Source organism: Myotis yumanensis, unplaced genomic scaffold (genome assembly GCF_028538775.1).
Source record: "Myotis yumanensis isolate MYYU_CA2020_CCGP unplaced genomic scaffold, mMyoYum1.0.hap1 SCAF_5, whole genome shotgun sequence".
Lineage (NCBI taxonomy): Eukaryota > Metazoa > Chordata > Mammalia > Chiroptera > Vespertilionidae > Myotis > Myotis yumanensis.
The window spans coordinates 3,197,622-3,319,517 of record NW_027223756.1 but is presented as its reverse complement, the minus strand read 5'-3'; the positions used below and the strand labels follow the sequence as shown (position 1 = coordinate 3,319,517).

Below are 121,896 nucleotides of genomic sequence, written 5' to 3'. Positions count from 1 at the left end.
AGATTCACTTGTTGATAGATGTGTATTTGTTGTTCATAATTTGTATCTTTACCTTTTTCTTCTTCTTCCTCTTCTTAAAGGATACCTTTTCAACATTTCATAAAATACTGGTTTGGTGGTGATGAACTCCTTTAGCTTTTTCTTATCTGTGAAGCTCTTTATCTGACCTTCAATTCTGAATGATAGCTTTGCTGGATAAAGTAATCTTGGTTGTAGGTTCCTGGTATTCATCACTTTGAATATTTCTTGCCACTCCCTTCTGGCCTGCATAGTTTCTGTTGAGAAATCAGCTGACAGTCATATGGGTACTCCCTTGTAAGTAACTGTTTTTCTCTTGCTGCTTTTAAGATTCTCTCTTTGTCTTTTGCTCTTGGCATTTTAATTATGATGTGTCTTGGTGTGGTCCTCTTTGGATTCCTTTTGTTTGGGGTTCTCTGTGCTTCCTGGACTTGTAAGTCTATTTCTTTCACCAGGTAGGTGAAGTTTTCTGTCATTATTTCTTCCAATAGGTTTTCAGTATCTTGCTCTCTCTCTTCTTCTGGCACCCCCATAATTCGGATGTTGGTACGCTTGAAGTTGTCCCAGAGGCTCCTTACACTATCTTCATATTTTTGGATTCTTTTTTCTTTTTGTTTTTCTGGTTGGGTGTTTTTTGCTTCTTCGTATTTCAAATCTTTGACTTGATTCTTGCAATCCTCTAGTCTGCTGTTGGAACTCTGTATAATATTCTTTATTTCAGTCAGTGTATGCTTAATTTCTAGTTGGTCCTTTTCCATAACCTCGAGGGTCTCACTAGATTTCTTGAGGGTCTCACTAAATTTATCGGCAGTTTCTAGAAAATTCTTGAAAAACCTTATGAGTGTGGTTTTGAACTCTATATCCAGTAGTTTGCTTTCCTCCATTTCTGTCATTTGTGACCTGTTTCTTTGTCTCCGCATTTTGGCTGCTTCCCTGTGTTGATAGAGTGGCTTTCTGTGCTAGGTGTCCTATAGGGCCCAGTGGCTCAGCCTCCCCAATTACCTGAGGTGGTCACTCTTGGTGCACCTCTTTGTGGGCTTTGTGCACGGTCTTGTTGTAGTTAAGCCTTGGTTGTTGTAGGTATCACTGGGAGGAATTGACCTCCAGGCCAACTGGCTGTGAGAATCAGCTGTGTCTGCACTGGGGGACTTCTGTGCTGGAGACACCCTTCTGGGGCAAGACTTGCTTCAGTGGGGCTTTGGTGCTCACTGAGTCTGCCCCCTGAGTGTGTCCCTTAAGGATCTGAGGAGTTGTAATCTAGATGATCCCACTCTGACCACTGGTACATTGGCTCTTGGATCTCTAAGGAGGTGCTAATTTAGCCTCTGCCTGAGGCTACCCAGCAGGAGCTATGGAGAGATCTGCAGATTCCTCTTCTTTGTTTGGGGTTTGGAGGTGCCCAAATGAGGCCCAGCTGTGAAGCAATGCAAGCTGCTGTGGGGCCTTGGGCCTTCTTTTGGAAGTTCTGGGTCTCTCTGACCCAGCTGCAGTTTGTTAGGTAATTTTCAGATTGCAAAGGGCCAGGCCTTTCATATGCAAAAGCCTCTGCGCACAGCTTGGGTCGGGCAGGGTCTCAGGGGATCAACAGCGTGGAGCAAGCAGCTATGGTTGCTCCTTAGTCCTACCCTAAGAGGCCCTGCGTCTCAGTGTCCGGGCAATCGCTGCAAGCACCTCTGAGAGAAAGCTGCCCTTGAGTTCCGACCAATGCCAGACAGTCCAGTTTCTCCCAGTATGAGTCTGGGTCCCCAGAGACTCGCCCAGAACTGGAGTTCAGAGCAGTCAGGAGCTTGAGAATCCCTCCCGATTGAAAAAGACAACTGTGTCCTCAGTTGCCAGCCCTTTCCTCACTCGCGCCTCCGCCTCCGTACCTCTGCACTTTACTTCCGCACCTTCTCTGAGTCTCAGTGTGCTTTTCTCTTTCCTTCTAGTTGTAGAATTTCCACTAAGCCAGCCTTCCTGTGGTTCTGGATGATGTCCGTTTTGTCTTTTAGTTGTATTTTTGAAGTGGTTGTGCGAGGCAGCAATTTCTGGTGTTTACCTATGCTGCCATCTTGGTTTCTCCTGAAGAATAATTCTTTTTTTTTTCCTGAAGAATAATTCTTTTTTTTTTTTAAATATATTTTATTGATTTTTTACAGAGAAGAAGGGAGAGGGATAGAGAGCTAGAAACATCAATGAGAGAGAAACATCGATCAGCTGCCTCCTGCACGCCCCCCAGTGGGGATGCGCCCACAACCAAGGTACATGCCCTTGACCGGAATCGAACCCGGGACCCTTGAGTCCGCAGGCCGACGCTCTATCCACTGAGCCAAACCGGTTCGGCATGAAGAATAATTCTTAACTGCATACAACATGCCACATTGTCTGAGGAATCCATTTCCAAATGTGAGCTGTCACCTCAAGTTCACGATTACAAGCCAAATCCATACCTTTCATCTCGATAGTTTCAGTGAAAACATATCCCCTTCCTCTATTTCTACATGTGGGAACTGGGACCTGTAGTCTTGTTTTTCTTTTTCAAAAACAGCCTTATGGAGGTATAGATGTGTGTTCTTTCTTTCAAAGGCTACACAGCCTTCTTTTCCATCTCGTGACAGCAGATCTTGGTCTCCGTCACGTCCAGTCTCTCTGCAACCCCTTCACACCAACTATCAGAAGAATCATCTTTAGAGCCATGTGCTCTCTGCAACCCCTTCACACCAACTATCAGAAGAATCATCTTTAAGAGCCATGTGCTCAGTCATGGTTACCAGCATTCCCTGATGTAAGCCTTCAATGGCTCTCCACTACGCTTTTGTCTTCCAGCCGAGATCTCGTGCCCCTGCACGAGAAGCACCCACCACACAGGCCAGTCTTTCCTTCCTCCTCTGACTTCCCATGTTGCTCATTTGGCATGTTCTCTTATTTATTTTTATTTTTTAATCCTCACCTGAGGATATTTTTCCATTGATTTTTAGAGAGAGTAGAAGAGAGAGGGAAAGACATAGAAAAATATCAATGTGAGAGAGACATCGATTGGTTGCCTCCTGCGTGCACCCTGACCAGGACCCAGGCTGGGGAGGAGCATGCAACTGAGGTATGTGCCCTTGACCAGAATTGAACCTGGGACCCTTCAGTCCATGAGCCAATGCTCTATCCACTGAGCCAAACTGGCTAGGGCATGTCTGGTTCTTTTGAATACTGCAAACATTTTAGTTAACAAAACAAGCATATACTAATATAACAGTAACAAAATCAACTTCTTACTCTAAATATCAACATCATGGATTTAACCAACATGTCCATTATTTCCTTTACTTTTTTAAAAATACCTTTTTTGGGTTACTGCTATGTGTACTTGGATATTTTTTCAGGGTTGAAGGCCCCAGTGAAAAAGAATGCCATCCCTAACAAGTGAGTTAAGGCATCCTATATAATAAAAGCTTAATATGCTAAGTGTCCGGTCGTCTGGTTGGCCATTCAACCAATCAAAGCATAATATGCTAATGATATGTTAAGACCGCTCAACTGCTCACTATGTCATGCACTGACCACCAGAGGGCAGATGCTCTGACTGGTAGGTTAGCTTGCTGCTGGGGTCCAGTGGATTGGGACTGAGCAAGACGGGCGGGCCACACTCTGGAGCCCTCCCGTGTCCCTCCATGGCCCCAATTGTGCACTGGTGGATTCCCTCGGCCTGACCTGCGCCCTCTCACAATCTGGGCTGAGGGACCACCCCCCGAAAGTGCATGAATTTCGTGCACCGGACCTCTAGTTTTGGCTATAGACGGCCTGATTCTTGGGTAGGGCTGGCTCTAGATTGCTCTTCCCAAGCCCATCAGATTAAAGTTGCATTAAGCTCAAACCCTTCACATAGGTTTCAATTCTCTGCATCCTTGTGTCGCCCCTACAACAATGCATTTTAAAAGTTTTGCTTGGTAGTAGTACATAACCCATCTTTGGGTTTTTATGATTGGCTAGCCTAGTCTTGTCATTGCAAAATAGTGACCTGATTAGCATTGTTAAAAATGTATGTTTGCCTTCTTAGTACTGTATTAAAATGAGCAAGATCATTTATAAATATGTCACCAAGAAATGAAGGATTGCATCTTCGTGGTGTGTCTTCTCTTGAGGACATCTGGGTAGTGTATTATCTGGGAACTCACTGCTGACCTGCTCATTACCTAGCTTTTGTGTGTGAGCAGCGGGCTAGGCACCTCTGGTTCTCAGGAGTAACCACCAGTGCTGACAGTTCCTGCTCGTTCTGGGGCCACTGACTTTGTTTATTGGTCTCTTGCATTCACTTGTTTCTACTTACACAGACAAAAACACATACACAGCATCACTTTATAATCCGGGAAAACAACATACCCAAATATTAGCACTCTCCTAATATATTAGTTTTCTAGCTACACCACCAATTACCAACAGATTTAGCAACTTTAAACAATGCACATTTATTACCTCACAGTTTCCATGGGTCAGCAGTCGGCACAGCTTACTTAGCTAGTCTTCCCCTCAGGGTCTCACAAAGAAGGAGTCAGCCAGGCTGCGTTCTCACCTGCAAGTAGGAGTGGGGAGGAATCTGCTGTCAGCCCCATTCAAGTTGTTGGCAGGATTCATTTTCAGCTAAGGATTGAGGGCCCCAGCTTCTTGTGAGCTGTTGGCTGCCCTCGAAACCTAAAGGTCTGTGGTCCCCTGCCCCGTGGCCCTCCCCAGAGGCTGCTCACAACACAGTTGTTTGCTTCTGCAAAGCCAGCAGGAGAGTTTCTAGCCTCAAAGAGCTGCAGCCCTCTTTAAAAGGACTTTTACCTAATTAAACCAAGTTCATCCAGGATAACCTCCCTTTCAATTAACTCAATATGCAATTTTGTGAATACAGTGTGGTGTGGTTGCAATAACAGATCACTTTTTTGTTCAGATTCTTTTGTGTGAAAGAACCTTAGTTCAAAGTTGCTGATATGAATACCAGTAATATGCAAGTGCTTGCTGGGTGCCAGGCACTGATGTAAGGGCTGTGCACACACCTTCTCACTTCATCCCTCAGACATCCCAGAGAGGTAGGTAGGTGATGTTATTCCCAAAGTTAGGATGGAGAAGGAAAGAAAACAAAAAAGGAGACATGACTGATGAAAGGCCAGGCACAGTGCTCGTAGAGGCTGAAACTGTCACTGGACCTAGGTTCCCTCCTTCCCCCCTGGATCTTGCTCCTTTCCAAGGATGCAGACGGACTTTTTCCCCCGATTGTGATGACTAGGAGGCCTCATGTGGGCCAGCTCTAGTGGGAGAAAAGGCAGAAGCCTCTGATTCACCCTGATGGCTTCGTGCAGTCCTATGTCTAACCTGGAATCTAACTTGTGAGGGAATGGTTGTTATGGGTTATAGAGTTGCATTCCCTACTCTCAAATTCATAATCCCCAGTGGGATGCTATTTGGAGATGGGGCCTTTGGGAGGTAATTAAGTCATGAGGGTGGAACCCTCATGATGAGAGTACTGCCCTTATAAGAGGTATGAGACAGCTGCAGCCCCCTCCCCTGTGAAGATATAGCAAGTCAGGAAGTAGGCTGTCACCAGAGAGCAGATCTGCTGCAGCCTTCATCCTGGGCTTCCCAGCCTTCGGAACTGTGAGAAATATTTGTTGGGTAAGCCACCCAGCCTATGGTGTTCTTGTTTCAGCAGCCAGAGCAGACCAAGACCCATGGCACGAGGGCTCATCGAGGCAAAAGGGTGGTTCCTTAGAGGAAAATTAGGGTATTAGCAGGGGGATGAGTGGCTGCCAAACTGCAGAAACATTAGTCTGCAAGTAGTAAGACCTGGATTCTGTTCTGGCTGTGACACTTTGTAGACATTTTTCCTCTCTGGCCTCAATTTCCACATTAGAGGCATTGAATCGGGAGCTCTCCAAGGTCCCTGCAGTGCTCATGTGCTGTGACAGAGTTCAATACCAATTTTCCTGAATTCAGGGTCTGGCACAGCAGACCTGGGGATCTCTGCTCTCCCCCTCTCCCCCCACTACTTCACTCCCCACCCCTAGTCCTTTCAGACTTTGCAGAGCTGACTTTCTGCAATTGTTGTCAGAAGGTCTGTGTTTTTCTGCCTTTACAACTGATAATCCTCATTCCCATTTCGGCCTTTTTGTTGTTGTTAATCCTCACCCAAGGATATTTTTCCATTGATTTTTTTTTTTTAGAGAGAGTGGAAGGGAGAGAGACAGAGAGAAAAAAAATCGACACATGAGACACATCAATTGGGTGCCTCCCACACATGCCTGATCAGGGCCAGGGATCAAGCCTGCAACCGAAGTACGTACCCTTGACCAGAATTGAACCTGGGACCCTTCAATCTGTGACCCTTCAGTCTGTGGGCCAAGCAAAACCAGCTAGGCCAATTTCTGCTTTTTTTTTTAACTTTCATTTCTTGTTTCTTCTCCATCCTAACCCTGCCACTTTTCTCCCAGGCCAGGTACAGGGGGTTCAAATCCCAGCTCCATCACTTACTATGTCACTCAACCTCTGAGCCTGTGTCCTCAATCTGTAAAATGGGACTAACACCACCACCTGCCTCTTTGGGTCGAAGGGAGGGTGAAGTGAGTAGGAGCATGTTCAGCGCTGCCAATGGTGCCTGGCACCCAGTGAGCACTCACATATTGCTAATATTATTATGATCTCTGCTTCTCTGGGATTGGGACACTTGGCCATGTCTATCACTGCTTAGTCAGAGTTCCAGAAACACTGGCTTCAGTGCCACTCCAAATGATGAATAGAGGGCTGCTTTCAGGATGACGGACATTACTGTATACATCGCCAGTGTTTGGGACAGAGAGGGCTGGCTGAACTGATGCCAGGCTGCGCGGGCTGGAGTCCAGGGCCAGCCACAGGAAAGAGCTCTGGCTTTTCCTCACCGGGCTCTGCCTCCCTTGTAGCCTCATTTCTGCCGCAGCTCCCATTAACCTTCAGGCCTCAGCCTCGGCAGAACTCACTGCTGCAGGCCCTCCTCTACTCCATCAGACTCCTAGGCTTCCCCCACACAGCCCCACTGTCCCACATGTCCTAGTGACTTTCCTTCTTCCACTGTCCTTCTCATTCAGCCTTGCATCAAAGGTAACTTCCTGAACAAAGGGGAATAGCCCAGGCCCCTACCCTCTCATACTCTAGGTTCTGCACTCTAACCCCGCACATGCTGCACTGTCATTATTTTCTCAGCTGTCTTCCTGACCACACTGTGAGCTCTCTGAAGGAGTCACTTTCTTACACATATTGGAATTTCCAGGGCTTAATAACTGCTTAACACATAATAGGTACTCAGTCTTTATTAGCAGAATGAACATGTCTCCCTCAATTCCCCAAATAACAGCTAAGTCATGCATTGCAAAACGTTTGGAAGAGCCTGAGCCAAAAGGGCAGAGTCGCAGAGCTGGCCTGCACACGTGTCTGTCTCCACCTCCTCCCCCAACTCCACGAGTTAAACAGAGGCAGTTAGGTCGTTCCTCAGCTCTTTCTGATGGTGTAATCTTTGTTAACCACTGTCCATTTTTAACTTCTTCTGTAGAAACTATTATTCGTTAGGAGTAAACTCCTTATCACAAGTGATTCATGGTATCTTTACTTTGATTTTGTTTACAGTCATCCTTCCCTTTGCAAAGCCAATGAGCCAACGTCCAGTGTTGAGTCTAGTGCTCCTTGCTCCTTGCCCTTGGCTACCCCCTCTCACCACTCAGTCAGGCGTGCCCAGCTCCCAGGGTGGCCCACACTGTGTCCATAGCTCCTTCCTTACACTCTGCTAATTAATTTCAACATTTGTTTTTCCTTGTGATACATAAGGTGGTAGGTAAATGAAGCAGCTAAAAATGTGATCTTTCCCTCCCTCCCCTCTATCTTTGGCAAAGGAAAACTTGCAGAAACTGTAGAAAAGTGCAACTAGAAGTTCATGTGCACGTCCTAATTCACATATCTAAATACAGGCAACAATGCCTTGAAGAGAAGTGGTGTTTTTGTTTCTAAAAGAAAAAAATCCCTAACACCTAAATCACAGACAAACAAGGGGCTAAGCCTGGAAGTCAATGATAGTCACTAAGAAACTCAGCTGTCTGCCCTCCCCCTGGTTATACAAAGTCATGCAAACATGGCCAAGGCAAGTGTTCATTCCACAAATGTTTACGGAGTGCTTGCCATGTGCTGGGCTCTACGCTAGCACTGTTGGGAGTTCACACTGGCCAAAAGACCTTTTCACCTGGAGCAGAAAAGGTTCAATGGGGGAGAGAGATAGAGAGAAGGGGAGACTGAAACCCATTGGGGTTTATGTGCGTTGTGTGTATAAAGGTGGTTATGGGGGGGGGGGAGGGGCTGGAAGGAGGATAAACTGATGTCAACAACAAAGTACAAGGGTCAGGAGTAGATAAAAGAGAGCCCAGGTTAACCTGCTGAACATAAACTATGCCCCAGGGAGCAAAGTGACATTTGCACTCAGACCTTTAGTTACGCCCTGACGTTTCTGTACCAGGAGGCACGTGGGTCTCTGGATGGATCTGGTGGACCAGAACCCTCTCACACAGGACCTGCCTTCCACTGCTCTGTGCATGGCTCTGCACTGCACCACGTACCGGCCACCGGCTGACAAAAGCTCGAGGCATTTCTACTGGCAGTAAACTCAAACAGTAGAAGAAACATACTATATATTTGGACTCCAGAAATATAACTTGTCAAACAAACCGACTGTACCTAAAATGTCTTTCGCTGTGTTTTACAATCATTTACACACACGAAGCTCATTATTAACCTGCTTCAGAGGGATGTTTTCTATCCGAAAGCCCACAGCTGTCTTCCCAGCACAGAAACAGAGCTCCGCTGACTGCCGCCACCTGCCCTGGCAATTTGGACCCTCATTGTGCCCCAGCCTCAGCTCCGATGAGCTCCCCACAGCTCCCCGGGGCGCAGGGCACTGAGGATGGATGCCACCCGGCCTGGCCCGTGGGTGTGAACGCTGGGCCCAGACCCAGCTCTTCCGTTTGTTTCTCCATCCCACACCAGAACCCATCCGTCTACAAGGGCCAGAATCAGAACTAGCAAAGAAGTGCTACTAACTTCTCCCCCGGAAGAAAAGCTTAAGGAAACTTCACAGACACTTCAGATGCTAGGAGAAGAGACGTAAACCTAGTAGGTACTATGGCCACTCTAATGACAGGTCTAAGTGTGAAGCAAACAAACCTTCTAGAATAGATAACGTTCTTAACACCTTGAGAAGGATTTCTACCAAAAAAAAAAAAAAAAAGGTAAAAAGCACCAACCTTAAAGGAAAGATACAATTCAACGACTTTAAAATCACGATCTTCTCTTTATCAGGACACCTTTTCTTTAAGAGGGTAAAAAGGCGAGCCACAGAGTGGGAGGAGATCAGGTGCAACACCCATGCCACAAGGAAGGAGCGGGAACCAGGAGGCAGAAAGGACTGCCAACCAGTAAGAAACACACCAACATCTAAACTGGGGGGGGGGGGGGGGGGGGGGGGGGTCGCCAAAAAACGAGAAGAGACACTTTAAAAAAAGAGGAAATACAAATGGCCAACAGCCTTATGGAAAAGTGACCTCAGCAGGAAGCAGGGAAACGCCAATTAAACCCAGAAGGGGATGGCCTCCAGGTGGGTGAAGTGCCAGGGGTGCGAGGACAGGGAAGATTGGCGTTTTCCGGAGAAGGTGGGAGGGACAACCCCGCGCGGCCACGCGACACCCGGAGCCCCTCTCCCAGGTCGGAGCGTCAGGGCGCCCTCCAGGGGCCGTCAGCAGCCGGACGCCGCCACGCACCTGACTCACCGGGCTCTCCTCCCTCCTCGGCCACCGCACCCAGGCTCCCTCCCTGGCCTGCTCGCGGGCCGGGTCCAGCGGTCTAGTCCAGGGTGGGGGGTAGGGGGGCGGCCTGCGGGCCAGGACCTGAGGGGAGGCGGGCAGGGTCCTGAGGGGAGCGGGCCGGGAAGGAGGACGGGACCTGAAGGGAGCGGGCCGGGAAGGAGGACGGGACCTGAGGGGAGCGGGCCGGGAAGGAGGACGGGACCTGAGGGGAGCGGGCCGGGAAGGAGGACGGGACCTGAGGGGAGCGGGCTGGGACCTGAGGGGAGGCGGGCAGGGTCCTGAGGGGAGGCGGGCCGGGAAGGAGGACGGGTCCAGAGGGGAGCGGGCCGGGACCTGAGGGGAGGCGGGCCGGGACCTGAGGGAGGCGGGCCGGGACCTGAGGGAGGCGGGCCGGGAAGGAGGACGGGTCCTGAGGGGAGGCGGGCCGGGACCTGAGGGGAGGCGGGCCGGGACCTGAGGGGAGGCGGGCCGGGACCTGAGGGGAGCGGGCCGGGAAGGAGGACGGGTCCTGCGGCGGCGGCGGGCGGTCTGCAAGCCGCTTCGCTCCTGGGAGCGGGAACTCGCTCCACGGGACCCTGCGGCACGGACCTCGACGCGACCCCACCGCGACCCCGAGGCCGGCCCGTGACGCAATGCGCCTCAGCCAATGGCGCGCGCCCTGCTTCTACGTCACGGAGAAGCCGGCCAATGGGCGCGGGCCTGGCTGCCGCTTCCTACGCGCCCGCTGTCCGAGCGGCTGAGAAGCGATCGCGGCGACCCTGCCGGCCCGGCGCCGGCCCAGGTGAGTGCAGCGGCCGCCCGGGCTCTGCGACGGCGCCCCAGCCTCTCCGGACGGGTCGGGGCGACGGAGCAGCGGCGCCTCCTCCCCCGGCGGCTGCGATGCCCGACGGGAGGAGGGAGGGAGGGGCTGCGCCCGTGCTCTTTCCTGCCCTGGGGTTCGGGCGCCGCCCCCGCCCCCGGAACGCGGCGTCCGGGTGACGCCGGCACCCCAGCCCTGACCCTGGAGTGACGCGGGAGGAGGGTGGCCGGAGCCTGGCGGGTTTAGGGGATCGCGCCGGGAGGAGCCCGGAGGCAGTGGCGGGAGCTAATCTGCTCGGCGTGGGATGAGCGCGGGCAGATGGTCAGGGCCCGGCGCTCCGACTGTGCCACGGGCGGCCGGGCCGGGAGCCCACCTGTCGCCCAAGCGCACGGAACGGGAACGCAACGGGGCTGACCCGCCCGCGGTGATGGGGACTCAGGGCTCCACAGGGAGGGCTCTACGACCGTGCACGCCCCGCTGTTTTCTCCTGCCTCTTTGGACCCTCGCGTCGCCTTCCAGCAGCCCCCGCAATTGGCAGGCAGGCACCGACCTCATTTGCCCGGACTCTGTTTGCAAAGGGGGTGGGATTGACGGGGTGTGATAGGAATACAGACCAATGGGCAGCCTTTCACGGGGCATCCTGAAGCCGACTCGGGGAAGTGAAAGCGTCAGGCGCTTCCTTGGGATGATCCTGTTCCCCGCCCCACCTCCCTGGGGCACCTTTGGCCTGAAGGGATCTGCTCATAAACCCGCGCAGATAGGCAGACGGCTCTGAGAATGACCGAAGGTCCCGCTGGAATTCATTGTGCCACGTTCTTGGTGAGTCGGAAGTGGCTTTCTTGAAAGATGTTCCTTCCATCCCTTCACCCCTACAAAACAAAGAAATGCCAGGACCCCAGAACCACGGGATTAAAGCTCCAAGAGTCCTCTGACCCAGTGACCCAGTGTCCCCGACAGGTTACCTGATCACCTCACACCGGGGCAGTGGCCTGTAGGGAGCCGGGGCCGCACCCTGGCAGAGGTGGAAGGAGGTGAGCGGACCTGGGTAGGATAGTCGCCCCCTGTCATCTTTAGCTGGGAAGGGACTGGAGCCCAGGCCCCACTCCGAAGGCAGTTTGCAAACACAACCCCACCCCCATCCGTTCTCTGCATTAGGTGCCCCGAAGGTTCAATTATGTCCGTATGGAAATTACTGCTTAGTCATTTCTCTGAGGGAAAGTGTATCAAATACAAGTCAAAGTCCCCATTCATTGAGTTCAACCGGCAGGCTGAGCCTGACTTAACTGGTCACATATATTAGGACAGTGAACTGTCAGCTAACACTGGAGTTATATTAAAAATAACACCATAGGAACGAACATTTCCCCTCCAAAAAAACCTTACTTTTCTCCCCCAACAATTTATGAGGATTTTCAAGCATACAGCCACGTTGAAAGAATTACACAGTAAGCACTTGCATGCCTACCACCTAGATTCTACTGTGGATGTTTTACTATATTTGCTTTATCACACAGCTGTCCACCTATTTTGACCTGGCTGCTGACCTGAAGTAATTAGTGATCTTTGGCTTTCCTGGAGCAATATTTCCGTCTTAGCTCAGGGAGTTGGCAGTGTGGTGGTTGGAGGTGGTGGTAATTATCTTTAACTTCCGGTTGAAGACCCACTGTGTGCAGAGCACTGCTAGGTGCTGAGGAAATGAAGAGGCTGAAGGCTCAGGCTGACCAGAAAGGGGCTTGATTTTTTGTTTTGTTTTTAAGAGATAGAAGATAAGTGGCAATTTGCGGTAGCAAATGCCAAGTAATAAGATGACAGCAGTAACATTCATTGCATTCTTTATGGGTACTGGGCGCTATTTATTAAAAGCTCTGCAAAAATAAATAAGTAAGTAAATAAATAAATAAATAAATCTATATTAATAAAAGGGTAATATGCTAATTAGACTGGGAGACTTTCCAGATGTCCTTCCGGGCAAAGCCATGGTGGCGGGGCCGAGGCAGAGGCAGTTAGGGGCGATCAGGCCAGGAGGGGAGAGCAGTTGGGGGCCAGCAGGCCAGAGAGGGGGTTAGCTGGGGGTGATCAGGTCAGCAGGGGGGAGGCAGTTGGGGGCAAGCAGGCCAGCAGGGGGGGCCAGTTGGGGGCGAGAAGGCTGGGGTGGGGGGGACAGTTGGGGGTGAGCAGGCCAGCATGTAGAGTGGTTAGGGATGATCAGGCAGGCAGGCAGGCAGGTGAGCGGTTAGGAGCCAGCAGTCCTGGATTGTGAGAGGGATGTACGACTGCCAGTTTAGGCCTGATCCCTATTTATTTATTTATTTATTTATTTATTTATTTCTGCAGAGCTGCTCTGTTTGGCTGCCATGGGTCTAGCCCAGCCGTGGGCAAACTATGGCCCGCGGGCCGGATCCGGCCCGTTTGAAATGAATAAAACTAAAAAAAAAAAAAGCCCGTACCCTTTTATGTAATGATATTTACTTTGAATTTATATTAGTTCACACAAACACTCCATCCATGCTTTTGTTCCGGCCCTCCGGTCCAGTTTAAGAACCCATTGTGGCCCTCGAGTCAAAAAGTTTGCCCACCCCTGGTCTAGCCACATGGCCCTGTGGGATCAGGCCTAAACCGGCAGTCGGACATCCCCTAGGGGGTCCCAGATTGGAGAGGGTGCAAGCCAGGCTAAGGAACACCCCCCTCTTGTGCACAAATTTTGTGCACCGGGCCACAAGTAAATAAAATAAAAGCTCTGCATCTGTATTATATCATTTAATTCTCAGAACCACATAAGTAGGTCACGATTCCTTTTTGCCTTTTACAGATCATGAAACTGAGGCACAGAGGTTAGTTGACTGTTGGTGGTGCTGGAAAGAGGTGTAGCCGGGACCGGAATTCCAAAGTCTGGGTCTGAGGTGGCTCTGGGCACTCTTAGTCACAGTGGAGATGCCACAGGGATAGTGGACCCTCAGCCTGACCAGGGAGGAGCAAGGGATCACTGGGGGTTGCCGCAGTTCTTCCAGGGGTCCCAGCTCAGGCACCTGGACTCAGGTGCCAGTTTTCAAATGGCTCCAGAATGCTGGTATTCTGACTTCCCATATGTTTGACCTGGCGCCGGTGCCATAGGAGACAGATGGAGGTTCTGAGAGAGCTCCCGGGGTGCGTGTGCTCCACTGTGCTGGTCAGGCTCCCTCCTGTCACCTTATCCACTTCCTGTCCCTTGGCTCCTATCCCTTCTGCTTCCTTTCTTCCTGTTCCTTATTCTCCTCTCACTTCCTTTCTAACTTGTCATTTCTCTTGGTGTTTGTAAGACACTTGTTCCCAAAGAGCCTATTTGCCAATGGCAGATGCTCCTGTGTTCAGACGCGGTCCATCTCGTGTTGACATTGCAGTCACCAGCCTTCCGAAGGGCCCTCGCTCCCCTGGCATTCACAGGAGCAGCCTCGCCCTGCTCAGGGTGCCCAGACTCTGTCTCCTGGTGGCTCCAGTTTCCAAGCCAGACTGGCTGTGTCCTCACCGCCCGGCTCTTCCCTCCGTCCTAGCCCTTGGGCAGGCTGTAATCTTGGATGTGGGAGAGCTCCTCACAGCCATTCCCTCTGCCACCCTCATCCAGCTGCTCTGTTTGGCTGCCATGGGGCTGGCCACATGGCCCTGCTATGGAGGGAGGCTCATTCCTATCCGAATCCAGGCTCCAGGAGTTATGCCCCAGGGTCAGCAGCACAGACATTCCCCAGGGTGGGGGGCGTGGCCCACCCTCTGCCAAGAAGAAAGGAGAGAAAAAGGAATAGGAAAGGAGAAAGGCAGGAGAGGGATGGGGAAGAGAGAGAAGTGGTCACCCAAGGAGGGTGAAAATAGGACTCACACACCCTGCCACACAGCCGCAGGGCTCCTGCAGGACCACGCCAGGCTCTGGCTAGGGTGCCAGGCCCAGGTGGTGACCCCACCAAACCCCTAAAGGAAGGTCCCAATGGGACCAGCACAAGGGAGGGGACCCTCCCACCGTGGGGCAGAGGCCTCCTGGGGTGGCAGCAGGACATTGTCTGGAATTCAACTAAATCTATGACTTTTCATTGATTCTTTTTTTTAAAAAAAATGTTTTTATTGACTTCAGAGAGAGGGAGGGAGATGAAGAGATAGAAACATCAATGATGAGAGAGAATCATTGATCAGTTGCCTCCTGCACACCCCCTAATGGGGATCAAGCCAGCAACCCAGGCATGTGCCCTGTCTGGGAATCACCATGGCCTCCTGGTTCATAGGTCGGTGCTCAAGCACCGAGCCACACTGGCTGGACTCATTGATTCTTTTGGCATGAAAGATCTGAAGGCAACATGACAGAATAATATTCATTTAATTTGGGGAGGGAGAGATGTGGCGGTGACATTTTTTTTCTCTGTATTCTTTTGTATGTGTGAAGGAAGTCCCCACAATTAGATTGACAGAAAGACAAAGAACGAAAAAGGGCCCTAGACTGGAAGCCAGGCTCTGCTTCTCATTTGTGGGGTGACCACTCACCCGCTGTCTGGACCGCATTTTGCCATCTGTGGTATGAGCCTAGAGCTGGCTGTGGACACGACACTGACACTCACCCTCGCCCATCACCTCCGGTTTTCCCGCAGCCCTTGCCGCCATGCCCAGCTCGGCGCTGTGGGCAGTGGACCTCTTCGGGAGGGTGTACACACTCTCCACAGCCGGGCAGTACTGGGAGCTGTGCAAGGACACCCAGCTGGAGTTCAAGCGGGTCAGCGCGGCCACACAGGGCTGCTGGGGCATCGCCTGCGACAACCAGGTCTATGTGTACGTGTGCGCCAGCGACGTCCCCATCCGCTGCCAGGAGGAGGCCTATGAGAATCAGGTGGGGCACGCGTGTTTGGGTTGCTGAGTTGGTTGGTTGGTTGGTTGGCTGGGAAATAAAGTCCCCACTCACCAGACTTCAGACGGTTCTCATGTTCGGCTAAAGATCCAAGTTGCATAGTGTCATGGGCCTTTGGGACCAGAACCCCTATTGTGTCCTCACCAAGGCAGGCTGGTCAGGTTCACACAAGGGTGGGCTCCTAGCGGTTTCCAGGAGCCCAGAACGGGCCGTGCCCTCCACTGCTTGCCCCTGGGGGGCACCGTGTCCTGTGGCAGGTTCTCTGCCCTTTGGGGCTGTGATGATGTGCTGGCTGATCCCTGAGTTCCAGGCAGGCCCTCTGCTCACATCCCACCATGGAGACGAGCCCGAGTACTCTGCTGGCAAGGGCCTGGCCTCCCCAGGCAGCTGCAGGCCTAAAGCCCGTGCCTGCCTCCACCCTCAGCGCTGGAACCCCGTGGGTGGCTTCTGCGAGAAGCTCCTGCCGAGTGACCGCTGGCCGTGGAGCGACGTGAGTGGGCTCCAGCATCGGCCGCTGGATGGGGTGGCACTGCCCTCGCCACACTGGGAATGGGAGTCCGACTGGTACGTGGATGAGAACTTTGGAGGGGAACCCACCGAGAAAGGGGTAGGTGAACTTGGTTCCTGGCGTGGCTCCACATGGGAAGGGAATGCTTTAGGCTTAGCCCGTCCCCTCAGTGCTGGTCCCAGTGTCCTGTGGCAGCCGACCCCAGCCTTTGCCCTGCATGCATCCCACTTTCTGCACAGAATCGGTGGGGATCAGTGCTGTTCTTTTGCCCTGCATGCACCCCACTTTCTGCACAGGATCAGTGGGGATCAGTGCTGTTCCTCCTCCTGCCTGCTCCCCCCTTCCTCAGTCCTATCACTTCCTTCCCCCAGAGCCTTACAGAGCGCACCCACCTTGTATTTCAGGGGTGGACATATGCCATGGACTTTCCTGCCACTTACACAAGGGACAAGAAGTGGAATTCTTACGTGAGGCGGCGGAGGTGGATCCGGTACAGGAGATACAAGTCCCGCGACACCTGGGCCAAGGTCGGAGCCTGCCTGTGGCCTGGGGGTGGGGCAGGGCCACAGCAGTCCCGCTGCTGGGAGGATCACATGGACCTTCATTTCTGCCTTCCCGCCTGTGCACAGAGGGTGCCACCCCCACACTGGTCCTGGCCTTTGTCTCCTGGTAACATTGTGGCACTGTGTGTCCCTTCCTCTGGGAGATGGCCACATGAGGAGGCAGGCCAAATTGGCCTAGGACAGCACAGAACCTGTCCTGACCCTGGTCTCCGGTTGCCCTGTCCCAGAATGAGGCTCAGTCTGTGCACGTCTTCCTCCCTTATTCCTGAACTAGAAGCCTGGTGCATGAAATGCATGCACGGGTAGGGTCCTTAGGCCTGGCTGGCGATCAGGGCTGATCGGGGTCTTCTGGCTGCCAGCCGGGGCCTCCCTTCGTTCTGCTCCGCCCACTGGTGGTCAGCATATGTCATAGCGAGCAATAGAACTCCCGGTTGAACTCCTGTGGGGACACTTTGCATATTAGCCTTTTATATATATAGACTAGAGGCCCAGTGCATGAAATTCATGCACGGGGAGGGAGAGGGGCAGTCCCTCAGCCTGGCCTGCACCCTCTCCGATCTGGGACCCCTCGGGGGATGTCCGACTGTCAGTCAGACATCCCCCTTGCAATACGGGACCACTGGCTCCTAACCGCTTGCCTGCCTGCCTGCCTGCCTTCCTGCCCGATCATCTCTAACCCCTCTGCCTGCCTGATCGCCCCCAACCCCTTTGCCTGCCTGCCTGATCGCCCCTAACCCCTCTGCCTGCATGCCTGATCACCCCTAACTGCCTCTGCCTGCTGACCTGATTGCCTCTACCTTGCCCCGCTGCTGGCCGATCGCCCCTAACTTGCCCCCCTGCCGGCCTGATTGCCCCTACTTTATGCCCTTGCCGGCCTGATCGCCCCTACATTGCCGGCCTGATCACCCCTAACTTTCTCCCCTGCTGGCCTGATCGCCCTTAACCACCTCTGCCTCACCCCAGCCTAAGCCGCAGTCTGGCCTCCCTCTGCGGCAGGCAACCTGGCCAATTGGAAAGGCGCTGCCCCCATCACCCTGCTGCTGCTGCCACTGCCGGCTGCCATGGCTGCCTGAGTCAGGGCCCTTGCAGCTATGCGGCTGCCTGAGCTGCGGCTCGCCTCTCCTGCACGGCGCTGGCCCTAGGCCCTCACAGCTGCTGTGGCTTTGTCCGGATGGACGTCAGGAAGATGTTCTGCTCTAATTAGCATATTACCCTTTTATTAGTATGGATGAGCTACTTTGGCTCTTGTATTGTTTTTGTGACCCAGACACACCTCCCAGCTTAGGGACATGAGGCCTGGACTGGGTCCTACATGGCCTTCGAATGAGGGGAAGGCCTCGAGCCCTCACCAGTCCTCTCTAGAGGGTCCATGCTTTGAGGTGGGTCTGCCAGCCCAGCCAACCTGCCTGTTGGGCTGGGAGCAGCCCAGAGAACAAGGGCTTACACCGCGGGGCCACCTTCTGTGATCAGCCCCCTCTTGGTGGGGGATGGAGTCACAGCGTGCAGGTCACTGCAGAGCACAGAGCCAAGACCCTATGTGTGCAGCTGCCTTCCTTGCTGGAGCAGCAGTGACCACTCAGGGATGGCAGCTGGAGCCTGGTGGCTGGCAGAGGGAGGACAAGGGTAGAGAGGACCCAGGGGCAGGAAACCGGTGTTCTGATGTGCCTGCTCTGTGAAGTCAGGCAGCTGTGCACTGAGGTGGAGAATGAAGGCAGCGTGCTGAGGGCCTGTGGCACAGACTGGTTCAGGGCAGCTGTCTACCAGGAGGGGAACAGTGCCATCTGTCGGCCCAAGTGCCCACAAGGTCTGACTGCCACTGCCTCCACCTGTTTCAGATCCCTTCGAAGGATGACCCCAAACAACTGCCCGACCCCTTCAACGACCTCTCTGTTGGGGGGTGGGAGATCACAGAGGAGCCCGTGGGCCACCTGTCCGTGTGGGCTGTGTCTCTGCAGGGAAAGGTAAGGCCTGTGGCCCCTGTGCCTTGAGCAGGGGGTGGCTGAGGGGGTGGCCACAGTCAGGAGTGGACAGGAGATAAGTCGGCCTTCGTTGTCCTCCCAGAGGTAGAGGAAGGAGGAAGGCTGCCCCTGAGACCTCCTCGCCTCCTGTCCCCACAGCAGGTGGCTTTTATCAGGGTCCCCATAATTGCCCTTTCTGTGAATCCTGCTGTCCTGTTGACCCCTGGATTCTACTCCTCCCAGAAGCCTCTGACCTCCCACCCTACTCCTGGCCCTGGCCTGTCCTCCTCTGAGCCCCCAAAGCACTGACCAGTGCCCACCCTGGGCTCAGATGCCATCAGTATAGTCTCCTCAGACAGACTCAGAGTTCCTGCCAAGTCCCTGTGGCACCTCCACACCAGTCTCTGGAAGTACTGCTGGTGGGTGGGTGAAGGGGGATGGGCAGGTGGGGAGGCCTGGATGGATGGATGGATGGATGGATGGGTGGATGGGTGGGTGGGTGGAAGGATAGGTGGATGGATGGATAGGTGGGGAGGCCTGGATGGATGGATGGATGGGTGGGTGGATGGGTGGATGGGTGGGTGGGAGGATAGGTGGATGGATGGATGGATGGATGGATGGATGGATGGATGGATAGGTAGATGGATGGATGGATGGATGGATGGATGGATGGATGGATGGATGGATAGGTAGATGGATGGATGGATGGATGGATGGATGGATGGATGGATGGATAGGTAGATGGATGGATGGATGGATGGATGGATGGATGGATGGATGGATAGGTAGATGGATGGATGGATGGATGGATGGATGGATGGATGGATGGATAGGTAGATGGATGGATGGATGGATGGATGGATGGATGGATGGATGGATGGATAGGTGGATGGATGGATGGATGGATGGATGGATGGAAGGATAGGTGGATGGATGGATGGATGGATGGATGGAAGGAAGGAAGGAAGGAAGGAAGGAAGGAAGGAAGGAAGGATAGGTGGATGGATGGATGGGTGGAAGGATAGGTGGGTGGGTGGGTGGATGGATGGATGGATCAATGGAAGGATGGAAGGATGGAAGGAAGGATAGGTAGATGGATGGATGGATGGGTGGGTGGGTGGATGTTTGGATAGGAGAGGAGAGGAGACCCTTTTCTCAAGGAGTTTGTAAATTAAACAAAGGAATAAAACCAACCTGACTATAGCAGCAACATAGGTGGCCCTGAGTGGGATGACCCAACACTTACTCGTGACTATTCAATCCTCCGTTCCACAAACTGACCACAATCCTCTGGTTGGCTTTGGGACAGTCACGGCAGGCTTTTATCAGCCTTACCTCTGGGGTCCTGTTTGGCCCTGGCTTCAGTCAACCACAGTGTTTCTGAGCTATGCTGCAGGACCTGGCCTGGGACAGGCCCCACCGAGGGGCCACGCCCACCTGGAAGCAAAGAGAAGGGAGAATGGGGGCTCAAGAGCACTGTTTGTGCTGCCAGCTGTAAGCCAGTGCTGCCCTGCACTAGTCCTATGTTCCGTAAAAGCTGTGACCAGGACCCTGGACTAGCTGGGCTCCAGGAGAAGCTGGGAGACAGGGGTGGCCCCAGACCAGCAGGTAGCAGAGGGAGGCTGTCCAGGCCTAGTTCTGCAGTGCGGGCTGTAGGGGTGAGGTGACAGGTTGGGAGGCCACAGTGCCCAGTATGGAGACAGGTCCCAGGAGGGGGCCCCCAGCCCTCCTAGACCACACAGCAATGTACAGCCCCCTCCAGAGGAAACGTGCCAGGCAGTGCGGACAGTATGATCAGGTGGCTCAGTCTTAAATATTTGATTATGCTCACTGTCCTCAGGTTAAAGAGAAAAATAAGTGATTTTTTTTTTTTTTATTGATTTCACAGAGAAGGAGGGAGAGGGATAGAGAGATAGAAACATCAATGATGAGAGAGAAACATTGATCGGCTGCCTCCTGCACACCCCCGACCAGGGACCAAGTCCGAAACCCGGGCACGTGCCCTGATCAGAATAGAACCATGACCTCCCGCTTCATGGGTCGACACTCAACCACTGACCCACACTGGCCAGGCACCTTAGACATTCCTTCGAAGGGGAGTGGTCAGCTTCCCCTAGAGACAGGTGTTTTGAGAGCTTGTCACCACTAGAGTGTGCAGGACGCCCAAGCTGGGGCTGAGTTCTCACTGGGCACATGGGTGAGTGAGGAGGGTGTTGTCCCCTAGGACAGCGGAAATCCAGGTGTGGCATTTCTAGCAGCCGGGAGAGATCACCGCCCCTGGCACTCTGGGCCCTGGTCTCCCAGGACTGCACCGATGCTTGGCCTGTGCGTGTGCTGACACACATGCAGCCTAGCTTGGGCAGCTGGTTTTTTCAGAGTCCTGGCCTGACCCCGCTGGACCCTTCCTGTGGGTTTCTCTCACTCTCAGGTGTGGTACAGAGAGGACGTCAGCCACCCCAACCCAGAAGGCTCATCGTGGTCTCACGTGGACACTCCGGGGGAGGTGGTCCAGATTAGCTGTGGGCCTCACGACCTCCTGTGGGTCACGCTCTGGGAGGGGCAGGCCTTGGTTCGGGAAGGAATCAACAGGAACAACCCCAAAGGTGGGAGCCCTACACCCGTACAGGGAGGGGGGGTGCCCAGCTTTTCCCTGTGCGCTTGCTGATGGGGACCCTGCGCTTTCTTCTGGGGTCGAGTAGGAAGTTCCTGGTGCCTAGTGGAGCCTCCCACCTCTGAAAACGGCATCATGCACATCTCCGTGGGAGTGGGCGTGGTCTGGGCCGTCACCAAGGACCGGAAAGTAAGGCCGGGTCGAAGGGGGGCTGGGTCCCAGGACTCTGTTTCACATTGAGGGTGGTGTGTGTTTTGTTCTTTTGTCCTGAACCCTTGAGCAAATTAGCCAAGCACCCTGCACTGTCTGTCACGTCTGAGATGTCCGGCACCTGCAGAATCCTGCCTGCTCGGGCCCTGTACCAAGTGCGGGACAGCTGCATAGGCCGTAACATCTCCAGGAATTAGAAGCTCATTTTCTAAAACCCTCACCTCATTGGTTGCCTCCCCCTGCTCCTGTTCATGCTTATCATTTTTATTTATTATTTTTCCCCATTGATTTTTAGAGAGTGGAAGAGAGGGAGGAAAGAGAGAAACGTCAATAAGAGAGTGAAACATTGATGTGAGAGAGACACATTGAGGTACATGCCCTTGACCAGGAATCGAACCCGAGACCCTTCGGTCCCTGGGCCGAAGCTCTAACCACTTAACAAAACCAGCCAGGGCTTGTCATTTTTATTCTATCAGAGGAAAGGCCAATAAAATACAGGCAGTCCTCAGGTTATGTTGGACTCCACGTGTGTCATTTCGTGGTTACGTATGTCGTTTCGTGGTTACGTCGCCATCTCCCATTTACAGCATTTATTAAAAAGTTCCGTCATTTTGACATATGTACATATGTGCTTTATGTTTTTTATTATTTAGTTACCACAAGTAAAGGTCAGGAATTGTTCTCTTTTAAATTTTTTTACTGTTTCACTTCATTGCTGCTGTGTGTGTGCTCCATGTGAGTGACGTAGGTGCTTATGTAGGTGGGTTCCAACTTACAGCGAAAATCGCGTTACGTCACCGTAGGAACTGATCTCTGACGTAACCCGAGGACCTACTGTAAGCTGATTTCAGGTTGCTTACAAGTTCTCTAACCCCACCCACATCCATCCAGGGCATCCCCTACCATCCAGGGGGACGGGTCGCCCACACATCCGATCCATCTCCAGTGAAGCTCCAGAGCCTCAGCCACACGCCCCCTGGGAAAGTAGAGATGGGCTATCCCCCCAGGCCCCTGAGCACCCCACTCTCAGAGCAGCAGATTAAATGAGCAGCAAATTAGATTAAATGAGCAGTGTGCTCAGTCTAAGACAAATATTTGATTATGTGTGAGCTAAGGTGGGGGTTGCAGAGGTCCATGGGATGGGCTGTCACTGGTCAGGCTCATAGGTCAGAGTCTGGATTTGAGATGGAGTATGTGCCCTTCCCTCCCTCAACCCCCTCCCGGCTCTCACTGCACCAAAAAGCCGACACCTGCTGCTACCTGCTGCCAACAGGTGCCACTAGTGTCCGAACTGGCGGGGAGAAGGTTCTAGAACAGTGATGGCAAACCTTTTGAGCTCAGCGTGTCAGCATTTTGAAAAACCCTAACTTAACTCTGGTGCCGTGTCACATAGAAATTTTTTGATATTTGCAACCATAGTAAAACAAAGACTTATACTTTTGATATTTATTTTATATATTTAAGTGCCATTTAACAAAGAAAAATCAACCAAAAAAATGAGTTCGTGTGTCACTTCTGACACGTGTGTCATAGGTTCGCCATCACTGTTCTAGAATGACCCAGGCAGCATTGTCTCCTGGAGAAACAATGCCCTGAGCTGGAGAATGGACAGGAAGCCACCAGGACAAGTGTGACGGGGGCAGGTGACCCTCAGCCCGGAGGGATGTGGGCAAGAGGCACGGGGTGAACGTTTCCTTCCTGAAGGATGTGTTGTGCTCATTTTCGGCATGAACCACAGGGTCAGATTATTCGTGTTCTTCTTTCGCTTCAATGAAGAACAAAACACCCCACGTGTGTCAGTGGCATTCCAGGGAGGCGTTTATTTCTGACTTTCCCAGGTGTGGTTCCGCAGAGGTGTCAACTCTCACAACCCCCGTGGCACCAGCTGGATCGAGATGGTTGGAGAGATGACTATGGTGGACGTGGGGCTCAACGACCAGGTGTGCGCGTGGTTCCGAGCCTGGCTTCCTGGGGGCGGGTCTCAGAATGGGGGCTCCTGATGCTTCCTTCCCACATCTCTTCCTGGTGCCCCCATGGGTGGGGGGGGGCCCAGCACCTCCACACTCTCCCAGCCTTTGTCCCAGAGCCCCCGCCTGCCTTGGGTCACCCCCCGCCCCTCCGCAGGACCCCCAGAGCAGGGGCAGTGAGCACAGATCTGGGGGAGAGACATGCATCCCGGAGACGGGAGGACTTCGGTTGAAAAATATGTGCGGGAAGTCAGACCACCAGGGAAGGACGGAGCCGATCTTCCCGACTTTCTAGATGCAGGGTCTCTTCAACGTCACCCGTGTAGTTCGCACAGAGGAGCCTCCTCCTCATAAATGATGAGGTCTGGCGATTTTTAAGACTCGACGTGTGAGGGTGACATGTCCTCCCTGTTGCACTGTGATGGAAGCTCCTCCCAGGGGTGCTGGCCCTCCTCCCACCCGCCCCAGTGAGCTGTGTGTACAGCGGTCAGGGGCGACGCAGGCGCCAGCAGGTGCACACAGGGATGGAGCACGAGGCCAGCCCGCCTGGCGGAGGCCCCGGGAGCCCTCCCAGCAAGGCCTCTTGGGCCCAGGCTTTGCCAAGCCTGGCTGGGGCCCGTCAGGCACCCCAAGTCTAGGCTCGAAATGGTTGTTCCCTGGACCCCTCCCCTGGGCCCTTTGGCTGCCCAGCACCCCTTCCTCGGCGCCCAGAGGCAGAGGGGAGGAGCGTCCTGGCCACCTTTCCCATGGAAAACGAGGCCAGGATCAAGGAGGGTATTTTACTTAAAGACCAGGACCACCCTCTGTGTTCACTGGGAACAGCTTCCCTCCCACCAGAGACACAATGAGGGCATGGGTGGACTTCATGTCCCAGCCCAGCGCCCACCAGCACCACCACCTACTCTGGCCCCGGGTCTGCCTCAAGGTCGAGGAGCCACACAGGCCCCTGCTTCTCCTGAGCTTGGTGCCGAGCCCTCACCCAGCTTCCTGAATTTTACCTCTGCACCCCGCCCATGGCCATGCCATCCACCTTCCACCCCCAACACACGTGTACACACACACACCCCACTGCATGTACAGACTCTCCCCCACCCCATCCTCCTCCCACACCCCCAACGGAAGGAGAGCCCCCAGGTCTGCCCCGGCTCCCCACCCAGCAGCACCTCTGTTCCAGGTCTGGGGCATCGGCTACGAGGACCGGGCCGTGTACTTCCGGCAGGGCATCACCCCGAGCGAGCTCAGTGGGAAGATGTGGAAGGCCATTGTCGCCAGTCGTGTGTGTGACCGGTCACACTCCGGCAGCTCCTCAAGTCTCCTCAGGTGATCCCAGGGGCGTGGGGCATGGAGGAATCGGGTGGGGAAGGGCTGCCCGTGGCCTTGGTGGGCAGTGCCTGGAGGACGCCGCTGCCCAGCCTCTCAACAGGGCGCTGAGCCTCATCTCGGGCAGGAAAAACGGCAGCCTGTGGGTCTCCCCTTCCTGTGCCTGGTGTTGAGGCTGGTCCCGAGGGTGGGAGGTGACAGGGGAGCGAGGCTGGGATGCCTGTCCCTATTGGAGCCTCAGATTGTCCCTGAGCAGAACTGGCCAGTTGGTTCTGGCATCTCAAGGTCAGGGGGGAAAGGCCTCTTTGCAGGTGCATGCTCAGGGATGAGGATGGACAGTCTCTCTCCTCTGGAGCTGGGGCTTCAGCCTGGGGTGTGCCCCAGACTCTTTGGGGGCTTGTCCCATGGGTGTTTTCCAGGCCCCGCCCCCAGAGCATCTGTTTCTGTAGATACGGGCACCCAAGATTTTGTTTCTTGCTCCGGCCCCAGGTGTGCTACTGCCTCAGTTCTGGGGCCGCACACTGAGGTCCTTGGTTCTAGAGGGTGTGGGTGAGTCCCAGCCCTGCCCACCGGCGCTTAGAGTGCAGGCAGGTGATTTAGCATCGGCTCCGCTCCGCAGGGCCGTGCCCACAGTGCTTACCTGCCTGTCGTGCGGCACATGGGACCTCACACGGTGCTCCCCAGCCCGCCAGGGTCCTGTCTGCAGCCTGGACCCTCCCACAGCCTGGTGGTCATTGCACCACCAGCTGAGAGGGCCGGGAGGCCAGCCAGGCAGGGTTTCCCCCCACTTACCGGAAGTTTCCATCTCAGCTGGTGGTTCTCACGCTGAGCAGCACATTGGAATCAGCTGAGAAGCTTCTGAAACTACTGATGCCAAAAATCTGCCTGGCCTTGCAGTCGGCAGTGGCTTCTTAAATACAACAAAAGCACAAGAAACAAAAGGAAAGATAGATTGGACTTCATCAAAATAAAAAGTTTCATGCACCAAAGCACACTATCAAGAGAGTGAAAGATAATTCAATGGGAGAAAGTATTTGCAAAGCATATATTTGACAAGGGCCTAGTATCTAGAATACACATCAAGAACTCTTACAGCGTGACAAGGACAAACAACCCAATTTTAACATGTTAAGCACCAGGTCAGTCACCGGTGACTGACACTATACTTTCTGTCCGGAAGACAAAACAGGCTGGGCGCTTAACGTGTTAAAAGGGCAATGACTTGAATGCATTTCTGCAAAGTAGATACGTGAATGACCGGTGAGCGCAGGGAAAGATGCTAGGTGTCATCAGTCATCGGGGAAATGCAAGTCAGGGCCCAGGTGAGATACCACTGCACAGCCACCAGAACAGCTGTGATCCAAAAGAAAGACAGTAAAAGTGTTGAGATGTGGAGGAATTAGAACTGTACACAGCTGCAGGAATTAAGCTTTGGGAAGCAGTCTGGCAGTTCCTCTGGAAGTTAAAGATAGAGTCACCTTGTGACCGAGCAGTTTCGCTCCTAGACAGGTACCTGAGAGAATTGAAAACAGGTGCTCACACAAAACATGTGTGCGAATGTTTGTAGAAGCAGGACTCACTACTGCCAGAAGGTGGAAACAACCCAATGCCCATCATTGGGTGAATGGATAAGTACAACGGGGTCTAGCCATAAAGTAGAACATCACGCAGCAATAAAAAGGAATGAAGCACCACCCTGGCTGGTGTTTCTCAGTGCTTAGAGTGTCAGCCCGAGCACCTAAGACTCCAGGGTTCTATTCCCAGTCAAGAGCACATACCTGGGTTGCAGATTCTATCCACAGCCCTGGTCAGGACATGTGAGGAAAGCAACCAATTGATGTGTCTTTCCCACATTGATGTTTCTCTCTGTTTCTCTTCCCCTTCCTTCCTCCCTTCCACTCTCTCTAAAAATCAATGGAAAAAATATCCTCAGGCGAGGACTAACTAACTAAATAAATAAAAAGGAATGGCCTGCCCAGTGTGGCTCAGTGGTTGAGCGTCGACCTATGAACCAGGAGGTCACGGTTTGATTCCTGATTGGGGCACATGCCTGGGTTGCGGGCTCAGTCCCCAGTGTGGAGCATGCAGGAGACAGCCGATCAATGATTTTCTCTCTCATCATTGATGTTTCTATCTCTCCTTTCCTCTCTGAAATCAATAAAAATATCTATATATATAAAAGGCTAATATGCTAAGTGTCCAACTGTCCGGGTAATGACATCACATAGCAATGCCCGGCTTCCTCTCCCTAGTGACTAGCCTCCTTGCAGTTTCTTCAGCCCAGGAACATGACTTGCTTTATAGTCAAGTGCAAACATTTCACACTGTAACCAAATGTCTGTGAAGTGTTTTCACATGCCTCATCTCATTTGATCCTCACAGAAGTCCTGGAGTAGGTAGATAGGAGACTCAGTGGAATCCTATTTTCTTTTAATTAGCCGGAAAACAGAGATTTAGAAAGCTTAGAAACTTGACCCGACTGAAAAAAAGTAAGAAATGGTGGACATTGACAATGACTTCAGGTTTTCTCACTGCGCAGAATATAAGTAAACACTGCTGCAGTTAAATATTTCACCCTTTGTTCTCCCTGTGTGATCTATAATAATAATCTGCTTTGTGTTGATATTTACTGCTGTGTTGCTGACAATTACCTGAAAGAGAAGTTGGGATGCTTCACTGGGCTGGAAAAAGTTCAGCTAAATCAGAAAGCAGGTCTAATTAGGCAAGTGTATCTCTATATAAAAGGCTAAGTTGACTCACGCATGTGCTATACATATAAAGCTCTTGCTGACGCCAATCGCACACATGTGTTTCGATCTGTCATTGTTGATCAGTAATTTGGTTGACACTTCTATTATAGAGAAAGGGCGAATAGAGTTATTAAAATATTTCTTCTAATTAACTTCCTTTCAATGTGCACGAATTTGTGCACCGGGCCACTAGTATTAAAAATAAATAAATAAATAAAAAGGAACGAAGTACTGCCACCAGCCACAACATGGGTGAACCTTGACATCATTATACTAAGTCAAAGAAGCCAGTCCCAAAAGGTTGCATTTTGTATGATGTCATTTACATGAAGTGTCCAGAATAGGCAAATCCACAGATACAGAAAGCACCTTAGTGGTTGCCAGGAAGCTGGGCAAGAGGAGGATGAAGAGTGACTCAGTGGTACAGTGTTTCCATTTGGAGTGATGAGAAGGTTCTGGAACTGGGTTGTGGTGATGGTGGCACAACATTATGAATATACTTAATGCCACTGCATTGCATGATTTAAAATGGTAAACTTTATATCACACATATTTTGCCACAAAAAAAAAAGATATTAGATCTCCACATCCAGGAATATTGATTTGATGGGTGTGGATACGGCCTGGGTGCCGGGACTGTGCACAGAGCCCACCTCCCTGCGTTGCAGAGAAGCTGTGACTTGCCTGAGGGTCACACAGGTTCCCTCCAGGGAGTCATAGCTCTGCCCATTTCGTCCCCAGTGCTGGCTGTTTCTTTGGTGACGAGGTGAGGGTCAGTGGCGATTCCTGCGCACCGAGCGACACGGATGCCTCCTCGGAAGCTGAGAGACCAGGGCCTGAGCAGCCTGTCCCTGCAGAGTCTCCGGAAAGTCCTGGCAACTCCAAGGGCAGCTCGGCGTCAGGCCCAGGCACCACCAAGACTGCAGAGCATGCCTTGGAGGGTGCCAGCCCAGCTGATCAGACCCCAGGGCCTGAGCCTCGCCCTGGCCCGGCCTCCACCCCTGCCGAGCTGCCCTGGACCAGTATCGACCTGAAGGAGCCCAAGAAAGCGTCCAGCCACTCCGCTGAGACCACCGGCCTCTCCTCGCTGGAGATGCTCCCACTGGGCTTGGAGGAGCCCTACTGCGCTGACGACCACCCGCTGTGGGTCTGGGTGTCAGGAGGAGGCTGTGCCGTGGAGGCCCACACTGTGCTCAAGTGGTTCACCGCCCAGGCGGGTAAGAGGGTGCTGCCCTGTGCTTGCCATTCTAGGCTGGACTGGGGGACACCAGGGAGAAGGGTGAGGGGAGGGCTCGTGGGCATTTTAGGGAGATCATAGCTCTCTAGCAAGAAAGGGCTGATTTAAAAACAAAACCCTGGCCTGCTGCACAGCTGTGGGCGGGCCAGACACCTGGCCCTGAGGCTCTGGCCGGCCGCAGGCCTGTCTTCCTCCATGCAGACACAGTCCCTGTCCATCACGCCGGCCCAGACCGCCGCCTGGCGGAAGCAGATCTTCCAGCAGCTGACGGAAAGGACCAAGCGGGAGCTGGAGAACTTCCGACATTACGAACAGGCCGTGGAGCAGGTGGGTGGGCGCCGGGACACTGTTTCTCAGCCGGCGTTTACTGAGTGTCTATGTATACCGGCCCCAAGGTGAGGTGGGAGAGACAGACAGATGGATGCCTGCATCCCTCTGCCCATCTCTCTCGGATGGGAAGCCTGCCCTTCTCCTTGTAGATTCCAGAATGAAAAACAAGTTCGTTCCTTTATTTGTCCACCCCAAAGGCCTCTGTCAGGCCCCACTGTGATGCGGGCACAGCATAGACCCTGGGACCAGAGACCACAGCAGTCTCAGCGGGTGGTGGGGTGGGAATCACACTGTCCTCTCCCTGCAGGAGGGGTCCCCACGTGCCCGATGGTGCAGTGTTTTATTGAGAACTGAGGACAGGATTGAGGGTAGTCTCGGGCCCCTCAGGCCGAGCCCAGCCCCTAGAGGCGGAATTACATGAAGGACTCAGCGGGGTTCATGCAGAGGACCCGGCTGTGTCCCGAATGGTGGTGCAGAAGCATCTCCCAGTGGCCAAGGGGCCACCCGGCAGGCGGGCAGGGTGTGCGCTCGCTGTGCCCCTGGCTCACTCTGTCACGTTGGGCCAGGCACAGACTCTCCCCAGGCCTCCGTTTCCCCACCCAGAACAAGGGGTGACTGTGACCCCACAGGCTGTTCTGTGCAGCTGACACTGGCTTGCGGCCTGGCCCCTATTGGGGTCCAATAGTGTCCCTTGTCGTTAGGGTGAAGTGGGGGAGCTGGGAGCGCTGGGCGGGAGTCCCCTGTGAGGTGGCGAAGGGACTGGGGCCAGGGTAGCCTTGGGGCGCTGGGAACTGGGCACACGCAGGGCCCAAGTCGGGGGCCCGGGGGCCTGCCTGTGACGGTCCCTCGCCTCCGGGGCCTGTGCTGCAGTCCGTGTGGGTGAAGACGGGGGCCCTGCAGTGGTGGTGCGACTGGAAGCCCCACAAGTGGGTGGACGTCCGCGTGGCCTTGGAGCAGTTCACGGGGCACGACGGGGCCCGGGACAGCATCCTCTTCATCTACTACGTGGTCCACGAGGAGAAGAAGGTGCAAGGGAGGGGGAGGCGGGAGGGGTGCGGGTGCCCGGGGGAGGCGGGTGCAGGAACAGGCCTGGGACGCTGGCCCCGAGGTGCCCAGCCCAGGACAGCGTCTGGCACCTACAAAGTCCCAGCCCCCATGACAGAGTCCCCGTCGGTGGCAGGCAGGTTTTGGTGGCCCGCAGAGCCGTCTCTAGGTCTGACGCTGACAGGCTCCCGTGTTTCATGAGAAGTCAGGCTCACAGAGATAAAGCCACCCCTCCCCCAGGGCTGGTCTGAACCAGTCAGTCAGTCTCACCTTGCCACCAAAGGTGAAACCCAGCATCTGCTCACGAGCTGGGCTTCCATGCTGGGACGCCCGAGCCACCAGGGTCCCAAGGACTGGCTCTGTGGAAAGGGGGCCACCCAGGCCGGCCCTGTCCATCCGGGTGACAGCCTCGCCGTCGCCCTCTGTGCGCAGTACCTGCACGTGTTCCTCAATGAGGTGACGACGCTGGTCCCCGTGCTCAATGAGGACAAGCACTCCTTCGCCCTGTACACCCCCGAGAGGACCCGGCAGAGGTGGCCCGTGCGTCTGGCTACTGCCACCGAGCAGGACATGAATGACTGGGTGAGTGGGCAGTGGCCCCACAGGCCAGGGGTCAAAGGGCAGCAGACTCAGGGCAGCCCAGCCTTGGCCTGCTGCCCGTCTCCTTCCCAGTGGTGACTGCCATCTGCCCACGCCAGCTGGCCCTGCTCAACCTGTCCTGCTGTGAGAGCCGGAGGGTCCTTGGCCGTCCCTCCCTGCAGGCCATCTGGTCCATCACCTGCAAGGGCGACATCTTCGTGAGTGAGCCCAGCCCGGACCTGGAGGCCCCTGAGCACCCGCTGCCCTGCGACCAGATGTGAGTCCACCCTGGCCTGGCCACTCCCACCTCGCAGCCAGAGCTGAGGCTCCACAAGGAGGGGCCCCAGCAGGACACACGGCCTCGCTTCCTGCCGCCAGCCACACGGCCAGCTGGTTCTCAGGCCCGAGTCTGCCTGGGCCTGTGCCAAGACCCTTCCCCGGAGGCATCAGGGCGGGTCACCCCGCCGAACAGTTTCTGTGTCAGAGTGAGGAGATGGCTCTGCAGGTGGCATTTAAACCAGGAGGAGGAACGAGGCCGCCCACTGGGGGCACTGTGATAATCTGGGGCACCCACCCTTTTGGTGAGGACATGGTGCTCCCGATTCTGTCCCCAAAAGGTCACCCAGAGCCAGGGAGGACCAGGGAGACACGCGAGTAGGAGGCGCTGCCCAGGAGAGGAGTGGCTGTGTCTGGCTGCCCTTTGGTGATCCCCTCTCATCTGAAAGAGTCAGATCCCCTCTGGGCCAGTGGCGGGGCCTTGGCCACAGGAGGTTGACCCAGGTGGCAGCCGCACCCTGTACTCTGCCCCCCAGAGGGTCTCACCGTCAGGGCAGCAGTGTAGGCGTCGCAGGCTCGCATGGCTCATCCAGCCGATGGGACGACCCTGCTCCCTGCCTACACTCTTGTCCCAGGCCCCAGGGCTCCAGGGGGGAGGCTGGAAGGCCCTGCTGGGTCGCTTCTCCACCCTCTCTCCCCTCCTCCCAGGTTCTGGCGGCAGATGGGCGGCCACCTGCGGGTGGTGGAGGCCAGCAGCCGGGGCGTGGTGTGGGGCATTGGCTACGACGGCACAGCCTGGGTGTACACAGGTGGCTACGGAGGAGGCTGCTTCCAGGGTGAGGGTGAGGGTGAGGGTGAGGGTGAGGGTGAGGGTGGCCCGCCCCCGAGGCTGGCAAGCCTGGCTCCCGCCCTGCACAGCCTTCCTAGCAGTTCCCTCTAGTCCTCTGGCTCCCTGGCCCCACGCCAGAGCCGCCGTCCCGGTGTTGACACTCAGTTGGCAACCAGGTGACAGGTGACCTTCAGCACTGCCAGCCTCTGCAGAGGACGATCCTGGGCCAACCCGGGGGCATGACAGCCCGGAGACCAGGCCTCGCCTCCCATGTGCCTTCCCGGCCTCGAAGGCTCTAGGAAGGCAGCCACCGAGCTCCCCCCGCCCATGCCCAAGCCCTCATTTCATAGACGAGCCTCAGGCACATGGGGCAGCCCAGCACCTGGGTCCCCTGATCCCAGGCCCAGGTTCGAGCTCCTCGTTAGGTGGGTTGTGCCTCGGGCTGGGAGCCCCGTGCACTCCCCCAGCTCTGGGAGGCAGGGGGCTCTTTCTCCTCCTGGGAAGGGGAGCAGAAACAACGCCGGGACGGGACACACCATGCCCACGCCTAACCCTAACCCATGCCCACGCCCCGTGCCGGGGTGCGGGGTCTAATGCTGTAGAGCTGGGTGTCCACTGAGACCACAGGCCGCACCTCTCACAGAACTAACAGCATCCATGCTGGTGAGGCAGGCAGTGCCTTGGTCCCCGATTCACCAATGAGGAAATTGGGGTGCCTGGAGGTTATTGAGTGTTAGCAGGGGGTGAGCTGGTTGGGCCTCTCGCCTGCCCAGTCCAGGTAAGTGGGATGGTGAGGAGTAAGAGGTGCAGCCAGGACAGAGTGTGAGGCGGCGGAGCTGGCGGGGGTGTGGATGGGTGCCTAGCGGGTTCTTCTCACCAAGGTTACGCAAACCCAGAACAATCAGAGAGACCCCGCGGGCCGGGCCCTGCCAGATAAGCTCAGCAGGCCTGTGAGCCCCTCTCGCTGACCTTCAGCCTGACCTCCTCGCCCAGTCTCTGGGGCCTTCGGGGCCCAGCGGGAAGGTGCAGCCCACGGCCTGGCAGCCTCCTCTCCCCCCAGGCCTGGCCAGCAGCACCGGTAACATCTACCCACAGTCAGATGTGAAGTGCGTCTACATCTATGAGAACCAGCGCTGGAACCCGGTCACGGGCTACACCAGCAGGTGAGCACGCAGCGTGGATGCTGCACCAGCTGCTGGGGGGCTTCCAGGTGCGACCGGCCCAGGCCACAGTCTGACAAAACGGGGCAGCCACGGCCAAGGTGGTGATGCAGCATGAGAGCTGGAGTCCGGGCCTGCCGTGGCCTCACAGAGGCTTTTCTTCTTGAGTCTTTAAATGTATAACAACTCACTTGAGAGGTACAATATACATGAAATGCACAAAACGTAAATGTACATACAATGAGCTACAGGTCGATCTGTCTGCATGTAGACGGGTTCATCCATAGATAGGGGTAGACAGAGAGGGGGGCTTCCTGCCCTCACGGTGGCCACAGCCCTCAGTGGATTGCAGGCCAGGCGCCCTCATGATGTGGGGTCACCCCAGTTGTGGTCCCAGACCTGGGGCAGTTCACCCCTTCAGAGGTGCAGTGGTCCCAGTGTGTGTCTGTCACTGGCCACTGTCTGGGTGGGACAGGCTGTTCTTGCCTCTCGAGTCACACACAGACACACACACACCCCCGCCTTGTCCTGCCACAGGGGTCTGCCCACTGACCGGTACATGTGGAGCGACGCCACGGGGCTGCAGGAGTGCACCAAGGCGGGCACGAAGCCCCCCTCCCTTCAGTGGAGCTGGGTGAGTTCCAGCAGTGGGGCGGGCAGGGGTTGGAGTGGAAGGTCGGCCTGCACTGACCCACCCCTTCCCCAGGTTTCTGACTGGTCCGTGGACTTCACCGTTCCTGGGGGTACTGACCAAGAGGGGTGGCAGTATGCCAGTGACTTCCCTTCGTAAGCATATCTCTCTCTCTCTCTGCATGGGGAGGCCTCGGGGGCTGCCCTGAGCAGCAGGACTGGGGGTGTGGCCCAGCCGGACCTCCTCCCTAGCAGCGGCCCCACCGCCCTGCCAGGCAGAGCCCTACCCTCTGCCCCCCACCCCCGAAGCACCTGGGCATCGCTGAGGAGCAGACCCTGTGTGCCTGCCTCAGCTGCCAGCAGGGTTTGGAGAGATGTGGAGGGGCCCAGATGGGCCCAGGGAGGATGCCATGGCTCCTTCGACACCTGGTTGTGTCTCTGCCCAGCAGGGTGTGGGAGGGCCAGCTGGGGGCCTGGTTCACCAGCTGAGGGGTCTAGGGAGCTTTGGGCCAGGTAGGAGGCCAAGTGTCAGAGGCGGGCAGGACAAGGAAAAGCGGCTGACACGCCTGCTGGGCTGGGGTCCCAGGCCTTCAGGGAACACAAGTCATAGGTTCAAGTGGAAGATGGAGCTGGAGAGCCCAGCCAGGGCCCGAGCCATGTGAGCCGACCAAGGAGGTGACAGGTGTCAGAGGCCTCAGGCCCTTGGCTTGACTGTTCCCAGGAGGGCTCTGGTTGGGCCTGGGGTGGCGAGGGGCAGAGTTCCCTTAGCTAGAACCCCCTGGTCAGGCAGCTGCCATGTCCTGGCCCTGGGAGACCCCAGCCAGGCAGGAGGTGTCTGAAGGAGGAGCATCGTGTCCTGTGATACCTGCTCCCTCTGAGCCCACTCCACAGCTCACAGGCTCCGAGCCCTGTACCAGTGGAGAGAGTGTGTGTGTGCATGTGTGTGCGCAGCGTCACTTTCCCCGAAGTGGTCTCGATTTCAGCTTCTTCTTCCTCTTGCAGCTCATATCACGGGTACAAAACCATGAGGGATTTTGTCAGGAGGAGGTGCTGGGCCAGGTAAAGACTGAGCACAAGGTAGCTGGGGGTGTGGCCTGGCCCCTCGTCCTGGTCCCTTCTAGGCCAGACCCCCCCCTCCTCCAACTTCAGTCCCCTGGAAGGAACAGGGAGGCCACGGGGAGGGGAAACAGAATCAAAGTAAATGTCAGCCCAGGAAGTGCCCGCGGCTCCCAACGCTCTTATTTCTGGAGAGTTTGCTTTCAAGAACAAATAAGAGAAATGTCATTGGCAGCCTCTGCTTGTAGGCAGGACAGGAGGCCTGGCTGGGGGAGGGAGCGGCCGGGGCAGGAGGGTGGGGCCACCCATCCAGGAAGGGGTGCCCACCCAGGTGCAGGGGTGGGTGGGGTGTCCTGCCCTCCCCAGGCTCCCACGGAGGCTTCCTCCTGAGCCTCCGGGTGCCCAGGGCAGGCGGCCTGAGGCTGGCAGCAGCATCTGGGTGCCCAGGTGCCCAGGGTTGTGCCCTCCACTTACAGAAAGTGCAAGCTGGTGACCAGCGGGCCCTGGCTGGAAGTGCCTCCCATCGCCCTCAGGGATGTGTCCATCATCCCCGAGAGCCCGGGCGCCGACGAGAGTGGACACAGCATCGCACTCTGGGCCGTCAGTGACAAGGGGGACGTGCTGTGCCGCCTGGGTGTGTCCGAGCTCAACCCCGCGGTGAGCACCCCAGTCCTTGCCTCTGGGGAGCACCAGCCTGCCCACCTGTGGTCACTCGTGGGGTTCTGACAGATTGTTCCAGAAATAGGACTCTTGCTGAGGAGTCGGGCTAGGTGTGGGCCTGCCCAGGGGTCGCCAGGCTCTGTGGGCAGTTGGAACCGAGGATGAGGTTGGCGTGAGGAGCCGCCAGTTCCTGGACCCGGGGCTGGGGTGGCAGAGGCTGGGCCAGGCAGCCCTCAGTGCCTCCTCACTCGGTCTCCAGGGCGCCTCCTGGCTGCACGTGGGCACCGACCAGCCCTTTGCCTCAGTCTCCATCGGGGGCTGCTGCCAGGTGTGGGCCGTGGCGAGGGACGGCTCTGCCTTCTACAGGGGCTCCGTGTCCCCCTCCAAGCCGGCTGGTGAGTGCTGCCTGCCCTGGAGGGGATAGGGCTGTCAGCGAGGCCCCTGGCTGCCCCTTCACTCAGCAAGCCTGTGGTGAAAGCAGCCTGCGGACCAGCTGCTGGGCACAGCCAGGATCCCGAGGCCACGCCCCTTCCCTGCAGCTGCTCTGCACCGTCCTGGCCTCCTGCCAGGGCAGCTGGTGGTGGGCGCTTTTGGGTGCCTTGCAGGTCCTGCCCGCCAGGGGACAAGCCTGTTGGGACGCTCCTGAAGTGGCCCCACTCGGCCCACTCCACAGTGGCCACTCCCTGGAGGGCAGCCTAAGCCGGCGTGTTCTTGACTGGATGTCTGGACAGTGTCCGGCACGGGGGAGGGTGGCACTGGAATGGACGGATGAAGAGGTGGTGGCTGGTGCGTCGTGCCCTCCACATGGGGCTGAGGGCCTTGGGTTTGCATAGCAGCTGCAGGGCTGGCTCTTGTCCACGTGCCGGGCTGGGCACCATGTGTCCCTGTGTGTGAGACCGGCCCCTCCAGCCCCACCATCTGGAACCTGCCCCGGCCTCTTTTGGGCCTTGAGAGAGACCAGGGTGTTGGAGGTCAGCAGGGCATGGCACCCACCCACCCTGGGAGCTGCAGAGGAGACCACGGGCCCCCAAGTGCCTGGGTCACAGGTTCGGTGCTTCCCAGGCGCCTCCAAGTCCGACCTCCCTTGGCAGGTGACTGCTGGTACCACATCCCATCTCCTGCCAAGCAGAGGCTGAAGCAGGTGTCTGTGGGCCAGACGTCCGTGTACGCCGTGGATGACAATGGCAAGTTGTTCCTGGTCCCCAGTGGTCACCAGGGGGGTTGGGGTTCTCTGAGCACCCCGAGGGGATGAGACCCTCACCAGCCCCCAGGTCCCTGACACAAGACCTATGTCAGCCACCAGAAGAGGCCCGAGGTCGGCCTCCACACAGGCCCCTCCCCCATGTTCCCCAGGGGGGACCCGGCCCTCCCCCCGGCGGTCAGCCCTGCCTGGGCCGAGGGCACGATGCCAGGGCCTGGGTGACGCTGCGTAGCAGGGCCTGTGACCTGCGAGCCCCGAGACAGGCCCTGGGGGAGCGGAGTGGCCACGTGGCGCTGCCTCCGGCGCCTCTGTCACCGCTCCTGTTCCTGTGGTGCCGTTGTCCCGGCTGAGCAAGGCCAGGAAGGACAGAGCCTGGCCGGGGACCCAGGCTCCAATTCCAGGCCGTCCTCTGTCTGTTTCTCATGCGTAGAAAGCAGAGGAGGGTGGCAGCCCAGCCCAGCGGCACAGTGGCACTGGGTGTGGGGCGGGCAGAGCTGGTCCTCTGGGCTTCTCTCTCGCTATGAGTCAGGGAAGCCCAGCCAGTGTGGGGACGTTGGGGGGGGGGGGGCGGGCGGGAGAGGGGGTCAGACCACTGGCATCGCAGACCCTGCCGTGGGTCCCAACGCCCTGGGCCTCACCGTGGGTCACACCTTCTCTCCCCAGGGAACCTGTGGTACCGCCAGGGGGTCACGCCCAGCTACCCGCAGGGCTCCAGCTGGGAGCACGTGTCCAACAATGTGCGCCGAGTGTCCGTGGGGCCCCTGGACCAGGTCGGGGGCTCGGGACAGGCTGATGCTCGCTCTGGGGTTGGGGACTGAGGGGCTCGGGTGCCTGCTCTGGTCTCCCTACTGCCATCCCCGCAGTGCCACCACAGCCAGGGCTGGGCCCTCAACAGGTCTGTGTTCCAGGTCTGGGTCATCGCCAACAAAGTCCAGGGCAGCCACAGCCTGAGCCAGGGAACCGTGTGTCACCGCACGGGCGTGCAGCCTCTGGAGCCCAAGGGGCAGGGCTGGGACTACGGCATCGGGGTGAGCGAGCCGGCGGGGATGGCTGCTGGGCCAGGGCTGCCTGGTCACGTACGTGCTCCCCAACGGGCTGGGGCCTGGCCTGGGGCTGGTGGGAGACCCGGGCATTCCCTCAGGAGTCCTTGGGCCCCAGCCGTCTGGAAGGAGGGCCCCTGCCCCGCGACCCCCTGCGGCCCCAGTGACGCAGCTCTCTCCTTCAGGGGGGCTGGGACCACATCTCCATCCGGGCCAATGCCACCAGGGTCCCCAGGAGCGCATCCCAGGAGACAGCTGGCGAGCAGGGCCTCCCCAGCGGGCCCTCGAGTGTGGCTGGTGCCCTGCAGGAGGCCGTGGGCCCCGTCTGCTGCTGAGGCCGCCTCCCTTGCCTGGTGGGTTCTGTCTGAAGAATCAGCGCGACCGTGAGCCTTCCCCCGGAGTGAGCCACTCTGCTGAAAGGCGGGTCCTGGCGTGGCTTGGCCTGAGGTCACAGCTCGGGCACCAGAAACAGCCCAGAATGTGAGGCCTGGTGGACGTTCCCACACTGTCCCTGTCAGCAAGGAGGGCGCTGGTGTGGAGTGGGCGCCCTCACCCGGCCTCTCCCACCCATCCATCCCCCCTCCGCCTCCCGCCTTTCCAGGGCAGGAACCTACAGCCTGGAACCTTCCAGGAAGGCTGGCCCCTGGGAAAGCCATGCCCACAAATAGCCGCCGGTGGCCCAGGGGGTCCAAACGCAGAAATAGCTGAGGGCTCAGGGCTGTGGCCCACGCTGTGGCCCACGCTGTGGTGCTGTGGTCGTTTCTCAGCACGGGACTTGGCAGATACGGTCTCATTCCAAAGGTCAAGGGCGGAGTTGGCAGGTCCGAAATAAATGCTGGAGAGGTGTCACCTTCCCCAGGTGGGCATGGGCCCCCGGGGTGGACCGAGGACCGAGGGGCCTGGGAGAAGCGGCTGGAGTGCTCAGCTGGCCCCTCCCGATGGGGCTGGGGGCTGGGGCATCTTTTACTTCTGATCATGTTGCAGGGCAGGGGCAGGATGGAGACGGAGACCCAGCCAGGCGGTAGGAGGGCACCTCCCCAGCGTCCCCCTCCTGTCCCGCAGCTTCTGGCTGCTTTTTATCCGACGACGCCCCATTGGTGAAGGCCCCGGTTTGCTTCCCACAACCAGTCCAGAGCTCGGAGTTGCTCCCACCCTCAGGTCCCATCGGTGGGTTGTCCTGACCACCACGCGCCTTCCTGAGTAGCTGCACCTGAGAGCAGTCCAGGCGCACGTGGGCCCCACCTGGCCCAGCAGAAGGACGGCTCGGACAGTGGAGCGTGACCACATAGCCCTTCCCAGGGGCTTCCCCCGCATGCTGGCAGGAGGGTGCAGTACCTCCCCGGGGACATCTGAGGGTGCCAGCAGCCTCTGCATTTGCAGGTGGGACCAGGAGGCGTGAGTCGGCCCAGGGCCCAGAGGGGCCGTGTGGGGTTGCCGGTCTCGGTCTGTTTACATCCCTTCGTCAGGGTCTGCATGGGCATTAAGGTTCATCCACAGCAGCTGCTGGTCTCACCCTGGCTGGTCTCACCCTGCCCTTCCTCTAGGGACCCTGTGTCCTCTCACTGCTGAGCACCACCTGTTTACCTGCTCAGCATCACTGAGTCCCAGATGCTTTATTCAATTAAAACTTACACCAGAGTGTGCGTGGCGAGACTCTTTTGTGGCTGCAATCATGTGTACAACGCGCAGTTCCCGTGCTGGAACGCAAACTGCTGTGAAGTCTTTTATTTTCATTTTGTGACACAACATCAATTTCATGAGTACTTTGAAGGGGCCATTAGGGAAAATAAAAACCAAATTGGGGTCATTTAAGAAACGTTTTCACCACAATTACCGCCCGGGCCGTTCCGTCCAGGGGTTTTCCCGGGCAGAGAAGTGGACGTTCTGGTTGCTCCGCCCATGGCTTTCGCCTCGGGGCTGTCTGGTCTGCAGGCAGGTCCACGGCCCAGGAGGGGGCCAGGCGCCAGGGCTCCTCCAAGGACAGGTGAGTCCCGCTGGGCTTCGGGTCCACAGTGAGGGTGGAGGGAGCAGACTCAGCAGCAGGCCTCTCACCAGACCTGTGCCCTCGCGCCCCCGTAGTTAGCATCCCCAAAGCGGAACTGAGACCTTAAAAAACCTTCGTGATGTGGCCACAGGGCATGCAAGTGCCCTCCGGCCTCTGGTGAAGGATTGGCATGTGGGCCCGGGTCGCCCTCTGGGGAACAGAGCAGGTGCAGGTGCACGTCAGGGGCCGAGAGCAGGAGCCCCCACGGCTGTCCTACAAGGCGGTGGCGCAGGCCCTCCCGCGCCCGGCACGCTCTCCCGGACAGAGGGGATTGCTGGGTGCCTTCCTTGTGCTTCCGGCTCAGTTTGTCAGTTCGCCCAGCAAGTTCAGGGGCGGACGGAGCCCTGCTCTGGCCTTGGCTCAGCCAGGACAAGAGCCACAGGTTTGCGGCCTCACCTGTTGTGTTCAGCCAGCAGGCCGTCAGCAGGGTCGCACGGACCCCATCGGTCCCGAGCTCGGAGTTGCTCCCCACCTCAGGTCCCATTGGCGGGTTGTCCTGACCGCCCCTCACCTTCCCCAGCAGCCACGCCTGAGGGCAGTCCAGGTGCACCTGGGCCCTCACCTGACCGGCGCTGACGGCTCCCAGGGCCACCTTCCAGAGGGGCCTGCACTGGGGCCTAGGGAGGGCCCGGCCAGTGTCTGACTGGGAAGTGGCCACTGGCTGTTCCGAGGGGTGCCACCCTCTGTCCTTGGTGCTGCCAGGGCTGACACACAGCCCAGGGGTGCATGAAATGGCTGGGCCTGGACCACCGGGCTTGACAGTGAGGGCACGCATCAGGAACAGGTCCTGGGCTGTACAGCCCACTCCCCACCCAGCCATCCGCCATCTGCAATGCCCAGGAGGGCCGGCAGGGGACTGGGCCCCACGTGCCAGGCCAACTCTACCCTCACCCCAGCCCCTGTCACTGTGGTTCCGGCCTGAGGCTGCCAAGGGCCCTGCCCCCTCCCCATGTTGGCTGTGGGCTGGAGGACAAAGTCGCCAAGCCTGCTGAAGCCAGCGGGGCAGGAACACAGAAGGAAGCTTGGCCCAAGGCTGCGGAGAGCTGCCAAGATGCCAGTCCTGTCTTTGCAGAGCAGCACCGGGTGGGGGAGGGAGCTCCTGCCACCCAGGCTCTCCCAAGGGCACCCCACAGGGCCCCCAACCCCAACCAGGACCCAACATCCTAAAGTCCTAACAGACCACACAGTCAGCGACGACTATGACAACGAGCAGCAAACCTGGGTGGGCCCCGGGGGAGGCGTGGGGACACAACCTCCCCAAAGGGCCAGGGCTGAGAGGCCCAGCCTCCCAGTGGAGCAGAGCCCAGTGGCCTCTCTCCCGTCCTGCCCCAGCCCCTCAGCACCAGGCCACAGACCCTCTGACCCGCTCAGCCCCTCCGCAGTCAGGAGCCCCCAGCACAAGAGGAGGCAGGAAGAGATCCCAGCCCCTCGGGACGTCCCCCCTGAAGGTCCCTTTCCAGTTCCTTTGAGGTCGTCTGATGAGGGAGTCTGTCTAACACAGATGCTGAACTCGCTCCAACCATCTTGGCTCAGCCACACTTCCCCAAGTGGCCCTGAGCTTTACTTGCTTTGTGCCTCAGTTTACCCCGAATGAGGAGGCTCTGATGCAGGTTGGAGGCGGTCCCTTCCTGGGCCTGGGCTGCAGGAGTGACTGGGGGAACTTACCCAGGACGCCTTTCCCGGGGACCTCCCTTGCTTCAGGAGGGAGCCAGCAGAGACGAGAATCTACCTACAAAGGCCTGTCAACTCCTGTCTAGTCAATGGAAAGACAGGTCCGGGGCCCACGTGCTCCATCCGGAAAGGCAGCGGAGTGTTCAGGGAAGATGAAGCCGCGGGGGCCACGTCCACGTGGGGATGTCGCCACCAGCCTGGGGCTCGTGGCGGGCCCAGGGCGGGTGCTAGGAGCCCTCCCGGAAGCTGTGGATCTGTGTGGAGTACTTGTGCAGGTGGCCCTCGGGCTGGGCCTCCGGGGCCCCCAGGGCGCCCCCGGCCGCCTGCTGCTGCTGGTAGTGCTGGTAGAGCTTAGGGCCAGGTCCCTCCAGGCCCGGGAGGCGACCGCTGGACATGGTCAGGATGGTGGCCGTCAGCGACTTGATGTAGTTCTTGGCCAGCGTGAGGGTCTCGATCTTGGAGAGTTTCTTGTCGGCGCGCACGTGCGGGATGACCTCGCGCAGCGCCTGGAAGGCGTTGTTCAGCGTGTGCATGCGCTGCCGCTCGCGCTCGTTGCTCTCCAGCCGCCGCTGGACGCTGCTCTCCCGCCGGCCAGCCTGGCCCGAGAGCCCCGGCCGCCGGCGCCCGCCCTCCGCCCGCACCCCCTGCGCCCGCGCGGTCCTGCTCCGCAGACCCTTGGCCAGTGGAGCCCCGGAGCCTGGCTGGGGCCTGTCGGGGGTCTGCTCCCCTGGGGTGGCCTCTGTGTTCTGCGGAGGCACCCGGCGCCTGGGGGGCCGGTTCTTGGTCTTCATGGCTCCAGACTGGTTGTCCCAGGGGGTGGTGGCTCTGAGGGGGGCCCTTGGAGCTGAAATCCAGAACACAGGCCACCCCGTGGTCACTCGGTGGGCCAGTGGACACTTGAACAGCCAGCGGACACTCAGGGCAGCTGCCCACAGCAGCCTCCTCGCTGCCCAGTGGCCGCTGACCGCTTGGTGCACAGTGACCCCAGGCTGCTTCTCATTGACACACGGAGCCCCAAGCTGGCCCCACACACCCCCATGTTCCTGTTTGATCTCATGGTGACCCCTCAAACCTTTCCCGGACCTGGCGGCCCCCTCTCCCCCTGAGTGAGGCGTCCGGAGCCCCGGACTTTTCTCTGGCTGCTGCTTCTCACGGCCCCCAAGTGCCTCCTGGGTTTAGGAGTCAGGCCACTGAGCGCTGTAACCCCTTCCCAGCTCCGAGGTGCCCTGACCGACTGGCCCCGATTGAGGCCACCGCATCGACTGCACTGCCCGGCTGCATGTCACACGCAGGGACAGCACTGGGCCAGCTGCGGTAGACATGGGTGAGCAGAGGTCCACGGTGGCCAGCGCCTGCAGCAGCCCCCTGGCTAAGCCGTGGAGAGGCCTAGTCAGGGCTCTGGGCCCAGACCACCCACCCAGGTTCCTCTCCAGACCTCACCGGCCCTGACCTGGGTCCTCTCCCCGCGGCTCCCCCACCGCCGACCCCTACCCCGTTACCTGGGGATCAGCGACCGCACGCACCAGGGCTGTCCACGGGGGACAAGGACACGTCGCTTTAGCCGCCCCAGGCGGGGCCGCGGCCACATGTAAATGACCCCGCGGGGCGGGGCCGGGGCGGGGCCGGTGTCCGCGGAGGCGGCGCGGGGCGCGCACCTGGGGACCCAGCCCGGGTCGCGCCCCCACCCCAGCTGCGGAGCCCAGGCCGCGGCTGGGGAGACTGAGGCCTCCCGGCGAGCCCAGCGGCGCGGAGAGGAAGCCGGCGCTGCACTGGCGGCCGCACCTGACCGTGGGGTTAAGGCTCGGAACGCGGAGCCCGTCTGGAGAATGCGCGGAGGAGCGTGTTTAATAATGCGTATCCTAAACGGGAAGCGGCCACGTCCTCCAGGAGCGGGAGCCCAAGTTCCGGCGAACCCGGCAGCGCCCGCCCGGGGGCTCTGGGACACCCCCTCCCCCACCCCTCCCCGCCGCCCCGGTCCGGGTGCCAGGGGAGGCGCCCCGCCCGCGGAGCACCTGGGCGCCGCCTGCGCGCACGTCGCCGGGAAATAACTGGTCGCCGGTGTGAGGTTTCCGGGGAGCAGGCAGGCAGCTCGGGCACAAACCGGGCTCTGCACCCACGTGCTTTACCCAGTCGCACTGTTCACAGGCGCGTGGAAAGCGTCTGGCTCGGGTCCTTGGGGGCTGACAGGACGCGCCCCGAGTGCAGCGAGACCATGGCCGGTGCCGCAGGAGCCTGTGCCCCACCCCCGCAGGGTCAGGGTCAGCGCTGTCTCTCGCTGCCTGTCTTGGGCATCTCTGAAGCGGGGGTCACGGGTCCCCATCTCCTCCCTGAGGGTCACATGGGAGTTCTTATAACCCGAGCTGGAGCCAGGTGTGGTCAGTCTTGGTAAGAGCCTGTCAGGTGCCCTTGGCCGCTGGGACCAGGAGCGCAAGGCCCGCGATGGGGATGAGGGCCACTCAGGGCGCGGAAAGGCTGGTTTCTAGCGGATTCGCCTCTTGGTTTGCTCACTGGGTGCTGGACCTCAGGAACTAAAACGCTTCTGAAACCATCAAAGGCTTCGGATTACAGCCACGCGTTAAGGCAGCACAAATGCGCGTGAAAGCTCAGTTTCCCAGTCACCACGGTCTGTTCTCTGGGGCGCGTGGGATTCAGGTCTGTCTCGGAAAAGGGCATCTGGAGACCAGGGCAGTGCCAGCGACCCACCCAGGGCCTCCGTGTTAAAATTACAGAATAAACACAGCAAGAGTTTATAAATATATAACTATATTTATTTTGAATATTAAATAGTTTTTAAATTACAAGCAATTTATTGAATCACACTATGCATCAATATACAGTAAAAATCTTACAATTTAAAAATGTACACAATTTAAACTGAAAGTTCATTAACTTACATTGCCGTGAATATAACTCTTACGATTGTGTTAAAGTTCAACAGGGAAACCGCACAGGTGTGACTGCCCCTGGGGTCCTTCTCTGAGACCTACTAGACATGTCCAGCCATTCCAGTAACGGCTAGTGGCAGTTCAATACTGTCAACACATCTTTGAGGATTTATTCATACATTAAAGAGAACTTTCCTTTTAACAGTCAAAACTTGAGCCAACCCCATCACAACCTAGGAAGATTGTGTTTGAGATTCAGGTCTTAAGGAACTACAGCATTCTTACTCTAAGGCTACTTCTCAGAAGGCGCGTGTCTTGCAGCCCCTGACCCGGGTTCGGGTTCGCTTCTGGGATTCTCAGATGACCAGCTGAGTCAAGTCAAGCCGGGAGCTGCACCCTCACACCTGGGCCCTCAGGGCAAACATGCGGCAAGTTAGGTCATTAACCCTACACACACCCTATGGACATAATACCAAGAGGCTTTTAAAGGTGTTTCATGGCAGCAAGACATACAAAGACTTGTCTTAGATAAACCCATTTCCATAGAAACAGTCACCTGTACGTTTAAAAATGAACAGGTTTTCAATTCAGCGTTGCTGAGCTGGTTCACCCTTAAGATGAATGGCTTCTTCCCAGACCACAGTCCAAGTTTCAGAAGGATTTGGGAGCACTTTTCTACATTCTTTTTGACTTACAACAGTCAATGATAACACAAGTTAACACCTAGCTAGGAAGGAAATGAAGGTTAGATTATTTGTACCATGGGATTAAACTCCACCTGATCAATTGAAACCTGATCAATTCCAAGGGAGGCCAGGAAATGTTGTGAGGCAGGTATTTCAAACCCCACCCGTATTCCCTAGAGAATCACTGATTTATTTCACTGCATAACTTACTAGAGCAAGTACTGCTTGAAAACCCACTACTTTTATACAACTGAGTAAAAAAAAAACAAAGCACACGCTGGCATTTCAAAAATGGGCTGAAAATTTTAGTGTACACGATTTATTTCCTGTGTATTGCTTGAGATTTCAAAAGAACATGTTCACGCACGTGTTCATTATAAATATAAAATATTCCCCACCATGCAACCCCACAGTAAGATCTACTCCAACCCCTCCCCCCCCAACTCAATGTATAAAATGCCTTTTTGGCAATTATGAGAGTGACACAGACTTAAAATAAATAAAAATGAGAATTATGTTTTTAAAATCTCCTTGATCATAGTGAAAAATGGTCAACCCAAAACACCAGATTTAGCCTGGGCTGACTGTATAAGACTATATATTCTATAGATCGGCTTGATTTTAGTCATTAAGTCTGAACCCCTTAAACCTATACTTTGAAAAATCTAGTATAATGGCCTTATTTCTCTCTAAACCAAGCTGGTAGTTAGATGTAAAAATTCAGAAAGCTCAGGAAGTCTCCATAAGTAAGAAACTCAGAGTTTGGCAACTTTGGCAAAATCACCTTCTAATGACCTGTTAACTTTCAAAGTGCACACCACAGGGTCCAGCTCCCAGCAGCGCCCCCCCCTCCCCGCCCCGTGGTGCTCCATGCTCACAGCAAGTGGGGGGGAAGGGCTCTTCTCCACCTGAAGTCTCTCGCTCTGGAACGTTATTGCTAGTATAACAAGTTAGTGGAGTGAACCAGAATTGGTAATAAGGATCAGCATTTACTACGGACACTCTAGCCAGTGTACACGTTTGCATCTCGCCCTGGGACGGCGTTCCTGTGACTTACACCCCGGGGCCCCCTGGGCCTGGAGTCAGCCTAGGGCCCGGCTGGAGTGGGAAAGCACCTCAGCACCGAGAACACTGGGGAAGGGCAGCCTGTGGGGCCTGCAGACCTGGCTTCAGGACGGACACGCCGAGCCCCCGGGAACTCCCCGAGGTCAGAGCAGGACTCAGAACTGCAGGAGGAGGCCACCAACACTATGAGGTTGCACTTTTCCAAGCAGCAAGGGGAGAACTCGGTGCTTAACGCAGACAGGAGGGTCAGTGCAGTGCGCCCCGGGGTGGCGTCTGGGTGAGCGGCCAGGCAGGGCTGCCCCGCTTCCGACCAGGAGGACATGCTGGCTGCGGAGGCTCCGCCGCTGTCCCTCGTCCCCCCTTCCTCAGTTGCGGGATGGGATGCAGGGCACCTCTTCGGCTGCAGACACCAGCCACCTGGCCGTGACAGGCCTCGGAGGGGTTCTAGGGGAAAGTTCCGCTCTGGGGGTATTAAGAGCTCAACACCAGAGGCTGAGCTTTTACAAACAGAATCAAACCCTCATGTTGCCAGAGGCCTGGGGGAGCAGCCCCTCCCTCCGAGTTCCCACCTTCCTGCGGAAGGAGCTCCAAGGACACGGAAGCCACAGCAGCCTGCGCTTCTGAAAGCCAAGCAGGTGTCCAGTGATGGCAGCTTGGAGGGAAGTGCCTCTGGGGGAAGGGCCCGGGGACCGCACAGTCTAACCAGCACTCAGTGCTGGGGCGCACCACCTGTTGGTGTTTACCCAAAGGGTTTAGAAATCGGGGTGGGGAATCACACAGAGGCTGCAAGGCCCTCAGCTCCTCAGAGAAGCCTCCTCCGCTACAGGGAAACCACCGCGTCGAGAAGAGACAACCGGGGTTCCAGCCCATCGACCGAAGAGCAGTCTCTCTGGGCTCATCCAAACCTTTCCTATGAGGCTCGAAGCACTAGTGTTCGGAATCAGTTATCGTTTACGAAAGAGGACCATCTGTACAACTCCAGCAACTCTAAGGACTGCACACACTCCAAATATTTCAGCTTTACAAGTACCATGCAGAGCAAATAAACTATAAAACAACCAAAAAATCAAACTAGTGGGCAGCACCAGCTTGACCTGCCTTATTTTCCTTGAATAACTTAAGATTCTGTACAATATCAGGGACTCTTAGAACATGTACCCACAGTGCAATTACAGAAGCAATTAGTGATTTCTTACAAATAATAAATATGGCTCACGGTGCCCAGTCCCACCACGCGTCCTCTGGGCCCGTGCGCAGATGGATGCACGGGTGTGGACAGAGAACCCCGCGTGGAAACCAGAAACAGCCGGGAGCCCACAGTTCTCCACGCACCTGAGCAGTGCCAGCCCTCCCCAAGGAAGACCAGAGCCCGAGTGTCTTCAGTGGTGAGAGCGGCTGCAGGCGCGCAGCTGCCAGGGCAGCAAACCACGCGAGACAGGACCCCGGCTCCCTAGACGGGCTTCCTGCCGTGGGTACTGGGCTCAGGGCCCAGTGCTGGCTCCCTCTCCGCCTCTGAGTCTTTTTCCCTGTCCCGCCTCAGCAGATGTCGCGTGGATGGCGTTGTTCAGTGGGCAGCACAGGCCCGCCGCCGCGGGGAAGCAGCCTGGAACCTGAGAGTGCATCGCCATCCACCTAATCTTTTTCTCCATCTTCACTGCTTCCTGTTTAGGAGAGAGCAAGCAGAGCGGGGTTAAAGTGATTGTCCCAGATAAAACAGTCGGGGTAGCATCTGAGCTGCACGGCAGAAAAAGGAACTGAAGCTGCGAGTGCAGACGCCCAGCACCTGCCAAGCCCCAGGTGTTCTTCCCAGGGCAGCGAGCACATCTGCTCAGCTCCCACGCTGGGTCAATGTCGAGGCTGAGGGCGCAGGAGAAAGCGGCTCTGGCCGGCACACATCTGCCCCTCTGACAAGGCGGTAGGCCATGCCCATTATCTAATCGGCACAATTAAGCGCAGCACAAACACAAACAAAAGCTCTTTATGTTTCCTAGTTATTATTTGATCTGCAAACTTCAAATAAAAAAATGTACCTCTTAACGTTTATCTTCCAATCTAGCCATGGGGAAGAAAGGGTCCATATGTGCAGATAATACGACTTCAGACGTGCCCGCCCGTGATTCCCACCCAGGCCTCTGGTATCGCACGAGGACCAAGACTTAATGGCAAAATCAACATTCCTGGGAAAAACCAGGGTGAATTTGGGCTCAATCCCAAACCTGGGGCCAAGTGTTCTCAGGAGCATAGCCTTCTGAAGAGCTGCTTCTAGGGGAGGAGGACCTGGAGACAGGGGTGGGGTAGCCAGGAGCAAAAGCAGAAAAAGGGAGGAGAGATGGCCCTCACACGGGGGCAAGTCGCACTTCTGCCCAGGCCAGCCAGCCCAGCAGGGGCAGCGAGGGGACGCCTGCAAGGAGTACTGGGCCCCTGGAGTAACAGGGTCTGGAAGGTGGGATGTGGCCCCGCAAGCGGCATAGAGAACTGTCCATACCCTACCCCGCCAGGCAAGCAGCAGGCTAACATGCATTCAAGAACAGGGGGATGGGTCTCCCAGGACGGCCTGGGCCAGCACCCCCTCACCTCCTGGCTCAATATCCGAGTCGGTAAGGTGTGTGAGAGAAAAGCTGGCGATGCTGGCGGGAGAGATGGAGAACCGGGAGTACGGCGCCGTCTGGGGCCAGCTCTGCTCCGCGCTCCGGGGCGGTGGCGGTGGAGAAAAGTACTTAGAAGTCTGCAGAGATGGCTTGGAACTAAGAAGGTTACTCGTTGTCTTTGACATAAAGGAGTCTGGGGAGAAGTCGTCATCCCATTCAAAGCCTCCACCTACAAGGCAAAATGAGACATCATTCTCCTGTGATCGGCTGATGACAAAGAACAGAGCAAACACACAAGTGCACCCTGCAGCTCAGCAAACACGCGCGGCCAACAGATGGTGCGCCGGGTCCCGTAAAGCAACAGTGAAGTCATCTTCAAATGTTTACGTTCACAACGCACTCTTTTTAGTTGATTTTAAACCCATCTGTGAAGTGAAATACCTTCTTCATCGGTGGAACTTTCGGAATTTATGCCCCTGCTCAGGTAGGGGGAACCCGAGGACGGTGCTGGGCTGCTCCGCTCAGGGCCACGTGCTTCTGCCCCGCAGTGTCCCAGCTCTTTGGTTGGGGTCTCCTGAAAAGACAAGCAAAAGCCCGTCAGGAAGCGCCTGCCCCGGGAGCCGCAGGTGCACGCATCACAGGCCGCCGTGCGTCTGACCGACCGGCTGTGAAATGTTCATCTTAAAGGAGGTGGTTTCTGGTCCTGGGAGGTGGAATAGGAACACACAGCCCTGTCTCTCCCACTGAACGCAGCTCCAAAGCCCGGGCAGAATGCACGAAGCAGCTACGTGGGGCCTCTGAGAAGTAAGCAGTCGCAGGCCGGTGGGGAAGAAGGCCAGAATTCAAAGATAGCAAACAGCAGTGAATTTCACCCCCGCCCCTGCCCCCAACCACAGCTCCTGGCCTGGACTCCTGAGCCTGTCCTGTGCACGTGCCCTTCTCTGGCCAGACTGGCTCCTGGAGCGGCAGTCCCCCGACCGCTCCATCTCAAAGCTGTAGTGTGCAGTGTGCCGTTTCAGGCCAGATCTGCCATGTGCACTTGGAAGCAAGCGAGAGCTCAGAAACAGCTTGATGGGGCTGCTTTTCTGGGCGCCTCAAAAATCTCTGTGGGGTCTCTGGTATTCCTGGCTGGGGCTCTGGCCCCCACTGCACTGCACACTTCATGCAGCTCCATAGGGGAGCTCAGGGGTTCTCCTCGCTCTTGGGATCACAGGCCCTCTGGGTGGAAAGGGCATTTGCCCCCTCACGACCACCGGAGCCAGGCACCCCTACTGCTGCCACCCTGGGATGGAATGGGGCTGGGACCGAGAAAGGGAATAAAAAGGGACTTCTTCTCCCCTTTCTGGCAGCAGAATACCCCCTCCTGCTGCTTTCAGAACCAGAACCAAAGGGCTCTTGAGCTCTCTCTGTTCACTCCAGGGCCCGCTTTGCATTTCGGGGTGTGCTGAGTTCAAATAGCACAGCAAACACCTTAAAGAGAGAACCCCCACCCACGAAGGCTTAAAAATTAACATGTGTATAAATAATCTAAGAATCAAAGAGGAAGCCGTGAGGAAAATTAGAAAGTATTTTGAACGGAATAAAAATACAACATTAAAATTTGTGGGATGCAGCTAACACATAGAGGGATGTTTATAACATGAAATGCTCATATTAGGAAGAAAGGTCTTACATGCTAAGTGTCTTCCTTAAGAGTCTAGAAAAAGAAAAGCAAAATAAACCTAAAGCAACTGGAAGGAAATAAATGACACAGCAGAAATCAATAAAATTGAAAAGAAAATAAGAAAAAAACACTCTATGAAATCAAAAGCAGTTCTTCAAAAAGATCAATAAATCTACACAATCTCTTTCAAAAAGAGAAATACTGCCCACCTTCCTTTATGAGACCAGTGACATCTCCTCGTGAGGGTAATCAAAACAAGCCACAGCAGAACACCCTGCACACACTGAAAACCAGCGGATGGAGAGGCACAGAGGTCATGATCCGGGCTCAACACAGTAAAGAGGTCAATTCTCCTCCAGCGGAGCTTTAGGTTTCATGCAATTCCCATCAAAATCCAAGTATGATTTCTGTTTGTAGCTATAGACAAGCTGATTCTAAAATCTATAAGGTAAATTACAGGAACTACAGAAGCCAAAGCAATTTTAAAAAAGAGGAAAAATGATAGAGGAATCACACCCCTGATTTTAAGACTTAATCACAAGAGTGAGGTATTGGCAAAGAGGTAAATACACAAGTCAGTGGAACAGAACAAAAAGTTCAGAAATAGACCCATAGAGAGATGGTCATTTAATTTTTTTTTTTTAAATATTTTATTGATTTTTTACAGAGAGGAAGGGAGAGAGGTAGAGAGTTAGAAACATCGATGAGAGAGAAACATCGACCAGCTGCCTCCTGCACATCTCCCACTGGGGATGTGCCCGCAACCCAGGTACATGCCCTTGACCGGAATCGAACCTGGGACCTTTCAGTCCGCAGGCCAACGCTCTATCCACTGAGCCAAACCGGTTTCGGCTGGTCATTTAATTTTTGACGAAAGTGCAAAGGCTGTTCAATGGACAGTGAGCAGTCTTCTCAACAGACAGCACTGGAACAGCTGCACACACATCCCAACATAAAACAATGAACCCCAACCTAAACCTTACACAGAAATCAACTCAAAACGTGTAACAGATCTAAACATAGAACTTAGAGAAAATATTCATGATCTAGGGGTTGGTGAAGGGTGCTTAGACATAACAAAAGTATGAGCCGGCCCGGCCGGTGTGGCTCAGTGGTTGAGCATTGACCTAGGAACCAGGAGGTCATGGTTCAATTCCTGGTCAGGGCACATGCCCGGTTTGCAGGCTCGATCCCCAGTGGGGGGCATGCAGAAGGCAGCCGATGGATGATTCTCTCATCATTGATGTTTCTATCTCTTTCTCCCACTCCCTTCCTCTCTCTGAAATCAATAAAAACAGATTTTAAAAAATTATGATCTATAAAAAAAAATGATAAATGGGAGTCCATCAAAATTTAAAACTTTTGCTCTGTGAAAGACAACCTACAGACTGGGAGAAATATTTCCAAACCATGGATCTGACAAAGGACTCATATCTAGACTTTATTAAAAAACTCAAGACACAGAGAATCCAGGTAAGAAAATGGGCAAAAGATGGGGCATTTCACTGAAAAGGACGTACAGACAGCAAATGAGTGCATGGAATAAATGCGCAATGAAGAGTTGTGCAGCCTCACTGGCCAGCCACAGGGAAATGAATTTAAGATCACGACTGAGGCTATTAGAAAAGCTAAAATAAAAGAGAGTGACACCACCAAATACTGGGGAAGATAAAGAGAAACTGAACCCCCCTGCACTGCGGATGGGAGTGGTACAGTTTCTGTGGAAAAGGTCATTTTCTTTAAAAAACTGAACACACAGTTACCATACAGCCCAGCAATCACACCCCTGGTGTTCACCCCCTCCCCCATCTATGTCACTCGAAAACCTGCACACATTGTTCAAAGTGGAAAAACCACATTGTCCCTCAGCAGGTGAATGCCGAGACCACTGGCACCCACACGCGGAACAGCGCTCAGCAACACAAAGGCAGGCACTATCGACCCGTGCGCCCTGGGTGGGTTTCGAAGGCATTACGTGCTGGAGAGAAGGCCAGCCTCCGAAGGTTATATGCTGTGAAGTCCATGTGGACGACATTCTTGGAAAGACAACCTCGCCTGAGGAGGCACAAAGCTGAGAGAGGCCTGACAGCCTCAGTCCCAAGGACTGACACAGAGGGAGGGCGGGCGGCTCTAGGGAGTCCAGGCCCAAGGACTCCCACACCTGCTGGAACACAAAGGGTCCCATTCAGACGTGTCTGTGACTGAGCTTTCCTCACCATCTAGCTCATTCAGGAAGCAAATTCAAGGACTACAGAGACTAGTCGACAAAGAGTATTTTTTTAAAAAGTCTGAATTACAGGCTGGTTCATTTTTAAAGAAGGCAAAGTCTGAGCCCACCTCGTGTGGTGCACAGCGGCCGCCTGCTCCACAGTGGGGAGGAGGTCAGGAGGGGAGAGGAGAACAAAAAGGGGGGAGGAGGAAGGGAGAGCCGCAGACCCTGCTGCTGCCCCACAGGCACTGCCACTGGGCCACGTCTCCAGGGCTGATCATGAGCCAGCCTGTGCCAGCGTGCACCTGCGTGCGGGGTGTTACTGCCGACGTCAGATTATAACAACGTCTGTGAAGGGTAACCAACCTCAGCAGGACTCTGCCGGGAGACCCAGGAAGAGCACAGATGTCCTTCCTTAATTTGACAGGAGTTCCCTGTGCAAACTACATTTCTGCATATTCTTGGAATTGTAACAGCCATCAACCGCAAATGGCTTTTTAAAAAAGCAGTCCGTGGCCTCAAAATGAAAAGTGGGAAAACAGAGTACACTCCATGTCCCGCCACATTCTGGAACCCTCTACTATGACGACGTGGAAGTAACAGATACCTGGTCAAACAGATAGACGGTGACGTCATCAAAAAAGGTCACTGCCTTCTTTTCTTTCTTCCAGGCGTCCGGCAGCTGGTCAGCAGCAGCCGCCGCCGGGGGTTTCAACAGGCTCCGCAGGTGCCTCCCGTCCTCGTTGCTGAGGATCACGGGGACAGGGTGCTCGACCTCATCCTCCGACTCGGAGCTGAGGCTGTGCAGGGTGAACGCCCGCAGGTCCTCGTCTGAGTCGTCGCTGTTCTCATCTTCCTCGTCTGCATCGATCCCGTCCTCGGAGAGGTCGAGCATCCCCGACACGCCGAGCTTCCCCAGGTACTTCCCCTCGATGTCTGGCTCCTTCAGCTTGGGGCCCTCCGCGGGGCTGGGGAAGGGCTGGTCCACCGGAAGGTCCGACGGGCTGCCGGAGCGGAGGGTGGAACTGGCGAACCCAAGGAGCTCGTTGGTGTTTGTCCCGGTGGAGGCGATGGTGCAGGGGGGCTCTTCTTGTGCCTCGAAATCATCGCCGCTGCTCAGCTCCGAGTTTACCACACTCGAGGGACTGCCAGCCTCGTCTTCAGGAGCATGCAGCTCTTTGGAACTGTCTGTCAGTGCTGGCTGGGCCATTTCTCCTGATTCCAGGAGACTGGAATTCTGCAAAGCAGACAGACCACTTTGGTCTGGCGGGCTGCTTTTGGTTTCCAGGCCACTGTCCGCGGTGCCAGGACTTTGCTCCGGGATGACTGGCTCTGGCAGAGGCTGACCCATCACCAAGGCCAAAGCTGACACTGAGGTTCCTTGGACCCCCTCCGACTTCTTATCAGGTTCAGAATCGTTATCTGAGAAGTAGGCAGAGTCGCGGTGTGAGCTCTGAGAGCCAGCTGCGGAGGTCTGGGAGGTCACTTCGGTCCCTCTGTGGCCGTCAGCTGCGTCTGAGATGACGATGACAGGGTTGGGAGGCAACTCGCCATGTCGGCTGTCGCCTGCTAGGGCCACGTCTGAGGCTGAGGCACCGTCGGGAGCAGGGTGCAGAGTCCACTCAGGCGACTCCAAGTTCTCGGTCTCATACCCACTGTCTGCAGGCTTGTCAGGGGGCATGAGTTTCTCCTGCCCGCCCCCTAGAGGACCCAGCAGAGCCTCATGGACGTCCACGGAGTCCAGAGAATCGGGGGTCTCCACCGACGGTTCTGAAGTTGGAATGGGTGTTGACAAGCTATCTTCCAGAAGGCTGTCCTGACTAGTCGAGTCCGAGGAAAGGGCGGACACCAAGCCCCCTTCGGCCGCAGCATCTTTACAGCTGAGCTGATGCAAAGTGTCCCCGGCTCCCAGGCTCTTCTCTAGTGGACGGTCACTGGGATGGTCTTCTGAAGGGGGATGCTTTTGCAGGTTTTGTCTCAGTTCCGGAAGACTACTCTCTGTACTCGCTTCCCTGGCAAAGATGTCATCCAGCAGAGCAGAGTCACTCTGGGTCCGTCTCGAGGCCTCTTCACTTTGCTGAGTCAGCTCGTGGGACCCAGGGCCTGTGCTGTTTGCTCCAGCATCGGCGGAGGGAATTTCAACTGGGACGGTCACAGAATCTACATTTGTTTCTTGGCCAAGACGGTCGTCATGGATCCTGACATCTAAACGCCTGGGCGTGGTTTCTCCCGGCTTCGGGAACGTATCTGTTGGTGCGCTGTGAGGTGTTCCTTCTGTTTCGAGCGAGGTAGGAGGTACCTGCACTTCCGGGGAAGACGGCCACGAGGTGCTCAAAGCGTGGTCCTTGAGCACAACACGTGTGTCTTGACCCTTTGCGCTTATGTTTTCCTGCAACAAAGAAAGGCCTGGTTTATTTTCAGCAAACTTAAACTCGGCGTCTAAAGTATTCCTACGTGGAGTTTCTAACATGGTTTCCGTAAAACCAGCATTTTTAAGTTCTGTTTGAAGGTCATTTATATGTTCTTTGCTACACAATGAGTCTCTTAATAAGTTTTTCTCTTGAAGAAATAAAAAGTTTTCTGACAATTCTTGCACATTCAGTGGATCAAAATTATCTTGGTGCGCAAGGCTTTCTGAGAAGCAAAGAGGCTCACAGTCAAAATGCTTGTGGGGCTTTTCTCTCTCAAGGTGGCCTGTTATTAGTGAGTCTTTGGGGTCGTCCAAACTTGAACTTAAAGTGGTCGGCTTCAAGTCCACTTGAACTCCATTCAGTTCCATTAAGTCAAATATCTTTTGGTGACTGGGCAGATCCTCCGATTTGTCAAGATCATTAAATATATTGTTGAAAGGGCTCTCGGGGCCCCTGGTGGCACGCATGTCCTCAGGGGTGCTGGGATCTTTGGGGTCTGTACTGCTTTGGAAGAAATCCTCATCTGTACTGGATTCCTCAAACTCAAGGGCCCTGAGTGTCAGAAACTGGGGCGCCTTGTCACTCGTCCTCTCTGGATTCTCCAGTTCAGTGGTAAGCAGTGCAGGTGGGTAATCGAGCTCCAAGTTGCTACCACTTTTTTCTTCTAGTTGGATGTAATAGTCGCTTCCAACAGAAAGGTTGTGGGCATCAAAAACGGGAACCACTCCCGGGGCTCTCACGGGGACTTCCTGGCCACTGCTGTCCTGTTTCCCGGGCCCGGGATCTGAAAGTGAACTCTCAAACACTTCAACTGGGAAGAAGATGCTCGTGTAAGACAAGGCCTCGTCTGGGGGGCCCCGGCTGCGTTCATCAAAGTGGTCGTGCTTAGCTGCCTCCCAGACATACTCGAAGCTCAGGCCCTGGCTGGTTTCCGTCACGGTGAGGACTTCCTCCATTTCACGACCAAGCCGATCCCTGGAGAAATGGTCGAGGATGGGGAACGCAGCGCTGTTGGAAGTGTCCCTGGTGTGTGTATTTGGTTTCAGAGCGTTCCACTGTTGTTCGAAGTCGACCTCTGGGTCCCTCTGGCTTTGCATGCGCAGGTAGGTGAGCAGTCTGTGCACGTCCTCTGCCACTGGTCTCTTGTCTGGTGGCAACCAGCAGAACTGCAAAACTTCATACCTGAGGGACACACGACAGGTAGTTAACGGACTGATAACACATCATTTTTAGAATAAGAAAAGACTTTACAAGAGCCCCTAAGCCAGTGGTTCTCAACCTTCCTAATGCCGAGACCCTTTAATACAGTTCCTCATGTTGTGGTGACCCCCAACCATAAAATTATTTTCGTTGCTACTTCATAACTGTAATGTTGCTACTGTTATGAATCATAATGTAAATATCTGATATGCAGGATGTATTTTCATTATTACAAATTGAACATAATTAAAGCATAGTGATTAATCACAAAAACAATATGTAATTATATATGTATTTGTCCATGGTCTTAGGCGACCCCTGTGAAAGGGTCGTTCGACCCCCAAAGGGGTCGCAACCCACAGGTTGAGAACCGCTGCCCTAAGCCAACTGGACATCCCAGAAGTTTCTACACTTGAATCACTGCTGGCCACATGAAGTCGTTCAGTTCCTGGTGAGACCATGGTGAGAGAGGAAATGCAGAAATAATGCATTTGACCACTAACTTCTGTGTTCTCAGGACATTCCACAGGATCACGGCAATTCTGTTGCCTTGTCATTTGTTCCTGTGGTGTTTAACCAAGGACTTGTCTACTGAATTCAGAAAGAACAGTTTTAACATGCTGTCCTCGTGAAACAATTGTCACAGGTATTCTGTGTGGAAAGAATGCACTTGCCTTGAGTTTGTAGATTTATTCACTTTATTTTGCAAAAACTCACACAGACAAATGCTGCTTTAACTCATCTCACTACTCCCCTGACGAACAGCAACACTACACTCTTCTGCAGCACATGGTTTCCTTAGACCATAAAAGGAGCTGCAAGTGGAGGGAAGAGAGAATGAAGCCCAAGAAGGCAGCAGCCAGGAGTTGGTCTTCCAAGGGCTGGCTGAACACAGCCGAGGGTAGCCATGCGCAAAGACAACTTCAAAGTATTCAACTTACAGCGTATATGCCAAGTTATTCTGAGGCAATGGTTCTAGCAACCTGGGAAGCTGAGCACTGCCTATAGGCAGGGGCACCAACCTTCAGGGGCAATGCCAGCTGGGCACACAGGGATGTACACAGAGGCCTAAAGGGAAGTGAACCAGATCCTAATTGGAAATGGAGTAAGAACTGGTTCAAAGACGCATAAAAAATAAGTTTGTTTTGCAAATGTGAACATGTTATGTTATGCAAATTAGTTTCAACTGCCAATTTAAATATTATCATTTTTATGCTATCTTTTTTCTCACGTTAGATATCACTTATAACTATCTTCATTTGAAAACAATTCCACAATAGCAAACTCAATTACTGTTGACTTTAACGAATCTGACTTCACATTTTTTATTGTGCATAATACACAAAAATTCCTACTTATTCCATACATTTTTCAAAAACAATGTTAAATTATAAAAATATACATTAATTCTTTTAAAAGTCATGAATAGTATACAAATGAAAAATACAACATTTACTGTATAAAAACAGAAACAGGAAGTCACCAACCATCTGTCAGAATAAGGCTGCTCCAGCTGGGGCTTGGGGAGTTTTGTGTCTCTCTCTCGAATGACCCGGTTAAGAACATCCAAGTTGGAAAGGTTGGAATACGGCTGAGCAGCATTATCAAAAAGTTCCCAAAGCGTCACACCCAGGGACCTGAGGGAAAAAGAAAGTGATTATTTCTTTCTCCCTTTAGACATTGAATTTTTAACATCCACAGTATTTGTGCAGTCACTAGGAACTTTAAGGACAAGGTGTGTACTGAAAGGCAGTAAAGACAGCTCTCTAACATGATCTAAAAAAGAGACATTCTCACGAAACTGAGGACCACGGCAAGCAGGACTCCTCTTACCTACTGGTAAACACAGCTCTGGTAGTTCTGGCCAATGCAAAACCATGTGAAACAGACACAGGCACAATTACAGGGAGGAGCTAATCTGACTCTCAACTTCAAAAGTCAAGAAATTATTTGAAAGATCATGAAAATGACTTAAGAGTTCAGCAAAATGGTTAGATAGAAAATAAATATACTGAATTCTGAGTTTTATGGTAGAAAAAGAGTTCCATTCATAATGGATCTAAAAGAAATCTTTACACGAACAACTCTTCCCTGTTGGACCCTCACATTTCTTTTTCTTTCTTTTTTTTTTTTTGTTAATCTTCACCCGAGGATATTTTTCCATTGATTTTCTAGAGAAAGTGGGAGGAGGAGAGACAGAAACACCGATGTGAGAGAGACACATGGATTGGTTGCCTCCCACATGAGCCCCGACCAGGGCCAGGGATCAAGCCTGTAACCGAGGCACATGTATACGGAATCGAAGCCGGGACCCTTCAGTCACAGCCAACGCTCTGTTCACTGAGCCAACCCGGCTAGAGCCCACACATTTCTTGTAGTTATTCCCGTAGTTGGGGGCATGTTGCTGTTATGAAGGGATTTCCCTCCGTCACTCTGCCAGCTATCTCTGTGCCAAGAGCGCCACCTGCCCAGCCTCTCAGTGCCTCCAGGTGTGCAGCCGTTACCAAAGGCAAGAAGGCCCCTTCTCTGCTGGTCCCACTTGCTCTCATGTCCACTGCTTGGTCCCCAGGGAAGTGGCCTCTGCTGCTCAAGTCAGATGGACACTGACCCTTCACCTCCTCTACATCGTCTCCGCATTTCTCTACCATGTTTCCTGCCTTCTGTCGTGCATGACTGTCTCCTCCTTATGGCAATGGCTCCCACACCAGGCTGAGCATGTGTGTTATCTGGGCAGCTTTCAGGAGCACTTTGGTATTTAGGGTCCCGCGCCCCCAGGACTCTTAGCTGGCAGATGCCGGTGTGGCCTAGGAAATGGTTTTTCTGAAAAGCTCCCTCCTGATTCTGATATCCAGCGAGGTTTGGATAATGATGGTTTACGTGACTGTGATCAATACCCACCAGAATGCTTGTCTGAATAAGCTGTATGGAATTAAATAAATGTATTATCTGACATTGTACAATACAATATAACATGAATTAAATTCTCCGATGCTAATTTCACAAACCAGTGAAAACAATCAGCATATTCAGTATCTAAGCTAAGAGATCATTTCTATCAGAGGAAATAAAAGGACCCACATTTCTCGATCAAGTTCAAGAAGAAGTACTTAGCCTTTCTGTGTTTTCATTCACTTCAATAAATATTCATTAAATTTGTATTATATGCCAGACCCTGTGGTAGGCACAGAAAATGGACTTGGACCCTGCTTTTATGGAGCGTATTATTGTTGAATGGGTAAGAGAGGCAGTATTCAAAGTTAATTATGTAACTGCAATGTGACTACTGCCACATCAATACGTACATTGTCTTTTCCATACCACCAGGCACTCTTGAGTCCCTACATCTTATTCAATTACTCCCTTTAAGAAAGTGCTCCAGGAGAAAGAGCTAGGACGTTGCTACACAAAAGCCTAGTAGAATGGTAGATCAATACATACCAAATGTTACTGTACTTAGTTTGATCTGCAGTTAGTAGTCTGTCTTGAAAGCTGGTTACTAACTCTGGAGCAGTCCATCGCAGAGGGAAAACTTTCTTGTCATCTGTTTCAATATAATCCTCCTGTTTTGTTAGAAAGCACACAGAATTTTGAATTCTTTCATACTTTTAATGAGCTCAGTAATTTAATTCCAGGTCATTCTCAGAAAACAATACTCAACCCAAAAGAAAGTGGGCATAAAGAGAGACTTTCTGGGCAGGAGGTGGGTGAGGTCTCTCCAAAGCCTCCTGGGCTTCATGAGCTGGTCTCAGCACAAACACTTGCTCAGTCACCCTTCCTGGAAAAGGAAGGTACACTGTATCTGATGCCCAGAACACAGACTCTGAACGAAAGAGGAGCAGGAGAGTGGTGCCAGTTAATAAGGGCGCAGGCTTCAGAACAGACAGGCTGGGTTGCAAGTCCATGTTCAACCATTAACCAGCGAGGTGACTCCAGGAAGGAAACAAATATGCCCGGCCTCTTTCCTTATCCATCAAAGGAGGTGATGCAATCCCTCCCTCTCTTCGTGGTGAGGATTAAATGAGATAATGCAGGCCAGCACCTCAGAGTGCCTGGAATATACAGTAAGTGCTCAAGACACTAGAGCTACTATATCAACAAATGGCCAACTTATATTCGCAAATAATGTTTGGTTAAAAAGTACTGAGCCACACGAACCCCATAGTACAGCACAGATATTATCCTCATGCTGCTGCTCAGAAAAGGAGGTCCAGCGGCTGCGCCAAGGTCTCCGGGCAGCGTGGAGCGGACAGTTCCCTTCTTTGCCCCACATCAAGCTGCCTCCTTCCCTTCAGCTGGGCTGCACACACACACAGATAAAACCTCAGCTACTCTTCCTTTCTTTGGGGATATGTTTGTGACAGTTTAAAAACCTAAACCCCAGCCGAAACCGGTTTGGCTCAGTGGATAGAGCATCAGCCTGCGGACTGAAAGGTCCTGGGTTCGATTCCGGTCGGGGGCATGTACCTGGGTTGCGGGCACATCCCCAGTGGGAGATGTGCAGGAGGCAGCTGATTGATGTTTCTCTCTCATCGATGTTTCTAACTCTCTATCCTTCTCCCTTCCTCTCTGTAAAAAATCAATAAAATATATTTAAAAAAAAAATTTAAAAAAAAACAACCTAAACCCCAAGCTTACTGAATTTGATCCAAAATTTTACTGAACATAGAAGGGAGAAATAGTTATGTGACATGTGTATTTTATTATACACATGGCATTAATTATACTGCCCAATGCACACTAACATTTATTATACAGCATCAAACTATGTCAATCACACCCAGTGCACGTCTTTTTAAACAAAGCATCGGGGAAGCTGAAATCAAACCTCCAGGACAAAGTCACTGATTTAGAAAAACCACACATCAGACTCCAACACTCCCACTTAAATGACTGGGACTCTCCAAAAGGGCCACCTGCACAAGATTCTCACCCTCTTTCAGAAAAGGAGTGGCATTCTGTGCTATCACCACCTTGGGACCAGGAAAAATTAAATCCAACTAACGACTAAGGAGAGAACCTATGAAGCTCTGGCTTACCTTGTACCTGCTGAATCCTATTCCATAGTCTCCCACTTTCACATTTAGATCCGAGGTAAGAAAACAATTCCGCAAGGCTAAGTCGCTGAAAACAGAGAGAGTGAAGTGAACTCAAGAACAAGGAAAATCCGTGACCAGAAAACATGACAGGACATCGCTATGGAAAAAGGCTTTCTCTGGGAATCAGAGTAGTATGAGCTCCCTACTTAATAATTTATATTTTAAAATTCTTTTTTTTATAGCAAATGGATTACATATTATATTTTAGTGACTTAAATAATGGAGATGATCAGATATTTTTGCAAATAGCTATGACAGCTAAGGTCAAATACTGAGCATATCTGTACCTTGTGCTGCATTAACACCAGGTTTGTGGCTCCTTTCCTAGTCTTTTAAGAGTGGTCAAGAAGGAACTCTAAAATACTACTGTCTAAATTGTCTGAATATTTTTTACAATAACTTGTATTACTTGAGTAATAGTCTGGTGAAGATTAGTAAAGTTACAACCTCAAGCCCCCCAGGTTACATGATTAAAACTGTTTGTTTTTAACTCCCTTTCAATGATGCACAGGCATTAGAAGGAGCCCTTTTCAAATTACTCATCTCCTCCAAACTCCTCCTCTCCACCAGGGAGTTGAAGAGCACATTTGCAAGAGTTACTTAAAACAATTTACTGCCGAAACCGGTTTGGCTCAGTGGATAGAGCGTCAGCCTGCGGACTGAAGGGTCCCAGGTTCAATTCCGGTCAAGGGCATGTAACTTGGTTGCGGGCACATCCCCAGTGGGGGGTGTGCAGGAGGCAGCTGGTCGATGTTTTCTCTTCGATGTTTCTAACTCTCTATCTCTCTCCCTTCCTCTCTGTAAAAAATCAATAAAATATATTAAAAAAAAAAAAAAAACAATTTACTTACACAGTTTATGTAAGAGCAAACTGATTTTCAAAAACACATAATTTGAAAAAAAAATTACTTTTCTTAAAGGAACTTCCTATATAAACAACAGATTAAATTTCTTTTATTTTGTCTTTAGTCCTTGGAATTTTTAAAGTCATCAACTGGCATACACATAAAAAAGGCCACTAAATTAAAAATGAGTTTATAGTTTTAAATCATGAATAAAAGTTATCAAAAACTGAAAATCTATAGTCTAAAATTTAAAATGTTTGTCTTTATATGATGATAGAAGACCAAAAACTTTAACTCTTAAATTCTTACTTTCAAAGATTTTAATTTCCAAAGCTCACATCTGAAATATAATCATGAGAATGACAACAGCAATAACTAACACTGGTATAATTCAATGGCAACTTGGTATATAACACTGATTCAATTATATTCAAATGGCTAATATTTACAAAGCACTTACTTTACACAACTCGTTTCTCTAAGCACTTTACGTGTGTTGTTACTCATTTAATCTTCACAACAAACCTTTGAGGGGGATACTATTATTTTCCCCATTTACAGACAGCAAAACCAAGGCACAGAGAATTGAAGTGCCTTTGTTAGGGTCCCAAAGCTGACAGGACAGCAGCATTTCACCCTGTCCACATCAGTGACTATCCACGACAATACGTTCACAGCCAGAGCACTGCACTGTGCGTATGGCTGGTCCTCCACAAACGTGCTGATCTGAATTTCCAATTAATCTCCCAAATAATTAAGTTACACTAGATTCCTCTCTACACATCTCTGTTTACACACGGTGATTTTCAGCATCCCATCCAGAAGCCTTCAGACCTGTGGATGTGTCTGGGAAAAACCTGGGCCCCCTGCCCCCCGACTCCATTGCTACAAATAATAGAGAAACTTCCAATCTTAAGAACAGAATTGGCCCCTACATTTAGAAAGAGAAGAAAAAGGGACGGAGGGACAGAAGTAGTAGGCCATTTGAGGGTAGAAACAAGAAAGCTTGAAGGGGGCAGCTTTATCCTCGGACCCAAAGCTGCAGCTGGACAGTGTGCAGGTTTTGCCAACAGAGGTCCTGCTACTGAGCACCACTAATGAGCATCTCTGGAGTTTCTATACACAGACCCTTCTCAGCCTCCGCACACCTCCCTCCTGAGACCAGAATTAAAAGCTGGGTGCCAGCATTCCGACAGGGAGGGGGAGTGTGTGTGTGTGTGTGTGTGTGTCTCTCTCTCTCTCTCTCTCTCTCTCTCTCTCTCTCTCTCTCAGCCTGGGGCTGGCTGCAGCCTCTTCAGAGCTCCAGACACTTTGTGCTTAGGCCATTCAAGCAGTTTCTGGACTGCCCGCTTCCTCCCTCCTCTCCTTACTCGTGGTCTCTGTAGGCCTTTAGATTTCAGATGTGACGGTCAGGTGAAAGATGGGACATTATGTGCAAAAGGCACCTGCACATTGTAAACGGCACTGCAAACCTCGCATACAGTTCACTGACCGTCTCAGGGAAAGCAGGGAAACCTCTCCTAACTGAGCCAGAGCTGAGGGGGAAGAAGACAGTGGCATGACTGGGGGGATTTCTGTGAAACCTGCTCCCTCCCTCCACTCCCAACACCCCAGTCACCACTGTCAGACCCGGGCACTAGTCTCAGCTCCACTGCTTAAGAACTGGGTAACTCTGGCCAAGTCACTCAGCACATGAGAGCCTCCGTGCCCTCACGAAAACAGGGCTGAACCTGCAAGGGCTAATCTTTATCAGGATAAAATAAAATACACAGGAAATGCTAACGTGCTACCCAGATTCAAGATGATAATGATATAATTTGATTCAAAAATTGTTAAAAAATATTCTCTGAAGCCCAGAACACGCAAAGCTAAAGATGAGAAAAACACAAGGTGCAGCTTCTTAACAACAGAGTTAACTCTTGACGTCAATGCTGGTTCTGGTCAGGAAACACAAACACACCCAGTATCTTCTTCCTTCAAGTTGAAAAGCAGGTCCAGTGGGCAGGCTGCCAGCGATCGGCTCTGAGAGGCTCTCCAGGCTCTGGCTCGCCCCTTGGCAGCGCCTCCTGTCGCCGCAGCTGTCAGTGGCTGCACACGACTCAGCCACCCGAGAGAGTGGGGCTGACAGACACGGCCTGGGAGCTCGCAGTTCTCAGGAGTCCCCACCCGACTTGTCCTCAACTCCCCCCAGATCTGGAGTTTACCATCTGCAAAAGGACTGCTCTCATGAGCAGCTCAATGCCACTGCAGCCATTTTCCAAAACCAACCACACCCCCACTTCCTGCTTGTGCTTTCCTGAATAATCTGAATTCCTGGTAGCAAATGGCAAGCAAAATGACTGACAGTCACTGAGTGTCATGAATGTCCTGTGTCCGACTGCAAACATGCAGGCTACCTAAAGCCAGGCCTAGCTCTCTTCTTAAACGACAGTAAAAATAAAATGTACTGGGGTGCTTTACCACAGCAGTTTCCAAATACAGCTCACAGCTTTCAGCTGGACATGTGGACTATTCTATTTTCAACCAACACAGAAAATCTGACTTTGAGTCAGCCAATAAATATTCTAAATTTCAACTTTAAAAATGCTCTACCACCCTGGCCGGTTTGATTCTCATTCAGGGCACATGCCAGGGTTGTGGGCACGATCCCCAGTAGAGGGCGTGCAGGAGGCAGCTGATCAATGTTTTTCTATCTCCCTCTCCTTTCCCCCGTCTTTCTCAAATCAATACAATCTTTAAAAAATTGTCATTCTATAAATATATCCCAGTCTAACCTGCCTTTTTAAAAAAAATTTTTTTTATTGATTTTTAGAGAGAGGAAGGGAGAGATAGAAACATCAATGAGAAAGAGGAACATCATTGATTGGCTGTCTCCTGCATGCCCCCTCCTGGGGATTGAGTCCAAAACCCAGGCATGTGCCCTGACCGGGAATCGAACCTGCGGCCTCTTGGTTCCTGGGTTGACACTCAACCACTAAGCCACACCAGCCGAGCCAACCTGCCTTTTAAAAAATATAATGTTTCATTGACATTCCTTCACATCAATACACACAGGTGTCCCTTTTTAGGTCTTTAGATTATTAAGAGTTAAATGTTTTAATTAAATTCAACTAAAGAGACACTGTCTGGTTTCCCAGGAGACCCAAGAAATAATTTTAACCCTTTGAGGTCCAATTTTATTTTTGGAATTCAAACAGTCTGGTCCAAATTAATTGACGGGATTGAATGCTGAACTTTTTAATGTTCTTATTTTAAAGTTTAAACCAAAAATTCACTGGTTATATTATTATGTTCAATCAAAGAGTTTATTCTTTAAAACATTTCATAGTGTGGTATCTTTTGAAACTGGTCTGTCGAGTCAGCCTCGACGTTGGACCGAAAAGGGTTAAACATATTTTAAACATAAATCAGAGCTCAAAAGGCTAAAGAATAAGCAGAACTCTCCCTTTGGGTTCACGGAACCATCATATCAGGTGGGACTCAAAGCCCTTTGTTTTCTTAATTACAAAAATTACATCAATGATCTGAACAAAATGTGCCCGAGGAGCTGCGGTTGTGTGAGTAGGACCAGAAAGCTTTGACAGAAAGGTGTTTACCTTTCTGCACAGAGCAGCTTCTACGATTTAAACCAGAGCGGACTCTACAGCCTGTCTCTTGGAGCTTTTGATAGGCCCTTTGACAAACTGCATGGCCTCTCCCCGCCGGACGGACCCACCTGTGCAGGAAGTGCAGCTTGTGCATGGCGGCCAGCCCCGCGGCGATCTCACACGCCATCCGCTGCAGCAGCATGGTCTGCGAGTCCCCCCGAACGTGCTCCTGCTCGTTGCGCAGGTACGCTTTCAGATCGCCCTGCAAAGATCAGTGCAGTTTGCTTTTACAAGCAGACAACAAATGGGCAACTAAACATGTGCCTTAACTGACGTTAGTTATGAAGATTATTTATTAGAAATCACTTAGAGTTAGCTTAATAAAGCAACTCAGACTGAACAAGTTTCAAATTACAAAATACTTCAACCAAATACTTCAGAAGTATAGAAAACACTATTCACCTTTAGGATCATTCTGATTAAACGCCAGCTTATCTTTGTTATATAAACCCATGTAAGACAAAACAGTAAAAAAGGTAACTTTGCAATGGTGCACACTTTAAACTAAGTGCAGAAGTACAGAAATTTCCAGGGAACAGAGATGATAAGAGAGTAAAAGAAACGGTGTCCCTAGCACTACCTTTGGGGGTGCCTGGAGACACAGGTCAGAGAGCACCCCATCATGATGGCTACTCCCAGGCGCTCATGAACAAGGCAGAGGGACAGAACAATGGAACGGGAAAAGAAAGGGTAAGTAAGTGCAGTACTGGTACCAACTGCCTCAGGTGTCTGCCAGCTTCCCCCAGGCCCCGTGTTGTGCAAAGACCACCGTGAGAAAGAACATTCCAGTCCCTCAAGAAAAATTCATGAAGCTAAGCAGCCTATTCAAAGGACAGCAGCCTGGGCAGGAAGATGCACAAACTCACACTTAGACACGCACTACACGTACAGGTAAACACTGAGCTAGCTCCCAGGTACTCCGGCCTGGCTCCCCATGTTACTACTGTCTTTATTTCATGACTAATTCATTTTCATTCCAGACTTCGTGCTTTTGGGAATTCACTTTTGAGGAAATAAGTATTCTGCATTCTCTTTACCATACGAATAAATATTTATTGATGTGATTTAATTCCAAATTAAAGCTTTATACAATCATGCTAAGCTCTCCCCAGCATGGAGTGGTGGGAATAAAAACAGATTCGGATGACAATAAATTAACCCAGAAAAATTCCAGCAAAAAAGTCCAGGCCTACAGGCTGTGGGATTTTTATAAGGTAGACCACATGGAAACTAAGTATGAAAACAAATAGCTTAATTTATTTATATTGCCAATGAAATGGCAGCTTAAATTCATTTGTCTAATCCCTTTCCAGAAGTACCCATCTACGGTAAAAGTTACCCCACACCGGGTAGCATTACACTGGCTGTGTCTGGCTAATTCTCAAAGCAAACACAGAAGTTGCTGGCAAACCAGGAACACTTCACGAGAGACTCTGCCATGAAGGCAGAGTGGGCAAAGTTACTGCCCAAGGTTATCTGAAATATATTCATTACTACTCACTGTTCTTTTTTTTTTTTTTTTTTAATATTTTATTGATTTTTTACAGAGAGGAAGGGAGAGAGATAGAGAGTCAGAAACATTGATCAGCTGCCTCCTGCACATCCCCCACTGGGGATGTGCCCGCAACCCAGGTACATGCCCTTGACTGGAATCGAACCTGGGACCTTCCCGTCCGCAGGCCGACGCTCTATCCACTGAGCCAAACCGGTTTCGGCTTCCACTCACTGTTCTTAAAGTATCTTCTCTCCACAACTGAGTCCACTCCCCAAATTTCACTAGAAGACAAACATAACCAACAGGAGACTCTGCTTCCTAATGCTAACACTCCTAATGTTTCTAGCTGGGCAAAAAAACCCAAAGCCTCTCCCCACAGATCCCTAACCTGGGTGAGGAGTTTACATCAACAGTTACAAGGAGCCTGAGCAGTTTCTCATGGGTGAGATTTGTGATGACTGGCAGGATCCAGGGTTAGATAGAAAGATCTGTAAGAGCTCTCCATTTAAAAGAAAAATCTGAATAAAAGCTTTAATTATATAATAAAAATGTTCCTATTAAATAAGTACTAAAAATTGATCCATTCTATCCAAAACAAAGCTGTTTTTCAATATCTGGTTTGTTTTATTTATGTTTTAACAATGTTTAGTGAGTAGTCGAATTACTGCTTTGGTTCGCTATTAAAAATGCCCAACACTGCCCTAGCCAGTTTTGCTCAGTGGACAGAGCGTCAGCCTGGGGAATGAAGTGTCCCAGGTTCGATTCCAGTCAAGGGCTCATGCCCAGGTTGCAGGCTGGATCCCCAGTGTGGAGTGTGCAGGAGGCAGCCGATCAATGGTTCTCTCTCATCATTGATATTTCTTTCTCTCTCTCCCTCTCCTTTCCTCTCTGAAATCAATAAAATATATCTTTTTTCAAAAAATGCCCAACACTTAAAAACAGCAATGTATTCTGCAAAAAAATCTCAGATCCTCCCCCAAAAAACTCAAAAACAAAAATTTATGACACTAGATGGCAGCAAAGTGCTATGCGTACAAAGAACTCAGCTAACAGAACAAATGGGACCGGCTTCTTGAGTCCTCCCGTGAATAACAGACCTGTAAGTGGGTTACTTATTTAAATTCCAACACAAACTGCCATGAGGGTTTTATCCAGCTTTTGGCAGGATACTGAGGACCATGAATTAATTTAAATACAATGTAAACACCAAACAACTAAATAGCTTTATAACTGAAAATTTAGTTATTTATGTTTGGTAGAATGATTTGGGGGAGGGGGGAAGTTATCATTTTTAAACAAAAACGTGAATGAAAGGATGAATGGCCTACATAGCTACATATTGAGCATTGCTGACTATCACAGCTGCAGCCCCAGGGACCCTGTCTGTACAACTACTTTTTCTCACTACCACTTGAGCCCCCCCCACCACTCCATCCACCCTTACGCACCTCCACACCTCTGTCTGTTAATATGGACTAAAGGCCCAGTGCACGGATTCGTGCATCGGTGGGGTCCCTTGGCCTGGCCTGCGGGGATCGGGCCGAAACCGGCAGCCCGACATCCCCAGAGGGGTCCCGGAGTGCGTTGAGCACTTGTCCCCTGGTGGTCAGTGCGCGTCATAGCTATCGGCTGGTTGGCTGGTCGCTTAGGCTTTTATATATATAGTCACCCCGTTGCCTTCCTAAGCTCAACCTCTTGGTGAGTCCATCCCTTCTGCCACTCCAATGCTCAAATACCTCTCAGGTAAATCCAACAAAGAACCAAACAAGTTTCCTTGGCCCCCACTCCTCTCCCCAGATAACCCTCACAAACCTGGTCTATTCTGGCTGTTCCTCCTCCTGGCCTCCCACTCTCTCTTAATCCTTTACTCCCCCAACTCCACTGCCCCTCCCCCCATGCTCAGCTGTGGCTGCTCCCAAGGGGTTAGGTCTATGGCTGACCGCCTCTGCCACATGCTGGTCCCTGGTCCAAGTCTCACCAGCATAACCAAGTGATGGGCCCCTTCCCTTTCCCCACAGCCTCCTGGTTTTCTTCCTGTCGCACTGGCCACTCCCTTCTCATGCCCTTTCTTGGATCCTCCCCCTCTCACTGATCTATAAGTGCTGCCACACCCCAGGGCTCAGTCCTTGGTCCTCATCACTGTGACACTCATTCCCGGGTGATTCTACCCACCCCATGGCTTATAAATAAATCACTCAAATACCTTTCCTGGCCCCAAACCCCTCCATCTCCTGAGTCCTAGGCTCATTTGTCCAACTGCTGACTTGATACCCTTTCCTGGATGACCTAGGAGACACCTCAAACCTCACATGTCCTGTGTGAAACTCCACCAATCTGTTCTTTCTCAGAAGCGGCACTGCTTTCCCAGTGGATCAGACCAAAACCTCCCGGCCTCCACCCAGAGCAGCCACTGCTTAAAATCACCCCAGTCCTAACTGGCACTTTGCTGGTCTGTCCTTCCCACCAGAAATAAGCTACACAGGGCTGGGGCTCTGTCTGATTCTGTGTCCCCAGAATCTATAACACCATGAGTTTGGCAAATACAGCCATCCCTCTGTATCTACAGGTTCCCCACCTGTAGATTCAACCAAACACAGATCAAAAGTATTTGAAAAAGAAATTGTTGCTGACATGTACTAGTAGTTGGACCCACAATGATCGCATCTGAACTGAATATGTAGATTTTTTTCTTGTTACCACACAGTATAACAACTATTTACATAGCATTTACATTGTAGTAGGTATTATAAGTAATCTAGAAATGATTTAAAGTATACAGGATGGCCCCAGTCAGATGGCTGGGTGCAGTGTCTTCCGTTATACTAAAACGGTTGCGGGTTCAATTCCCAGTCAAGGCACATACCTAGGTTGTAGGTTCAATCCCTGGTATGGGCACATATAGGAGGCAACCTATCAATGTTTCTCTCACACATCGATGTTTCTCTCTCTTTTTCTCTCCCTCCCCCTCTCTCTAAAATCAATAAACATATCCTCAGGTGAGGATTAAAAAGAAAAAAGTATACATGAGGATGTACATGGATTACATGCAAATACGACACCATTGTACATAAGGGTCTTGAGCATCTGTGGATTTTGGTATCTGGGCGGATTTTGGAACCAATCCCCTGTGGATATCGAGGGACATCATTGCTTAATGTGGATACCATTGCTTAATGAGTGAGGGGGAAAAGAAACACTTACTGAGAAGTTTTAAAAGACGTTCTCCCAAATCAAAGTTGAGACAATCGTTTTCCACAAAGCAGTCCATCATATTTCAATTTAACAATATAATAATGAATTTAGGAGAAAATCTCTAGTTTCAACATTTTATTGGGCTTAATATTTATTACTTCATTATTTTGCACATTAAAGCTAGCAAAAAGAGGCAATATGGAAAGTATTTTATGTTAAGTAAAATCTAACTTATTCTGTTTGAAAGTTTTATCTTTGTTAACTAGGAAATGGAACAGATTCTCTTCAAGAACAGGAGTGTGGGCTGCTCTAACACTCAGAGCACACCGGAGCCCATACTGTACTTCTCCAGACACAACATGGGGCGGAGCTGCGCAACTGGAACGTGCCAGCCACACGTGTAAGTGTAAATGTTCTAGCGGCATCGTATTCCTAGAGAACAGTTTCCCCTCGCGCTCACCCGACGCATCAACCGCAGGTGTGCACCTCGGTGCCCCAGCAGTGAGGACCTGTGACGTGAGGGAGGACACAGAGCCTGCTACAGAGTAACCAGCCTCAGCAAACCCAGGGTGGAATGAAGCAGGCGTCCGGAGGGCAGGACGGCCTGGACACAAGCAGTCAGGACAGCCTGCCAGCAAAGAGCCAGCGCCACGGGCCCAGGGCAGCAGTCAGGCCTGGGGAAGGGAGAAAGATGAAGACAAGAGCCAAGTGTAACCTACGCCCTTCTATCACCTCAGCTTGCAGTTTGGTCTCCCCAGTGGTGTCATTGCTTTTCATCCAACTGATCTTTCTCAGCAGATGCCAACCTGCTTCTCCTCACCCGCCGCCTAGACTCTGCAGCCCGCAGGAGCATCCGCTGCTCCCTTGCCCGCCCGCCCCCCCCCCCCCCCCCCCCCCCCCCACCGCTGGGCCCGGCCCGTGCTGTTCCTGATACCCTTTTGTGCCAAGGAAGTCAATCCACTCACTCTTCCACACTCAGATCACATGCATTTCCTCAGCCAAGCCTTCCTCAATGGCTCCAGTTAGATTTCTTCTACACACACTACTCAAATCTTTACTCGATGATTATGATAAATGAATTTAAGTAACTAAAAATGAAAAAAAAAAAACACCCTACATTTCCTGAGCACTTACTATAAGCCCAACAATTTACGTTCATAATCTTATTAACGGTGAGAGTAGCCTGTGAGGAAGGCAGTATTATCCCCACTTCACAGATGTCTAAAGTAAGGCTTAAGGAGTTTAGGTAACTTTTCAAGGTGATACACAAGGAAGTGGCAGAATGAGCATCTGAAGCAGGCCCGCCTGGCTCTACAGGCAGAAAAGGCAGGGATCGGGGTGACTCACCTCTGGGTCCCCAGGGCACTGCCCAGCTCTTTGTACTTAATAGGTGCTTGATATGTTTTTGTTGAATGAGTGATCCTTACCCAAAAAGCAATCTCCTTGCCTCCCTGTTCACTTGATGGCCCTGTGTACTTGCCATGGCAACAAATCACAGACAACGCCCCGCAGTGAGGGCTCCTTTCATAAACACCGCACACCAGCATCACCAATCAGTGGCTGCGGTCCAGCTACCAAACTCACTCAGAAGTGTTTTCATTTTCTGTCATAAAATCCTAAGATAAAGTGTTTTTGAAAAACAAGCTGGTAATTCTATCTTACAAGGAATTAAGTAAGTGCAAAAATATTCTCTCCTTTCTACTTAAAAGATGTTATCACTGAGCATGATCAGTGCCCGGTGACAACTGAAAGGCCAGTGCTCATCCAATAGCTCCTGACCTACTGAGAACATGTGAGGATAGTGGCTCCTTCCACTGTGCTGCAGCTGCTTGTTCCTGAGCTGGGGCGGCTTGGCCTTGGTGGCACCCCTCGGCTCAGGCAGGCCCTCTCTGGCTCACTGGGCTGACCCCACCTGACCGTTCCTGACACTGAGCCTCTGCGAACCGAGCCTAGAGACCGAGACCTCAGGGCCAGTGACCGTGGAGGCCCTGGTCCTTGCTGCAGGAGAGCTTCTGAAGTTGACTAAGGCCTAGAGGTGATGAGCACGAAACTGCCCAAGGAGACAAATGTGACCTCTTACTACTGGGCCCCCTGGCAGGATCCCTGGGTTAAAGGCCTTTATTTTGACATGAGACTAGCCATTCCAAGTACTGACAGATAGATTTCCCAAGGAAATCGGGGAATTTCTTGCTTCCTCTTAGTATAGGTAACACAGAGTATAGGACCTTAAATAATAGTGGGTAATTATCAATGTTTTAAGAATTGTGGTAAGCCATGACCGGTTTGGCTCAGTGGATAGAGCGTCGGCCTGCGGACTGAAGGGTCCCAGGTTCGATTCCAGTCAATGGCATGTGCCTTGGTTGCGAGCACATCCCCAGTGGGGGGTGTGCAGGAGGCAGCTGATCGATGTTTCTCTCTCATTGATGTTGCTAACTCTCTATCCCTCTCCCTTCCTCTCTGTAAAAAAATCAATAAAATATATTTTTAAAAAAGAAAAGAAAAAAAAAGAATTGTGGTAAAATGCATAATATAAAATTATCTTAACCATTTCTAAGTGCAGAGTTCAGGGGCATTACATCCATTTACACTGCTGTGTAACTGTCATCACCACTATCCAACCAACAGAACTTTATCTTCCCAAACTAAAACGCCGTACCCACCAAATACCAACTAAATACCCCATCCCCCTCCTCCCAGCCCTTGGCAGCCACCCTTCCACTTTCTGTCTCTGAGTTTGACTACTTTAGATACCTCATATAGGTGGAATCATACAGTATGTCTTTTTGTGATTTGGCTTATTTCACTTAGCACATTAGAATAATATCCCATTGTACGGATATAACCAATTTTGTTCATTATTCATCCATTGATGGATGCCTGGGTTGCTTCTACTTCTTGGCTATTGTGAATAATGCTGCTGTGAAATGGGTGCATGGAAATCTCTTTAAGATCCTGCTTTCAATTCTATGTTCCTAGAAGTGAAATTGCTGGATCACATGGTGATTCCATTTTAATTTTTTGAGAAGTAACTACTGTTTTATAAATTTTACTAGAGGCCCAGTGCACGAAATTAGTGCACAGGTAAGGTCCCTAGCGGCTGCTGGCCAGGGCGCCTCCCTTCTCCCAGCCACCTGCTGCTGCCACTGGCCCTGCCCCCTGGTCTAACTCCTGGTCGAGGGGACAATTTGCATATTAGGCTTTTATTATATAGGATTGTTGATCAATGTATCACTAGATGGTGGACTTAACTGAAATAGCCATTAGCTCTGTCCTGCCTATGACAGCTTGGGGGTGGGGGGAGAAGATGGGAGCTCTTTCCAGATGTTCAGCTTTCAAGAGTAACATTCTCCCAATATGGCTGAGGAGAGTCACATAAAATATGTGTTTCAACCATAAAAATCCTAGAACAAAACATAGCAGAAAAATCTCAGACATTTCTCGTAGCAATATTTTTTCTAATATTGTATATCTCCTCAGGTAAGGAAAACAAAATAAATAAATAGGACGATATCAAACTAAAAACTTTTTGCACAGCAAAGGAAATCGTCAACAAAATGAAAAGCCAACCCACTGAATGGGAGAACATATTTGCCAATGATATATCTGATAAGGGGTTAACATCCAACATTCACAAAGAACTTATATAACTCAACACCAAAAAAACCAAATAATTCAATTAAAAAATGGGCAAAGGACCTGAATAGACACTTCTCCAACAGACATGAAAAGATGCTCAACTTCACTAATCATCACAGAAATGCAAATTGAAACCTGTCAGAAAGGCTATCACCAATAAAGCAACAAACAATTGTTGGCGAGGATATGGAGAAAAGAGAACCCTCGTGCACTGTTGGTGGGAATGCAGACTGGTGCAGTCACTGTGGACAACAGTATGAAGTTTCCTCAAAAAACTAAAAATGGGACCTCAGGGAATATATCCAAAGAAACCTAAAATAGTCATTTAAAGGAATATATGCACCCCTATTTCACTGCAGCATTATTTACAATAGCCAAGATTTGGTAGCAGCCCAAGTGCATATCGATAGATGAGTGGCCATTAGAAAAAATACCCTTAGGTGAGGATTAAAAAAAGAGAGAGAGAGAGAAATATGATTAGATAAGCAATGCATAAGAATAGCTTAGCATAGGGATGAAGTATAAAATAACACTAATACTATTATCAAAGGTAATGAATGAATACTTCATTAAGTTCTTTAATATAGAGGACAGAAGCGAAAGCTGCCCCTCATCCAGCATTTCTATCTGTCAAACCTCTTGCATGCTTGACGTGAATTTCTACTAAAAACTTACCAGGTCACAGAACTCAAACACCAGAAGGTAGGGAATCGCTTCTACACACTGCCCGACACATTGAAGAACATTCGGATGCTGAAGAATACTGGGGAAAAACAGTCACAGTACGTTCATCAGAAAGCACGCGAGTAACACTGTCCAAACAGTAACCACATTTTAACATTCATCATGATTTAAATAGGATAAGCTGAAAAGAGCTCATTAACAGATTGATTATCTAATGATTAAATAATTCAAAGGTAATCAGGTGAACATTTTCAAAATCTCTAATTTTAGTAATTTTAATTTATAGATGACCATTTTGAAGTAGCACTTTTAAAAAGGCAGGGCAAATATATAAAGTTCATAAGCATTTCAATCCATATACTAAATAGCCCAGCTACTCCTAGGCTATCTACCTTATATACTACTAATATTTCCATATATTTCCATAACATATGCAAACTCTTTTCTGGAAAATATTTTGTCCAAAAGAAAGTTTATAAAAAAAGATATGTCAAAATAGCTTTTTAAAAAGCTTTTTATTTTGAAGCAATCATGACTTAATAAGTTGCAAAGGTAGTATAAAGAGGTCCCCTTTCCTTCGCCTGGTTTCCCCTGGTTACATCTGACAACCACAGTGCAGTACCAAAACCAGGGCACTGACACAGCACCCATGTGTGTGTGTGTGTGTGCTGTTATCACATGGGTAGATTCCCACAACCACCAAACCACCACCCCAACAGAAATGCAGAAGTGCTCCATCACCACACAGACCTTCCCCAAGTTACCCTGGGTCAGTTTAAGCCACCCCACTGCCTCTCTAAGCACTGGCAACAGCTAATCTGTTTTCCATTTCTATGATGTTCTCATTTTGAGAATATTACGTATATGGAATCATACAGTATGTGGCCTTTTAAGATGGACTTTTTCACTTAACATAATGCCCTCAAGATTACCCAAGTTGTTGCCTGTATCAATAAGCATTTCAATCCACATACTAAATAGCCCAGCTACTTCTAGGCATCTACCTTATACACTATTCCTTTTTATTGCTGAGTAGTCCCTGGTATGGAGTATCAGTTTGTTTAAGCATTCACCTACTGTGACACATTTTCATTTTGAGTCTTGTTATGAGACTCTGGATCTGATTTAAATTGTGTATTTTGCAAAGAGAAATTTCGAAGTTTAGTTTTTGGGGGCCTTAAAAAATATTTTGGTTTTACACAAAAGCAAACTTATTTGGTAGATAAAATATTCTTAGATCTAACAATGTTGTAATTTTAAGTGATATATTTAAAATATTGTTCCTCGGATGAAGTTTTGCAATCTGTCCATACAGAGATAGAGAGAGAGATTTCCTAAATGAGTTCATTTTCTTTATCCATGACAGGTGCACAACATGACGTGCAGTGGAATAAGCAGGACGAGCAGATGTGCCTGTGACATCAATGTCAGTTTCCTTTGAGGTCCCCTGTGTCTGGCTGACAAATCTCAATCTTTCATTCTCCCTTAGGGCCACAAAATCAATTTGTTGCCAAGAACCTTGACAAGCGTGCTCTAGTTCTTGCTTTTGGAATTACAATGCTATCCTTTTCCTGACTAGGAACTCTCATGTTCTATAGCTCCCTTTAGATTTGTTGTTTTTTTAATTTAAGTATAGTTGGTATACAGTATTAGTTTCAGGTGTACAATATAGTGACTCAACATTTATATACTTTACAATGTAATTACAAAGTACTTTTAAACACGTGATTTTCAAAAGACCACACACTGCGTTTACAGAACATATATTAAGGTTTACTTACTAGTACGGTTCTCCATTTTTCAAAAAAGTATCTTGTTCCTTTGGGCTTGCACTTGCTTTTAACTCCTTCACTATTACTCTTGCTACACTAGTGCCTGTGTAAATCTCTCCAAGGAGGACCTAAAACCAAAGAACGGGTTTTCATTTCACTTCCAACAAAATGGTCAAGAAGTGTGTCTCATTTACTAGGAAATGGAATACAGGAAAACAAATTCAGCAACAGGCAGATGGCCTTCTATTATTTTAAATACTACTTCACAAAAAGCTTGGAAAAGTAAAATACAACCTTCAGTTTTAAACCATTCATTAGATATTTACAATATTCATAAATTTATGTGTATCTCTTTTCTACTTACTTAAAAATGTATTTTACTTTCATGGAAATTTCCAATGGTATTACAGAAGAGTAATCTGGAAGTTCAGTTCAAACATAACTTAAATATTTCTCAAAAACACTTCAAATGAGTTTTTTTATTTTTGTCTCCTCACATAGAGAAAGTAAACTGACAAAGAGCCAATGTACAAACAAATTATCACTGCATTACAATGCTAAAAATCCATGGCATTCCAACTATTCCAGGCCCTTGTCTTGTACTAAAATCTTAATCAAAACTCAGTGCGGGAGGGAATATAGCACTGAAATCAATAGAAAACTAAATGAGAATGAAAATAAGTTACACATGAAATATTAAATGTAATATAAGATAATGCTAAGGCATTCCAAAATATAGTATCCTATATAATAAAAGCCAGCGACCGAATGGCAGAACAACCAGAACAACCGGTTGACCAGTCACTATGATGCGCACTGACCACCAAGGGGCAGACGCTCAACACAGGAGCTGCTCCCTGGTCAGTGGGCTGCCATAGTGGGAGCGCCGCTTGGCTGACTGTGATGAGCTGTTGCTCCCGCTGCAACCCCCGGACCGACTGGCAGGAACCCGGGCTGCGATCATCGCAGGCTCCTCCTCCTCACTCCCTGCCGCCTCCTCCAAATGCCCGCAGGCTGTGCAGTGCCACCATGAGGCTCGCAAAAGCTGACTCCGGAGGCTGGGAGGTGAGTTTGTGGCCACCATGGGACTGAGGCCTACTCCGCCGCCTCTCAGTGCTATTGTCCCTGGGCCCAGCCCCAACCGGGTCCTCTGGAGAGATGAGTGCTCCAGCTCCATGAAAGATGCCGGACCAGGGAGCAGCCGCTCAGAGGGCGGGTCCATAGGCACTCAGCTGACTGATCCCCACAGGCCACGCCCCCACCAGTGCAAGAATCCCGTGCACCAGGCCTCTAGTCTAAAGTAAAAATGATGATGAAGTAAAAGTTTTTATTTAATTTGAGAATGATCAAAACTAAAGGCTGGCTTTTAGAAGTTATTTTTTTTTTAATATATTTTATTAATTTTTTACAGAGAGGCAGGGAGAGAGATAGAGAGTCAGAAACATCGATCAGCTGCCTCCTGCACACCTCCCACTGGGGATGTGCCGGCCACCCAGGTACATGCCCTTGACCGGAATCGAACCTGGGACCCTTGAGTCTGCAGGCCGACGCTCTATCCACTGAGCCAAACCGGTTTCGGCATTTAGAAGTTATTTTATCGTTTTATAAAATAGATTCATTTTAATGCCCTGGAAAGAGAGAGCATATACTAAAACAGAATTTAATGTCTTTATTAGGAATATAAGGGCAGAAATATGAACAGAACAAGAAATTCTGATAACAAAGTCATATTTTTTTTTGTTTCAAAGAGCCAACTTGTGCCAATCCTATATAATAAAAGGGTAATATGCAAATTGACACTAACGGCAGAATGACCAGAACGACCACTGGACCAGTCACTATGAAGCACACTGACCACCTCTTGGTCCCTTCCCCTGGCCGTCAGGCACCGATCACCCAATGGCGAGTGGGGAACCAGGGTTGAGTAGCGGCAGGGGGTGGAGCCGGCTGCAGGCATCTGGGGAAGATGGCCCTGATTGCAGGCCAGACCTAGGGACCGTACCTGTGCAAGAATTTCGTGCGCTGGGCCTCTAGTATTCTATAAGACTAATAACCATAAGGTATCAATTTCAAAAAGGGGAAGAATGACAGTATGCTATTGCAATAACCTGGCTCATTATTTCTCTCCCCACCACTACTGTTACCATTCTTGATGTTCAATAGATGCAGGGACAAGTCCTTCAAAACCACAACCTATCAGTTCTTTGATCTCACTTCCAATCATTTTTCTACGATCTCATTTCAGCAAACACCCCCATGAGTCTATGCCTAGCTAATTAATAAATATAGTATGTCCCAAACCTTAAATTTTAACTTCTTCTCTGCCAGTCCTTTGATTTCCAGCTCACTTACTTCAACAGTCTAATCCAACAAGTCTGCAACTTGTCCTCTGAGTCCAGTAATGACACCACTTGTCTACCATCTTGGCTGGTCCCAAAGGTCTCCTACTCCATTTCTCTGCTTGCTTTAGAGTAAATCTCCTCTACAGACTTGTCTAAATACACTGTCTCCACTTTCTCCCTTGAACTTCCTCAGGAGTGCAGAAGGCAACTGATCAATGATTCTCTCTCATTACTGAAATGTATCTCTCCCTCTCACTCTCTCTCCCCCTTCCTCTCTGAAATCAATAAAAATATATTTTAAAAAAATAAAAATAAAAGACCTTCTTAGAAAAACATACCACACAGGAATGTTGAAGCTCACATTCCCATGCAGTTTCACAGGGTAATGGGAAAAATCAATGAGGACTACAACATCTGGAGAGAATGTGGAATGTCACGCAATACAATTCTTAATTAGCCTTAAATTCTAAACAGTTTAAGTAGGAGGAAAAAAATAGAAGTGAACAACATTTTACCTTTCCAAACCAGCCATTTCCAATTTCCTGTATATAGTTTAGACTGTGGCGGGCAACTTGAGACTTCAAACCTTCTGTAGGAAAAATTAAAGAACATTAAAAACTAAAAATAGGTATTTAACTGAAATAAATTAAATATTAAATATACAACCTATAGCCATCTGGTGTAGCTCAGTGGTTGAGCATCGACCCATGAACCAAGAGGTCAGTGGTTCAATTCCCAGTCAAGGGCACATGCCTGGGTTGCAGGGTCGATCCCCAGTAGGGGGCGTGCAGGAGGCAGCTGATCAGTGATTCTCTGTCACCATTGACGTTTCTATCTCTCTCCCCCTCCCTTCCTCTCTCTCTAATATCAATAAAAAATATTTAAAAAATACAACCTATAAAGTTCAAACACCAACATAAATTTAATACTTGTGCTAATAAAGAGAGAAACAAATACATAAAACATCTTTCAAACTAACAATGCCAAAACGTTTTAAAACTGACAATATTTTGTAATTGAATATCCCACCTTGATTCTCCAATAACTTGTACTGTTTTTTTCTGACCCAACTACACTACTATAACCTCTAGTCACCATCCTGCTGGCCTTTAGTTAGTCCTGTTTCGTGATGGAGCAGGGAACCCCAGGGACTGTCCCTCCCTATCTTAGGGTGCAAAGTCCATCTGATTAACAAATCCAAATACACCCCTCCTCCCAAACACAGGGCACCCAGAAGACAGCAGAGTCCATTCAGCATGACAAGCAGGCAGAGAACTAGGAGAGAAGCTTGTCTTCTGAAAAAGAGGCAGGAGCCCTGGCTCAGTGGATAGAACCCAGGCCCTTGGACTAACGGGTCCTAGGTTTGATTCCAGTCAAGGACACTTACCTGGCTTGCAGGCTTGATCTGTGTGCGGGAGGCAACCAATGGATGTGTCTCTCTCACATCAATGTTTCTCTCTCTATCCATCTCTTCCCCTCCCTTCCACTCTCACAAAATCAATGGAAAAATATCCTCGGGTGAGGATTAACAAAAAAAAAAGAGAGAAAGAGAAGACAGAAGCTCTGTCCAAGAGTTCCATTCTAATGAAGTGAGGAGGCCAGTTTATTCTTAAAACAGATCCAGGGTCCAAAGGAAAGGACTCAGCTTTTGCGGGAATGCAATAGGCCTGACCATTCAGCCTCAGCAGGGAGCAAAAGGAAGAGAAATAAGCCCCCAGAGGAGACAGTCGGTACAATTATTTTATGATTCCCAGCAAGGTTCCCAGTCTCACCTCTTAGAAAGAACTCAGGAAAACACGAAGGTCTTACCTGCAGAAGGCTGGAACTGGGATGGAGCTGGTAGTGAAACATTTGGTACGGAAAGTGTGAACACTTCTGCTGGGGACTGAACGGAGGGAGTATCTTCTGCTGGTGGTGTGAAATCTATCTCGTCATCAAAATTATCTTCAAATTCCTAACATAAAAGAAGAGCAATGTTATAGTGAATATAGGTCAATTTGGGAGCAAATCCTTAAAACCACTGGCTAACATTTAAGATATGAACATTTATTCACTCATTTGGAATATGTGGCTATAATTTTTCCCCAATTCACACTTATTTCAAGTAAAAGGCATATGTACTTGGGTTCTCCAACTCCAAACAGCAGAATAAATAAGACTTGATTATATATATATATATAATGTAACTCTTTAGACTGACAGCTTGAAGTTAAATGTAAAATCCTATATAATAAAAGACTAATATGCAAATCGACAGAACGGTGGAATGACTGGTCACTGTGATGTGCACTGACCACCAGAGGGCAGACACTCAATGCAGGAGCTGCCCCCTGGTGGTCAGTGTGCTCCCACAGGGGGAGCACCGCTCAGCCAGAAGCCGGGCTCACAGTGGGGAGCGGGCCTAAGCAGTAAGTCGGATATCCCCCGAGGGGTCCCAGACTGCGAGAGGGCGCAGGCCAGGCTGAGGGACCTCCCCGAGTGCATGAAGTTCATGCATCAGGCCTCTAGTTTTCTATAATGACCATGAAACTTAAAATGGAAATACTCTTCTAAGTTCAAAATTTTACTTCTAAGTTATTATAGTCTAAGCCAGTGGTTCTCAACCTTCCTAATGCCGAGACCCTTAAATATCTGATATGCAGGATGTATTGTCATTGTTACAAATTGAACATAATTAAAGCATAGGGATTAATCACAAAAACAGTATGTAATTATATATGTGTTTTCCGATGGTCTTAGACCCCTCAAAGGGGTCGCGACCCACAGGTTGAGAACCGCTGGTCTAAGCTATTCTTTTTTCTTATTCACTTTCATAGATCTTTTTGCATATTGAATCAAAACAATTTATTTTAAAATTGTATATGCACTTCTGGTTACAATGTGATTTTAATCAAAACAAGGAAGTTAAAAGACTCAGAAAAGGTATTTTTAGGCAAGTCCTATTTATCTGAAAAGAGTAGAATAAAAAATTAATCGAGGTAGAAAATAATCTGAGATCTGAACACCAAGATTACAGTATAAAACAGTAGCACACAAATGCAGCTGACATTCTAAGAACATCCGATTTTCTAAAGATGGCAACTTGAAAACCAAGGCTGCCCCAGTTGAGCTGCAGAAACCTTTGAAGTGACTTTGTTCAGCAGAAAACTATCTTACCTGTTCCCATCAGCGAGCTGGGTCTGCCTTGGTGTCCATGTTAACACAGATACAGCTGATTATCAAGGTCATTCATTCCCTCAGGTAATGAAAGAGTATTACACCACCAGCATAACAGAGTGAACAAGACTGCTTTCCATTCCTCACAGAACAACCTTCTTTTCATTTTCTACCACATCCCACAGCCCTACATATAATGAAGAAACTAAAAGCTGCAAGGGCAGATTCCTCTGATGGAGCATTTATGTTCTCACGTGCATGTGAGGGGGCATTCTTCCATATATGTCATATATGTTGTCATATGCATTACGGCATCATTGCTAATGGGAAGCAGGAAGCAGAATAAGTGAGGTACACCTTCAAACAAAAGAGCTGTGTCAACTTTCCTTCCGGACATTCCTAAAGGTTCTCCCATTGAAAATAACTTTATCCATCACTCCCACCTTAGAAATAATGCTACTCAAGACTTTGCCACAGCATGATACACCATTAGGCAGCAGATTCTAAGGTTCAGGGAGGGTGGCCGGCTGATGTGGCTCAATGGCTGAGCGTCAACCTAAGAACCAAGAGATCATGATTCGATTCCAGGTCAGGGCACATGCCCGGGTTGCGGGCTCGATCCCCAGTAGGAGGCAGGAGGGAGCCAATTGATGATGTTCCTCTCTCATTGATGTTTCTCTCTCTCCTTTCCCTCTCTAAAAATCAATAGAAACCTTCTACCCACCTGAGGCTATATGAGGCAGTATTTACAATTGGCAGCATTCTTCTTTCTCCCCACTTAGGGAGCTGTAGGGTTCAAGGTAAACTGAAAGATGCTCTCCTCATACACGAAACACCCGAGGGGATCCCTTGGCCTCAACAATCACTGACTCACCAGCATACAAAAGTTTTGGGGAAAATCAAAACCAGCCTGTTCTTCCTTGTAGGCCTTATAGCAAATACACACTCTTATAGCAAGTGAATCATTACATTCTATTCCTCCCATTCAAAACTTAGAATTGTCAATAATGCTCTCAGGCAGGGCAAGCAAACTACAGCTAGCGAGCCAAATCCAAACTATCCATTTTTATAGTTTTATTGGTACCTCTGTTTCTGTGCTGTCTATGGCTGATGTAGCACTTCGATGGCAGAGCTGAGAGTTGAGTAGCTGTGCAAGATCCTGCCTGGCCTATGGTATTTACTATTTACAATGGCAGAATATATTTAGTATTGGTTCTTACAGAAGAAGTCTGCCCACCCCTGCTCCCAAGGGAGTGTAAGATTTAGCCATCCTATTGATAAATGTATCAGAGGATGATTTTGAATGTTCCCACCATCTGTGCTCACCTTAAAGTCTATTTCTGGGTCTTTACAGCAGGATACACAATTTGCAATTAACACGATTAATATAATGAAACTGCACACAGATAGGATCACAAAAGATGAGGAAACTTCGGCAGCAGGTGGCTCCCCTGGGAAGAGAAATAAGTAATATTAATATCGTAGACATTCCAAAATCAACTTTAATAAACAAATCAATATATTTCCCACCAAATATAAATGGGGCCAAGAGTTAATAAAATAATGCTTAAATGTTCAGGATAAAGATGACAACCAACCCAAGAGAAGAAGCTAGGGTTTAAAAATCTTATTGTGAAATCATCTTAGATTTATAGAAAAGTTCGAGACAATCCAGAGTCCCCATGCCCCTTCCCCAGCTCCCACTAACATTCACATCTTATGTTTCCACGGTGCACGTATCAAACCTAAGACAGTAACATTGGTACAACACCAGTAACTGAACTTCAGACTTTATTTGGATTTTACCAGGTGTCCCATTAATATCCTTTAACTTTTCCAGATTCAATCCAGGTTACCAACTCTGCATTTAATCATCAGGGCCCCTTAGTCTTCTCCAACCACTGATGTTTCTCAGGCTTTGTGTTTCATAACTTTGACACTTTCGGAGAGTACTGGCCAGTTACGGTGTAGAATGTTCCTCCATGTGGGCTGCCTCATGATTGGACTGAGGTTATAGATATGCCGGAAGAATCTAGACTGGCACAGGGTGAACGACCCTTCTCATCACCTCATAGCAAGGACACAAGATGTTGGCACGACTTGTTCCTGGGCCTGTGAACTTGATCACTTGACCCAGGTGGTTTCTGCCGGGTTTTACCACTGGGAAGTTACCACTGTGTCCTTTACTACTCGATTCCTTAAAAGTGGGTCTGAAAGTCAGGTGCACCTCACAGGGGAGTAAGCTGTACTTCCTGGAGGAACATCACAGAATTCATGGACATACGTTAAAACTACCACAGTGATTAGTATTTGGGGGAGACACTTTGAGGTTAGGCAAATATCCTGTGTCCCCTTAAGTTCTACACACTAATTTTCTTATCTGTCACTGTGTCTTGCCTGCAGCCATTAATACCATGATGTTCCAATGGTGATTTTCTATTTCCCTCACTCCTACATTTATTATGTGTAATTCTTCTGCAAGGAAGATTAGTTCCTCCTCCCTCACTTATACAGCTACTAGAGGCCCAGTGCTCGAATTCGTGCATGGGTGGGGTCTGACCAACTCAGCCCCAAATCAGCAGATCAGGGCTGGGCCTGTCAGGAGGAAGAGACAGTGGGAGGCCGGCTGCGGGGAGGGGTTGCAGGCTATTGGCCAGTTGGCCCCACCTCCGATTGGGGTACAGGGGCGACTGGGGGCTGGGCTGGCTGGGGGTAAGGGCCACAGGGAGGTTGGCTGCTGGCCCCATGGGAGAGGCAGATCAGGGGCGGGGTGGCTGGGGAGAGGGGCCTCGGGAGGTTGGCTGGCCGGCCCCACCCCCTGATAAGTGGTTTGCTGGCGTCACAGCGACTGGTCGTTACAGCGTTATGGTTGCTGGCTTTTTATATAGAGAGATGAACTCACAGATATTTCTTTTATATGCTGGGGTTGTAACCCAGGATTATCATTATTTTGTTGCTCAAATTGTTCTAGGTTTGGCCCTGGGAGCTCTTTCCAGTTGCCCACGGGGCCTTTGGGCCGTGCCCATCCTCTGCTGTTTTCCCCACATCTCCTTAACGTGCTGGCACTACAGTTATCCGGGCTCCTCTGGCATCTTACCCACTCCCGCTTTAGAAGCAGCCACTTCTCCGAGGAGCCTCGGTCATAACCAGGAGCTTGTCCACTAGAGCAGAGCCTGCCCGTGGCCCCTTTCTGCATGGCACTGGTAGGAGCAGGGGGCAGATGAGAGTGATTTTTACATCTTAAAAGAATTGTTTTCAAAATAAAACAAAACAAGATGCAACAGACACTGCATGTGAGCCACAAAGCCTAAATATCTGACTATCTGACCCTTTATAGGAAAGTGTGCAATCCCTGTCTAGAGCATAAAGATTTTACATCTCACTTTCAACAAAAAGTTACCTGGAAAACATCTCATCCAACTAGGGCTATTTTGAGCATCTTCTTTAGTAGAGCAGACTGCTGAGTCTCACCTACTGGTGTTTTACTAAGAAATAAACATCCCCCCCCCCCATTTTATTGAGCTTATAACTGACATATAACATGATGTCAGTTGAAGGCGTATGACGTGATGATTTGATACAGATATGTATTGGGAAATGATTACCACAATAAGGTCAGAAATAAATTTTTCCTTAAAATCCTCATCTGCAGCTAATTATGTGTTCAAATGCACCAAGGGGAAAGCATGGAGACAAGTTATGAATGATGCCACCGTTTTTCTGCAACGAAACTATAATACCTGAAGCAAAGAAAAACAAATCCAAACGCCTACATGAGCAAGACACATTCCTGAGCATAAACCACTTCAGTGAAGAGCAGAGAGGCCTAAAGCCAGCTGCAAACAGGACTAAGTTCCTTCTCAACACAAAACTCTGTTTGTGAAAGCAATGCCGAAACCACATTGTTACAAGTGGGGCTCAGCCTCTGCATTTACAGCTAATACAGTAAACCGAGGTTGTTAAGAATCTGCAAGTTCTAAACCAACAATATCTAAAACAGGAAAGTCTATACATTCACTGAACCCACATTGCTGGCTTGCTGACTCCTCTCAAAAGCCAATCTGGAGGAAGTCAACTTCCAGAGAGAGAAAGAATCCCTTAGCTACAGACACGGCATATTTCTCAACTAAGTGAGGTGCGACAGCCAACTTTCTAAGAATGAAGACAACCCAGAAAGATCACTGCCTTCTCCTCCGTTCGGCTACCTGTTCTCTCATTCAGCTCGGTTTCTGTGACCCACTGGTTCTTATTCTTATAACTTCGTTTTCCTCCCCTGGCTCATGCAATAAAAAGTAAATATGACTCCTGAGGCTCCTTACAGCAAAGCACTTTCATAGCCACTGTATTGTCTTTTATTTTTAAAATGCAGTTTGTCCACTGCATTTTAACATCCTGAATGTTCAGGTGTATCTTATACTCGAAAAGTTGGTTTTCATTGGCAGAGTTTCCTCTTTTTTAATGGCACAGAAGTAAGGGTGTGTCGTAATCCATTGTATCTGAGATTTGATAACTACAGTATGATTCCATCCGATCGTTAGCACACCGCTGAGGGAACTCGACCAGCTCCACAGCACAGGTGAGACACTGATATGCCCGAGGACACAGTGGGACTGTGGCGCTGAGTATAAAGCCCATGCTCCCCAGGACCCCACACTGTTTTGCCTCTCGAGGTTAACTTTTAACACTCAAAAACAGCCTCACCTAAGTACTTTGAGCCGAAGTCTATCACTGTTAATTAAGACAGTACACACTCCTGGGGCTCTCCTCCAAGCTCCACATAACAAATATTAAGTCATTTTTTCCTCTCTTTCCATCCGTATTTTTTTTCTCAGTACACACTGTCTATTTATTGTCAAGTTGGATCAGAACTGCCTGAAGGCAGCTCAGTTATCGGATTCAGAAAACCTCTCCTGTGAGCCATTAGGTCGGCAGGAGAAGTTGTCCACGTGTTAAACAACCCGTTGTGTCGAGCTTGGCCCTCCCCTCACCTACAGGCTTACCTGGTGAGGACACCACGGAGGCAGCTGCCCCCGCACGCAGGTTTCCTCAGTGCCCCAGGCCCATGCACCTCAGCGTCTACCAGTCCCACCGAAAGCACTCCACAAATTACTGCCTGAAAAGGAACCTACTAGGTAGCCTCCAGTAGGAATTTTTACAGTTTTATCACTTTTAAAACTATTTTATATACTGTGTTTTTCTCTTGGTTCGTCCAAAGCACTGTGCTTTAAAAAACCTCTATATACCAGTGAAGGAAAAACTTCTGTAAGTTGAAGAACTAGAACCAACCTAGCACAGGCTGGAAGGCGAGATGGGCCTGCATAGGCCACAGAGGAAGGAAATTCCAGCCCGAGGAACTGCAGCTGAAGTCCCCACACCCCTGCGGGCAAACTGCAAACCAGCCCCTGGGAGGCTCGATTACAACTGTTAGGAAACCATGAAGCAAGACGGGTTTCCTTAAACATTCTCGTCTCTGCCATCCAGAATGCATACATCAAACCCACGTCTAGTAAAGAAAAACATCAGTAACAGCAGGAGTGCCTCCAGACACTGAGGCAGCTTTACCCACTGCAAACTGGAATGAGGGTAACTAGGGGTCTGGGTGCTTAGCATGCTTCCCTCAGACACCAATTAAAACATCCTTGGCATCTCTCAAACACATTCTGTGAGTGATAGTTCACAGTTTCAAACCATTTTAATAGTTATCTACCATTTGATTTAATAAGCAGAAACCTTAAGGAACTCTAAGAGGTGGGTACCTATTATCTGTTTTATAGACAGGTAATTAGGAGCATGCAATTTCTCAGTAATGACTCAGAGTAAGTCAGGAGCACTACCTGATTATTAATTCAACCATTATAAATCCCTGCCTAGAGCTTCCATCAGAATGTGAACATACATGTAATTAACTAAAGAGTTACCTGTGAAACAATCCTGGGGTTAAATAAAAAATGTAAACATCCACTGATAAAAAGCAATGATAATCAATGCTCGATCCATTAGAGACTGCAAAATGCTGATCCTCTCATGTTGTCATTCCTTCTTCAGTTACAAGCTGATAGACTTTTATAAAGAGAAATGTCCTCATACTTACCGTGTGGTTAACAGTGCTTCAAATCATAAAGGGTGGGGCTGAAAGGACAAACCCTCTAATCACGTACTTGGCTCCTCTGGCTGCCAGCCCATCATGAAGCTAATGGGGGCCCACCTAGAGTCACTTCATTAGCATAAATTCATGTGTGACTGAGAGGGGCTTGTTAATACCAAGAGATGCTCCTATCACCCCATCACCAGGAAATCCCGTGTTTCGGGAGCTCTGGTCCAGGAAAGGGGACAAAGACCAAGTATGTACTCCCGGTTCCGTCACAGGTATTTACACTCTTCCCACCAGGAAGCTCCCCACTGACACACCCTTCCCCCAATTCATCTTCACCATTCAGATCTCAACTTGGAAACTGGCCCCGCAGGTCCTAGTCCCTACCTTTGGACCCCCAGTGCACCCTGTATTTCCCCATCATAGAGTTTATCACACTAGCATTCCAAACGTCCACGTCTTCCCCACGAGACTGCAAGCTAAACAGGGTTGGGGACCAGGCCTGTACACCCCACCAGTGACTCTCAGGGCCCAGCACAGAGCCTGGCATTCAGTCAGAAGTAGGGGGAAGGGGAGAAAAGAGAGAAAAAAGTGAGAGACACCAACTAAGGAGCACCAGCAAAGGAGGGAAGATAAGCAAGGAGGGAGAGGCGGAGAAAGAAATTCATGACTAATCTCCCGGTTAACAGAATGAACTTAGGTTTTAAGGGTCAAACAACATTGTAACAGCAGCAGTCCTTTGATAATTTGATGCTCTTATTTGGCAAAGATTTTCCTCCCACTACTAACCATCCCCTAATGCATATTGTACTGGGTGGTCCTGTCCCTCCCCACCATTAATCAATCGTTCATCACTTATTCCCCAGGTCTCATAGAACTTCCAAAAACATTCTTAATTTACCCATTTTGCAATTCATATTAAGCAGTGTAACTATTAAGTTGTTTTCATTAAACAATAAGTTTTCTTAGAAAGTGGAATTCCCCCAACTTATGTTCTCCTCTGATCGCGAGTATTCATTCACACACACCATGTTCTCGGTGACGTCTCCATGACGACCGGAAGCTGTAGTAGACTCACCTGGTGCCTGCAAAGCAAAAGCCCAAAGGTGCCCTCTCCTCCCTGGCAGCCCAGGGCGTGTTGGGCTGTGGAGACGGGGCTCACTGTCCCTGGGCTGCCACTTCTGGGTTTTTTTTTGGTAAAAAAAGGAATCTAAGTAGATGCTTTCTAAGATATGACTCTAAATTTGTTGTTTCACTCAGCCTATTCCACTAAAATTTGTTATCAAAGGTTCATTTCACTCCAATTTTAAAGACACTAACTAGGATGCAAGCTACCAAAGAAGAGAGCTCCCCTAAGGAGGCACAGCTTGGCCAACAGGGTGTCAGGCTTAGGAGGCTTCTGTGGGACCCGTGCCCCACACCTGAGAAACGAAGGCAGGGTGGTATTCTATGAACGAGACCAGTGATGGCGAACCTTTGGAGCTCGGCGTGTCAGCATTTTGAAAAACCCTAACTTAACTCTGGTGCCGTGTCACATATAGAAATTTTTTGATATTTGCAACCATAGTAAAACAAAGACTTATATTTTTGATATTATTTTATATATTTAAATGCCATTTAACAAAGAAAAATCAACCAAACAAATGAGTTCGCGTGTCACCTCTGACACGCCTGTCATGGATTCGCCATCACTGAACTAGACTCTTCATGAAGCTGCTGGCATGGCTGAGCTGTGCAGCCATGCGCCATGCTCAGAGGTTTGTGGCAACTCTGAATCAGGCCTTCCTGCAGTCCCGGAAGCCAGGTCAGAACAGGCAGCAGCCGCCCCAGAAGCAGGACCTCAGGGCACGTTTCCCAGGGCTCCTCCCCAATACCGGCCACTGCAGTGACCACTACTGTCTCGGGGAAAGGACAGTCTGTCTCTTCACTCAACTTCCCATGGAAATCTGTACAAATGTGCAGGCAAACCAATGGAAGACTGGAGTCACAACACAAACTTCAGCCAATACAATTTCTGCACAACAGGCCGAAGGCTAGGAGATGACCTAAATGCATGCATCTTACTTCCAGGTAGGGCAGACCCTAAAAATCCTAGAAAAACACGTCTGTCTACCTTTTTCTTTTTTCTAATTTCCTACAACACCTTGCTAGAGCCTATAGTCTCAGAAGCTTTGTAGCTTCCTAAGGCCTAAATTGAATTCTTGTTAATATAAGTGAAACAAAGTCATAAGCAATGTGTCTTTTAAAAGTTCTCTCTTCAGAGAGGAAGTTGATGGAGGTATGGATGTAGCTGGACTGGCCAGAGGCATGGCTGGGACTGGGAGGTGGGTAAAGAGAATTCATTTTACTCTTCTGTCTACTTTTGTGTATGTTCAAAGACCTCCATAACAAAGTTTTCTTTTTTAAGTACTATCTCCATAACTCAGCCAGAAACTGCTTACCTCACCGGCCCTGACAAGGCTCCGAGGCACACAAAGATGAGGTTTAACTCGGGTGTCCTGATAGTGCTTCCCTGATGTGCCTTCACATTATACAGAAAAACAGACCAAGGAGAGGTTAACCCGACATAACTAGGTGCTTCCACACACTGAGGGGTCCAGCCCAAGATAAAAGACCTTCCGGCAATAAAGAGCCACGGGGACAAGGGGTCTCTTATGGAAGTGGCTGCTCCATCGCCCTAATGCGAAGCCCACCAGTCAACAAGTCTCACCCAAAACATTCCTTCCTCAAATGTTCCCTAAGCACCTTCTATAAAGCAGGCACTGCCACAGGCTCCGGGAACCTGGATTGGAAAACAGCTCACCTGCTTGTGCGGGGAGACAGACAGGAAGGCGTACGTGGTACCTCAGATGGAGATCACACGTGGGAAATAAAGTAGCAGATGGGGGTTGTTATTTTATATGGAGTGATCAGAAAGCACATTTCTGCTATGACAACAATTCATGCAAGAAATGCTGGTGGTTTGGCCCAGGTGGTTATAAAAATAGTTAAGCCCGGTAAGTGTGGTTCAGTGGTTGAGCGCCAACCCAGGAACCAAGAGGTTACCAGTTCGATTCCCAGTCAGGGTACATGTCCAGATTGTGGGCTTGATCCTCAGTAGGGGGCATGCAGGAGGCAGCTGATCGATGATGTTTCTCTCTCACTGATGTTTCTATCTCTCTACCCCTCTCCCTTCCTCTCTCTCCCTTCCTCTCTATCTAAAAATCAATTTTAAAAAAATTAAAATGCCCATTAACTTTAAAAAAACCAACATGGTTAATACCTGAACAGTGCTTCTATGTGCAGGCACTATTCTAAACTCACCCAATCCCACACAGCCCTTTGGGTAGGTTCTAGTATCAGCCCCACTGAAAAATGAAGAAACGGAGCAATGGAGAGGTGAGGACGCTTTTCCAAGATCACATGGCTCCTACACTCCATGATGCGGAGGGTGAGAGAGGCTGTGCCCAGGACTTGGTGGCAGATGTGACATGGAGTGTGGGGTGAAAGGACAACTCCCATCAGTGTCCCTCACTCTAACATGAACCGACTTCCAAGGATCACCTCACACTTGAAATAACCCTCCTTGAAAAGTTAAAAGATAGTGACCAACCCAAATAGACAAAAAGCTACTTGAAGGAAGCAGAGTGCAGGTGTTTAAAAAAAAACAAAACTAAAACTAACAACTATACTTAATATCCTCAGCAATAAGAGGAGATATTATATTCATGAAAAGATTCTATTTTAAAAGTGTGTGGGCATGTGGGAGGGGGATTCCTGGAAATAAAATGTAATAGAAAAAATAAAGGCTCTCACATGGTAGAATGAAGAGAACAAAGGGAGAGAAGAAGCTCATTCCAAGAAATCCAACTCAACTAACAGATGTTCTTCAAAGAAATAACATGTTTTTAAGTGAATATTTTACACGTTTATCATTACGTTTAAAAAATTAGAAATATTTTAACACCTTTAATTAAACAGTACAACTTTGTCTCACAGGTGGAAACTAAATTATTCATACAAATTTTAAAAAGTAAAAAATGAACCTGGTCTTTTTGAGCCTAATCATGGAAGCTAGCAATTTAGTTTCTTAATTTTCACTAAGTAATTCTCTTCAATACTTCAAGAATTGACTATATGACAACTGTGCTTAAATCTCATCCCAGTACTTTCAGACAGTACATAGAAATAAATATCCAGAGGAGAAATGACTGGAATTAGCCTGTGTGTGTGCATCTCGCTAATAAGAGAATTCTCGACAGTGCAAGGCAGTGAACTTGGTGAGCAGGGTGGACTGGGCGGTAGGACCCCTCAGTCCACAATTAGTCTGCCACTGACTGGCAGTATGGGACTGGATCTGCTACTTAACTTCTCTGAGCCTTGGTTCCTGCACCTGTAAACTTGCATGTCAGCTCTAAGTTCTAGCTATAAGGATATATAATTTCAAAATGTTATGATTCTACCCAGTGCCTATATGGTTAATATTGGATATAATGATCTTTTGTTAAATGTTAATTTTTTCCTAAATAAGAAATTAGATTACACATTTCTGAACTGCATCAGGCCTCTGGGAGAGTGTTCCCGAGGACTATTCTGGTAAGTTTGTTATTTCTCAGTGTCTCACTAGCAATCAGTGTGCGGGTGCTGCATTTTAATGACAGTCTGAAGTCAGAGTCAAGTGGGGCTCTGCCTATAACTGCAGGCTGGGTCCTTGGAAAGTAACAGTTGCTACTGACATAAAGAACCATTCTAGAGAGGCACCCAGCCAGGGAGAACCAGGAAGAGGAATATTTTTCCTTCTGAAAGGAACACAAGTTGAATTTATTGAGGTTCTGAGGAAGAATCTGCAATGTGAAAAACACATAAAACTTATATTTAGAGGCTATGTGAGAGGTGACCAACAGACCATAACACTTCTATTTTGCAATAAAAAGCTGAAATTACAAAATTTCACAATTACTATTTGGTTAAAATAGATATTTTAAATGTGTAAAATGACTACAAATTCTCCCTCATCTACCTTCTAAGTCCAAGATATCTTAGAGACTTACTTCCTATAATTAAAAGTTGCAATTATATATGAAACTCAAGTCTCCTGTTCACTATAGCAAAAAAAGAATGTAAGAGGTGTTTGGGATGGACTATGAACATGGAGAACAGATGAGAAAAAAAAAGAGCTTTTAAAAATTAAATTATAGTGGTTTCACTTTGGAATAAGAACAACTTCTCTCTCAAAGTTCACTATCATAGATGCTTGAACTAATTTCTTTTCTCCTATTCAAGGCATATGTGTTGCAAAAAATAAAGTCCTGAATTATCTGTACTGGTCTATGAACCTATGATGTTCTTAATCAAACCCATTTAATATAGCAGTTTCTGGGGTAGTTTACTTTTTTTAGCTAATCACAAGAATACTAGAGGCTCGGTGCACAAAATTCGTGTACTGGGGGGGAGGGGATCTCCTTCAGCCCAGCCTGCACTGTCTCCAATCTGGGACCCCTCGGGGGATGTCTGACTGCCGGTTTAGATCCGATCTCACAGGGATCAGGCCTAAATCCGCAGTCAGACATCCCTCTCACAATCCGGGACTACTAGCTCCCAACTGCTCACCTTGCCTGCCTGCCTGCTTGCCCCTAACCGCTTCTACCTGCCAGCCTGATCAACCCCTAACCACTCCCCTGCCAGCCTGATCAATCCCTAACTGCTCCCCTGCCAGCCCAATTGCCCCCAACTGCCCTCCCCTGCCAGCCCGGTCGCTCCCAACTGCCCTCCCCTGCTGGCCCGGTCACCCCCAACTGCCCTCCCCTGCAGGCCTGGTCGCCCCTAACTGCCCTCCCCTGCTGGCCATCTTGTGGCTGTGGGCGCCGCCATCTTTGAGGGTGGGGCAGTCAATTAGCATATTCCCTCCTTATTGGCTGTGGGCGCCACCATCTTTGCAATGGCATGAGGGTCAATTAGCATATTCCCTCTTTATTAGATAGGATTTTGTACATCAATGTAAAATGTACAGTTTTGGAAAATAATACAATTATTAATCAATAATAACACAAGAATAAATGCTATGTTTCCCATACTCACAAATGTTTTGCTCCATCCTGTGTATCAACACATATCGACTAGCTTTAAAAAAAAGTACCTGTTGGAAAATATGAAATACGCTACGAATCCTAGGCTATTCCAAGATCAACTAGCTTGAAAAAATAAACTTTTTAAAAACAAAGATGTTAACATGATGTTGTGCTGAAAAGAAATAACACCAGCAGCTACTATATAGGTCAAGAACTGAGGCCCGCCTGGGATAGTGTGTGCATCTGTGACCCGAGGGACAGGAATGTCGCCGAGTTACACTGGCTCTAGCTTAGAGTCCTGGCCAGTCGGGGTGCAGGGCAGAACCGGGCATCGGCTGGCACGTCTACACCACAGGTTCTCAGCTCCCAGGGCCGGCATCTATCAGGTACCGGTTCACAGTTTTTACTGATTATTTATACAGGATATTTATAAAACGTAAAGAGGTTACTAGTTATACTGACTTCCAAAGAAGGGGCTGAAGTTAAAAAAAAAAAAAAATCAAAGATATGTAGAGCTGTAAGGGTGTTCTGCCCTGGAGTGTTTAAATTCTTCTGTGGTTACGGAACAGGCACTTCTCCCAGGAAGAGTCTTCAGTACTGTATTCCCGCACAGTGGTCAGGAGTAGCAACCTCTTCACATTTCAGGAACTGACATTAATTTAAATTTTTTAAATTTAAAATTGTTCTTCCTTCCTTAAGTCTCACTGGTTATACAAGCCAACAGATTTCTATTAAATAATTGATTTTGTCAGTAGTAGAAAATAAAATATTTTGTTTTGGGGCAGAGAAATCCCAGAAAAGTATTATAAATACAGATTTCCAGGCCAACCTCCAGAATTCTGATTCAGTTGGTCTGTTTGGGGTTCAAACACCTGCACTCCTACAAATCCCCAGGTGATCTTTTTTCTTTTTCTTTTGGTTTTGGTTTATTTTTAAGAGAGGAAGGAAGAGGAAGAGGAAGAGGAAGATAAAAACATCAATGATGAGAGAGAATCATTGATTGGCTGCTTCCTGCAGGCCCCACACTGGGGATCGAGCCCACAACCCAGGCATGTGCCCTGACCTGGAATTGAGCGGTGACCTCCTCCTGGTTCATAGGTCCCCTCTCAACCATTGAGCCATGCCAGCTGGGATCCCCAGGTGATCTTGTTGAAGTGACCCTGTTTTATAAAAACATCTTTACTTTTTCCTGAAACATTTTCAGTTGAACTGATACCATAGCTGGGATTTACACCAAAACAATGGGGTTGGAGCCAGTGAGAAGGGTACATGTGAACAAGATTGACCGTAAATTAAAAACTGTTGATGCTGGGTGATGGGTACATGAGAGTTCATTATATTACTTCCTCTACTTTGTGTATGTTTGAAATTTTCCATAAAAAAAAAAAGAGAAAAGCTCCGTAAAGATCAAAACAAGTCTACCACCATGCTCTGCAAGAGACCTGCCACCAGACATTGGGTCTTCACTTTTACCAACTACAGGAGGTGCCCACAATCCCTTTCAACTATTTCCAAAGTCGACAGACCCCTAAAATCACTCTACACTTAAGCCTCCGAGGCGTCCCTCAATCCTGAGAGATTAGGGGTATAACATCATCTCGGCACACACACAGTGTGGAGAAGGCTGACAAACAGCACCTCAGCCAGGTGATCAAGGGAAGGAAGCCAACCTCTTAGGCTTAAGAGTTTAGTTGTAGAGATTTGAGGGGTCTGGAAATTCAGTTGGTAGAAGTTCAGATAAAATGTCCGATGGCAGTCACGGTGAAATCACGTAACCATTATATGGTGTGATGAGAATGGTACTTTATCTCTGTGGTGTTCCTCCTAGAACCCATACCCCCATCTAATCAGGAGGAAAACATCAAACCATGACAGCAGAGGGATATTCTACAAAGCACCTGACCAGTACTTCTCAAGACTGTCAAGAACATCAAAACAAAGAACAGCCCCTGGTCGGTGGCGCTCAGCGATTAGAGCGTGGGCCTGCGAACCAAAGGGTCGAAGGTTCAATTCCTGGTCAAGGGCACGGACCTGGGTTGCAAGTTCCATCCCTGGCCCCAGTCAGGGAACGTGTGGGAGGCAACCAATGAATGTTTCTGTTTCTCTCTTTCCCCCACCCCTTCCACCCTCTCGAAAAAATCAATGGGGGGAAAATATCTTTGGGTGAGGATTAAAAAGCAAAACAAAATAAAACAAAGAACAGATTACTGGAGCCTAAGGGGACACAACTAAATGTAATGTGGTGTCCTAGAACAGAAACAGGACTCAGAAAAACACTAAAGAAATCGGAATAAAGGATGGACTCTAGTTAATAATAATTATTAGTAATGGCTCCTACTTGAGACAAATGTACTAGGCTACTGTACCATGTTAACAATAGGGAAATCTGGGTAAAGGATGTACAGGAACTCTTTGTACTACCTTTGCAACTTTTCTGTAAATCTAAAATTGTTCTAAAAGAAAAAGTTTATTATTAAAAAATAAAACAATTATAAATGGCTTCATTCCAGGCGATGAACTGTGGCTGGATAAAAAGCAAGGTTCACAGAAGAATTAGAGGCTCTAAGTCAGTGGTTCTCAACCTTCCTGATGCCGCGACCCTTTAATGCAGTTCCTCATGTTGTGGTGACCCCCAACCATAAAATTATTTTCATTGCTACTTCATAACTGTAATGTTGCTACTGTTATGAATCGTCATGTAAATATCTGATATGCAGGATGTAGTTTCATTGTTACAAAGTGAACATAATTAAAGCACAGTGGTTAATCACAAAAACAATATGTAATTATATGTGTGTTTTCCGATGGTCTTAGGCGACCCCTGTGAAAGGGACGTTCGACCTATAGGTTGAGAACCGCTGCTCTAGCTTATACTCTCTCCTTTTCTGACACACACACACACACACACACACACGACCCCTGGTGTGATGAACCCCGTTCTCCAGTATCATCTTGATCATCCTCACCCACAAACTTTTATTGATCATCCACAAACCGTGAGATACCATGCAAACGCTAGAAATACTAAGGATATAAGACAGAGTCCTGGCAATCTGGGTGAAGAGGCAGAACTTAAAAGGGCTATTTGCTAAATGGAAACTGTAGACTGTACATTGAATCCAAACGTTTTTGATCACACAGCTCACCCATCAGTAAATTTTCTTTACATTCCTTCCATTTCATGTAAATTTATTTATTTACAAACCATAAAAATGTATTAGTGTACCAATATATTCTATACCTTAAAAAATCACATAAACCAAAATATTAAAAAGGTGAAGATATAGAGTTAAGTTCCAATGTTTTCATCCTGCACCCCATGAACATCCTGTCCCACAAATAAACACCCTAGGAGTTCCTTAGGGTTAGGGATCCCTAAGGATTGGGGGGGGTAAAATAAAAAAGGTCTTAGTAGGGAAATTGAGGCTGCAAAGAGCTCTCAGGTACCTGAGGCATTTCGTGTCAATAGTTCTCATTTTCCCCACTTGAGTAACAACGAAGTCAAATGAAATGTGGAGTTTCTGCACTGTGCTAACCTTTGTAAAAAAAACAAAACACTTTTTGAAATGGCAAGGTTATTTTTCTGATACGCCTGTTCTTTGTGGCAAATAACTGTAATGCCAAGGCATGGTTCCAAATTAGTCACTTGCTACAATTTAAAAATACTTCAACAGTTTGCTCTGACACACCAGTTTTAGCCTATTTCTTCAGCTTTCTCTTACAACAGTGTCTTCGTATGAAGATTCACAGAAAGGTTGCGATTAGAATCTAAAAACAGCCCTAGATGTAGCAGTCTATTTTATACCAGGAATATCTGTCCAGCTTCTTTCTAAAATATTCTTTTCCTCATGTCAAGTAATAAATACACATTTTTAAAAGAGTAACGTGCAGCTAGGAGGCTGCAAAAATACATGTTTTTAAAAGAGAAGAAAAGACAGTCACAGTCATCTCTCCAACTGACATTTTCTAAGGGAGCCTCGGCGCTGTGGGTCCAGGTTGACTGGCTGCCTTCAGGGATGCTTTATGCGAGTAAACAATTTTGTTTGGGACTAAACTGAGATTGCTCTCGGTTCCTTTAAATTAAAACCAGCAACTGTGCACATGCAAGAGCTTTAGGCATCTTGATGTTTAAGACCAAGTTCATTACATAAAAGTGGAGTAATCCAGATCATCTTTTAAATTTCTAGCGTAATTCCCCAACATTATAAATTTCAAGAAGTAACACCACCAGCCTCTATTGCATACTTAAGCTAGATTTAAAGGGTTCCTTCTCCACCCATCATAGAACAAATTATTTTGAGTAACAAAGATTTTTTAAATCCAGCAAGTTCTAGGCATTCCACTGAGTTTCCTCTCTGAAGCCATACACTCACCATTAGTCAATTCTATGATAACCCCCTAAATTTACCAATCAGAAGCAATGAAGAAGACTATGTTGTTGAGTGCTCAACATGTAGCAGATGTGTCACACCACCTCTACCTCACCTGCTCAACAGCCCTGTAGGTAAATATTATCATCATCTTGTTTTAATGATTGAGATCTAAGAAGCTTGGGAGAGGTCAAGTAACTGGCCCAAGGTCTTAAAGCTATTGAAGTGGCACAGGAAGGCCAACGCCAGACCAACTCCAAAGTCCAACTTTCATCTCCCATACCTGCTCTTCCTATGATTGGCTCATGACTTTTACTCTCAACGAGACTGAAAAAGTTCTTCTATGTCCACCTACAAGGACTTTTTTGAGCACTCGTTTAACTGTTTCAAAACCCTGGCCATCCCTTACTCACACTACAAAGTCTTTTTTATTGTATGTGCAGCTGTTATCTAAGTGACACAGCCCACAGGGGACACAGAGGGCCCAAGGACTCTAAATTTCAAGAGCTGCATAAACAGTCAGCACACTGATATCAGCAAAACTGTAGGGATTTGATAACTACAATGCTAATCAGCTACAAAATTGTTGGACAGACTTCCTATTACTGGGCAAATGAGCATATTTAGTTAACCCAAAAATATCACCAACTGAAAGCAATTAGAGCATTCCCAACCTGAATCTCAAGCCTTACAGCCATAAATGCTGAAATAACGTGCATGGAAAGCTTACTGAAAATACTTTTTCTCAGAAGCTGTTATAATAAACACAAAAATTCAAACTGTAGAAAGCACTACCTTTACTTCAGGAATCTTGCTCAAGACACAAGTCCGTTTGTTTAATCTAAAACGAGAGCTGCTGTTTAATCAGCAGCTGGGTCCCACCGGCTTCACCGACTTCCGTGAGGTCCTTTATCTGGAGCTGCTAAACGCTTCCTCTGTGCTCGGTGATCTAATACGCCACAAAACAATGGAAGTGGTTTCCTCGTCTGACCACTACCCTAATATTAATAAACCGTGGGCTGAGAGGAATGCCTTCACCCATACAAGAGCTTTCTTTCTTATGTGAATCCGGAATAATCTTATAAAAGGCACATAATGGGATACTATGATCTGTAGAAAAGAATTTCTTAACTGTAATCTTAGTTCGGCAATTTAACTGTGTGAAAACAGTGGACTTTCTCCCTCTATGAAAGCTTCCTAGTGAGGGCCAGCAAGATGTCAGTCTACCTAACAAGGATATTTCTGTGTTTGCAGAAATACAGATTCTCAGGAAAAGAAGCTTCCTGAGAGGGTGTAAGGGACTCGAAGAGAGAGAGAGAGAGAGAGACCCCCAAAATAAAGTGCAACCAAGAAATGCCTTTTGCCTCTAATGGGCAAAGGCAACGACATATTTACAAAGTTTCATTATGATTAAATGGATAAATATTTGTTAACTTCTGAATCTAGAAATTATTTTGGATGACAAAAAAACAACCTTGGATAAATAAATTTCAGTTTAAATGCTGAATTTTAGTAAATTGCCTCATTTCTTTCCCATGCAAATGGGCTGGCAAAGGATAAAATTCAAGTATTTTTTCCAACCTGGTTTTGATAAGCCATGCTTTCTCCAAGACATTATTAACCAATTTGAACTTTAAGTAGAAAGAATGTGGCTAACGAGGCAAAAGACCCCATGCAATGATCTATCCTTAATTTGACGATGGCCAGCTCTGCAGATAATTAAAAGCTTGAGAGTTATTATGTTTTCAATGTTTAACTGTTCTTTTATTTTTTTTAAAATATATTTTATTGATTTTTTACAGAGAGGAAGGGAGAGAGATAGAGAGTTAGAAACATCGATCAGCCGCCTCCTGCACATCTCCTATTGGGGATGTGCCCGCAACCCAGGTACACGCCCTCGACCAGAATCAAACCTGGGACCTTTCAGTCCGCCGGCCGACGCTCTATCCACTGAGCCAAACCGGTTTTGGCTTAACTGCTCTTTTACATGCCATATATATTCAAAGGGGTATATCTTTCATAATCAGTGATCTCACTTATGAGGATTAGCTCCAAGGTTCCTTTATTCTCCTTGGTCTAGAATCCATCTCTGCTACCAGGATTAATAATCTCTTCTGGATGGAAATACAAACCCCAAAATCTATGTGTGATTGTGCATCTTTTCCACAAAATTTAACTTTACTTACCTGTCAGTCATAAGCCTCATGTCTAACCATACACCTTCCAAGCAACAGGATATGAAGGGAAAATGTAAAAAGCTGCTATAAATCACCAAATACTTCTTTATGCTTTATTTATGTCAAGATTTGATATTTCTATTTATGAATTAATTTTTGATTTTACAGCACTCAAAAAAATTTAGATTTTATTATTTATACCACCATTAAAAAAAAACACGCTAAGAGATTTATAGGAAGGCAAGTTTCTATAGGTTCCTACATAGGATCCGTTTTTCAAAATATAAAAATATTCGATTAAGTGCAAGTCATCTGGAAACTTCTTGAATCCCTTCCACTCTTTATCCATTATCCTACTCTGGGGCTAATTTTCAATTTAACCATCAATATCTTTCAATACCAATATCAACATCTTTCCATAGTCTTTTTTTAAGTGTGTATTTATTTATTTATTTATTTATTTCAGCGAGGAAGGGAGAAGGGGAGAGAGAGAGAGAGAAATATCAATGAGAAAGAATCTTTGATCGGCTGCCTCCTGCACGCCCCTGACCGGGGATCAAGCCTGCAACCCGGGTACTTGCCCTTGACCAGAATCGAACCCAGGACCCTTCAGTCGCCAGGCGACTCTCTATCCACTGAGCCAAACCAGCTAGGGCCATATAGTCTTTTATAACTTGCCAGATACTTTCTGTGACTCCTACCTGGCCTGCCTATACACTTCTAATAATAGTCACTCTTCTTATCTATCATATCAGAAAACAGAATTCACCTTACAAATATTTGATCTAAGGCAGTGGGAGAAATTTAGCCATACCTTATATGATACAATGATAATAGTTAATACTCAACTAAAGGACACTCAATGACATAACCTGGCATAGCTCTGAAAATAATTACATACAGCTTTCATTGTAGACGTGTTTGAAAAATATGTCTTTGCTGGGGACGGTAACTTCCATGTTCATACCCAATTACCATCATTCTAAAATAACCCTCAACTTCAAAAGTATTCCTAAGCAGTTACAAGGCTTGAATCACACAAGCAGGGGGATCTAAGACCTGGGGTTTAGTTATGATTCTACCTACAATTCAGCTGTCACCTTGGGTAGGTCATTTGACACCCCCATGGCCTCAGTATCTTCAACTAAAAAATGAAGAAATTGTACTAAATTTTCTTTATAGACTATTCCAACTCGAAAATTCTATGATGGTGACGGAAGACTTGACTTCGGGTGGCGGGCATACAGTGCAACATACAGATCTTGTACACATAGAAACCCACCCCTGAAACCTATGTGTTCATGTTGACCAATGTCACCCCAACCAATTTAATAAACAGAAAATAAAGAAAATTCTATGAAATTTCAGTCTCTTCATTTCAAAGATAAGCAGCAGATGATAACGACAAATTAGCCTAGATTTTTTTTTTTCCTTAAAAAAAAAAATAAAGACCCAACTTGGGATGCTTTCTGGGGTTGGTGTTTTATCTAGGAAAATAAACCGCAAATGAAAAACGGCATCGCTAAAATAGAAAGAAAATCACGACTTAGCTAAAATAGAAACTTCAATCACCCTTGGGCCATTTTGTCAATAGTTATTCAAAGGCTGCTACTCTAATCACTGGCTTCCTAAAATAGAAATATGCATAGAGTTGCTTCCTTCTCATGCCCGGAGATTTAATCCGAATAAAAAGCACCGCGTCTAGCACCCGTTTGTAACTTCAGCACAAGCGGCAGGGGAGGGAGGGAACCCCGCAGAGCCCTCGGTCCTGAGCATTTACTAGCAAGTGCGCGATGAGAGCTAAGAAACGGGTCTCATTGTAAGACGGGGAGACTCGCAGAGGGCAGGTGACATCCGCAAAGGGAAGCGGAACGGCCAGGAGGGGATGCGGGCTGAGGACGTGCAGGCAACAGGTCTGGAGCCAGGACCGCAGTCGGCCCGGGAGGGGTCGGCCGCCGCCACCCCCTCGCCGCCCGCCCAGCCCCAGCCCCAGCCCCAGCCCCAGCCCCAGCCGCGCCGCATCGCCTCGCCCCCGCCTCGGCCCTGGGGAGGCAGCCCGCGCCTGCGGCACCAACCTCCCTACTCGCTCGCTCTCCCGGGCCTCCCGCCCCGGCAGGCCCTCCGGTTCCGCGGCGCCGAGCCCGGCCCGGCCTGCCGCCTCCCCCCGGGTCTCCGCGGCCCCGCAGCCCGGCCCCCGCAGCCCCGTGGCCGCCGCGGGCCCGCTCACCTGCACCTGTTTGCGGAAGTGGCACGGCCCGGGCGCCGCCGGCGGCCAGGAGCAGCAGCAGGAGCAGCAACGCCGGTGGCCCCGGCATCTCGCCCACCGCACGGCCCGGGGCCGGCTCTCAGGTGGCCTTCCGTCCGTCCGTCCGTCAGTCGCTCCTGCCGCCCTTACGCTGCCTCAGCGGCACCGCGCTGGCCGCTCCGGAGCGCGCGTCGGTTCGGCCAAGCCTCAGCCCGGCTCCCGGTCCGCACCCGCCGCTCCGGCCACAGAACCACCATCCTTCCCGCCCGCCCGCCAGCCTCCCCGCCGCCGCCTCTCAACAGCAGCAACGGCTGCAGCCCTGCGGCACCCCGCGCCCGGGCAGCCGCGCTCCCGCCGCCATGATGGGCTGCGTCATGTGACGTAGAGCGGGGGCGGGAGGCCGTGACGGACAGCCCAGCTAGCCAATGGCCAGCTCCACAGGCCACAGGCGGCCCCGCCCATTAACCTGTCAGAGAATGTGTGTCTGAGGGTGCGCCCCCTGCAGACCGAGAAGTGCGTGGGCAGCAGGTAATACCGGCAACTATCTTAAATTTAAAAACACGGGAAAGCATAAAGACAATAAAAAGCACCCGGAATCCATCCTCAATTTCTCTCTCCCTATTTTAAAACATGTTTTGCCTTCGGCCTTTTTTTTTTACTGTCGGAGCCGTTTCAGGCTCTTCTCCTTAAGGTTGACCTACACATCCTATCAGCCATCAAGACGCTTTTGGTTTTTTATTTCAAGAATAGAATCCCTCTTCCCTCACACCCCCTGATTCAGCTCCTGAGCTCAAGCCCTTCCCTTTGCCAACAGTGCCCTCCTGCCCCGTCCTGGCCACCTGGCACACTCCCTCTCATCTGTCAGCACTCACCTGAAGGATGGCGTCATCAAAGAAGGCCGCTCCCCATCCCAGGAGGAATGACTAATGTCTCCTAACGCCCCGCCCCGGCCCTGGACAGACTGCTCCACCAGGTGCCATATTTTATTGTTCCCGTGACTGTAAGCTCCCTGAGGACAAGAACTGTGCCCCTGTCAGCCGGGGTCCCCGGGGGGCTGGCTCAGAGCAGGGGTTCTCTAAAGGAAGGGTGCCTGTCCTATTCCTGGGAGCAGCTCCCAGGTCCACCTTCTCCCCACCCCAGGACAAGGCCCAGCCAACAGGGGGAAAGGGCAGAGAAAGCATTTTCCAGGCCCAAGTAACATAATCATGGGAGGCCTAGAGGCTGGGCAAAGGTTGGGCTTTTCTGGAAAATGCACTGTAGTCCAGTTTGTGCCTGAGAGGAACTGATCTGAATCTTATCAGATGGGCTCTACCAACCGGCAGCCAGGGAGCCTCCCCAGTTCTCCAAACTCCTCAAACGCCCATCCTCAGTGCCCCCTCTCTGTGGTGCTGACCCGGCGCTGGACAAACAATATGTGCCCAAGAATATCTGTCGAATGATCAAGGTGAGCCAGTGAACACCAAAGGAAACAAACACTGGCTGGCACGTGAAATGCTGTTGCAGCGTCCGTGGCTATCTGCTGATCTCCACGCGAGAACGGGAAGGAAGGCGAAGGTCTAGGAGAGAGACACAGTCACCCTGTGGTGCTTCGACATCCATCAGGAAGCCAGACGTGGAGTCCCAGGAAGCGGGGAACGCTCCCGCTGAGGACCCGGAGGAGCCGCTGAGCTTGCCTGCAGTCCATCCTAATGAAAGTGCACCCCAACGCCACACGCCAGGCCAGGATCGCAGAGCAGGTTGCATGGTCATCTGAGCAAGCCCAAAGGTTCTTTGAGAAAACTTTTTTTTTTCCACTTCACAGCACAGGGGTTGAGGTGCACATTCCTCAGAGGCTAACGGCAACCTTTACCCCACCACCCCCCTGCCCAGGGCTTCTCTCTTGAAGGCTCCCGGAATTTATAAAACAAATGAAAACCTGCCGGCTTTGTCTCATTTCACCTAGGAGTCAGAAAATAACCTTTGGCACAAATGTGGGATTAAATCCCAAACTGTGATGGTGGGAGGTATTGCACCACATGTTGCTGTGATCTGCGCTTTGAGGTTATTCACATCGATTGCAGCTGTATAGTAGAAATGCTACGTGATACTAGGCTACTGCACACCTCTTCCCCACTCCACCTTCAGTGATATCATGTCTGTAGCTTGAAGTAAGCCGTGGTGTGAGTCTTTACACCATGGAAATTGGCAAACAGTTCTAATCAGGGCTCTTTTCCTCCCAGAGAGCCGTCTGTTCGGCAACTAGTGGTCTTGCCTAGGGGACCCTCCATCGGGCCTGATGACTGCCCCGTGCTGACCCGAATCTTTTCTGTGGTTGCATTACTTTACTTCGGCCTTTGGCAAATAAGGAGACCACGCAGACTGAAAGCCAGACTTCTCCTGGTTCTCTGCCAATCGAACAAAGGTCACATACCTCATCCTGTCTCGCCTTCTAAATGCTTTTGTATTAAGTCCTCACCTTTTGTTGTCTTCTGAATCCTCTGTCTAAAACTGTCTGAGTCAAGGACAGCGCACCAGGTGCATTTTAGAGCCCTGAGGCATCTCCCATTTTGGGGGGCACACCTATATGGCAAAAATATGAATGAATGAATGAAAATAAATGCTGAAGCAAGGCTCAAATACATGCTGAAATAAGTGTAACAAATGAACACTTTTTTTTTTTTTTTTTTTTTAAATATATTTTATTGAATTTTTACAGAGAGGAAGGGAGAGAGATAGAGAGTTAGAAACATCGATGAGAGAGAAACATCGACCAGCTGCCTCCTGCACATCTCCCACTGGAGATGTGCCCGCAACCCAGGTACATGCCCCTGACCGGAATCGAACCTGGGACCTCTCAGTCCGCAGGCTGACGCTCCATCCACTGAGCCAAACCGGTTTCGGCACAAATGAACACTTTTTAAAAATATATATTTTATTGATTTTTCACAGAGAGGAAGGAAGAGGGATAGAGAGTTAGAATCGATGAGAGAGAAACATCGATCAGCTGCCTCCTGCACACCTCCTACTGGGGATATGTCCGCAACCAAGGTACATGCCCTTGACCGAAATCGAACCTGGGACCTTTCAGTCCGCAGGCCAACACTCTATCCACTGAGCCAAATCGATTAGGGCAACAAATGAACACTTTTAATGGACCACATAATTTATATTGCAATATAACGATGCTATCCACAACATAATTACAGGATTTATGAAAAGTACACAACAGACAGTGAGATTCAGCAATGAGACTGCACTTTAAAATTGTATTATGAATATGTTTTTTCCAAGCTTATTGGTGTGTACAGCTTCATTTGGAGGTGAGTTTTATTTGACAATGACTTAAAAACCACGTTCTACCTGTCAGGCACTGCTCTAAGCACTTTGTAATAATAACTCCTTAAACTTTACCTAATTCTAAAATAGTTCCATCGTTCCTAAAAGAAACTCTATACCTATTAGCAGTCACTCCCCACTGCCCCTCTCCCCCTAGTCCCTGTCAACCACTCATCTATTTTTCGTCTCTATGGCCTTCCCTAACATGGACATTTCCTAGAAATGGAATTATACAACATGTGGCTTTTGTGACTGGCTGAAGCTACGGTTCCCATTTTACAGAGGAGGAAATTGAGAAACAGAGAGTTAAGTACCTTGGCAAGGTCATGTGGCACAGGTAGGACCCAAACTCGGGCAGGCTGGCTCCAGAGTCCTTGCTAAGTCTCAACATCAAAACTGAATGAGGTCAAAATGTACGGGCCAAAATGCCCCAAGTGCCCCTCAGGGGAGAGGCCCTACTAGGAGTTGCCTTCTGCTGGGGACAGAGGTAGGGATAGGGAGAAGAGTGGAGGTGGGGACACCAATACTACCCTGAAGGCAGTAGCTGCTCAATAAAGTACATTTTTCCATTGTGAAAGGCAGAATCTCCTCCTGGAACGAACACTTGCATTTTTTCCCTTTGGCCCGCCCAGCAGCTGAATCCCTTCATTACTGAGAAAGCCCATGATAGGAATCTTGAAATGGGAAGGCCGCCTCCACTATGAAGACTGGAGGTCAGATATGCCCTCCGGGGCCCCAGCATCGGTGCACAGGCATCCTTTCAAGTCCGGAAAGGTGCCAGCCGCCGCGACATCCTAGCACACAGTTCCCCAGGTGGGACCTGGTGACCTCCCCACTGCCCAGCCCCCAGTGGCTACTTATGTCCTGAGCCCAAGTGCCCAGCTCTTCGGTGCCTGTCCAGAGCTCTCCAGCGACTTCTCGGCCCTGCTCAGCCTCTCCAGGATCAGAAGATTCTCACAACCAACTCAGCTACGTCAAGCTTCTGCAAAGACCCGTGGCCACTCCTAACGGGCGGCCAGCTCCACAGGAGCTACTCCCGAACCAGGCCCTCAGGCGTCCATCAAGCATCAACTTCATGTCGATCGCTGTGCTGGGCACTGGCGATGCCGTGATGGACAAGACAGATGGAGTCCGTCCCTCCTGGCGCTTATGCTTGTCGGGCGCAGAAGTCACGCAACCTATGATGCAATTACTTGTGAATGTGCTGTTGTGATAGTGGGAGGTTGTGAAGAGTGTATGCGCAACCCAGCCTGACCCAGCCCTGCTTAGGGATCCAGGAAGGCTTCTCGGAGGAGGTGACACATAAGTGGCAATCCCAAGGATGAACAGGAGATAGTGCAAGAAAGGGATAAAGGAAGGAGCATGGGTTTTAATGTTTTATCTCGGATATTTCAAAGTGGAGGCCATCACTGTCTGATAGTAGGACCCTAAACAGGTAAGTTTTAATGGGGGAAGGGAAGAGTCTGGTATAGACCGTGGGGCCGGGGATGCCCGGGAGCATGGCAGGGTCAGGCCCCGAGTGTGGTGTAGACACAGGGCTTGGGGATGACATGGGGGATGGCTGACATGCAGGATGGCTGGGTTGAGTCCTGATTCCTCCCATTTCTCCCCTGCAGTGGGGTGGGGGAGCGTCATTTCCATTTTTGGCTGCAAGGCAGACACACACAGTTCACACAGTGACCCTTTCCTGCAGACGGTCACTTCCTCCCTCTGTGTACCTGCCTTACCCTGGAGTAGGGCTCCTGGCCGCTCCTCACACACTCCTCGCAGCTCCCTCCCCAGGGCCCCTTGCACAGCTGGTCCCTGGGCCTGGGCACCCCCATTCTGCCCCTCGGCTCCCTTAGGTTCAGATATCCCCTGAGGGGCCTCCCTGGCACCCACCTGAACGGCCTCTCCTACATGTCCCCATCCCCCCAGCATTCCCCTCTGCCTATCCCCAGTCAGAATGGAAGTCCCAGGAGGGGAGCCCTGCCCGCGGAGTTCCCACCACATCCCCACTGCCAGAGGCGCTGGCACCAGCGGGCTCGCAGGCAGCCACAGTGAGCGGCGTGGGCTCATGGCCTGCCAGGACCCAGGTGGGCCGATGCCTGTGTCCCCCTCACAGTCTGCAGCGTGTGTCTGGGGCGGGATGCATGTTCCTGTCACATCTGCTCCTCACCTATCATTTGATGACTTCAACCAACCTAGATCCTAGGACAGTGATGGCAAACCTTTTGAGCTCGGCGCATGAGCATTTTGAAAAACCCTAACTTACCTCTGGTGCCGTGTCACATATAGAAATTTTTTGATATTTGCAACCATAGTAAAACAAAGACTTCTATTTTTGATATTTATTTTATATATTTAAATGCCATTTAACAAAGAAAAATCAACCAAAAAAATGAGTTCGCGTGTCACCCCTGACACGTGTGTCATAGGTTCGACATCACTGTCCTAGGAGGTGGCTGTGGTGTGCTGGCCCCGTTCCAGGCACCCGAGTGAACAAGATGCGGTCCCTGCTCTGGGGAGTGGCATTCTGGCACAGGCAGCGCCAAGTCTGCTGTGGAAAGTCCTGCCTGGCTCCACGTACCTGCCAGTCACGAGATCCTCGCCCCAAGCCCGGGAAACCGAGGCTGGCTTCCAGCGCAACCTCTCCTGTCAGCCCCGCAGGCCAGCTGGGGAGGCGGGTGGCGGGCGGCGGGTGCCAGGCGGCCTGCCCGTGCAGGTGGGAGCGTCACCAGGGTGGGGCTGGCACGTGGGCCCAGGGTGGCTGGAAAGGGCAGGCAGGGACCTGTGGGCTCACCCCACAACCAGCTCGTGCAATGCCACCCTCGGGCCCCTCCTTGGCACTGGGCCAGAGGGGGTTTCAGAGGGAGTCCCAGGGAGGCCCTGCAGCAAGGCCACCCTGTCCCATCCGAGGTGGCAGTGGTGGCCCCATGGGAATCCCTGAAACTAGGAACTTGCCTTTTCTTTTCGGTCTGCCCCCAAATGCCAGGGAAACAAACGCTTCGTGTGACCCCAAAGCCAGTGAGTGAGGAAGTGACTCCTCCAGACCCAACTGCTCAGAACCCGGGGTCAAGGCCACTCCGATAAGCCAGGGGTCACTGTTTGGTTAGCGCCTGGTCTTGTGGAGGGGGGGGGGTTCAGTGCCCAGCAGGAAGCTGTGCCTTCCCAGCAGCACCCCTCACCCCCACCCCAGTTGCCGGCCCAGCCAGGGAGGCCCAGGGACTTCCTGCCCCTCCCTGCGCCACACCTGCGTGTGCCCGGAGCTGTTTAGGGCGGTTCCACCATCTGCCGACAGGCTCAGCCAGAAGGACGTGTGGTTCCTCAATGGGTTTATTATTTTATAGCAGAGGGAGGTGTGGCTGCTTTTAATCACCAGATCTCATTAGAAATGGGCGTTTTCACTGTTCCTTGCACAGCCGGGCCCTTCCAGGGGGACGAATGTGCGTGTCCCTCGCTCAGGTTGTCAGGAACAGACCACACACAGTTCCAGACTGAGCTCAGGGTGCTGACCGAGCCGTGTCTGGTGACATGCAGACACTGCCAGTGTGCTCGCTGCCTCATTACTCCCAGAGCACCCGCCGGGGTGAGCACTGCGCCCACCTACAGATGCATCATTGTCGCCTCCCGCCCCCCAGGATGATGGGGGCGGGCAGTATTTGATTGGCAGCAGGAAGGTCAGAGGAGGCTGACCTTCCAACTTGGACCTTCCAACCATGGGCCCAAGTGGTTTCCCTCTCCACACCCGTTTCCTCTTGGGGGAGACCGGATCTGTCCCACCTGCTCACCTCTCCTTGACAAGCGCCAAGGCTGCCACCTGGGAACGGGTAAGGCTCACCCAGTCCAGGTGGCGCGGCAGAGATGGGGCCGAGGGGACCTGGGCGTCAAGGACTGACACCGGTCTATCCTAGGTCTTGAGAAGACAGAAGACCTCACCGAGCCCTTCAGAGGAGAACGGGGACTTTGGGGCCCTGCGAGGAGTCGGGCTCAGAGCATGGGGCCTCTCTTGCACCCCTGGAAACAGCCCCGGCCTCATCCGAGGGTCCGTGTTCCCGGGGTCTGGCCCCACCGCGGCCTGGCTTCCTGTGAACAACCACCTGTGCTTTCTCCCACAGAATGGGAACCATGATTCTTACAGGGAAAACCAGTGGCAAGTTCCTTTACACTTCAAACAAGTCATTTCAAGACAGAAATGGGCCTCGTGAGCCGTTTATCTGGAGGCCGCTGGTGAGCGGCAGCTGTCTGCTGAGGCTGCTGCCCCGGCTGACCACAGTCTGGCCAGGGAATTGCGAGTCCAGTGGGTCTGGCTCCTGGGTCCCCAGAAGGGCCTGGTGACCCTGCAGGCCCGAACACAGAAACTCCAAATTGAGAGGGAAACAAAGTGGAAAATCCTGGAGGTAAGGCCGGGTGAGACAGGGAGGGCCTGGCCGGAGAGATTCCAGCCAGAGGCCTTCACAGGCAGGGAAGGGAGTCATGCAAATACCGGGCCAGGAGTGACCAGGTCAAGGGAAAATGCCATGTCACCGCACAAGCTGGGCCCCAGGTTCCCATTCTTACATATTCACGAGGAATAGAAGGAAACCACCAACCATCTCGATGCTAACGTGGCGCTCTCTGAGCGGGAGGCTGTGGATGTGTCTTCCTTTGTTTTGTTTTTCCTTTTCTTTGTTGGCGCTTTGGGGTTTTTCTGTTGTTATTATTTTTCGTATTTTCTCACGTTTTCATAAGGAACCTGAGTTAGTTTACAGGCGAAAGGAAGGCTTTCTCTTTGCCGCGTGGCTTATTTTCCGTGCGCTTAAGCTGCTGGTTTCACGGGTGCCACCCAGAACATCGTGTCAATCACAGAGACGTTGTCCGAGGCACGGCTTTGCAATGAGGGAATCGTAAGGAATTCTTTTAATATGCTTCACAGGGTGGGAAATGTTCCCGACGAGACCAGAAGGATGATATCCGTCTCTAAACGCTGCCATGCACAGCGCCAGGGCCGGCTGCTCCTGGCCGAGCCAGTCCGTGTTTTGGTTTCCACCTGGGCCCTGGCTGCTTGCTTATGCACTGCTATCCTCACCAGCTGAGCCTGCTGCCTGCTGGGAGGTGTTAAAAAAAGCGCTTTTTTAAGAGAGATAATTGAATCGGCTTAGGAGAGTGGGGTGTTTTATTTTTGGTTGGGATGGTTGGCTATCGTCCATGTATTCTCTTCAAATTTTACCTTAAAGATGGTTGCTCTTCAGTGATGGCCGATGGCTGATGGACCTTGTTCTTGGGCACTGTTTGTGAGCGAGATACAGATGCATGGAGATGCAGTTCCATTCATCATGTCTTCATTAAAATCTGGGGGAGGCCCTAGCTGGTTTAGTTCAGTGGATAGAGCGTCAGCCTGTTGACTGAAGGGTCCTGTGTTCAATTCCAGGCAAGGGCACGTGCCCGGGTTGCGGGCTCGATCCCCAGTGAGGGGCGTGCAGGAGGCCGCCGATCAATGATTCTCTCTCATCATTGATGTTTCTATCTCTCTCTCCCTCTCCCTTCCTCTGTGAAATCAATAAAAATATATTTTAAAAATAATCTGGAGGAGGAGGTGTCGATGTTCAGAAGGAAGCTGGAGCCATCAACTGGCTTGTTTGGGGACAAGACGTGCTGTGAGCTTTTAGGGTATCTGAGCGGAGTCCGCACTGTGATGCTCAGAGGGTCTGGTCTCCTGGCCCGTTTAGTAAGAATTGGGGGGGGGGGGTGGGGGGGTTGGCTGGGTGCTCTCCTCTGTCCCAATTCCAGTTATCAATGAACAAGTGAGCTGATGGGATGTTCTGACATGTTGCTTTAGTTCAGCCAGAAGTCTTTGAAGACACTGGGCTCTGAGCAAGCTGACGATTTCAAATTATTATTATGGTAAAATACACATAACATAAAATGTATCACTTTAACCATTGTTAATTGTACAGTTCGGTGGCCTTCAGCACATTCACACTGTGCTGCAACCACCACCACCCTCGTCTCAGGCACTCTCTTCTCTTCCCAAGCTAAGACTCTGTCCCCATTAAACACTTACTCCCCACCCGCCTCCCCCAGCCCCTGGCACCCACCCTCCTCCTCCTGTCTCTATGAACTTGACTTCTCCAGGTGCCTCATACAAGTGGAAACATGATGACTGGCTTCTTTCACTGAGCGCGATGTCCTCAAAGACGGTCCACGTTGTGGCACACACGTCAGCATCTCCGTCCTTTTGATGGCTGACTAATATTCCACTGTATGGATAGACTGCATCTTGTCTCCATTCATCCACACAGAGCCACGTGGGTTGTTTACACCAGCTGGCTGTTGTGGATAATGCTGCTAGGACTGTGGTGTGCAAACACCTGCTCATGTCCCTGCATTCGAATCTCTTGGATGTATATGCAGAAGTGGAATTGCTGAGGAAGCAGACATTTTAAGAGACATGGAAATGAGGTCAACTGCAAAGTCTTCTGGCTCTCAGCGATCCTTGGTGTCAACACCTGGATCCTGGAGGGACCCCGGGAAGATTACAAAATGCAGCAGCAGCAAACCCCAAACATCGGTGTGAGCTGCAAGGGCCTTCGGAGGTATGGAGCTCAAAGCTCTCTCTTTTGCCGATGGAGAGTCTGCATGGGGTCCAAGTCTTGCAGGAGACAGTTCCTCTGTCCTGGTCACGAAGCCTGGGACCTTCTCCTCTCGGAGATAAAGAAACCAAATGCGGGCCCTAGCTGGTGTGGCTCAGTGGATAGAGCATCGGCCTGTGGACTGAAGAGTCCCGGGTTTGATTCCCTGTCAGGGCACATGCCTGGGTTGCGGGGCTCAATCCCCAGTGTGAGGCGTGCAGAAGGCGACCGATCAATGATTCTCTCTCATCATTGATGTTTCTATCTCCCTCTCCCTCTCCCTTCCTCTCTGAAATCAATAAAAATATATATTAAAAGAAAAGAAAAAGAAAAAGAAACCGGAAGCAGCAACTCCGGAGCAGGTGAGGTAGGGGACTTTCTGCTGGGTCAGCGGGTCAGGAACGACTTGCTCCCCGGGCTGCACATGCGGATGCTTCTCCTCAGACGGGCAGGGGGTTGCAGGAGGCACCACGCGGACGCATTCCGTCCAAAGTGCCAGGCCCTAGAGCACATGCAGAGGTGCAGCTGGGTCGGTCCTGGATAAGCCGCTGTCCATCTCCTCCAGTGAACATCGGCCAGCGGCTCTGTTCAGCAGCCAGCAGAGATTCTGCTTCGGAAACAGCGGAGGGAAAGGCCAGAGGGGGCTGCAGGGGCCGTTGGTCATTCCTCTGGCTGAGCAGCACCGGCCGTGGCAGCTGCCAATTATTGCCCCTGAAGCTGGGGTCCTGCGTGGGACTCTATTCACAATCAGACCACAGGTGCCCAAGCAGGAGCGGGAGAGAAAGGCTCTCCACTTGGAAGGGGGGTGGTGGCGAGAATGGGGTCTCGCGGCAGAGAGAGGGAACCAGGCGGCTGCTGTGTGCTCCTAACTGGTGCCTCACTGACCCTGCTCTCCAGTCTCCGGCCGTGTGGGCTCCAAGGACGCTCTGCAGCCTTCCTGCGGTTCTGTGAGTTGCCCAGGACCCATTCACGCTCAAACCAGTTAGAATGAGGTTCTGTGCTTACAACTAAGAACCCAGACTGACCCCTCTCACTGCTGGTTACCAGTTAGAAGTAGGTTCAGTGTAGCCCTAGCCAGTGTGGCTCAGTGGATAGAATGTGGCCTGTGGACTGAAGGGTCCCGGGTTCGATTCTGGTCAAGGGCATGACCATGGTTGCAGGCTCCTCCCCGGTCCGGGCCCTGGTCAGGGTGCGTGCAGGAGGCAACCAATCAATGCGTTTCTCTCACATCGATGTTTCTCTCTGTCTTTCCCCTCTCTATTACACTCTCTCTAAAAATCAATGGAAAAGTATCCTCAGGTGAGGATTAAAAGAAAGAGAAAGAGTAGGTTCAATGTGAATATCAGTGTCCCCTTCTCCCCCCGACCAATAAGACAAAAGCCTCCTCATTTCGAAGTCTGGGCACCAGTTCCATGCCAGGGAACTGAATTTTGCATCTAAGTCTACATGGCTCCATGTGACCAGTGACTACACCAGACAGTACTGGCACACAACACCTCCAGCCCTCGGCCAGAGTCAACCTCCCGCATCCCCAGTGCCCTGCTCCCACCTCTGCCACAGGGAGGAGTGTGCCTGCTCCTGAGCTTCCTGTACGGGCATCACAGAGGCACAACTGTATGTAGCTTGTGTCACTCGACACAGCACTCGAGAGCTATGCAGAGGAGTTCTGGTAAGTGCTTGACGGCAGGCTCTCCGGAAAGTAAAACGACCCCATTCACAGCGTTTGCCGATGCTCACAGTGTAAATGCTCCCTCCGTGGCCGATTGGTGACATCAGCCGGCCAGGACCAGCTGGTTCCAACAAGCCACCGCTCAGGCCTGCTGTGGGCTCATTGGCGTTGTGGTGGCGGCAGGAGTGTGCCCTGCTCCCTGTGTGTACCCCACCCCCTGGCTCGAAGGGCAGCCCCGCTTTCTCTAGTGCAGGGTCCCATTCGCCGGGTTCCCCAGCCCTGAGCTGGCCCCTCAGGGCCTTGGATCTGGAAAAGCTACGTCAGGACACCAGGGTCTCATCACCTGCTCCCTCTGGCCTCGGTCCCTCTCTCCTCACTGAGCTCTGTGCTGCAAGGGGCCCCTTCCCCTTCTTGTCTGGCCCTTAGTGAAGGGATAAAGCCAGCCAGTCCTGCACATGCTAATCAATAGAAGCTAAAAGAAGTTAGGAAGTCACCTTCCTTCATGACAAAGCTTGGATGTCAACACCACCGACTTGCTACAGGTGCCCAACAGAAGTCAGTTTTGAGACAATGAGTTCCGTGTTCTCTTTCTGTCCCATCCATCCCTAGAGGAGTAAAACCGGCAAGATCAGCCTAGGACAGGGGTCGACCAACCACAGCTGGGCCAGATCTGTGTGGTCCCTGGTCCATTTTCTGTGTGGCCTACAAGTAAAAACTGGTTTTGCAATTTTTAATTGAGATCTAATTGACAAAACACCGTGTACGTTTAACGTTGTGTAAACCCATGTGTTGCTCTGATACATTGCAATATGGTTACCACCGCAGCCACAGCTTACACCCCATCCTGCCACACAAGTATCATTGCTTTTCTGTGGGGAGAACAGTTAAGATCCAGTCTCTTAGCAACTTTGAAGGTTACACACAACCTTGTTGACTATAATCATTGTGCTGTGCATTAGGTCTCCAAGACTTATGCTCCTCCTAGTTGCAAGTTTGTGTCCTGCAGCCTCTCCCCAATTCCCCCGCCCCAGCCCCCGGGGTCCACCGGACTACTCACTCTCTCTGTGAGTTCAGCTTTTTAGATTCCGCCAACAAGTGATACCAGGTAGCAGCTGTCTTTCTCTGACTTACCCAGCATAATGCCCTCAAAATCCATCCCTGTCACCAACGGCAGGATTCCCTTCTTGGTCGTGGCTGAGCAATATTCCACTGTGTGTGTGCACCACATCCTCCGTATCCATTCATCCGCTGCTGCACACGGGTTGTTTCCATGTCTCAGCTGTTGTGACTAGTGCAGCAATAAAAGGGTGTAGATGTCTTGTTGATGGCTTGTTTTCGTTTCTTTGGGATCTATACCCAGAAATGGAATTGCTGGGTCCTATGGTATTTTTAATTTTTTTAAGGAACTTCTAGATGGTTTTCCATCATGGTTTCCAAATTTTTAATGGTTGAAAAAAAAATCAAAAGAAGAATAATATGTCATGAAACATGAAATAAAAGAAAATTAAAATTTCAGGTTCCAAAAGAGAGTCTGTATCGGAACAGCCACCTCTATTTGTTCATGTAGAGTCTACGGCTACTTTTGTGCTGCCAATTTCCAGAGTGTAAATACTCTCACCAGGGCCCGTTTACTGAAGTCAGAGCTGGGAGAGGCTGCCTGCGCCTCTTGTTCAGTTAATGACACAAGATATGCACTTCTAGCTTAAGTTAGCTTGTCTTCTACTTTCTGTTACCAAAAGAGGCCTGATGCCGGTGCCAATAAAAAAACATAACACCAGCACCTGTGACATTGCCGCTGTGACCAGCAGTACAAAGAGAGAAGCATGAGAAAGTTCGCCAGGAAGCACTTGAAAGGCCTGATGGGGGAAGGAATGCCGACATACCCAATGAATGCGAAGGCCTGTGAGACAGGTGCCGCGCCCGGGGGACCCCATGAGAGGTGAGGGGGAGGGTAGACAGGTATTGGGGGCCTTTATCAAAAGAACATTGAGCTACATCCATCTGAAAAGCTTCTGCACAGCAAAGGAAACCATCAACAAAATGAGAAGGCAGCCCAGAGAATGGGAGGAAGTGTTTGCAAGGCATACATCTGATAAGGGATTAATATTCAAAATATATAAAGAACTCATACGTCTCAATAACAAAAAAAAACCCACAAAACTTTCCAGTTAAAAAGTGGGCAGAGGAACTGAATAGACTCTTTTCCAAAGAAGACATGCAAATGGCCAACAGGGACATGAAAAGGTGCCTCTAATCGCCAGGGAAATGCAAATCAAAGCCACGGGGAGGGATCACCTTGCACTTGTTAGGACACCTGTTATCAAAAAGACACGAGATACGGGCTGGCGAGCGAGGATGTGGAGAAAAGGGAACCCTTGTGCGCTGTTGGTGGGAATGTAAATTGGTGCGGCTGCTACGGGAAACAGTATGAAGGGTCCTCAAAAAATTAAAAATTGAATTACCGGATACCGGGCGGAGCAAAGGGGAAACACCCAGGGTGGCCTCTGAGTTTCTGGCGGGTGCACAGCTGCCTCAGCCACAGTCCAGCCCCTGTTCTGTGTGTAGCCCACCTACTAACTCATTCTGTCAGCACATCAGCCCAACGAGTTAGGTACGATTTCCAGGGTTTTACAGATGAGAAAACGAAGACGCAGAGAGATAAAGTAACTCTCCCAGAGTCACACAGCCCGCGAGAGCCTGGGAATCACACCCAGGCAGTCTGCTCCCACAGTCCTTAAGCTCACCCGCTAAGCTACACGGACTCTCTGCAGGAAAACACAGGGTAAGAAAGAGGGGGAAAACCAACATATCTGTACCTACTGATTACAACTGTAATCATCCCCACGCCCTCAAGAAAGATCAAAAGGTCCCTGGAAGGGGCTGGGAAGTTCATGTCACATAGGTTTTGGGTCTGGGGTTGTAAAGTAGTTGAGGCAGGCAGCATTCAGGGGTTTCTGCTCCACAGCATGAGAGTTTGATGTGGCGTCTGCCGGCTTCTCCTTCATTGCTTCAAGAATTAGGAGCCGCTTGGGAGTTCTAGGGAACAAGTGACCCTGTCCAGGGACTCTTTTATACATATATTGATTTCAGAGAGGAAGGGAGAGGGTCAGAGAGATAGAAACATCAATGAGAGAGAAACATCATCGATCGGCTGCCGCCTGCCCGTCCCACATTGGGGATGGAGCCTGAACCCAGGCATGTGCCCTGAAGGGGAATCAAACTGGTAACCTCTTGGTTCCTGGGTCGGCACTCCAGCGCAGCGTCACACTGACCAGGCTTTGAGTACTTTTCAACCACCTGGGCCAAACCACCAGCATTTCTTTTTTTCTTTTTCTTTTCACTCCTACTCTTTATTTATTTATTTCTATTGATTTCAGAGAGGAAGGGAGAGGGAGAGAGCGATAGAAACATCAATGATGAGAGAATCATTGATCAGCTGCCTCCTGCATGCCCCACACTGCAACCCAGGCACGTGCCCTTGGCTGGAATCGAACTTGGGACCCTTGAGTCTGCAGGTCGAGCCTCTATCCACTGAGCCAAACCAGCTAGGGCCACCAGCATTTTTTGAATGAATTTCTGTCATATCAGAAATGTGCTTTCTGACCACTCCATATGAAATGACAACCCCCCATCTCCTGCTTTACTTTTCCGCACGGCTTATCTCCATCCGAGGTACTATACATGTACTTCCTTACTGTCTTACTGTCTGGCTCCTTGCACGAGGATGGGAGCCATTTCCACTGCCGGGGCTGCCACCTCTAGCTGTGTCACTTTGGTGTGCTGCTTCACTTCTCTGGGCCTCAGTTTCCTCCTCTGGAAACGGGCCATGGGGTCCTATCTGTTTGGATTACTGTGAGGACTAAATGCAATCATGGGGTGTTAAGAAATAGCAACAGTCACAATTGCAAGAGCTCCGGGGAACCTATGCTTAAACACCCAGACGGTGGTCAGAGCCTCAGTCTGAGCCTCATCCCAGAACTGAGTCCCAGGCCCCTGAGTTGAGGGAGCTGGGGCCTCCCTCCCAGGAGAAGCTGGCCACTCAGCCCTGCCTTTTGGTGTCAGTACAGCAATTACTGACACGATTGCAACACAATTCTCACCTAATTACAGCAAAAATGAACTCCCACCCCTTGGAGACAAAACCCACAATTAACCTGGGAGGGGTGCCAGCACTCAGGCCTGCACACCGGGGCCTGAAAAGCTTAGTCCTGGGGTGAGAGCCCCCCTTCCCTCTAAATGTCTTCCTTTCGTTCTTAACCACCAACAATGCTGGGAAGGTCCCCTAATCAGATTGCCCAAAATCCTTGATGGCCAAGCTCAAGGGAAGGAGAGGAGAGGACCAATACGTAGCCGCCCCCCTCCCGCGCCCCCCCACCCCCCAGGTGTTTCTGGGGACTCGGTTTGGGCTTTTTGGACCTGCCTTCCTGTCCCTTCTTGGCTGCTGGTGATTTCAGAACCTCCACAGACGGCGGCTGGGTTTGGCCTCCCCCAAAGAGAGGCCTGGCCTCTGGCCTCCGCTCCTGGGAGGTGACCTCTGCCTGTGCCTGCAAATGTCCTGCCTTACTGAGCGGGGCCCTGGGGCCACACTGGACAGCCTGACGCTGTGATTTATGGTGGGGACTTTGAGCCACACAGTATCAGCCTGGCCTCTAAGGGGGGCTGGAAATTGAGGTCAGCCCTGTGGGGAGCCAACCCTGTCTACGTGACGGAGCCCCAATAAAGACTCTGGACAGCGAAGCTCGGGGGACTTCCTGGTTGGCAATATCCCGGGTGTATTGTCACATGCTGCTGGGAGAGGTTAGCCCTGTCCACGCCTCCACTGGAAGGGGCATCTGGAAGCTGGGCACAGGGAACCCCCTGGCCCTTCCCGCAAGTCTCTGCTGCTGTAATGAAGCCACTGGCCGGGAGTGTGAGTGCTCTGTGAGCTCTGAGTCCTCCGGCTAATTATCCAATTGCAGGGCGGTCTTGGGAACCCCTGGGATGGGCAGACTTGGTGACTGACAGTGGAGACCTCTGAACTTTGCAGTTGATGACAGAAGTGGGAATGGTCTGGGGACCCCAGACTTTGCATCCTGTGTTCCCCGTGACTCGCCTTTCAAGGGAAGGCAGCAGAACCAGCGAGGAAGTTGGGTGAGGCTGTCACCTGTGATAAATGACCCAGGAGAAGTGAGAGGTATTAATGCAGTGGTTCTCAACCTTGGCCGCACATTAGAATCACCTGGGAATCTTTTTAAAATCCTGGTTTCTGGGCCTCATCCTCTGGAAATTCTGTTTCTTTGTTACTAATGTTGTGGCCCCACCCCATAACACTGTATTAACGTAAAAGCATTCAAACCTGTAAAGAATTTTGGTGAGATTATTTGGCTTATTTGAGCCAAACTGTCAACAATTGCCAGGAAGCAGCATCTCAACAGATTGGCTTAGTGCTCCGGAGAATGGCGGGTTTTCCTCTATTTTTGTACATTGCAACCAGAGGAGGGACATGGTTGGGTTCTATGAAATCCATTGGTGATAGATTAGAGAGGAGGCAAAAGGCAAAGCAGGAAACCTCTGGGATTGGGTAAAAAGTAAAATGCTAGACACATACTTCGATGGGTGCAGGATAGTTACCGTCAACAATTAACATGGTCACAGTAACAGTGAAGGAATCTGCGGTCTCTGTGCTGGCGCCCAGGCACATTAGGTTGTGCCCTGAGGGGTCTGGAGAAAGGGAAGTTACAAGTGACCCAGACATTTCAAGGGCGTGTTATTAAAGATGCAAAAGGACAACAGGCTCAGTGAAGGTAAAGGTTGACCTTGTCAGGGAAGATACCGGCCTAGTACGTAACTACCCACCGTAACTGCTTTTACTTAAAGTTTAATTTCAGACCATCCTTTGTGGTGACTTTAGGTCTCTGAGTTTGCAAGATCGCCATGCAGGCCTTCCTGAGCTGTCAGGTCAGCATGTGGCCCCTTCGTCCACACAGGCACCCTGTCCACCCTCAGCGGAAGCCTGTGCGGGAAAGGCTGGAGTGTGGCGCCCTCTATTAACTGAGGATCTGAAACCAGCACTGGCCAGGCATGATGGTTACTCCGCACCTTCCTCCTCCTCCTTCCTGGCAGATCCCACTTTTTCTTCAGCTGTTCTTCGGATTCCATAGGGCCGTGGGGGTGGGGAGGTGGGGAGGGCAGCCCCAACCCCAGCCCCAACTCCACAGAGTGGATCCTGATTGGTCTCTGCCAGTCACATAACTCCAGTGTCCCTGCCAGGGATTGGCTCACACATGACCATGTGGTATAATTCTGTTCAGACATCTTGTTCCTAAGGGACATTAGGGAGAAAAGATAGGCGATCGTGGAAGCGAGGTGTCGGGAAGAGACACCTAGAGGGCATTGGCCATCTCGAAGCCACTCGGGGAACCTTCCTGGCTCCAACCGACCCGCTGGCCCTGCTGCCCCTGGCAGCAGCTGGACCCGCCCAGCCACCCCTCCAGACACCTTGCTACGTGAGATAAACATCCTCATGGTGTAGCCCAACTTGGATTCAGCTGTTCTTTTCCTTCCAGGAGAATACGTCCTGGTCCAGGCCCGGCACAAGGCCTCTGGGGACCAGGCGTGAGGTGGACATAATGGCCCTGCTTTGCTGTGGGAGGAGCGGAGGAGAGCCATTCCAATTCCGATGCAAGGAACACAACCACACTCCAGCAGCTCCGACAGAGTGGGGCTCGGTGGGAGTACATGAGCCACCCAGGTCACAACCAACACTCGTTCCAGGGTGTCAGGGGGAATGTGCCCCTCCTCCTGGCCCTGCTCACCCCCCACCCCCACCCTGACCTCTCCTGCCATTTCCACTCCTTCCCCCCAGGCTGGCCTGCCCTGGCGGCCCCCACCCCCGCTTGTCGAATAATCACATGGAGGGGCCTGGGGTGGGGGCCAGGCTTCCTGCTGGCGGCTGGCGGAGCTTCCTTCCCAGGGAGGTCACACCCACTCCCCGAGGCCTGAGGCTTTGGGAGTGGGGGAGAGGCACACCAAGAACACCTGGGCTGATTGGCCAGCGATGCCCACTATGCCCCAACAGGACAGGGGACACAGGGCCCTTGGTTCAGTTTCTGTGGAGAACAAAAACCCTCCATTGACCAAAACCTGAAAAACCAGCCCAGCCCGGCACGGAGGGCGGAGGGCAGCCTGCCCGGGAGTGCCAGGGACATTCTTCTTTTTGCCCTTGGCCCCGAGATAAAGGCTCCTAACCCCTGTTCTTGAAGAAAACTATTCACAGGAGCTTCAGGAGGAAGGCAGGAGCCAGGGGCGAACCTCCCAGCTCAGGAGGGCCCCGGAGAGCTGGAGGGAGGGAGCGGAGCCCCAGGCCCCGTAGCGGGAGAAGGGCGGCCTGAATCCCGGCCCTGTGAGGGCTGCCCCCTGCCTGCCCTGGGACAGGTTGGGAGGCAAGGCCTGGGTCTATGTGCCAAACACAGGCCCTGGACGGTGCCTGCGGCCTGAACGGCCTGGCCTGCCCCGGCTCTCCATCTCCTTGGTGTCCCAGGGCCAGGCCCCACCAATGCTTGCCTGGAGATAGTAGCAGGCCTCTCTGCTTCCTCAACAGTGTCCCCCCAAATCCACGTCCACCCGTAACCTCACAATGTGACCTTATTTGGAAACGGGGTCTTTGCAGATGTCCTTAGTTAAGGACCTGGAGCGGAAGGC

The 121,896-nt window shown here is 50.6% G+C and overlaps 3 protein-coding genes and 1 long non-coding RNA gene across 6 annotated transcripts; 1 reads left to right on the top strand and 3 right to left on the bottom strand.

Annotated features, from left to right (window-relative positions):
* Window positions 1-254: 254 nt before the first annotated feature.
* Window positions 255-10,461, bottom strand: LOC139010197 (uncharacterized). Its single transcript, XR_011471481.1, has 4 exons — window positions 9,795-10,461; window positions 9,282-9,476; window positions 4,462-4,558; window positions 255-2,947 (listed from the first exon to the last, which is right to left on the bottom strand). It is a non-coding gene; the product is annotated as an uncharacterized lncRNA (long non-coding RNA).
* On the top strand, window positions 10,314-39,063 carry TECPR1 (tectonin beta-propeller repeat containing 1). Of its 2 annotated transcripts, none has more exons than XM_070414349.1 (25): window positions 10,314-10,620; window positions 15,243-15,478; window positions 15,921-16,103; window positions 16,409-16,531; window positions 18,403-18,528; window positions 20,954-21,128; window positions 21,225-21,325; window positions 23,185-23,286; window positions 24,488-24,633; window positions 28,125-28,600; window positions 28,802-28,947; window positions 29,821-29,976; window positions 30,427-30,576; window positions 30,693-30,850; window positions 31,558-31,685; window positions 32,739-32,841; window positions 33,376-33,472; window positions 33,545-33,624; window positions 34,471-34,527; window positions 35,001-35,181; window positions 35,444-35,579; window positions 36,276-36,368; window positions 37,049-37,155; window positions 37,294-37,413; window positions 37,611-39,063. In XM_070414349.1, the coding sequence occupies exons 1-25, from the start codon at window positions 10,527-10,529 to the stop codon at window positions 37,758-37,760; spliced, it is 3,624 nt and encodes a 1,207-aa protein (XP_070270450.1). In that variant the 5' UTR covers window positions 10,314-10,526; the 3' UTR covers window positions 37,761-39,063. The 2 variants fall into 2 exon arrangements, with proteins under 2 accessions (XP_070270450.1, XP_070270449.1); XM_070414348.1 differs by having other exon boundaries at window positions 10,602-10,620; window positions 15,041-15,478.
* Window positions 39,064-39,135: 72 nt separating this feature from the next.
* On the bottom strand, window positions 39,136-42,689 carry BHLHA15 (basic helix-loop-helix family member a15). Its single transcript, XM_070414354.1, has 2 exons — window positions 42,640-42,689; window positions 39,136-41,984 (listed from the first exon to the last, which is right to left on the bottom strand). Exon 2 carries the CDS (start codon window positions 41,929-41,931, stop codon window positions 41,368-41,370), a length of 564 nt encoding a protein of 187 aa, XP_070270455.1. The 5' UTR covers window positions 41,932-41,984; window positions 42,640-42,689; the 3' UTR covers window positions 39,136-41,367.
* Window positions 42,690-46,780: 4,091 nt separating this feature from the next.
* Window positions 46,781-102,894, bottom strand: LMTK2 (lemur tyrosine kinase 2). Of its 2 annotated transcripts, none has more exons than XM_070414346.1 (14): window positions 102,625-102,894; window positions 83,039-83,163; window positions 80,366-80,510; window positions 79,072-79,145; window positions 76,224-76,342; window positions 74,434-74,521; window positions 65,504-65,637; window positions 60,884-60,968; window positions 59,286-59,407; window positions 57,335-57,484; window positions 52,844-55,829; window positions 48,806-48,938; window positions 48,351-48,593; window positions 46,781-47,437 (listed from the first exon to the last, which is right to left on the bottom strand). In XM_070414346.1, the coding sequence occupies exons 1-14, from the start codon at window positions 102,710-102,712 to the stop codon at window positions 47,409-47,411; spliced, it is 4,521 nt and encodes a 1,506-aa protein (XP_070270447.1). In that variant the 5' UTR covers window positions 102,713-102,894; the 3' UTR covers window positions 46,781-47,408. The 2 variants fall into 2 exon arrangements, with proteins under 2 accessions (XP_070270447.1, XP_070270448.1); XM_070414347.1 differs by having other exon boundaries at window positions 102,631-102,894.
* Between the last annotated feature and the right edge of the window lie 19,002 nt (window positions 102,895-121,896).

Excerpts from the sequence above, each read along its gene's own strand:
- TECPR1 (XM_070414349.1), top strand. The coding sequence starts at position 10,527 with ATGGGCGCGGGCCTGGCTGCCGCTTCCTACGCGCCCGCTGTCCGAGCG. Across the intron at positions 36,369-37,048 it reads GTACGCCGTGGATGACAATG|GGAACCTGTGGTACCGCCAG; the intron begins GCAAGTTGTTCC and ends TTCTCTCCCCAG. Across the intron at positions 37,414-37,610 it reads GCTGGGACTACGGCATCGGG|GGGGGCTGGGACCACATCTC; the intron begins GTGAGCGAGCCG and ends TCTCTCCTTCAG.
- LMTK2 (XM_070414346.1), bottom strand. The coding sequence starts at position 102,712 with ATGCCGGGGCCACCGGCGTTGCTGCTCCTGCTGCTGCTCCTGGCCGCC. Across the intron at positions 80,511-83,038 it reads ACCCAGAAATAGACTTTAAG|GAATTTGAAGATAATTTTGA; the intron begins GTGAGCACAGAT and ends CTTTTATGTTAG. Across the intron at positions 47,438-48,350 it reads CTCGGATATTGAGCCAGGAG|GAAGCAGTGAAGATGGAGAA; the intron begins GTGAGGGGGTGC and ends TCTCCTAAACAG.
- BHLHA15 (XM_070414354.1), bottom strand. The coding sequence starts at position 41,931 with ATGAAGACCAAGAACCGGCCCCCCAGGCGCCGGGTGCCTCCGCAGAAC.